The following is a 142,768-nucleotide window of genomic DNA, read 5'->3' on the forward strand; positions in this document are numbered from 1 at the left end:
GGTTGAGGGCTACTTGGGTTAGGAATAACTTCCTTGTCCTTAGTAAGTGGGATCATATGGTCCAGCGCCCAGCATAGTTATGAATGTTTAAAGATATATAGTCCCCTAAAGATTACTTCAGTTGCCACCCTCAGATTTTATATCTCCTTATTTTCTTTAAATTTTTTTTCATTTCCCCCTTATAAAACATTCACTTTTTAACAGTTTTAAACCATTTTTTTTAACATTTACCTTTTAAAGGTTTGAGTTTCAAATTCTCTCCCTTCTGTCTCTCTCTCCCTGTCCTCCCTTTGTTATTTTCTTTAACATAATTGTTCATTGTTTCTATGATTTTATAAATTGGGAATTGTCCAGAATAGAGCACAGAATGGCGAAGAGTCTTGAGTACATGTCACTGTTCTGTTTGGATCCAGAGGGTAGAACCAGAGAAAATGCAAGGAACTTACAAAGAGGCAAATACAAAAAATGTCAGGAAAAGCTTCTTAACAGAGAACTGTCCAAAAATAGAATGGACTTTGGGGGGAGGAAATGGGTCTCCTCATTGAAAGGCATCTAGCAGAGGCAGGCTGACTTTGTCAGGTATGTTATTATGGGGGATTCCTTTTGAGGTATAGGTTAGGTCAGATGGTCATGGAGATTCCTTCCAAGTTTGAGTTTCTGTGATTCTTTGACCCATCCATTCTTTAGGATAACATTATTTAGTATCTAAGTTGGAAATTTTGGTTCATATTTCTCCTATCAATTACAGTTTTATTTCATCATAGTCCACAGAGAGCATGCTAGATATTTTTGCCTTTTCACATTTGTTTTCCTTATGCCATAGCCCATGGCCAATTAAAAAAAATTACTATGCATTGATAAAAAAAAGTTGGTACACTGATTAAAATATCCATTTAGTTAATTGTCAAATTGTCATATCTAATTGTTTATCATTATCAATTCAGATCCTTAACTTTTTCATACATTTGCCTTAAACTGAAGAGAGACCCATTCAAGTCCCCAACAATCATTGTTTAACCATCTAATTCTTTGTGTACTCTAGTTCAATCTTCCTTTTAAGCACATAGATACATAAAAGAGGCAATACCCTGAATGGGAAATCTCTGGGGGTTAATAGTCCATGCTAGTGTCTAGTCTGGACAGCCAACCACAGAGCTCCAACTGGGGCACTGAAGCCTGCCAGAAACCTAAGCCCAGACACATATGGCTCAATAAAAACCTTTAGTAAAGAGAAACCAAAGCACAAAAGTCCAAGCATAATCTCTTTATTGGCAAGGCTAGTAATTACCAATACTAGAGGTCAATGGCCCCTCAGTGACCAGATACACACCTCACAAAGGAAGAATCTACAGTTTGATTGTTACCTAAAGTCCAGTGATGCAAACTAAATTAAGACTGTGATTTAGCCATAATTATGCAGGCTACATGTCTTCCAAAATATAAGGTTACAGGGGCAGCAGTCATTATCCTCTGGAATATCCTTTAGAAAATCCTCAACTCACTATTCCTTGGACCAATGAAACCCAGTGCTAGGAAAAATGTGACTAGCCTTCATGCATTTTCTTTCTCTCTCTCAGGTGGCATGGTCGGTATCAAATTGCAGTCATCACACGCCGTTAGGCTTTCACAAAATAAGCTTCCAGAAATTGGCTACAATAACTGCCTTTATGATCAATAAGACTCTTAACTATCAATCACTATTGGTTAATAATCAGTTTCACACACATACATATTTATTTACACTAGCTTCCTATGTGAAATTTTTTTCCCTCCCCAAATCTAGGCTAATATTTATGTGTAAACTTTTCAGGGAAGGTTCCCACTCCTTAAAGCAAAAACCTTGTCATCTTTTAAAGTGATTTCTCCTGGCAACGATCAGTTGAGAAGCAAAGAGTTTTCTGTTGGGAAAAACTCTGCCTACAAAGGCAATTTGCTGTCTGTCACTGTTTTTGCCTTATACTTGTAAAGTGCTGAGATCTTTCTCTCTGTTTTCAAAATAGTGGAAAAGCTCATCTTAGCCCAAATGGAAGTGTTTTTTTTTTCTCTTGGTGGCTTCTTATTTCTTATAAATTAGGTCCTTCCCCTTCTCCCCCCCCCTGCCTCCTCCCCTCAACACATGATCCTGTGCGTTTTTCAAACACACACAGAGGAAAAAAGTTGACATTAAGTACTTAGCAGCATTGGACAAACGTCAAGAGTTAGTTTAGTTAGCCTTTAGAAAGTAAACATCAGTAACTCTTTGATTTTGCCTTCAAAGGAGTGATTCTTTGGCCATGAGCTCCTCCTTGACATCATCTAGTGGCCCCTGCTGATCAGTTCACATCAAAGCTTCCTACCCTGCCTTAAAAGATTTGTTGGTATTTGGGGCATGCCAGCAGCTGCTCCTGCCTTCTGTTTCAGCATCACTAAAAGTTAATCCAATAACAATATCTTGGTCCAGAATCAGGGGAAAAATGCTTCAGAGTCTAGAGACATTGAGGCAGCACAGAAACCCAGAACTCATCCAGCTTGTGCCTAAAGTGAGAGGTTCAGTTCTTGCTGTCACATGGGTTTAAACTGGAGGGTCCGAAGTAATGGGATGATGGTCAATGCAAATCTTGGAAAGGTTATGTTGATTTATCCACTCAGGGAAATCATAAGAAAAACACTTGTCAAATTTTCTTTGCGCGTGACTGTGAATTTTTTGGGATCTATCATTAGAGAGAAAGTCACTATCTTCCTTTTCATTAAAAAAAAAAGTCTGTCCTCAAGGTTCATGGGAAGGGGAAGGGAACCAACATTTATTTAGAGCCTAGCATGTGCCAGGGACTGTGCTAAATGCTTTACAAACATTGTCTCATTTGATCAAAAAAATTTTTATGTTAAGAAAAACTGTTTAGGAATGTACATTCCGTTTTCTCTGAGGATGCTGCTTGAGTTTAGGACTTTATACCTGTTTCTGGGCGAACTTGTTGTAAGATAGACATGTAGTGGTGGACCATGTCCTGAAAAAGGTGTGAAGGGCCACCCAGAGGATAATGTTAGAGTCCAGAAGCAGCTTGGCCTTTACCACCATAACTCTGGGAAGAGATACCTAGAGGAATCCCTACCCACAGGAGAGTGAGGGCTGCCTAGTCACTTTCCATCCACCTACAGCATTCCAGACTTGGGCAAGGGCAGGAGTAAAAATAACATTTCTTTTCAGAGACTTAAGGAAGAACTTACTTCTCCAAAGACCCTGAGGAGATAGCAGCAGCATAGGTTCTACAGAGCTAAGATTTGCAAAGCACTTTTTCATATACTATCTTATTTGATCTTCACAATAGCACCATGAGGTAGATGATTTTTGTCACCCCCATTTTACAGATGCAGAAACTGAAGCTAAGAGAGATTAAGCGATATATTCAGGGTCCCAGAACTAAGACACGATTTAGACTCTAGTTATTTGGATCCACTTTGTCTTCTAGCTGTGACCTAGAGATACTATATTTCTGCATCCTGAGAAGACATAAGAAAGGAAGATTAAAAAAACTTCTGGTTTTATATTCATTAATCCATTTAATCAATCACTGCCCCAGAATGTCCTTAAAATTTTTTGATACTGAAAACTAAACTTGGCTTTTTCTTTTAATGAATGAACTAATAGTATTTATATTTTATTATTAAAATAATTAGATTCTATTTTGCAATTTAATAGTTTTTCTTTTAGTTTCATTAAACTCTCCTTTTATATTAAACATCTCTATTTTGGTGTTTAGTTTGAAATTTTTGATTTGTTGTTTTTCTATTTTTTTCAGCTGAATGTCCAATTTAGTTATTTTTGTCCATCTATTGCTGTAATTGTGTAGATAAATTTTCCCCTCAAGGCCACCTTGGCTGAATCTTAAAAGTTTTAGTGTATTCTCTAATTGCTGACCTTTTCTTTGAGAAATTATCTTTTTTTTAATGATCTGTTTTTTTTTTTGATCCACATATTCTTTTGGATTAAAATATTTAATTTTCTTTTTTATTATGACTCATTTCTTCAAATGCTCTTTATTGACTATAATTGTGGTCAGAAAATTATATGTTTAATATTTCTGCTTTTATACATTTGTTTTAGAGGTTTTAATGCTCTACAACAGTCAGTTTTTGTAAAGGTGTTATGCACAACTGAGATTATGAAATCCCTGTCTATTTCATTAAATAATTGACAAAACTATTATGCTTAACAGTTCTAAATTTTTATGCAAGTTCTTAATTTATTTCTTGTTTTTGTTGTTGTTGTTAGATTTGTTCTAAAACTGTTTTTCTCAAGATACACTAAGATCACAGTATGGACATAGAAAAGGCAGCTAGATAGGTGAAAAGCCAATGTATTATGTTTAGATAGAGGAATTTTGGAATTCTTGAATATGGAGTTGTTACATTTCTGGGTGATGTCAAGAACAAGGATATGACATCAGAGTTACCTTTGGGACTTTTTTAAATTCTTCCCTTTCGATTGTCAATATTTTCCTTATATTTGCCACATTTCCTTTTTCCTTTCCTTTCCTTTCCTTTCCTTTCCTTTCCTTTCCTTTCCTTTCCTTTCCTTTCCTTTCCTTTCCTTTCCTTTCCTTTCCTTTCCTTTCCTTTCCTTTCCTTTCCTTTCCTTTCCTTTCCTTTCCTTTCCTTTCCTTTCCTTTCCTTTCCTTTCCTTTCCTTTCCTTTCCTTTCCTTTTTTCTTTTCTTTTCTTTTCTTTTCTTTTCTTTTCTTTTCTTTTCTTTTCTTTTCTTTTCTTTTCTTTTCTTTTCTTTTCTTTTCTTTTCTTTTCTTTTCTTTTCTTTTCTTTTCTTTTCTTTTCTTTTCTTTTCTTTTCTTTTCTTAACCCTTACCTGACACCCAGCTCTCACTTGTGGCTCCCAGTAGCTGCTAGCATGTGGCAGCGGCCACACCCCGGGCAACAGCTTCAACAGGCCGGCTAAACCTTGTGAGGGTAACCATTGGGTCATCGTGGACCCCTGGTGAACCAGGGCTTTGCTCACCCAGCATGTGAAGATTGCTTCGGCAGAACAGACAGAAGAAACCAATAAGAAGGTTCAACGGCTGAGAGGGCGACGCAGCAAAGCACTGTGGAGCTTAGGGCGTGTTGGAGCACAAAAGACAACACGGCCATCCAATGCAGCTGAGGAAGTCTCCAGACGTAACAATTTTTTCATGCCACTGGACCCAGGCTTCCAACACCAAGAGAGTGGGACTGTCTCTGTGCATCGACTTTTCCACTTAAATCTCTTTCACGCACAAGTATCTTTGTGCACACTCATCTATCCTAACCCTGTCCACCCTCTTCAAGACCTGCGGCGATGGGGGAGTGGCGACGCAACAGGTGGAGGTGACCACTGGCAGTTGTAGTCACGATCCTGCACGTAGGTGGCCCACGGACCAGTGGTCGCTCGGCCCTGTAGGACAGCAGGGACGTTTGGCAGCATCCTGGGCGACTGAGCAGCCCTCTCTGGGACAGCACTGCTCACCCTAATCAAGGGAAGGGACAAGAAAAGGTGTCTCAAACATTGCCTGCCCTACAAACACCTGGTCAGCACACCGCGGCTGGCGGGTCATCCATTTAAGTGGTTGAAATCAAAAGAAACATAATACAAAGAAACTCCTACTAGGAGCAGGAACATCAGGAACATTACTTGATAGAGAGAATACCCCAAGACCTGAGAGAAGAACAGCTCTAATTGGTAAAGAACTGGCGCGATATAACATCGATATCGCAGCCTTAAGCGAAACATGCTTACCAGAAGACGGATCACTCAGTGAACCCACCACTGGATAGACCTTCTTCTGGAAAGGTAGAGCCTCAAATGAAGACAGAATCCACAGCGTTGGCCTGGCTATCAAGACCAGTTTGCTCAAACAGCTGCCAGACTTGCCTGTGGGCATCAGCGAGAGGCTCATGAAGATCCGTTTGCCTCTCAGCAAAGACCGGTATGCCACAATCATCAGCTCATATGCCCTGACACTGACCAGCACAGAGGAGACCATCGAGCAGTTCTACTCTGACCTGAGTGCCATCCTGCACTCAGTGCTCACAAATGACAAGCTGATACTCCTGGGAGACTTCAACACCCGCGTTGGCCAGGACCATGAAAGATGGAAAGGAGTGCTCGGCAAACACGGCATGGGCAAAATGAACAACAATGGCCTACTGCTACTCAGCAAATGCTCAGAGTTCGAACTCACCATCACGAACACTGTTCAGAATGGCGAACAAATATAAAACAACATGGATGCACCCACAATCAAAACAGTGGCATCTCATTGACTACATCATTGTACGCTGGCGAAACATCCAGGATGTAAAGATCACCAGAGCCATGAGAGGAGCTGAATGCTGGACAGACCACCGATTGGTTAGAGTGATTCTTCAAATGTGCATTGCGCCTTGCCATCCAAAACGCACCCAGACAGTTCGCCCATTTTACAACGTGAGTGTGAGTCGTCTTAGAGATCCATCTTATTTGCAAACATTCCAGTCCTGCCTGGATGACAAGCTGTCTGCCAAGGGACCACTCACTGGAAGCTCAACAGAGAAATGGAACCAGTTCAGAGATGCAGTGAAGGAATCATCAAAGGCAATCCTAGGCCCCAAACAATGCAACCACCAGTACTGGTTCGATGAGAACAACACTGCTATTGAAGACCTATTGAGCAAAAAGAACAAAGCCTTTATGGAGTGGCAAAATAACCCAAACTCTGCTCCTAAAAAGGACAGATTCAAGTCTCTCCAAGACACGGCGCAGCGTGAGATCAGGAAGATGCAAGACCAATGGTGGGGAAAAAAGGCAGAAGAAATCCAACATTTTGCTGATACGAAAAACTACAAACAATTTTTCAGTGCCCTCAAGACTGTCTATGGGCCATTAAAACCCACCACCACTCCCTTGCTATCCTCTGACAGTGACACTCTCATAAAAGATAAAAAAGGCATCAACAACAGGTGGAAAGAACACTTCAGTCAGCTTCTCAACCGACCCTCTTCAGTCGACCAAAGCGCCCTTGACCAGATCCCCCAAAACCGCACTATTGAACAATTTGATGCCCCTCCTTCAATAGAGGAAGTCCAAAAAGCCATTAAACAAATGAGTACAGGCAAGGCACCCGGTAAAGACGGGATCCCAACCGAGGGGTACAAGGCCTTAAATGGAAAGGCACTCCAGGAATTCCACATAGTGCTGACCAGCATATGGGAAGAAGACATGCCCCCAGAACTCAGAGATGCCTCCATCATAGCCCTATATAAGAACAAAGGCTCATGAGCAGCCTGTGATAACTACAGAGGCATCTCACTACTCTCCACTGCTGGAAAGATCCTCGCCCGTGTTATACTCAACAGACTCCTGTCATCTGTTTCAGAACAGAACCTGCCTGAATCACAATGTGGCTTCCAACCAGATCGTAGCACCATCCACACGGTCTTCACAGTGAGGCAAATGCAGGAAAAATGCCTTGAGCAGAACCTAAGACTCTACATTGTCTTCATAGATCTGACAAAGGTGTTCGACACAGTGAAGAGGGATGCATTGTGGGTGATCCTCAGCAAGTTCGGTTGCCCAGCAAAATTCGTCAAACTGATCCAGCTCTTTCATGTCGACATGACAGGGGAAGTCCTATCTGGTGGAGAGACTTCCGATCGCTTCAACATCTCCAATGGCATGAAACAAGGCTGTGTCCTCGCTCCGGTATTATTCAACCTATTTTTCACCCAAGTATTACGACATGCTGTGATGGATCTAGACCTGGGCATCTACATCAAATACCAACTGGATGGCTCACTATTCAACCTTCACCGCCTGACCTCAAAAACAAAGACAACAGAGAGACTCATCCTGGAAGCTCTCTTTGCAGATGACTGTGCTCTCATGGCCCACCAAGAAAATCATCTTCAAACCATTTTGGATAGGTTCTCTGCTGCAACAAAACTGTTTGGCCTGACTATCAGCCTCAGCAAAACAGAGGTGCTGTTCCAACCTGTACCAGGGAGGCCAACTAACCAGCCGTGCATTACAATCGACGGCACGCAGCTTTCTAACATCAACACTTTCAAGTACCTGGGCAGCACCATCACCAACGACGGGTCCCTAGACCACGAGATTAATGCCAGGATCCAAAAGGCCAGCCAGGCACTCGGGCAGCTGTGCTGCAAAGTCCTCCAACACAGAGGTGTAAGCACTGTAACGAAGCTCAAAGTGTACAACGCAGTGGTCCTCGGCTCACTCCTGTACGGTTGTGAGACATGGACACTGTACCAGAAGCACATGAAACAGCTGGAGCAATTCCACCAACGCTCCCTCCGGTCAATCATGAGGATCCGATGGCAGGACCAAATCACCAATCAGGAAGTCCTCGACAGAGCCAACTCCACCAGCATCGAAGTCCTGGTCCTCAAAACCCAGCTACGATGGTCTGGACACGTCATCCGCATGGACCCACAGCGAATACCAAGACAGGTATTCTATGGTGAACTGTCAGCTGGACTCAGGAAACAAGGCCGACCAAAGAAAAGATTCAAGGATCAGCTAAAGTCCAACTTGAAGTGGGCTGGCATGACACCAAAGCAACTAGAACTCGCTGCCTCTGTCAGAAGCAGCTGGCGAACCCACATTCACCATGCCGCCTCCACCTTTGAAGATGAGCGACGTCAACGTCTTGCCGCTGCGCGTGAACGCCGACACCAGGTCACAACCGCACCTCCCGTAACAACGGGCATCCCTTGCCCCATGTGCCACAAACTCTGCGCCTCAGTATTTGGACTCCAAAGCCACATGAGGGTACACCATAGATGAAAACACACAAAGACAATTGTCATTCTCGGTCACCGAGAGACTACCACTACTACTACCTTCCATCTTGGAATCAATACTGGGTATTGGTTCCAAGGCAGAAAAGTGGTAAGGACTAAGCAATGGGGGTTAAGTGACTTGCCTAAGGTCACACAGCTAGGAAGTGTCTGAGGTCACATTTGAACCCAGGACCTCCCATCTTTGGGCCTGGCTCTCAATTTACTGAGCTACCCAGCTGCCCCTTCTTCTTTTTTAAGATGGTAAAAGGAGGTGGTTTTGATCAGAAGACTAGATATCTGCTCATGGAAATGAGTCTCTTACTACCAGCATATAGGGAAGAACACTCTTATTTATAGTTCCAAAAACTACCACTAGATTCAAGTGCTTCTGTTTTTCTGGAGCCTTTTTTTTTTACTAAGATTGATCATATCCTTTAATAACACTTCTATTTCAACAGAGCAATACCTTCCCCACAAAAAATTTAAGAATCTCATAAAATGGCAAACTGTTACTCTTAGTAGATCATAGGATTGAGAGCTGGAAGGGACCTCAGAGAAATCACAAAGTCCAACTCCTTCATTTTACAGATAAGGATTTCTGAGGTCAAGAGAGTCCAAGTTCAGTCCTTAAAAGTCAGTGTTTGAACTTAAGTCCTTTGGGTTAAAAAAGGGAGTACTTTTCCCCCTGTTATACTGCACTTCCTTTATCAGACAGGATATAACAAAAAGCAAATTATTATAGAACTAATAATCCAAAACTTAAGAGGCTAAACAGTTACCATTTCCCTTAAATAAAAATGTAATTACAATAGGCATCATAATGGGAATATAAAAATAGAGAAAAGATTTTTTAAAATGCACACAATTATTGCATGCATATAAGATACAGCAGGTTCCATGTTTGGCAGAGAAAAAATAATGTAAAATCTAAGCTATCATGACTATTAAAAAAAAGTACATACTGCATTATGTTTCATATGATGATTGGAAAGAAAGGGCTGAAAATAACAGGTTATAATGTCTAGATTGCACTTGAATTTCAATCCTGTGTTTTTAAGTGAATGTTTTAAGTGAATTTTAAGTCTTCTGCCTTCCACACACCAGAAAACTCATACTAATATGTAATGCAAAAACCCCATATCTATGCCCATTTAATCCTAAAATAAAAATTTTCTTATTTTACATTTTTATTCTTTTCCTTTTGTTACTAACATAGCACTCAGACCTCTAAAATAGGCATTCACATAGTATAGTTATTTCTAAATCAAAGCCAAGTGAAAGGTAAATTGATTATAATTTGTTTTAGTTGCTGTTAAATATGGTATTTTGAAAGCCAAATGTAACTGTCTCTTGGTGATTTACTTCATTAAAGTCTGTAAAATTCCAGAAACAATTTCATCCATGTTTACAGATATTCCTTTAAATTTGAGAGAAAGCAAACATTTTTCCTATTTCTAATTATGCCTGTGTTATAAGCTTATAACTATGGCAGTCTTACATGGAAATTCGATGCACCAACAATATGTGAAATGAAGTCGAATTTGAGGTAGAAGTTGAACAATGTGGTCCATAACTTCTTTACAGGACTTAACATTTCCAGCTACCATCACATCTTTCTAGTTTCTTTGTACGTGACAGCCTTAAGGTGTGTAAAATTAGTTATACAAAATTATATACAAAAAAACAAGACAGGCAAGCTTTTGACATGTTAGAAGAGGATGTATTTGTTTTCCTTGATAGATTTCAACATTTATATTAATAGTAGCCATAAGGAGGCTGTTGATTATAACCATAATCTCCATACTGATGATGGTAATAAGGTTCTTGTCTGTGCTGCTGATAATTATTGCCCCAGGGTCTTCCATGCCACTGATTAGATCTGTTGTCACTTGGCCAACCCCGCCTGCCATCCCTTCCTCGAAATTGTCTGTTGGGGGCAGCTGGGTTGCTCAGTGGGACTGAGAGGCAGGTCTAGAGACGGGAGGTCCTCGGTTCAAATCTGGCCTCAGACACTTCCCAGCTATGTGACCCTGGGCAAGTCACTTAACCCCCATTGCCTAGCCCTTACCACTCTTCTGCCTTGGAGCCAATACATAGTATTGATTCTAAGACAGAAGGTAAGGGTTTAAAAAAAAAAAGAAAAGAAATTGTTATATTGCAACCTATTGTCTCTGTTTCTTTGATTACCACTAGATCCACTGTTCCATTCTTCAACAATTGGAGGGGAGTCTGTGAGGCATTTCAGGTATTCTTGGTACTCTGTATCATCTTCTGTGAATTGATTGGCAAACATCTCTTCAAAATTTGGAACAGCATCAAGAGTGTCAGTCATTCTGAAATCTTCCCTTAGTGTCTAAAGTTGCTTACTCTGTTGACTTTTTTGTTGAAAAAAATCTAGAGAATCAGTTTCTTTCTCAAAGCATGGCCCAGTTTATCCCAGCTGGCAGAATCACTTGTCCACCAAAGAGCATGTGCTGGTGTCTCCTCTCTTCACAGCTTGGTTCTGGGGCCACCAACCTAGAGCTGGAGTCTTTTTTTTTGTATAGTAGTCTCCATCAATTCTTTTGGACACAAGGGTGTATACTCTCATGTTCTCCCCAATCATCCTTTTTTCTCTGAGCTTTTAGCTGGTCAATGTCAGAGGCTACTTCCAAAAATGCCTAGAAGATGGAGAGGCAAGGAGCTACATATTCACTTCTGGTAATGCCTTTATTGGAGGGGGGGGGCTTAATAATGCATAGCTTCTAAGAAGAGTTCTGTTTGTTTTCATTAACCTGTAAATAAGCTTGTTCATTCTTTTAAGCCTTGGGAAAAATACATGGAGTATGCTATGATAGGATAGGAAGCTTTCTGACCATTTGAGTGAGGGCTAAGAGCCAGAGAATTCAGATTCTTCCAAGGAATCAGGAGGAAAGCCACTTTGGTTTGGCCTTGGCAGTGAAAGGTCTGAATTCTAGTCCTTGCTGCCATCTCATCGAGGCTCAAATTCTTCTGTAAAACTGAGGTAATGATGTTTGTCCAACCTGTCTTTCAAGGTTTTTGAGAGCTCTAAGTCTCTGAAAAGAAGTGCTATTTTTATTCTTGCCCTTGCCCAAGTGGGGGATTGTGTGGGTGGAGCAGCACTCTCTTTCTTGTGGGTAGCAAAGTGTTATTAGAGTTTTTATTAGTTAGTGAAAGGAATATATGAGAAAAAAACTGTAATGAGGAAAAGGGAGGAGAGTGGATTCTAAAAAATGAATGAACAAAAAGGAAAGTATAGCTGACATTCATTTGGGAGTTGGTGGAAGAAATTGGATTAGATGATTTCTAAGATTTGCAGTGCTGACATTCTGGGTGTCTATGAATTGTATTCTGGGATTTAAAACTTCCTCCCTCCTTCCTTCCCTCCCTCCCTCCTTCCCTTCTCTTCCTTCCTTCCTTCCTTCCTTCCTTCCTTCCTTCCTTCCTTCCTTCCTTCCTTCCTTCCTTCCTTCCTTCCTTCCTTCCTTCCTTCCTTCCTTCCTTCCTTCCTCTTTTATTGATACCTTTCTTTCTGGATAAGTCCCTTTCCCTTTCCCTAATGTTTAAGCCCTCCCTTAATGAATAAAACAGAAACAAAAAAAGCAGCTTAATCAAATGAACCAATCTTTCAACCACATTTTATAAGCCTGTATGTAGTATTCCATAGCTATAATCTCTCATTCTGAAGAGAAGAGAAGGAAGATAAATTTCTTAACCCTTCCTGGCATGAGGCTTGATCACTGTAATTATCTAGTGTTCCATTTACTTGTATTGTGACTTCTGTAATTTAACAGCTTTCAAAGAGCCCTTTCTTAGGTATTATTTCTTAGAACCACCCTAAGAGCTAGATAGGATTCCTTTGATTATCCCCATTTGAAGTTCAGGAAATTACTTTTTTTTTGCATTCACTATGCCAGTTGGGGACAGTTCTCTTCAAGAACATCCCTGTCTCCTTGGAGGGGTCTGGAAGTGCACAGAAAAAAAGTGGAGGAAAGGAAATTATGGAGAAGATGAAAATAATGACTCATTTATGACGCAAACTGAATTGGTGATGCAAGCTAGAAATCTGGGCTCAAGGACCCTGTGTTCTGGTCTAGATTGATGGATAGTCATTCAAGGCTAGAGAAGTAAAACTGGCTCTTGGAGAACCGTTTGACAGCGAAGTCCAGGATGGGAGGATGTTAAGGGATTGGGTTGGGAGGAAAGGGATGTACCTCCTTCCCAAAGACACTCCAAGGCCAGGAAGATGGATAATGCTCAAAGGGAGGTGGGGAGATGCCCAGGGAAAGCTATATTTACTTTAGCCTCTTGCTAAAGAGGCTTTACTTTCCCTCCTTTACTTTCTTGTGCTATGTTGCTTTCTGTAGTCCTGTTGCTGGTCCTGCTAGCTACCCTCCATTGGCTATGGATGCGGAGAACTATCTCACCTTATCATTTCCCACCTCTAGTCCCTGGCTTCTTCCATCTCTTTCAAGCTGATCTCCCAAGTCATTTGCAGAGCCTTGCACAGAGGTATGGCCCCCTCTATCGGGTTCACCTTGGGATGCAAGGTAAGAAGAGAGTCTTTTCTGCCTGAGCAGTTCCTCAAGCCTCCCAGGAACTAAAGAAACTGCCTTGAAAATATCTTCCTTTCCTCTCCTTTAGATGTCGTGGTGCTAAACTCCAAGAAAGCAATTGAGGAGGCCTTGACTAAGAACTGGCTGGATTTTTCAGGGAGACCCCAAACATTCACAAGTGAGGGAAAGAACTATTGTGTTCTATTGTGTTCCTTATTGGACTAAAGGCTGTGGAAATCCTGGTTTGGAAAAAGGTGGTAGAGCTGAGGACTAGCAGCTATCTTTTTAGGAAGCAGAAAAGCTTGGGCCTGGGGTTCTAGATTTCTGAATTCTAGTGTTTTTCAGTTTGATCTTCTCCATTTCCCCAGACCAAGAGGTAAGCAAGAACAGCCACGACCTATCTCTTGGGGATTACACTCCACTGTGGAAGGCCCAAAGGAAGCTGGCCCGTTCTGCTCTTCTGTATGTCCAGAATACTATGGAACCCATCATAGGGCAGATGGTACAGGACCTGTGTAAGGTAAGAAACTGCTCCCTGCTTAGGCTGAGCTCCAAGACTTCACGTTGTCCTCTGGTTTCCTCCATCCCTTACTAGTTGAGACTGCACCACTGCCATGTTGCCTCTGGTAGCAGGGCCCCCTCTAATGATCTTGATTCCTCCTTTCCCCACAGAGGCTTCTTGCCCAGGCTGGGTCTCCCGTGTCCATACACAAGGAGCTCTCCATGTTCACTGGTAGCATCATCAGCTTCCTCAGTTTTGGAGAAAAGGTTTGTTCCTCAGAGCTCTTTTCTTCAGGTACCCTCTTGTCCTCATTTCCCCTTGACCTTATCTTCCCACTTCTGTCCCTTCCTAATACATTTACCCATCTATTTCTCTTTGCCACCCCCTTCATCCCTCCACTCCCAGCCCTAGAGGAATCAGAGGGAGTCTGAGTGATGCGATTCTCCTCCATTTTTCACAGAGAGAATCTGTAATCCAGCAGTTTTACAGCTGCATTCAGGAATTAATGGTAGTTTGGGATTCTTGGCAAATCCAGATCTTGGACGTCCTACCCATCCTCAGGGTAAGATAGTGGGGACCCAGGCACCTAAGGGAGGGGCAAGAGGGGCTGGGACTGAAGGGCATGTCTCAGGAGGGAAGATAAAATATCCAGGTCTTAGAGTTCCTGGGGGGGAGGAGGAGGAGGAGGCTATAACTGTCCTCTCTCCAGGTTTTCCCCAACTCAGGTCTCAGGAAACTGAGACGGCTGGTAAAGAAACGGGACAGAATTGTGCAGGAGCAGTTGTCGAGGCACAAGGTAAGGGAATTATGTTCTATAAGGTTTCTGGGTGGTGTCACTTCTTCCCTTCCTTGATTGCCAGCAAGTTTCTATGCTCTCTTCTCTCCATCATGTACTCCTGTGTGGAGCTTATGAAGAAATGGCCCTTGCTTAGTGTTTTGTAGAGAATTGTAGGTGTCATTATTGAGTGAAGTACTGGGATGTTACTAGAACATGTCATGTATTCTGGAAGAGTGTGTTGCCATGAATACACATCATGGTTCCAGGAAATTCTTCCCCTAAAATTGGAAAGAGGGGCAACTAGGTGGCAAAGTAGATAAGAGTTCTGGGCCCGGAGTTAGGAAGACCTGAGTTCAAATTCAGCCTCAGATACTGACTAGTTATGTGAACCTGCACAAGTCTCCTCAACTCTATTTGCCTCAGTTTCCTCATCTATAAAATGAGCTGCAGAAGAAAATGGCTAAACCATGCTAACATCTTCACCAAGAAAATCCCATCTGGGGTCAGGAAAAGTTGGATGCCACTGAAACAACTGATTGAGAGCAACAAAGTTGGGAGAAAGAGCTGGAAAAGCTTGGTTTGAGGGAGTAAGAGGGGGGCACTGGTGCAGCATGGGGTTAGGTTCTGCATCACCTCCCTGGGCTACACAGTTTCTCCTCTGTACATCAGAGAGGCTGGATTAAGTGGTCGGCCCCTTCCAAGATTAAGCAGTATCTGGATCCTCTCAGAAATAAAGTGCCGCGGCCACTGTGAGCCAGGCAGAAGGCTGACAAAGTGGCCATTTTAGAGCAGGGGTTCTAGAATAGTATTCCGAGGCTCTGTGATTCAGTCCCACTGTGTAGAATAAAACATGTGTATGTTTTTATTTGCCTTTAATACACAGAGCCAGAGCTAGAAAGGGCCCGAGAGGCTACTTATTTCAATCCTCTCATTTTACATTTGAAGAAACTGAGGCCTTTGGGAGTTGGGGCTTGTCCAAGGTAGCACAGGTCATTTCTGAGTTGGGATTTGAACCCAGGTTCTTTGAATTCTAGAGTCTATTCTTTAGTAAATTGCTAATAAACTCAATAGTGAAAGTCTCATCTGTACCTGGGTGAGGGAAGAAAAATGTGTGGTGGGGAACAGAACCTATGCCCTGTAGCTATGCGAACCTGGAATGGCATGAATCATAAATGACATAATCATGAAGATAGTTGCAGAGATGGGACCCATATGAAAAGAGAGAATTAAAGGACCATGAGAGGGGCAGCTGGGTGGCACAGTGCATAGAGCACCAGGCCTGAAGTTGGGAGGTCCTGGGTTCAAATGTGGCCTCAGACATTTCCTAGGTGTGTGACCCTGGGCAAGTCACTTGACCCCCACTACCTAGCCCTTGCCCTTCTAGCTTCATGTTGTTACTAAGACAGGAAAGTAAGGGTTTACAACTCAGCACATGAGGCTGAAACAAAAACTACAGTGTAGAAAGTGCTGTTCTCAGGATGCCCTGTTGGTCCACGTTCCTGGGGGAGTTGTCACTCAACCCCTTTGTCCTGCTCTCTCCTGGCCTTCTCCCAGGAGACAATGGTGGAAGGACAGATTCGGGATTTGACCGACTACATGCTACAAAAGCTAAGGGAACAAGCAGAAGGGCCAAATCGGCTGTCTGAGGAGCACGTACACATGGCCCTGGTGGACATATTCATCGGCGGCATGGAGACCATGTCGTCCACCCTCACCTGGGCTCTGGCCTTCCTGTTGCACCATCCAGAGGTGGCCCTGCGCCCTGAGGGAAGGGTGGGCAGAGACCCGAGGCGGGGCCCAAGGGCTATGGCTAGCCTCCGCAGACAGGTCTGGGGAAGATCGAGCTCAGGACTGAAGCCAGCAAGAAGAGAACTGGAGCTTCCTTCCCTCCCCAGATACAGAGGCGGCTGCAGGAAGAACTGGATGAAGAGCTGGACTCAGGCTCCCCGGGAAGCCTTCCCAACTACCGGGACAGGGATCGGTTCCCCCTGCTCAATGCCACCATCACCGAGGTGCTCCGGCTGCGCCCGGCAGCCCCCTTGGCTCTGCCACACTACACCCGGCAGCCCAGCACGTAAGGAATGCCCTCGGCTCCCTCGGGGCTTCCTTCTGGGGAGGGATGTGTCAGGGGTCCCCCTGCCTGCAACACTTTCATCCTTCTTCAGCATATGCGGCTTTGACATCCCGAAGAACACCATTGTCATCCCCAACATCTATGGGGCTCACCATGACGACAGAATCTGGGAACAACCTTATGATTTCAGGCCTGGTACTGGGGCCCAGGGAAGGGAGTGGGGCTGTGCAGGCAGAGAGCTGGGGTTCCAATGGGGGTTGGGGGTGGGGCAATGCTAGATCCCAAGAGGAAGAGGCTGGAGGAAGGCCAGCACAGGGAACTGGGAATCTGGGGAGCGGAGTGTTCCTGATGGGATGGGGTCTGTGAGGCCCGGTACCATAGAGCCCGGTGCCTGTGAATATGTCTGTCTCCATCCCCAAACTCTCCTTCTCCTTCTAGATCGTTTCTTGGAGTCAGAACCGAGCCAGGCAGGGATCCCGTTCAGCTGCGGGGTCAGAGTGTGCCTGGGGGAGACCATGGCTCGCTTTGAACTCTTCCTGATACTGGCCCAGCTACTCTGGACCTTCAAACTGCTGCCTGTGGAGGGCAATGCCTCGTTGCCCTCTCTGAAGCCCGAGTTTGGGGCCTTCATGTTAAAGGCCCCAAACTTTCTGGTAAGGCTATTGCCCCGGAGGCAGGAGTTGGAGTGATGGCCTCTGGATCTCCACACTAAAGTGCACCAATAAAGTGCCTAAAATGCAGGCCTTGAACCTTGGTTTCTCCTTTATTGACATTGAACCCAACCCTCTCCCTCCTCCTCTTCCTTCCCCCCCTGTAAACAAGGTGTTTTGCAATTGGCTGGAATGTTGTTGTTCACCACCCCCACCCCCACCCCCCATCCCAGGAGCAATTTGTTTTGTTTTGGGGCAGGGAAGTGGCCCATCCATAGTGTATATGAGGGTATGTTTGCTATGGATGATTTTTATGACTGCAAGTGCTGGCCTCCCTCCCTGAACCAAAGAGCCGTTGTCACCTGCTGGAGGACGGAGGGAGTTAGAGCTGGAAAATGAGGCCTTTTTAAATCCAGTCCCACCCCAGCTCTAGGTCAGTTTTCATATGTACGATACAAGGGGAAAGGTGTGATTCCTTAAAATCGAGGTCAAGCTACCTCTCTCTCTCCCTCCTCTCCTTCCTTCTCCCTCCTGGAAGTAAGCTCCTGGGCAATGGGTCCCTTGACTTTGGTTGAGCTCATCAGAGGCAAGGAAAATTCCTCATGGAACTTTAATGGTTTGTTTTCCCCTCCCTATTCAACTTCATACTTTTAAATGTCTAATGCTCGGGGAGGCGTCTCCTGGTATCCCAAAATTGGGATAATGCTCAGCTCAGTTCTAGTCCTTGTGTAGAACAGATTTCACATCATATATTTCCTTTCCCACCTCCATACAAGCCTTCTCAGGGTCCCATTCGGCCACTCACTGCCTAGGAATTAAAAAAAACACCACCACCCAAACCTAGAAACACTTCTGACATGCCTCCTCTGAGGTGGGACCTTTTGAATACTAAAAGGGGATTTCGGTCTCATCCCAGCATCCTAAGGGCAGTTTGGAGCTGTTCCCCGGCCCCTCCAATAGCTAAGCGGAGACGCCCTCGAGAGCCACTGGAAGCTGGCTCTGGTCCTCCTCACCCCTTCCCTTCCCTCACTCACACCTTGAGGCCTGATGACATGGTCTCCACCTGACCTCAGACCTCCTTTACCTGCTATAAACCACGTAGACTGGAAAGTTTTATGCACATGGCCCGTCGTTTTGTCCCAGGCTGTGGCAAGCTTTTTTTTTTCTTTTAAATCACAAATCACTCAGAGGGCAACTGCCGCTAGATGCAGAAAGTAATGTGAATAGAAGGATCACATCCATGGATCCTCCTCTTCAGTTATTTCCTACAGATCCAAAGAATGACTCTGGCTCTTTGGGGAAAAGGAGGAGGGCATGAAATCAGGGCCCTGGCTCTTCTCTGAAATAAGCCTGCCTGGGGCAGCAGCTGGCCGGCCGATTCCAGGGCAGGGGACGGAGATTAAGCCCTCTGGGAAGGTGGTCTGTAACTTCGTGGCCTCAGCTTCATCTCAGTGAAGGGAATGGAGAACTCGAAGCCCTTCCAGGCGTACCAGCTTACACCCTAGGAGAGGGGAGACGGCAGTCACGACAGGCCCTTCGGGGCTCCAGCATTTAGTCCCAAGACCCTGGACTCGTCCCAGCATGGCCTCGCTCCATCCCCAGGGCCCTCGCTCAGGCCCCTCACCTGATGGTCGATGATGCTTCCGTAGAGTCCGTTGAGGTTGGCATAGTGACAGTTGCGGTACCACCAGCCACCGCGATAGGAGACGGCACAAGGAATATGTAGATTGTTGGGATCCCGGTCCCTCGTGGAGAAGGTGCTGCCGCTGTGATAGCCCATGGAGTCTCCTGCAGGGAGAGGCGGATGAGCCTAGCTGGTGGCTGGAGCCCTCCTCCCTTCCAGCGCCGGCCCCGGGATCTCACCTGCAGTCCCGCGGTAGCCCTCCAGGTGGAGACGGTAGTAGCGGGCCGCGGAGTCCACAGTGAAGAAGTCATATTCAGCAAAAGCAGACTCATTCCCGGCCCGGAGATCCACTCGCATGGAGTAATCTCCGGCTTGGGTCAGGCTGTGGAGGACCTCATTCCCTGAGTGGGAAGGGATGAGTGAGATATCCAGTCTCTCAGCCCTAAGATTCCATTCCTGCCTCTGTCCTCAACTTGCCCCCCTTTTTCTCTTTAAACAGCTATTTTCGTTTTTTTGTTTCTCAATGACATATAAACAAAAATGATTAACATTGTTTTTTAAAATGTTTTATCCACACTCCCACCCTCATTCCCTCCCTGAGGAGGTGAGCAATTTGATATAGATTCTACATGTGCAGTCAGACAAAATATGACACACAAGAAAGTAGAGATGGAACAAAAATTGAAGAATAATCCAGAGCATCCTCATCCCTTTTTAGAGGCCAAAGCTTCCATTTCCCCAGCCCTAAACCTTAGTGCCTCCCCTTACACCAGAGGCAAGGGTGATGACTGACCGAGCCAAAACTCCCCAGAGATATTCCCAAATCCGCCAGCATATTCTGCCCAGTCCCTCCAGAAGTCTGTCCGTCCGTCCATCCTGCGTTGGAACACCTGACGGGATAACAAGGACATTTATAGAAGGGACTGAGAAGCACAGGGGCCGGACCCGACTTCTCCCCAGGCAAGAGAAATACTGGCTCCAGTCGGCCTCTGCCCGTGCCCTGCAACTCACCAACCAGCCACCCCCATCCGTCTCCATGTCACAGTAAACTTCTAGTGGCCGCTCCCGGTTTCCATTGAGGAAAATGGTGGTCGTACGGGAGGTACCTAGCCCATTTTGCCTCTCTTCTCCACAGTCCCGGGGGAATGGGATCTTCAGCCCGCCTAGGATAGAAGGGGACAGGGATTAAATAAGAGGATAAAAACTGAGGGAAGGATCAGACACAGGCTGCTCCATCCCCTGGGCTTCCTCTCACACCTGCCCCTCTATTTGCCCTTGGAGCCTGTGCCTGCTGGGCTCCCCTCTCAATGTCTAGCCCCAGGTACCAGTGGTAAAGGTGGTTGGCACGGGCGGTGTGAGACTTTCCCCCCAGACAGCTTGGATCCGAGCACTATACAGAGTGGAAGGGAAGAGGCCAGAGAGTCGATGGGATCTGGCCCCGCCTGGGAGCAGGATCTCCTACAGCAGAGGGAGAGAGAAAATCAGGGACCTGAGAAAGTCACAAGACAAAGACCAAAACAATATGGGCCGAGAGTTGGGGATGTGGGGGGATACCTGAGTCTGCCCCCCAGCAGTGTCATAGCTGAGCAAGTAGTTACTAGGTAGGGATGCGGGTTCTGTCCAGGTAAGCAAGGCAGACCGGGGAGTGACTTCTGTGGCTTTCAAGTCACGTGGGGCATCCAGTCCTGGGAAGGAAAGGCAAATCATGTTTTTCTCTTGTTACCTCCACAAGGCCATGACTTTCTGTTGGTCCCTTGCCCTGCGTATCACATTAAAGCCTTCTCCTCCCTCCTGTCTCCCCCTGTCTGGTTCCCAGGCCTGGTGATACCAGTGCTGAAGGTGATGCTGGCAGGGGAAGTGATGTTAGGACCCCGGAAGCCTCTAAGGGTTGCTGTGTAGTTTGTCCGGAGTTGAAGATTATTCAGGGGAAAGTCCACAGCACTTCCTGGAACTGAGGCCCTCAGAGGTGGGACTAGAGACGAGAAAAGAGAATTTAGCTACGTCCCTTTGATCACCAGCTGTCCTCTCTCCCAACCTCCAATCGTTTCTTTTTCCCTCGGAGATCCAGGCATCCAAACCTTAGCTTCCTCTGTCTCCCGTAAGGCTTTCTTCAACTTACCCCCTGGAGCTGTGACCTGAAGAGCATATCTGTCGGCAGGGTCTTGGGGAGGACTCCAGTGCAGCAGGGCTGAATCATCAGTAACATTCAATGCTTGAAGGTGGGTAGGGCCATCAGGGACTGCAGGGTGGACAGTTACAGAGCTGGCCCTTGTGCAATGGACTCTCTTCTCCATCCTTAGTGAGCCTACCTGTCTAGTCCTATCTTTCTCTTCCCTTTACAGTTCTTTCCTCTCTCCTTCCTCATCTCTGTCTATTTCCCAGATATTCCTCAGCTTGAACCTTCTATCTTTCTCATCCTTTAATTTCTCCCTCTTTTTTACCCATTTCACAATTTCCCTCATCTGCTGTTTACCCGACAGTTAGCCGGTTTTCTTCATCTCCCTCCATATCACTCTTTGCTGCCTATTTCTTTCTCCTATCTGTCCTTCCCTCCCTTCTCTGCCTTTTGTCCCCAGCTCTCCTTCCCTATGTCTCTCACCAGTGGTGAGGAAGCCGGAGAGGGGTTCACTTTCCTCAAAGCCACGAACAGATACCACAGTCACTTCATATCGGGCCCCCGGGGTCAGGCCCACCAGGCGCTGGTGCCAGGTGTGGCTGTCTACTTGTATACTTTGTGGTTCCCCTGAAAAAAACAAGGGAAGGGTATGAGAGAAGCTCATTGGGGGCTCCAAAAGGATTAGGGGAAGGAAGGCAACAGAAAACAAGGGAAAGAAGGGGAGGGTGAGTCAAAGGGATAAGGTGGCAGTTTACCTCCATCTGCTAGCTGATAGGAGATTTTGAAACTATCCACCCGGTTTGGAGGTGGAGACCAGCTGACCTTGGCCGAGTTCTCTTGGATCTCACTGAACTTTAGGTCTCGAGGGCTCTCTAGCACTAAATCAACAGGGAAAACAGTTGAGGCCCAGAGCAATGAGGGAAAGTGCAGAATATGGCTCCCCTCCCAGCCTTTCCTACTTCCTTTTATGTGTTGCTCTATTAGATTAGAAACTCCTTGAGGTTAGGACCTGTCCTTTTTTTTTTTTTTTGCTAATTACATCTCCAGGCCTTAGTACAGTGCCTGGCACATAGTAGGCACTTCCTAAATATTTATTGGATTGGGACCTCTTCCAGCTCTAGGAAAGGCAATTTTGCCAGGATCTTCTTTCCCATATCCTCCTCTCTCTTACTGGCCATTTCTTTCTACATGACTTATTCACTCTTCTCTTTCTACCTCAAGGCCCTGGAAATAGAAATTGATAAACAGCTCACTCCAAAGGCTCAAAGAAATCCACTTATCCCATCACATGTTTTTTGCTTCCCATAATTACCATTCCTACCTCATTTTTGATGGGGGCAGGGCAGGGAGAAAACTGGGTACCCATCCCTGACAGAATACCTTGTTATCTAACCACCACCTTCCCATCTGCCCACTTAAGCCCTCTTCCTCTTGGGGCAGAAGCCTGAGGGTGCTATCATCTAGGTGGGAGTCATGGACCCTGGGTCCAAGTTAGGGGTAGTGCTTGGTGGCTGTGGGCCATGACAAGTAGTACCTGGACTGAGTGTTCTAGCAGTGCCCTGGAGGCTATCAGCCTTGTGGGGGCCACGAAGGCCATAAAGGGTTACTGTATAGAGGGTTCCGGGCCTCAAGTCACGAAGAACGGCTGAACGTCGGATCCCCGCCACGTTCATCTCTCGCTGGAGCAGAGGAGGGGACGGTGGCTCTGAAGGCCTCATCTCCGGGACTCCATAGCGAAGCAGAAATGAGTCAAAGGCACCAGGTGGGGCCTCCCAATTCAGCCGGAAGGAACTCGTGGTCACATCTGACACAGAGAGCTGGGACAGGCGGCCCCCAATGGACTGCTTAGCGGGAGGCAGCCCTGGAGTTTGGGTCAGAAGGGAGGGGAAGAGACAGTCAGACTTCAGTTTGGTATTTTACGTAGCTTTCAGTTTAACCTCCATTCCTGGGAAGGATTGCCCCCTTTCCTAGAATACCCCCTCCCTCCAAACTTGTGACTTGTGCAAACAGTCCCAAACTTCCCAAGCTAGAGACAAAGGATGACTGGAGCTGGATGAGCTACCACAAGATGGAAACTGGATTCTCTGGCCTAGAGCTCCGTAGGGAATAGGAGGTATCACCTGTAGTGCCTTCAGCAGTGATGGGGCCCAGACGCTTCCCATCATAGAGTCCATAGAGGAGGAATGTGTATTTCCTGTTGGGTTCCAGGTCAGAGATAGTGATATTTTTCTGGTTTCCCCTGACAAGCTCTGCTTGGGATTGCCCATCCTTATCTTTATACTGGATCACAAAAGAGTTAAAAGAGTCCTGGAGGACCGTCCAAGAGAGACTCAAGGAATCCGGAGAGACATCAGTTACTTTCAATATTCCCAGGCGGGGTCCTGAAGGGGGTTGGGGTTCAGGGGCTTCAGTAGCTGGTATGAAAGAAGTTGTAGTTTCTTCTTCTTGGGCTGCATCAAAGAAAGAGATATGGAAAGAGACTGAGCCAAATTATAGAACACTTTGTATAAAAACGCAGCCCTAAATAATTGAAGAAACATCTATTAGTTACGGTTAGGCTATAATGCTAACAATACCTAAATTAATTTACTTCCCAATCACATCACCAAAGAATTACTTTATATAGCCAGAAAAAACAATAACAAAAATTCATCTGGAGAAACAAATGACTAAGAATGATGATAAAGGGAAATGAAAAAGAAGCATAGATCTCAAACTATACTTCAAAGCAATAATTATTCAAATGATTGGTACTGGTTAAAAAAAAGAGAGGAGGAGAATTCAACCACTGAAATAGATTATTTACAATATAGATCAATAGATTATTACAACATACAGAAGCAAAAAAATTAGTAGCATAGAATATGATCAATTTAAAGACTGCTTACTCGGATAAGGGTTCCCTATTCAACAAGAACTGCTGGGAAAACTGGAAAGTTGGGCAGAAAATAGTCTTAGATCAATCTCTCAAACCACATTCTAAGACAAGTTCTAAAATTAACATGATTTGAATCACATCCTAAGTGAATTAGAGGAGTGGTGAAGGAACATTTTTCAAACTATGGATTGGGGATTGACCACATAAGGGATAGAATCATAGGAGGGAAAAAAATGGGCAATTTTGATTTCATAAAACCAAAATGTTTTTGAATCAACAAAATCAGTGAAGTTAGAAATAGAAGAGAACTAGTTAATTGAAGAAACCTTTGACTCTTGGAATCCCTGGTTTCTTTGAAGAATCAGATCAAGGAGGTCCATCTGGGTAGCTCAGTGGATTGAGAGCTAGGCCTAGAGACAGGATATAGTATTGATTCTAAGGTGGAAGGTAAGGGTTAAAAAAAAAAAAGGAATCAGCTCAAGAGCTACCTTCTTTCCAAAACCTTCCCTGGCTCTCTTTCCCTATGTTATTTCTTCCCTACCTTCAACTGCTAGGATATCACCTCTTCCCCAAACTATTTTTAGACATTCTATAAATGCTCTTATGTATACATTTTGTCTTGCCCTGCCCCATTAGAATGTAGATTTCTTGAGAGGAAGGACTATTTCATTTTCTGTCTTTGAATCTTCCAGTGCTTAGCATAATTTATATTAATAAATGCTTATTGGTTGATGAACTGATAGTAAAAATTTCTTTCCTAAAACTCCAACAATGCTTCAGCTGAATTAAGGAGGAAGAGAATTTTTTGACACTCAAGTCAGATTATCTAGGGGCTCAATGGGCAGAAGTCAAGACTTGGAGAAGAGTGGGTAGATTTGGGACCACCGGAAAAATGAGAAAATAAGCAGAGTAAGAGTTGATGACAATGGAAATGGGTGATCCCAGACTACCTGGGATCCATGCTTAGTAATAATTCCTATTTAGATGCTGTTTTAGATTTTACAAAGGGTATTTTTCACAGCTACTCTGGAAATGAGGTAGAACCTTTCAGAACCTCGAGGCTCCACATATTATTTGGCATAACATGCAGACCTCTGCCATAGTTTATTTTGCAAATGTTGCTTGTAATTGCTCTTGAAATTGTTTCATGGATGACTGTTTTATCTACTCAGCTAGACTGAAAGGTCTTCCAAGGGGAAAGGACCATGTCTCCTATCATTTTAGAATCCCTCCCCCCACTTTCCTCCTCCATCACTCAGCCACTTCTCAGTTCTTAGTATAGTACTCTGCAAACAACAGAAAATGCTTAATGAACGCCTCTTATCTAGCTAGAATGCTAGCCAGGCCTTTTTCCTTACCCCAACCTATGTCACTTTCTCCATTGCCCTCACCACCAAAGAGAGCTTGTTGTCTACCCAAAGAAAGGAAAGGAGTAAAGGATTATGTAGCTACTCAGGGACATCAAGTTGACATTTGGAGTGATGGATGAGTCACAGTTTTCATCTACCCCTGCTGACCTGTCACTCTGGGCAGAGATGGGGCCAATATGCTTTCCATCAGGAGAACCATATAGGAGGAACTTATACTTTCTGTTAGGCTCCAGTCCAACACAATGACCTCATTCTGATCTCTAACAACAGGCAATATCTGAGGCTGCCCATCCTTAACCTAGTACTGGACCACAAGAGAATTGAAGGGACCCTGTGGGACTATCCATGAGAGACTCAGGGAATTGAGAGTTGCATGTGTTGCCTTCATTGCCCCAAGCTGAGTGAGAGTTGGGGATCTAACTCTAGGAGAGAATTTAAAAAAGAGAGAAAAGTTTCATAACAAAACAAGGGAGAAATGATTGCAAAGGGCAAAAGACACCTCTGGATATATAAAAATTTTTAAAAAAATTTGCATGAATAAATCAGTGCAACAAAGGTAAGAAGACAAATGAAGCATCCTATATTGAGTATCTCAGATAAAAGCATGATAGCCAAGAAAGGTATCTAGGGAAGTGATCTAAATAGATATATGACTAAGAGTCATTTCCTAATAAGTAAGTAGTCAAAGAACATGAGGAGTTTTCGAAAGGCGAATCATAAACCATCAATGATCATATGAAAAGATGTTACAAGTCACTTGTTTTTTTTTTAATTTTATAGTATTTTATTTGATCATTTCCATGCATTATTCATTAAAGACAAAGATCATTTTCTTTTCCTCCCCCCCACCCCCTGTAGCCAACGCGTGATTCCACTGGGTATCACATGTGTTCTTGATTCGAACCCATTGCCATGTTGTTAGTATTTGCATTAGAGTGTTTGTTTAGAGTCTCTCCTCTGTCATGTCCCCTCAACCGCTGTAGTCAGGCAGTTGCTTTTCCTCGGTGTTTCTACTCCCACAGTTTGTCCTCTGCTTATGAATAGTGTTTTTTCTCCTAGATCCCTGCAGATTGTTCAGGGACATTACACTGCCACTAATGGAGAAGTCCATTACGTTTGATTATACCACAGTGTCACTTATTTTTTTTAAACCTTTATCTTCCATCTTAGAATCAATACTGTATATTGGTTCTAAGGCAGAAGAGTGTAAGGGCTAGGTAATGGGGGGTAAGTGACTTGCCCAGGCTCACACAGCTAGAAAGTGCTTGAAGTTGGTTTTGAACCGGTCTTCCTGACTCCCAGCTCTCTATCTATCCATTGTAACACCTAGCTGTTTCTCTCTTTCTCTACATATTCTTTTCTATCATATTATTATTAATTATTTTTATATATTCATGTCTGGATGGTCAGAGAGAAAGAGAATATTGAAGAAATGACTATGGTGGAAAACCAAGTAAGACATTAAAAAAAACAATCAATAAACAGAGTATAGGAATAATACCAGTAGAGAATTAAAAAAGGGTTCTCAGCCCAAACTAGTCAGAAGAAATTTGTGGTCTTCTAGGTGGCACAGTAGATAAAGAGCTGGGCCTGTAGACAGGAAGACTCCCTTTTCTGAGTTCAGATCCAGCCTCAGACACTTTACTAACTGTATAACTCTGGGCAAATCACTTAACCTTGTTGGTCTCAGTTTCCTCATCTGTAAAATGAACTGGCATCCAGTATCCTTACCAAGAAAACCCCAAATGGGGTCACAGAGAGTCAGACATGACTGAACAAGTTTTTGTACTATTGTCAAGAAGAATTGAAGATTAGGTTTCGGAAAGGGGAAAAAAATGGTTGTTAATAGGTTAGTTCTGGTCCTGGCCTCCAGAATTATAGGACATTGGCTAGTTCTCCTTCAGAGCCTTTTCTTGTCAAAGTCTCAGGGCCTAGACCCACATTCTCCTTCTGCCCTAGCATAGACAAAGCCCCCCATCTTTCTGCCCCTGTCTCCTTTTACCACTGCTGTCACCACTTATTTTTGCCTAGAATAAGTCACACATCAGTTAGGCCAACTGTTGAATAAATAAATTAGTCATATAAAAGGAGGTAAAGAGGGGAAAGGAGGTCCTCTCTTTCACCTCAGTTTGCCCCTGGGGCCTAGTCTTGGCAAGTCTTCTGACCAGGGAAGGGCCAGAATTCTGAAGGAAACACACAATGAAAAGGATACATGTTAGTTGCCTTGGAGACACCCCCAAATAGCAAGTTTTGGGGCTAGAAGTAGCAGTTGAGCTAATCTTCTTTCATGAATCATGGTAACAACCCCTCCCATCCTCAAATCCCTACCCCCTGTGCAGGCCCTTCTGTTTTCTTGACCTGCCCTGTGGAGTAGATAACATTGTCTATACCTACTTCCCAAGGCTCAGTGAGGCAGGCCTCATTGCCACTGTAGGTGTAAGGAGGAGGTCTGAAATAGATGAGGTGGATACACGAAGGGACAGACATGGGAGAAAAAGGGAGAGATCTGAGGAAGAGGCTTGATGATGAACTGATAGGAACCTGAGGCTAGGGCAGGATGGGGTGGCCCCAGACTAAAAGACTTTGAGACTTTTAGAAAAGCAATAAGGGGATCAGGTAGGTGGCTCCATGGATAGAGAGCTGGGCCTAAAGATGGGAAGTCTTGGGTTCAAATCCAACCTCAGACACTTCCTAGCTGTGTGGCCCTGGGCAAGTCATTTAACCCCTGTTGCCTAACCCTTGTTGCCCTTCTGTCTTAGAACTTATACTTAATATTGCTACTAAGACAGAAGGTAAAGGTTTAAAAGAAAGACAGTAATAAGAAGGGAATTAGGAAGAAAATTCTGACATCCTAAGTCACAGCTTGTTGTTAGTCTAGCCAGTTGGCTCTGGCTCGTATGATTCATGTTCCTGGGAGTAGGGTGAAGGTCAGAGACCCAAATCTTTGCCCACACCCTCACGCCCCCCCCCCCAATTCCTTTGCCTCTGGGGCAGCTGAGTCATTGGAACAGTGACATCAACTTTTCCCATATTTTTCTTATGAGGTCAAGCCTTCCTTTATCCCTTACCCTTCAATTGTCCCTAGGGTGAGAAGCCAAGTGAAGGGGAGAAAGTGGGAAATGAGGCATAACAGGTGGGGCTAAAGTGGGAAAAGAGAAAGAGAGAGGAAAATGAGTCAATTGAAGAATTAACTCTGCCTTGCTTCGACCCAGGCTGGGGCTGCCTAGCCAGGGAGATATTAGGAGAGAGACCTAGAGGGGGAAATAGTGGGCATGTAGCCTGGGTTATAGGAACCCTAAATACGTGCCCAGGATAGTCTTGCGGAGAAGGGACATACTTGGAAAGCAAATGCTAGAAAACTTGAGATTGGGCTCTTGAGAGAGGCTTGTTGGAATGGACTGGATTAAGGTAACACCTTTTCTTTTATTGTTGGTGTTAGTATGTGTGTAGAATTGTTTCAACATTGTAGTACTAGGGTGACTAAATTGCAGAAAAACTGTTCCCATATGGGGAAAGGCGATGAAATGAATCATCAGAGAGAGCCTGGGGAAGGGAACAGAGTGGTTGGTGACCTGAGCCAGGGAAGGTTTGCTCACTAACTGGGCTCAGGATCTATGGAGAATCTCAGCTCTGTAAAAGGTCTAAGAGCCAGGGTACTCCTCATACAGGAAATGGGAACACAGAAGGCACAAACAGGAAGCATATTTAACACGGGAGGTAAGAGGAGACTTAATTATGCTTCCAGTTGCCATTCCAGGGAATGACATGAAAGTGGCAGACTCAGAGAGGAAATGATGGACCCCACCATGTAGGTCGTATAACTGCAAAGTTATCTAGACCAGATGGTAGCTTAGAGACCCAGAAGAAGACGTCTAGCTTCTCTAAAGGGTAGAACTAGCCTTACCAGCTAGTGACTGCCTCAAGCAGAAGGAACTAGACAGAAAAATAAGTCAAAAAGAGGGTAGGGCTTCCAAGAGACTGGAGTCATAGAAGCATCCAACGGGGATGAAGAAGGCAATTGCTAGTTTAGCAGGAAGAATTGTAGGGAACAGATCAGAGAATCCTTACAGGGAAGCTGCAGAGCAGAAAGGCAAGCACATCTCTTAGTCCTAAAATCAAAACCAGAACCCGAACAAAAGGACTATATCAGTACATGTTAGTCAATAAAAAAGCAATTTGCTGCTGTGATAAGGACTTTAGCTCAATGAATCAAATAGCAGCAAGTTGGTAACCCTAACTACAGCCCAGAGGAAGCAACCTGGGGACCCGCAACTAGAAAGGGACTAGGAAACAGGTTGTGAAACAGAACAAGAATTTCACAAGACTTAGTCATACTAATGTCCTGTGACAGCCAAGTTAATTGTCAGCATGGGTGCAGTTAGGACAAAAAGTTTTTCTGAAAATTCATCATTCTAATTCATTATTTCAAGGTTTTTTATTTGGTTTTGGTTGTTTGGTTTGTTTTTTTCATTGTTTCCTAGAAAAAGTTATTTAAAAAATACTCCAAGCTCGTTTTTTAGTTGAACTAAAAGGATTCACTGAAACCCTTCTCTTCCTCATCTCACCTCTTACTCCAAGTCCTGCTTAAAGCTCAAGGTCTATATCCTACAAGAGCCATTTCTTGATTTCCCCTGAGGCGACATTTCTATTTTCCACCCCAGCGATTATTTTCTGTGGATTTAATATATATATTTGAACGACCATACCTGGGTACATATTGACCCCATTCTCACCACCACCACCACCACCACCACCACCCCCCCCCCCCGCAATAGAATGGAAGCTCTTTTTGGGCAGGGAATATTTTGTTTTTCTCTCTGTATCCTGAGTGCCTAGCACAGAGATGGACACATAATAGTTGCTTGATAAATGCTTAATGAATGAATGGAAAAAAAAAGGAATTTGTTCACAACTAGGCTGGGATGTCCAGGGGCATTGGAATGTTCTAAATGGCCAAGAATACTGGTGAGAGTAGCTGTCTTAGCTCAGGACCCTGGAAAAATCCAGTAGAACTGAGACAGAGAAAAGTGAAAACTCAGGAGTTTTCCTCTGAGAGACAAATTACCTGTTGAAAATATCTTTCACAAATCATGAGGACAGACTTTCCTCTGACTGAGCAAGGATCTAAAAAGATCTTGGCTGTATGGGTTCAATCTAACAAAATGAAAGCCATTAGGGATAAATGTAAACTCTAGCATTTGGGTACAAAAAATCAACTTCATAAATATAAGATGGGGGAGGTATGATTAGACAGCAGTGACTCTGAAAAAAAAAAAACTGTGGGTTTTGGTGAACTACATGAGCCAGTATGAGTCAGTTGTGTGATGTGGCAGCCAAAAAAGCTAATGGAATTTTGGACTGCATTGAGAGGCACAATTTCCAGGAAGGAGGTGGTAATAATCACCATACTCTGCCCTTGTTAGAATTCTTCCAGAGTACTATGTTTATTTCTGGAAACCATTGATAATGCAGAGAGTGACCAAAGGAGGGGTACCAAGATGGGGAAGGGCCCTAAGTCCATGTCAAATGTGGATCACTTGAAGTAACTGGGCACAATTAGCCTAAAGAAGAGAAGACAGTATAGAGAGGTGGGGAGGAAGAGGTGATGGTTGTCTTTAAAATTTTTAGGTAGAAGACAGATTCAACTTGTTCTTTTGGTTTACTAGCACAGAACCAGGAGCAATAAGTGGAAGTTTCTGGAAGCAAATTTAGGAAAAACTTCTTAATAATTAGAGCTGTCCAAAAATGCAATGGGATGCCTTGAAAAATAGTTCTACTTCTTTGGAAGTCTTCAAGCAGAGGCTAGATGCCTACTTACTTGGAGGGTATGAGACAAAGAGAATTCACTTTGTGTAGGGGGTGGGACTTGATGATCACTGTTGCCACTTCTAAGTTCTGTGATTCTAAGTGGCAGTGTGTAGCAGGGCAGGACAGAGGATAAGATCACTCTAGGCCAACATCTTGGTAGTTTCCTACTTAAACTAATTATAAGAAATTAGTCTTTTATAGTCTAATTCCTGAGGACCAAATAATGAAGTGTTAAACTAACTGTAAAACATTACACATTCAGTGATCCTTTTATAGGATGTGACTAAGTCTGAAAAAACTGGAATAGAAACCACTCCAGAGCCTATGGCTTTAGGCAACCTGTAAAAAGTCAGATCAATGAATCTGGGAGAAACTTAAAGAGAAATTCAGCTTCTGATGACACTAGAGGCTGAAGAAAAGGAAGGCCATGAGAAAGCCTGAATCTGCTGCTATACAAAAAAAGGAAAGGACTCAGGAAGAGAGGTTACTTGGGTAGATTGTGTATGAGAGATATCATGATAGAGCTGTGTTAATAAAAACCTTGAGACTAGAAATTACAAGGCAGTAATCTTGTATCCCTTTTCTTCCATGGGGATCCTTCATGGAAGCCTGGGAAAGTCTATTTACCTTTCTTTGCATTAAACAGTTATTTTGTCTCTACAAACAGTGTTAACCAAAGACCATTCCTGGTTTGGTTATACCAATTGGAAATGTGTTTGCAGGGTGGTAACTGAAGTGGAAATATCCCTAGAGAAGTGAGAGAGATCTAACATGGAGGTGTTTTTCTAGAGTATTATTTATTATCTCTGGTTCAAAACTAAAAAACTAAAAAAATTAGAGGTAATTCCATATTCTTTGAGGCCACTTCCCAGAGCATAGAAAGCACATTTATACTGGGAAATTCATCTAGGTAGTGAGTCAGTAGTAGTGTGAAAAGGGGGCAAATAGGAGTGGTTAACCCAGCTCACCACCCATCCCACAACTTCTAGAAGTTTGGACTATCTTCCACTCTTTTTTTTTTTAATTTAAAACCCTTACCTTCTGTCTTGGAGTCAATACTGTATATTGGTATAGAAGGTAAGGGCCAGGCAATGGTGGTTAAGTGACTTGCCCAGGGTCACACAGCTGGGAAGTGTCTGAGGTCACATTTGAACCCAGGACCTCCAGTCTCTAGACCTGACTCTCAATACACTGAGTCAACCAGTTGCCCCCTATCTCCCACTCTTAAACATTCTGGATAGTTTACCTACATGCATACACACATTTGTTTTTATTGTTTAGTCGTTTTTGGTTGTGTCTTTTCTGACTCTTTGTGACCCCATTTGGGGTTTTCTTGGCAGAGACACTGCAGTGGTTTGCCATTTTCTTCTCCAGCTCATTTTATAGTTGAGAAACCAAGGCCAACAACATTAAATGACTTGCCCAGAGCCACACAACTAGTAAGTGTCTGAGGCCAGATTTGAACTTGGGAAGATGAGTTTTCCTGATGCCAAGGCTGGCACTCTATCCACCTGACCATCAAGCTGCCCACACACATATACATACATGTGTGTATGTGTGTATATATACACACATATAATAATGCATATGTGTGTAACATACATGCATATGGGACAGCTAGGTGGCATAGTGGGTAGCATGCTGATCCCTAGAGTCAGGAAGATCTGAGTTCAAATCTAGCATCAGATACTTATTAGCTGTGTGACCCTGGACAAGTCACTTAACCCTGTTTGCCTCAGTTTCCTCATCTGTACAGTGAGCTGGTATTTGGAATTGGTAAATTACTTCAATATCTTTGCCAAGAAAACTCCAAATGAGGTCACAAAAGTCTAACACAATGAAAATGATGACAACAAAATACATGCATACATGAATGTATGTATATATGTGTGTATACATATATACACATACACTCATGTGTATCTATAGATGCATGCATACATGGGTATATGCAGAAACATAGATACATGAAGTATGAATGATTCTTGCAGGAAATCATTCATCTTTCTGTGTGTTGTCAGCTAAGTTCACCCAATGGCCAAGGCCATATATCCTCTGAAGATGATTAAAGAACTTCGCCCCTTATGTATGGGATTGTGGGAAAACTCAACAACTCCTTTACAATCTATGCCTTGTTGTGAGGTTGTTAAGGAAAACCTTTTAATACTAGTATTTATGCATTTTCCCCCCAGTTAAATACTTCTTGTTCCCAGCAAATTAACTGGTGGGGGGGTAGCGGGGTAGGGGGTAGTTATTAGCAAATTAATTGGGTGCTAAGTTATGTTTTTTCTAGAGCACTAAAGGAATGGAAGTGCTGTCAGCTCCTTCTGAACTATGTAATGGACAGAGCACTTGCTCAGGGTTCAAATTCCAACTATTCTAGTTGGTATCTATGAGACCATGATATTTTCCTTCTCTAGGACACTAATGTCATGCAATTCATTAAGGTTTAATTAAGGAGCAGCCAGGTGGCTTAGTGGATTGAGAGCCAAGCCTGGATATGGGAGGTCCTGGGTTCAAATTTGACCTCAGACAATTCCTAGCTGTGTGACTCTGGGCAAATCACTTAACCCCCCATTGCCTAGCCCTTACCCCTCTTCTGCCTTGAACCAATAGTCAATATCCATTCCAAGACAGAAGGTAAGGGCTTAAAAATAAAAATGATGCTAGTAGTTGTAATGACATTTACATGGCACTTTAAAGTTTACGAAAAGCTTTTCATATAATATAGCATTTGAGTCTCACAAAAACCATATGAAGTTAGATACTATAAGTATTATTTCCATTTTACACATGAGAAAATTAAGATTCAGAGATATTTAGTGACTTTCCTGGGGTCACAGAACTAATAAGTGTGGTGAGGTTTGAACCCAACCATTTTGTTGCTCCATCTACTAGACTATCCTGCCCCTCAATAGTTCCTCTCATTTTTAATTGACTTAAGGAAAAAAGAAAACCTAATTAAAAGTAAGAAGGGATGATGGCTAATAAAGGAATAGGAGCCATGACAGGGAAGAAAAGGTTACCAAAGAGGCCCAAAGCCATAAAGATGGCCCTGGGCTGCCATTGCAATAGCCTAGAGGAGATAAGGCCCAGTTGGAAAAATGTTCAAGTTAAAAACAGGCCATTACAGAGAAGGAAAAAATTCAGATAGACAGAACTGGAACTTTCTGACTATTAAGAATAGCTTGGAAGTAAAATGAATCTTAAAGGGCAGGTTATGGGGTCTCTTTTAGGGGGCACTTAAGAAAAAGCCACTCTGGGGAAAAACTTTGGCACAATACTGTTTGGGAGACGGGGAGAAGAAATAGGTTCTCTTGGGTCTTACTCACCTGTGATGCCATCTGCAGAGATAGGGCCAATTCGTTTCTTGCCAAAGAGTCCATAGAGCAGGAACTTGTACTTCCGGTTAGGTTCTAAGTTGGAGATGGTGATCTCTCTCTGATCTTTTCCTACAGGTACCACCTGCAGCTGACCATCCTTGTCCTTGTACTGGACCACAAAGGAATCAAAGGGACCTTGAAGGATTGTCCAGGAGAGGTTCAAAGAGTCTGGAGTTGAGTCTGTCACAATCATCTCCCCTAAGAGGGGAGATGGCTTCACTGCTGGAACTGTAGGAGAGACAGAGATGAGGAAGGAAAAATAGAGAGAGAGAGAGAGAGAGAGAGAGAGAGATGGAAAGAGAGAAGATAATTAGAGACAACTGCAAAGGCATAGGGAAACAGAAAAAAGGGGTAGAGAGAAAAGGCAATCCTATCTAAAGCAGCTTTCCTAAGGCTAGGTTAGTTCAGGTCTCTGAGGAAGGAAACTATAAATTCTGGAAGAACAGAGATTCCTGAAGTGTAGGGACTACATTTTCTATTCATTTAGAAATTTATAGGGATAGAAAAAAGCCAGCCCAAAGAAAGGGAGATAATAATATATACTAGTAGGAATACAAGTTAGAAGAAAAACTAAATGGATAGGAAACAAGGAAGTAGTAGCAGTAGCCTACATTTCTAGAGTTTCAACTTTTACAAAATATTTTTCTCATAACAACTCAATGAAGAAGATAGTATTATTATTCCCATTTTTATGCACAGGAAAAACTGAGGCTTGGAGAGGTTTCAATGACATAAGGTCACTTGAGTTAATAATTATTGACTCTGGGGTTTGAGTAGTTCTCTCCTGAGTGCCCTTAGTGCGACTTCACCCTGCATCAAGTACTGGGAAGGAGGTAAAGTCTGGCATTACAAAGGTGGGATTCGAGGTCCTGGCGTAACAAGCGCCTCATAGTTTTTTTCTTGCTCTGATCATGGAGGAAAGAATGTTCTAATCACAACCACTAGAGAGTGAAACAGGACAAGAATGAAAACATTCCAGGACTCTAGGTTCCTAACAGTGGCAGAGAGAGGAACGTGGAAAAACAAAGTCTGGAAAAAGTAAATTTCTATTGTGCACTCACGGGTCTTGGCTTCTGCAGAGGTAGGGGCACTGCGTTTCCCATTGTGAAGTCCAAAGAGCAGGAACTTGTATTTCCGGGAGGGCTCTAGGCCAGAGACAGTGACCCCACTCTGGTCACCTGCTACTGGCAGCACCTGGGGCTTCCCCTCTCTATCTTTGTACTGGATCACAAAGGAGTCGAAGGGGCCCTGAAGGACACTCCAGCTGAGGTGCAGGGAGTCCTGCCTTACGTCTGTCACAGTTAACTCCCCTAGGTAGGGTTCTGGTGGGACTTCAGTGTCTTCAGGAGCTAGGTCAGAGAAGAACAGAGACCAACTGAAATGAGCTGCAGAGGGGAGTACAGGGGATTTAGGGTGGTAGGAATTTAAGTGAAACCTGGGAAATATTTTGCATGAAGGTTCTAGGGAACCCAGTGTAAAACACTGTTGGACTCCTAAAAATGGCATTCGAAGGAAGGAGGAGCCCACAGCAGCCACCAGGCCGGCCAAGTAACTTTTCAAAGAATCCTCTCTTAACCACATTCAGCCACAGAGGTCTGGCGGGGGTCACAGAGAGAGGAGGTGATGGGAAGTGTGGGCATAGTCATTTCTATGGGGTTGAGAGAGCAGGTCCAAGCCCCTTACCCCAGACAGCTTTGTTCTCCCTACTCACCTGTCACAGCAGTCGTGGAGATGGGACCCACACGCTGGCCATCAAAAAAGCCAAAGAGATTCATCTTGTATTTGTGATTAGGCTCCAGGCCAGAAATGATGATTTCTTTTTGGCTGCCCCCAGTGCGAACTGCTTTAGATTGTCCATCCCCGTTCTTGTATTGCATCATGAAAGAGTCAAACTGGCCTTCAGGGACAGTCCAGGAGAGGTGCAGAGAGTCTGAGGTGGTCTTCATCACTGTCAGCTTCCCTAGCTGAGGTTTAACAGAGACTTCTGTAGGGGCCTCAGTGGTTAAGACCGTGGGGGATGGAGTCTCTTCTTCTAGCACTGGGATAGAGACAAATCAAGACAGAGTTGAACTGAGCTTGGAAGGGCAAATGTGGGTCTCTCAAGTGAATGATTCCTCTTTAGGGACCATGAAGAGGTACCCCAAGGAATAGTACTCTGTGATATGATGGAAAGTGTGCTAGATTTGGAGTGGGCAACCTAGGTTCAAATCTCACCTCTGCTACTTATTAGCTGGACTACCTTGGGCAGGTCACTTACCTTCTCTAGGCCTCAATTCCTCAACTATAACATGAATGGTTGGATTGGATATCCTGTAAAGTCCCTTCTAACTCTAAATCTATGATCCTATGAAATACACTTCTAAAAATAATAAACTGTGGTTATAATACTTTGCACAGCTCCTAGAAAATGCAGCCTAATGAATGGTTGGGAAATGGGGTATTCTGGTTAACCAGATAGTCTGGACATGCTTTGCCTTCTGCCCTCAACCTGTTACTAATAAGAGTTGGCATTTATATAGTGCTTTATGGCTTACAAAGTCCCTTGCACATAAAACCCCCGGAGCTTCACAACCACACTGTAAAATAGGCAACAAAAACATTTTACAGTTGAGGAAACATGTGTGAGTGGTTCATAGTCAAAGAGCGAGTCAGCAGCAGAGCTAGAGCAGTTTTCCAGATCTTTGGGGACCCAAACTTGGGCTCTTTCCCTTGCCCCAAAGCTGCCACCTTGAGATCATCCCCATTACAAAGAGCATAAATGCTCCCTCTCTGCAGGACCTGGGGGCAAAGGGACACAGATCAAACTCTATACCAACAAGCCCTTGCTGAACTGAATCAAAATGGATTACCATTTGAAATAAAGTTTTTAGCTATACGTGACTGGAAAATCTTGTTATTAATTTTTTAAATTAGAATGGGGTTGTTGCAAAGAGAAAACCTGATCACTTACTTATCATACCTATGGTAGAAACAGGGCCCACACGCTGTCTGTCATGGAAACCATACAGATTCATCTTATATTTGTGATTGGGTTCCAAGCCAGAAATTGTGACTTCATTCTTGTCACCTTCCACACGAACTGTCTGGGGTTGGCCATCCCTGTCCTTGTACTGGATTATAAATGAATCAAAATCCCCCTGGGTGACAGTCCAGGAGAGTTGAAGAGAATCTGGGCTGGCCTCTGTAACCATCAGCTGCCCCAGGAGGAGTTCTTTGGTGGGTTTTGGAGGCTCAGTAGCTGGAATTGTAGGGGTCGGGGTCTCATCTGTGACCTCATCTGAAGCCCAGAGGGAAGGAACCAAAGAGAGGGTAAATGGATTTGGGGATGGATTAACTCTTCATAATTTGTTCTGTGGTCTAATGGAACACATATGTCTGTAGAGATAAATAACTTCCCCTATCCAATCCTAGAAAGGTGTGTTCTTTAGATGATGAAAGAAAAGCTTTTACATAACAATTTCAGAGATACTTGATAAGTGCCAGGAGCATTTCAACCAACTGGTTAAGCCTATAACTACCAGGTGGAGAAGGTGAATGGTTGAAATAGTTACTAGCAGAGTAGTCAACAGAGCACCAAGAGCTCCAATAATAACCAGTTGAACCATGGATTCTGGGGAATTAGTTGGAACATGAACAAAGATAATGATATTGGGCAGAAATAGAATGAACATGGAGACAGAGAATCAACCACCAATGCTCAGGCTGAGCTTCCCCCTTGACATTTTTTTCGAATGATCTAATTCCTTTCCCATTCAGCCCAGAACAATTGTCATACTCTTTTAAATAGGTAGGAAGAAGCAAAATGAAAATTGGACCTACACAGACAGACCAATCAACAGGAAGGAAATACCTTCTCACTACAGTCTCACCCTTGACAATTCTACTGTCCCTCACTTACCAGTTTTGCCAATGACAGAGACTGGGCCCACACGCTGGCCATCATGGAAACCATAGAGATTCATCTTGTATTTGTGGTTAGGCTCCAGGTCAGAGATGGTAACTTCATTCTGGTCTCCCCCAACACGCATGGCCTGGGGTCTCCCATCCTTGTCTTTGTACTGGATTGTGAAGGAGTCAAAGTCTCCCTGGGAGATGGTCCATGAGAGCTGCAGGGAATCCTGGGTGGCCCCTGTCACTGTCAGTTCCCCAAGCTGGGGCTTCTCTGTGGGCTCAGGAGCCTCAGTGGCTGGCACTGTGGGCACAGGGGTCTCTTCTACTTTGTGTGGGTCTGTGAAGGGGAGACACAGAAAAAGGGTAAGTCAGCCCTAGGAAGAAGTTCGCCATCATTGCCTTTGGGTCTGTCACTCCTGTGTTCCTCAAGTGTGTTCAGGGACTAGAGGGAATTCTTCCATTTTATTGGTAGGATGTAATCTAGGGAACCTTTCCATTGGAGTGTGGGGAGTCATGCCTGGCCAGTGTCTCAATAAACAGTCTGAATAACTGAGCATGATCAGACTTCCCAGAAGACATAGTATAATGGAGCACAGAGAAGTTAGCAGAGTAGAAATTATCCTAGTGATGTATCATCTCTTCAGTGATCTGGTCCCTTTTCTACTTAGCTTCAGAGTATTTGTCATGCTCGTTAAATAGGTAGGAAGAAGAAAAATGGAAATTGTGGCAACAGACAAGGAATGTGGGAAGAGGTCACGGGTATCCTGGCCATATTTCAAAGGACCTACACAGACAGACCAATCAACAGGAAGGAAATACCTTCTCACTGCAGTCTCACCCTTGACAATTCTACTGTCCCTCACTTACCAGTTTTGCCAATGACAGAGACTGGGCCCACACGCTGGCCATCATGGAAACCATAGAGATTCATCTTGTATTTGTGGTCAGGCTCCAGGTCAGAGATGGTAACTTCATTCTGGTCTCCTTCAACACGCATGATCTGGGGTCTCCCATCCTTGTCTTTGTACTGGATTGTGAAGGAATCAAAGTCTCCCTGGGAGATGGTCCAGGACAGCTGCAGGGAATCCTGGGTGGCCCCTGTCACTGTCAGTTCCCCAAGCTGGGGCTTCTCTGTGGGCTCAGGAGCCTCAGTGGCTGGCACTGTGGGCACAGGGGTCTCTTCTACTTTGTGTGGGTCTGTGAAGGGGAGACACAGAAAAAGGGTAAGTCAGCCCTAGGAAGAAGTTCACCATCATTGTCTTTGGGTCTGTCACTCCTGTGTTCCTCAAGTGTGTTCTTCCATTTCATTGGTAGGATGTAATCTAGGGAACCTTTCCATTGGAGTGTGGGGAGTCATGCCTGGCCAGTGTCTCAATAAACAGTCTGAATAACTGAGCATGATCAGACTTCCCAGAAGATATAGCATAATGGATGTGAATTTTAGATTTTACTCCACCCTGCTTAGTCTTTAGAATTTTAGCTACCAGGAATGTATATACCCCTACTTAAGAATTAAGTGTAGGGGAGGAAGGTCTATGACCCATGTGGGCTAGCAAGTGACAAATAGAAACAACTGACTGACTCCCTGGGCCTTCCAAAGCCAAGTTTAAGCCACCATTGGTACATGTGAGACGCAGGAAGTGATGTAAAGAACTGCCTTTATATTTCATGTCACTTCCTGTGAGACGGACTTGGCAGGGAAACTTGACTGTGAGCATGAGACCTCATATTGCTTCCCTTAGACTGTCATGTGATGAGTGCAAGGCTGACTCCCCTTTCTTTGGCTTTTCTGGAGGCACCAGCCTCTGAAGAGGCCCCTCATCTTGGTGGAGGCTCGTGGCTGGAAGCTGTGCTAGATTTAATCCTCTGCGCCTCCACCTCCCCATGCCCCTTGGCTGGGGCCTCTGAAGTCCTGCCTGGTATCTCTTTCTTTTTCCTCTTTCTTTCTTCCTTCCTTAATATCTTCACTCTATTGTAAATAAACCACCATAAAATTCCATTCTGACTTGAGTATTTCATTGGGATTTAGAATTTAAATCCCTGGTGACCAACTAACAATATATTCAGTCCAACCATAAGTTTTACCCATAACATGGACCACAGAGAAGTTAGCAGAGTAAAAATTATCCTAGTGATGTATCATCTCTTCAATGATCTGGTCCCTTTTCTACTTAGCTCCAGAGTATTTGTCATGCTCGTTAAATAGGTAGGAAGAAGAAAAATGGAAATTGTGGCAACAGACAAGGAATGTGGGAAGAGGTTACGGGTATCCTGGCCATATTTCAAAGGACCTACACAGACAGACCAATCAACAGGAAGGAAATACCTTCTCACTGCAGTCTCACCCTTGACAATTCTACTGTCCCTCACTTACCAGTTTTGCCAATGACAGAGACTGGGCCCACACGCTGGCCATCATGGAAACCATAGAGATTCATCTTGTATTTGTGGTCAGGCTCCAGGTCAGAGATGGTAACTTCATTCTGGTCTCCCCCAACACGCATGGCCTGGGGTCTCCCATTCTTGTCTTTGTACTGGATTGTGAAGGAGTCAAAGTCTCCCTGGGAGATGGTCCAGGACAGCTGAAGGGAGTCTGGACTGGCCCCTGTCACCATCAGTTCCCCAAGCTGGGGCTTCTCTGTAGGTTCAGGAGCCTCAGTGGCTGGCACTGTGGGCACAGGGGTCTCTTCTATGACTTTGTGTGGGTCTGTGAAGGGGAGACACAGAAAAAGAGTAAGTCAGCCCTAGGAAGAAGTTCGCCATCATTGTCTTTGGGTCTGTCACTCCTGTGTTTCTCAAGTGTGTTCAGGGACTAGAGGGAATTCTTCCATTTTATTGGTAGGATGTAATCTAGGGAACCTTTCCATTGGAGTGTGGGGAGTCATGCCTGGCCAGTGTCTCAATAAACAGTCTGAATAACTGAGCATGATCAGACTTCCCAGAAGACATAGCATAATGGAGCACAGAGAAGTTAGCAGAGTAGAAATTATCCTAGTGATGTATCATCTCTTCAGTGATCTGGTCCCTTTTCTACTTAGCTCCAGAGTATTTGTCATGCTCGTTAAATAGGTAGGAAGAAGAAAAATGGAAATTGTGGCAACAGACAAGGAATGTGGGAAGAGGTCACGGGTATCCTGGCCATATTTCAAAGGACCTACACAGACAGACCAATCAACAGGAAGGAAATACCTTCTCACTGCAGTCTCACCCTTGACAATTCTACTGTCCCTCACTTACCAGTTTTGCCAATGACAGAGACTGGGCCCACACGCTGGCCATCATGGAAACCATAGAGATTCATCTTGTATTTGTGGTCAGGCTCCAGGTCAGAGATGGTAACTTCATTCTGGTCTCCTTCAACACGCATGGCCTGGGGTCTCCCATCCTTGTCTTTGTACTGGATTGTGAAGGAATCAAAGTCTCCCTGGGAGATGGTCCAGGACAGCTGAAGGGAGTCTGGACTGGCCCCTGTCACCATCAGTTCCCCAAGCTGGGGCTTTTCTGTGGGCTCAGGAGCCTCAGTGGCTGGCACTGTGGGCACAGGGGTCTCTTCTACTTTGTGTGGGTCTGTGAAGGGGAGACACAGAAAAAGGGTAAGTCAGCCCTAGGAAGAAGTTCACCATCATTGTCTTTGGGTCTGTCACTCCTGTGTTCCTCAAGTGTGTTCTTCCATTTTATTGGTAGGATGTAATCTAGGGAACCTTTCCATTGGAGTGTGGGGAGTCATGCCTGGCCAGTGTCTCAATAGACAGTCTGAATAACTGAGCATGATCAGACTTCCCAGAAGACATAGCATAATGGAGCACAGAGAAGTTAGCAGAGTAGAAATTATCCTAGTGATGTATCATCTCTTCAGTGAACTGGTCCCTTTTCTACTTAGCTCCAGAGTATTTGTCATGCTCGTTAAATAGGTAGGAAGAAGAAAAATGGAAATTGTGGCAACAGACAAGGAATTTGGGAAGAGGTCACAGGTTTCCTGGCCATATTTCAAAGCATCTACAGAGACAGACCAACCAATGGGAAGGAAGTAGATTCTCACTGGAGTCTCACCCTTGACAATTCTACTGTCCCTCATTTACCAGTTTTGCCAATGACAGAGACTGGGCCCACACGCTGGCCGTCATGGAAACCATAGAGATTCATCTTGTATTTGTGGTCAGGCTCCAGGTCAGAGATGGTAACTTCATTCTGGTCTCCTTCAACACGCATGATCTGAGGTTGTCCATATCTATCTTTGTACTGGATTGTGAAGGAGTCAAAGTCTCCCTGGGAGATGGTCCATGAGAGCTGCAGGGAATCCTGCGTGGCCCCTGTCACTGTCAGTTCCCCAAGCTGGGGCTTCTCTGTGGGTTCAGGAGCCTCAGTGGTTGGCACTGTGGGCACAGGGGTCTCTTCTTCAACTTTGTGTGCAGCTGTAAAAGGGAGATACAGAGAAAGGGTGAGTCAGCCCCAGGAAGAAGTTCCCTATCTTTGCCTTCCTCTATCACTCCTATGAGCAGGGTACATTTGTTCCTCAAGAGTGATCAGGGACTATAAGGAATTCCTCCATTTTAATCATAGGATGTATTCTAGGGAGTCCTTACATTGGAATGTGGGGAGTCATTCCTGGTCAGTATCTCAAGATATATTCTGAATAGCTGGCCATGATCAGACTTCCCAGAAGACATAACATAATGGACATCATCCTAGTAATACACCATCCCTTCAATGACCTGGTCCCTTTCTCTCTCAGCTGCAGAGTATTTGTCATGTTTGTTAAATAGGTAGGAAGAAGTAAAATGGAAATTATGTCAATACAGACATGGGATACGGGAAGAGAACATAGGCATCCTGGCCATATTTCAAAGCATCTACAGAGACAGACCAACCAATGGGAAGGAAGTAGATTCTCACTGCAGTCTCACCCTTGACAATTCTACTGTCCCTCACTTACCAGTTTTGCCAATGACAGAGACTGGGCCCACACGCTGGCCATCATGGTAACCATAGAGATTCATCTTGTATTTGTGGTCAGACTCCAGGTCAGAGATCGTAACTTCATTCTGGTCTCTCCCAACACGTATGATCTGGGGTTGTCCATATCTATCTTTGTACTGGATTGTGAAGGAGTCAAAGTCTCCCTGGGAGATGGTCCATGAGAGCTGCAGGGAATCCTGAGTGGCCCCTATCACCATCAGTTCCCCAAGCTGGGGCTTCTCTGTGGGTTCAGGAGCCTCAGTGGCTGGCACTGTGGGCACAGGGGTCTCTTCTGCTACTTCATGTGGAGTCATAAAAAGAAAGCACACAAAGAAGATAAGTTGAACTTGAAGATTTCACTGATAGTGGCCTCCTGTTCCTCATTCTGGATAGAATTTCAACAGAAGTGAAAAGGAATTTCTCTAGTTTATACAAACTAATTTGGTTTTGAAGTAGAAAGAATGTTGGATTTAAAGTGAGAAAGACCCTGCCTCAGACATTTCAAGCTGTGTCACCCTGGGCAAGTCACCTAAGTTCTCTAAGTTTCAGTTTCCTCATCTGGAAAATGGGGATGACAATAGCACTTATCTCCCAGGGTTATATCCCAGGGTTGCTACAAAGTTCAAATGAGATGACATATGTAAATAAAGAACTTTAAAAACCATAAAGAACTACTTTAACAAGATTATTATTAATATTATCTCATGTTTAAAATTTGGGGTTTTTTAGACAGTCACAGAACCGACTTAGAGTCTTTACACTGGAACCTGTGGAATCCCGATTTATTAAAACCAGTTGACTCACTATCTCACTCATCATAGTGGGTTTTCCAAATCTTTTCTTTCCTCCTCAAGTTTTCCAGAACTCTTCCTCCCCTTACTTTTTCAGCTGAGAATTTTGCGTCTTATTTCACTGAGAAAATGGAGACTATTCTCCAAAAGCTTCCTCTTATTATCTCCTCAACTCCCATCTCCCATATGCCTTCTGATATTATCTCAACCTTCACCTCATCTCACACAGAGGCAGCAATTTTCCTCAGCAAGGAGAACCATTTTATACATGTAGGTAATTCTATTCCAACCCATCTTCTACAGACTACCTTCTCTATCATCCCCACTCTTTCATATATCTTCAATTTCTCCTTGTCTACTGGCTACTTCCCTACTATCCTCAAACATGCCCATATTTTCCCCATTCTCAAGAAAATTTCACTTGGTCCATCCATTTTTATTAACATCCCATATCTTTCTTGACTTTTGCATGTAAACTACTAGAGAGCCATCTACAATAGGTGCCTCTACTTCCACTCCTCTCATTCTATTTGTAACTCTCTACACTGACATCCCACCCCTCTTATTCAGCTGAAATTGATCTCAAAAATTCCTAGCTCTTAATTGCCCAATCCAATGGTCTTTTCTCAATCTTCATCCTTCCTGACTTCTATGCAACCTCTTACAGTGGTGATCACCCTCTTCTCCTTGATACTGTCTTTTCTCTAAGTTTTCATGTCCTTGTTCTCCTAACTGTGTAATTTGTATTTCTTAGTCTTTCTTCCCAGAGCTTCCTTTAGGTCATGCCATGAACGTCCTTAGCCCTCGTCTTTTCTCCCTTTATATTATTTCACTTGGTGATCTCATCAACACCTATGGAGCCCTAATTGTCGCTATGTGGATGACTCTGATCTGCTTTCTGGTTCTAACCTTTCTCCTCACCTCTAGTTTTATGTCTCCAATTGCCTATTAAATATATGAACTGAATGATTCACAGATAGCTTAAACTCAACATATCCAAAGTTGAACTTGGTATGTTTCCCCCATAAATTTCTCCTTTCCCCACCTTCCCTATTACTGTCAAGGAAATCATTATCCTCTCAGTCACAGACTCAAAAGCTGGGGATCATCCTCAACTATTCTCTCTCATCCGTCATATCCAATCAGTTGCCAAGATTTGTTGATTTTTACCTTCATAAAATTTTATATATATATATGTATATATATATATACATATATATATATATATATCCACCCCCTTCTCTCCTCTGCGTCTGCTACCACCCTCGTACAGGCCCTCATCATTCTGCCTAGACTGTGGCATGTACATTGGTCTCCTGGCCTCAAATCTCTCCTCACTTCAGTCCAATCTCCACTGAGCTGTCCAAGTGACCTTCCCAAGTGCAGGTCTGACTATGTCACTGTGTTAGGTAATTAACAATATAATAATAAATAAGAATGAACAAAACTGACTGTGAAGTTCACCAATTGGTTTCTTATGCCTGCTTTGCTAATAAATCATGTTGCCCAGATTATCTCCCCAGTTATTAAATATATTCATAATGATAAATATATGAATTAACCACCATAATGTCCCCCTGCCCCTATATAATTAACTCTGGTAGCTCCCTATTACCTCCAGGATTAAATATAAAATCTTCTGTTTGGCATTCAAAGTCCTTTATAATCTGACATCTTCCTAGGTCCGATCTTTTTATATCTTTTATATCTCTGCTCATGTACTTTGCAATCCAGTGACACTCTCCTCAATTCTGCTTCTCCCATAAGACACCGTCACCTAACCTTGGACATTTTCTTTCTTTCTTTTTTCCTTTATACCTTTAACTTCTGTTTTAGTATCAATTCTAAGGCAGAAGAGTGGCAAGAGCTAGGTGAATGGGGTAAAATGACTTGCCCTAGGTCACACAGCTAGGAAGGATCTGAGGCTAGATTTGACTCAGGTCCTCCTGACTCTAGGCCTGGCACTCTATCCACTGTTACCTAGCTGCCTCTTTGTGGGCATGTTCAATGGCTTTTCCTCATGCTTGGAATTCTCTTCTCATCTCTACCTGTTGGCTTCCTTTAAGTCCCAGGTTAAATCCTATCTACTCTAGGAAACCTTTCTCAATCCCTCCTAATTCTTGTGCCTTCCCTGTGCTAATTATCTCTCATTTAGCCTGTATACACAGCTGGTTTGAATAGTGTCTCCCCTGTTAGAGTATGAGCTCCCTGAGAAGAGGATCTATTTAGTATCCCAAGCACTAGAACAGTGCCTGGCACATAGCAGATGCTTAATAAAAGTTTATTGATTTACTGACTGACAACACAAACATTTAGAGCTCTCAAGAAGGAACTGAGAACAGTTACAAGAAGATAGGTCTTGGGAGCAATGAAGTAGTTCAATGGATAGAGAGCCTGGTCTGGATGCAGGAGGTCCTCGTTCAAATCTGGCCTTAGACACTTCCTAGGTGTGTGACTCTGGGCAGGTCACTTAACCCCAGTGAACTAACCCGAACCTCTCTTCTGCCTGGGAACCAATACATAGTATGGATTCTAAGACAAAAGGTAAGGGGTTAAAAACAAAAAGACAGATCAGAGCAAAAGAGAATTGTGGAGGTTCTGGCTTTCCTGTGATCTGCTTTCCTTCTCACTGAGTGCTAGAGAATCTGTGGAGTTTGACACCTCAGGAGAACCAAAGTAGTTTCAAGGGCCTAGGACATAGAAACGAGGACAAATCCAATGCAGGGTAAACAGGTCCTCAAGCTGAGTCTTGCCCTTGATAATTCTACTGTCATTGACTCATACTCTTTAACTCACCTGTTATTCCGATGACAGAGACTGGGCCCACACGCTGGCCATCATGGAAACCATAGAGATTCATCTTGTATCTGTGGTCAGGCTCCAGGTCAGAGACGGTGACCTCATTCTGGTCTCCCCCAACACGCATGATCTGGGGTCTCCCATCCTTGTCTTTGTACTGGATTGTGAAGGAATCAAAGTCTCCCTGGGGGATGGTCCAGGACAGCTGCAGGGAATCCTGGGTGGCCCCTGTCACTGTCAGCTCCCCAAGCTGGGGCTTCTCTGTGGGCTCAGGAGCCTCAGTGGCTGGCACTGTGGGAGCTGGTGTCTCTTCTGTTACTTTGTGTGAGTCTGGGAAGGAGAGACATAGAGAAAGAGTAAGTCAGCCTTAAGAAGGAGTTCACCATTACTGGCTTCCTCTGTACGTCCTGGGAGCAGGGGACATTTGTTCCTCAAGTGTGTTCAGGAACTATAAGAAATTCTTCCATCCTATTCACAGAATTTACTCTAGGAAAGCTTTTAAATTGGAATATGGAGAATCATACCTAGTGTAAACCTCAAAATTTCTTAGACTTATAAATGTTGGAAATTTCACCATTGGGAAATTTCATACTTGAAAAATTTCCTATTGATAGTGGGTGTTGGCTATTGGAATGTGAACCCCTTTGGCATGAGAGTTTCCCTCTCCTCCCTTCTTAAGATTACTTTAGGACAGAAACCTTTTGCTGAACAATGGAAAGGACTTTGACCTATGCTTAAGCACAGAACAGGAATTTCTTTGAGTCATGATTGATTTTAGAATTGATACAATGGAGATACTTGGAATCTATCTCCACCCTACTCAGTCCTAACAGGATTGAGGATGGGCTGCAGCATAGATCGAAATTTAATTATTCCAATCTCTACCCTACTCAGGTTAACAGGATTTAGGAAGGGCTGTAGCAAAGGATCAAAGATTTAATTATTTGAAAATATGACCTTCAACAGACATGTGCAAAGCCACAGACCTCTGGGCGGTCCTGGGTTAAGGCAGAGCCACCATTGGCACAGGGAAGACATGGACAGTGATTGGTAGATGTGAGAACTGAGGGGAGGGAACTTGGATGGTTTCCTTAAAGATAGAGGGGTCTGAGGACCAGGGGTTGGTTGGAGAGTTTTGGCTCTGAGTGGTTGGAGAGGTGCTCTGAGAAGCTTGCTCTGAAGGAAGCTGGAGGTGGAGGCCCCTGAGACTGTTTCTCCATTTTGGTCATGTGAGTAATAGGGACTGATCTCCTTTCTTTGCCCCAGCTATCTAAGGGCTTGGGCCTTTTGGCCCAGCCTAAACAGAAGGGGTATTTAAGCCCTATTCCCTTCTCTCCCCTTTCTCTCTACCTCTATCTCTCTATCTCTAATTCCTTTCTTCCTCCTGTTTGTAATTAAAACTCCATAAAAGGTTGATGGCTGACTTGAGTTTTCATTTAGGAATTACATAGCTGAATTCCTTGGCGACCTTAAATTAATATATATCAGTCTTTTAAAAGTGATTTCCTTGGGGGCAGCTGGGTAGCTCAGTGGATTGAGAACCAGGCCTAGAGACGGGAGGTCTTAGGTTCAAATCTGGCCTCAGCCACTTCCTAGCTGTGTGACCCTGGGCAAGTCACTTGACCCCCATTGCCTAGCCCTTACCACTCTTCTGCCTTGGAGCCAATACACAGTATTGACTCCAAGATGGAAGGTAAGGGTTTAAAAAAAAAAAAAGTGATTTCTTTGTCACTTTGTGGTCGCCACACTAGTCAGTGTCTCAACATGCATTCTATTTTTTAAAAATTTAATTTAATTTTTAAAATTTCATTTATTTAATTAATTTAGAATATTTTTCCATGGCTCCATGATTCATGTTCTTTCCTTCCCCTCTTCCCTCCCCACTCCTGGAGTCAATGAGCTATTCCACTGGGTTTTACAGGTATCATTGTTCAAAACCTATTTCCATATTATTAATATTTGCAATAGAGTGTTCTTTTAAAGTCAACATCCCCGGGGGCAACTGGGTAGCTCAGTGGATTGAGAGCCAGGCCTAGAGATGGGAGGTCCTAGGTTCAAATCTGGCCTCAGATACTTCCCAGCTGTGTAACCCTGGGCAAGTCCCTTGACCCCCATTGCCTAGCCCTTACCACTCTTCTGCCTTGGAACCAATACACAGTATTGATTCCAAGATGGAAGGTAAGGGTTTTAATTTAAAAAATAAAATAAAATAAAAAAATAAAGTCAACACCCCCAATCATATCCCCATTAAACCATTCAACATACATTCTAAATAATTAGATTTAGCCTAAAAAGCCAGAAAAGTCAGCAAAGTAGACATTTCTCCAGTGATCTGGTCCCTTTCTCACTTGGTTCCAGAACATTTGTCATATTCATTAAATAAACAGAAAGAAGCAAAATAGAAATTGTGGCGACTGCAATCAATAGGAAGGAAATACCTTCTCACTGGAGTCTCACCCTTGACAATTCACCTGTCCCTCATTTACCAGTTTTGCCAATGACAGAGACTGGGCCCACACGCTGGCCATCATGGAAACCATAGAGATTCATCTTGTATTTGTGGTCAGGCTCCAGGTCAGAGATGATAACTTCATTCTGGTCTCCTTCAACACGCATGATCTGGGGTCTCCCATCCTTGTCTTTGTACTGGATTGTGAAGGAGTCAAAGTCTCCCTGGGAGATGGTCCATGAGAGCTGTAGGGAATCCTGGGTGGCCCCTGTCACTGTCAGTTCCCCAAGCTGGGGCTTCTCTGTGGGCTCAGGAGCCTCAGTGGCTGGCACTGTGGGCACAGGGGTCTCTTCTATGACTTTCTGTGGGTCTGTGAAGGGGAGACACAGAAAAAGAGTAAGTCAGCCCTAGGAAGAAGTTCGCCATCATTGTCTTTGGGTCTGTCACTTCTGTGTTCCTCAAGTGTGTTCAGGGACTAGAAGGATTTCTTCCATTTTATTGGTAGGATGTAATCTAGGGAACCTTTCCATTGGAGTGTGGGGAGTCATGCCTGGCCAGTGTCTCAATAGACAGTCTGAATAACTGAGCATGATCAGACTTCCCAGAAGACATAGCATAATGGAGCACAGAGAAGTTAGCAGAGTAGAAATTATCCTAGTGATGTATCATCTCTTCAGTGATCTGGTCCCTTTTCTACTTAGCTCCAGAGTATTTGTCATGCTCGTTAAATAGGTAGGAAGAAGAAAAATGGAAATTATGTCAATACAGACATGGGATATGGGAAGAGAACATAGGCATCCTGGCCATATTTCAAAGCATCCACAGAGACAGACCAACCAATGGGAAGGAAGTAGATTCTCACTGGAGTCTCACCCTTGACAATTCTACTGTCCCTCACTTACCAGTTTTGCCAATGACAGAGACTGGGCCCACACGCTGGCCGTGATGGAAACCATAGAGATTCATCTTGTATCTGTGGTCAGGCTCCAGGTCAGAGATAGTGACTTCATTTTGGTCTCCTTCAACACGCATGATCTGGGGTTGTCCATATCTATCTTTGTACTGGATTGTGAAGGAGTCAAAGTCTCCCTGGGAGATGGTCCATGAGAGCTGCAGGGAATCCTGGGTGGCCCCTGTCACCATCAGCTCCCCAAGCTGGGGCTTGTCTGTGGGCTCAGGAGCCTCAGTGGTTGGCACTGTGGGCACAGGGGTCTCTTCTTCAACTTTGTGTGCAGCTGTAAAAGGGAGATACAGAGAAAGGGTGAGTCAGCCCCAGGAAGAAGTTCACTATCTTTGCCTTCTTCTATCACTCCTATGAGCAGGGTACATTTGTTCCTCAAGAGTGATCAGGGACTATAAGGAATTCCTCCATTTTAATCATAGGATGTATTCTAGGGAGTCCTTACATTGGAAGGTGGGGAGTCATGCCTGGTTAGTATCTCAAGATACATTCTGAATAGCTGGCCATGATCAGACTTCCCAGAAGACATAACATAATGGACATCATCCTAGTAATACACCATCCCTTCAATGATCTGGTCCCTTTCTCTCTCAGCTGCAGAGTATTTGTCATGTTTGTTAAATAGGTAGGAAGAAGTAAAATGGAAATTATGTCAATACAGACATGGGATATGGGAAGAGAACATAGGCATCCTGGCCATATTTCAAAGCATCCACAGAGACAGACCAACCAATGGGAAGGAAGTAGATTCTCACTGGAGTCTCACCCTTGACAATTCTACTGTCCCTCACTTACCAGTTTTGCCAATGACAGAGACTGGGCCCACACGCTGGCCATCATGGAAACCATAGAGATTCATCTTGTATTTGTGGTCAGGCTCCAGGTCAGAGATAGTGACTTCATTCTGGTCTCCCCCAACACGTATGATCTGGGATTGTCCATATCTATCTTTGTACTGGATTGTGAAGGAGTCAAAGTCTCCCTGGGAGATGGTCCATGAGAACTGCAGGGAATCCTGGGTGGCCCCCGTCACCATCAGCTCCCCAAGCTGGGGCTTCTCTGTGGGTTCAGGAGCCTCAGTGGCTGGCACTGTGGGCACAGGGGTCTCTTCTATGACTTTTTGTGGGACTGAGAAGGGGAGACATAGAGAAATGGTACGTCAGCTTTAGGAAGAAATTCACCATCATTGGTTTCCACTGTCCCACCTGTGAGCAGGGTACATTTGTTCCTCAAGAGTGATCAGGGACTATAAGGAATTCCTCCATTTTAATCATAGGATGTATTCTAGGGAAGTCCTTACATTGGAAGGTGGGGAGTCATGCCTGGTTAGTATCTCAAGATACATTCTGAATAGCTGAGCATGATCAGACTTCCCAGAAGACATAACATAATGGACATCATCCTAGTAATACACCATCCCTTCAATGATCTGGTCCCTTTCTCTCTCAGCTGCAGAGTATTTATCATGTTTGTTAAATAGGTAGGAAGAAGTAAAATGGAAATTGTGTCAATACAGACATGGGATATGGGAAGAGATCATAGGCATCCTGGCCATATTTCAAAGCATCTACAGAGACAGACCAACCAATGGGAAAGAAATAGATTCTCACTGGAGTCTCACCCTTGATAATTCTACTGTCCCTCACTTACCAGTTTTGCCAATGACAGAGACTGGGCCCACACGCTGGCCATCATGGTAACCATAGAGATTCATCTTGTATTTGTGGTTAGGCTCCAGGTCAGAGATGGTAACTTCATTCTGGTCTCCTTCAACACGCATGATCTGGGGTTGTCCATATCTGTCTTTGTACTGGATTGTGAAGGAGTCAAAGTCTCCCTGGGAGATGGTCCATGAGAGCTGCAGGGAATCCTGGGTGGCCCCTATCACCATCAGTTCCCCAAGCTGGGGCTTCTCTGTGGGTTCAGGAGCCTCAGTGGCTGGCACTGTGGGCACAGGGGTCTCTTCTATGACTTTTTGTGGGACTGAGAAGGGGAGACATAGAGAAATGGTACGTCAGCTTTAGGAAGAAATTCACCATCATTGGCTTCCACTGTCCCACCTGTGAGCAAGGTACATTCATTCTTCAAGTGTGTTTAGGGATTAGAGGAAATCCTTCATTTTATCCATAGGATGTACTCTAGGCAAGCTTTTCCATTAGATCATGGGGAGTCATACCTGGTCAGTATCTTGTGATTCATTCTGAATAACTGAGCATAATCCAAATTCTCAGAAGACATAGCACAACGAATATCATCCTAGTGAAGCACTGTCTCTTAAGTTATCTGACCCCTTTCCCACTCTACTTCAAAGTATTTGTCAGGATCATTAAATAGGTAGGAAGGAGAAGAATGGAAATTCTGGCAACAGACAAGGGATATGGGAAGAGAGACTTCTTAACAATTCTACTATCCCTTACTTACCTGTTTTGCCAGTGACAGAGACTGGGCCCACACGCTGGCCATTGTGGAAACCATAAAGATTTATCTTGTATTTGTGATCAGGCTCTAGGTCAGAGACGGTGACCTCATTCTGCTCTCCCCCAACACGCATCGCCTGGGGTCTCCCATCCTTGTCTTTGTACTGGATTGTGAAGGAGTCAAAGTCTCCCTGGGAGATGGTCCAGGACAGCTGCAGGGAATCCTGGGTGGCTCCTGTCACTGTCAGCTCCCCAAGCTGGGGCTTCTCTGTGGGCTCAGGTGCCTCAGTGGCTGGCTCTGTGGGAACTGGGGTTTCTTCTATGACTTTGTGAAGGAGAGATACAAAGAAAAAGTAAGTTAGCCTTAGGAAGGAATTCATCACCAGTGTGAACAGGGTATTATCCTCATGCATTTGAAGAGAACCGAAAGAACTACTCGATTTCCATCATAGTACTAGTTATGTTGGGGAAAGGTCAACATATGATAGCCACTGCTGGAGGTAGATGGGATAATTTTAGTGGAGGATGAGAAAAGTACTGAACCTATTTTATTTCTATTTGTTTGTCAAGGGAAACAATCTCTGACCAGGAAGCACAGACCAACAATGATTACAAGATAATTAAGTTAAAGTTAATTTAATTAATTAATTAAAACCCAGGAAAAAATAAATGTTAAGAGAACATGTGGCTTCCCCCAGTGAATTTAGGCCATCAGGTCATAGTGAGGTATTCATCCTTCTGTTCCAAAAGAACTGAGTGAATGTGCTTGATAGGCTCTTGTCAGTGATAAGTGAATAATTTCAGAGTCCCCTGAAGTGTGAAGCACTATAGATATAAGCAAATGTATCAATTTGGAACAAAGAAAAAAAAGCCCAAGGGAGTTGACTAGTTCCTGAAAAAATTACAGAAGAAAATTACAAATGCTAAAAGGGATGACTTCTGAACATTGAAAAAGGGAAGCAAAGAACAAGTTTTGCTAATTTCATAGTCATAATTTAATTTTTCACAGTTATTAGACTGTTAAATAAAAGTAAAACATTCCTAGATTTTAGCAAGGCATTGATTGACTAAGGTCTTTCATTCTATTTTCAGGGGCATGGTAGAGAGGCAAGGATTGAGCAATGGAGGATTCAGGGCTTTATGAATGATGAGGCCCAAAGACTTAGAAATTTCAGTCTAAGTGAAGTCTCTGGGAGGGTGATTCAGACACCTGTCCTTCGTTCAGACCTGTTCAACATTTTTATCAATGACTTGGATGATGAAACAGTTGATATCATTGTCAAATCTGTAGATGATGCAAAGCTGGGGAGCTTAGCTCACACATTGAATGTCAAACTGAGAGTCCAGAGATTTCATTGTGGTAGAATGATGGGTTGAAATTTAACAAAGATAAAAATTTATTAATGAAAATAGATCAATTGCACAAAGATAGGATGGGGAAACAACTAGACAATAAGTGCTCATGCCAAAAAAGATCTGGGTATTTTAGTGGACCAGACTTGATACAAATCAACAAGGGAATGTGACCGGCTAGAAAGCCAATTCCCTCCTAAGACTACATTAGAAGAGAGGTAGAGTCCAGGCAATCAATGATCCCATTGTACTCTGCCCTATTCAGGCCACATCTAGAGGAGAGTGTTCAGCCCTAAGTGTCACGATTTAGCAAAGTTGGTGGCAAAATAGAGGATGTCTAGAGTAGTTTGACCAGGTGAGAGATGTGGAAAGAAAGCTATATAAGGATGGATGGGTTCAAGGAAATGGGAATATTTATCTTGAAGACAAGATGATATAGAAAGGACATGACTGTTATTTCAAGTGCCTGAAGGATTTTCCCACACCTTGACCCAAAAGGGAAAACTGGGAGCAATATGCAGAAATTGTGAAAGGGGAAACAATTTCCTAACCAGAGCTGTCAAATCAGAAAGGATGACTTTGGGAGATAACAGATTCTAAATCCCTAGAGGTTTTCATGGGGGAAGGTGAATGATTACTTATTAGGAATGGCACAGAGGAGAGGGCTGTTGTAGGTATGAATTAGATTGAATGACTGCCATGAAATTCTATAGTAATAATAGTTACATATAATAAATAAAACACTATATAAATGGAATTTATATAGTGCTGTAAGATTTTCAAAATACATTACAAATAGTATCTTGTTTGAGCCTCACAACAACATTGGCAGGAAGGTGCCTTTATTATCTCTATTTTACATAAAAAGAAACTAAGGCAGACTAAAGTTAAGTGACTTGTCCAAGGTCATGAAGCTAGTAAGTGTCTACTAGACAGATTTGAACTTAGGTCTTCCTGACTCCTCAGAAAAAGCTCTAATCATTGCACATCCTAGTTGTGAGTCAGTCATAGGATAAAATATCTAGGGAAGCCTTTACATTGGATTGTAGGGAGTCATGCCTGGCCAGTGTCTCAACACATGTTCTGAATAACCAAGCAAACTCGGACCTCCCAGGATGAGCAGTTTAAAGGGACGGAGAGTAGCCAGGAAAGCAGACACCACAACAGGGAAGGCTCCAGCTCTCCAGTAATTTGATTCTTTTCTCACTCAATTCCAAAGATTTTGTAATGTATGCTATATAGGTAGGATGAAACAAAATGGGAAATGTGGCCACAGACAGGGGTCATGGGAAGAAGCGGCAAGCATACTGGAATAGATGTCATTGTTTCAAGAGACACATAGATTCAAGGGCAATCACCAATGTGAAGTAAATGGATTCTCGCTCGGAAGTGATCCGATACCATTCACTCACCTGTTAGACCAATGACAGAGACTGGGCCCACACGCTGGCCATCATGGTAACCATAGAGATTCATCTTGTATCTGTGGTCAGGCTCCAGGCCAGAGATGGTGACCTCATTCTGGTCTCCCCCAACACGCATGGCCTGGGGTCTTCCATTCTTATCCTTGTACTGGATTGTGAAAGAGTCAAAGTCTCCCTGGGAGATGGTCCAGGACAGCTGCAGGGAATCTTGGGTGACTCCCATCACTGTCAGCTCCCCAAGCTGGGGCTTCTCTGTGGGTTCAGGAGCCTCAGTGACTGGTACCATGGGAGCAGAGGCTTGATCCACATCTTGTGAGACTGAAGAGGAGAGGAAAAGAGAGAGGAAAGTTTGGATGGTATAAATTTAAATAGAAAATTTTATACCACAAATATATAATCTTGCCTGGACTCTCATCTCAGAATGAGTCATCTAATTCCTCCTTAACTGATTCTCTATCCTACTCCTTCCAGAGGTTGCTCTTCTCAAGCCTTCCTCACTATTCTTTCTCTTTTTCCTTTTCATTGAGGTTCTTGTCTCATATTTTAATGGAAAAAATAGAGACTATGCATGATGAGCTTCTTCTTGTCCCTTTCTCTAAATCTCAAAATCTCTTGACATTTCTTATTCTCCAGTTTCTGATAAAGGGGTGACTCTTTTCCTTACCAAGGCCAATCTTTCTACATATGTTCTCTATCCCATTCCTTCCTGTTTATTTTCTTCGGTAATCCTACCTTACCCAATTCTCAACCTCTCTCTGAATGTTGGTCCCGTCCTTATGGTCTACAATGTCTCCTGCACCCTAAAAAAAATGAAAAAACCAAACCAAACCCTCAATAGGCTATATCATTCCTCTGAGTTCCCATTCTATTTATCTTTCTTCTTATACCTTTTTATATCAAATCTATTTATACTTCTTTTTCAAAATTTCCTAATAAAAGCAATTCACTTGTTTCTTCTCTTCTCACTAACTCCTGAAGGGCAATTAGGTGAAAAAGTGGATACAGGGTTGGGTCTGAACTTCCTGAGTTCAAATCTGGTTTCAGACATTTCCTAGCTGTGTGAGCCTGGGCAAGTTGCTTAATTCTGTTTGCCCTAGCTCCCCTCTGTAAAATGAGCTTTAGAAGGAAATGGCAAACCACTCCATTATCTACGCCAAGAAAACTCCAACTGGGGTCACAAAGTTGAACATGACCGAAATGCCTGAACAAGAACAACACTCCCTCCTCAGTTTTTCAAAATCTAGCTTTTTTAACTCATCACTCATTTGAAATGTTTCTTTTCCCAGTTAGCAATGATCACTTGATAAATCCAATTTTTCTTAGACTCATCTTTCTCAGCCTCCCTAGCATTTGACATGGTTGACCTTTCTCTCCTCCTAGAGACTTTCCCTTCTCAATTTTTCTGAACCTGATTTCTTTTGATTTTCCTGCCTGACTGCCTGCTCCTTCTTGGTCACCACTGACTGATTCATTTTTCATATCTTCCCTAACTGTGCATGTACAGAGTGCTCTGTTCTATACACTCTTCTATTGTCTCTATACTCTTTCACTTGGAGACCTCATTAATTCCCATGACTTTAATTATCATCCCTATGCAACTGACTCCCAAATCTATTTACCTACCTACCTGTCTGTCTGTCTGTCTGTCTGTCTATCTATCTCTCTCTCTACAGAATCTCCTGAACATATCTCCAATTACCTATCAGATATTCCAAACTATATGTCTCATGAACAATTTATGCTCACTATGTACAAAACTAAACTCATTATCTTTACCCCAAACCTCCTTTTCTTGGGAACTCCCCTATTTCTGTCATGGCTATCCCCAATCTTCTCAGTCAACAATCTTTATGTTATTGTTGACTTATTCTTCCTTATCCCACACATCCAGTTAGTTGTTAAATCTCATTTCTACTTTCACAATATCTCTTGTACTAGAGGAACTTGGTGTCTCAAAAAGAAATGAGAGGGGGCAGCTGGATGGCTCAATGGATTGAGAGCCAGGCCTAGAGACAGGAGGTCCTGGGTTCAAATCTGGCCTCAGACACTTCCTAGCTGTGTAATTCTGGACAAGTCCCTTAATTCCCAATTGCCTAGCCCTTATCACTCGCTCTTCTATCTTGGAACCAATACATAGTATTGATTCTAAGACAGAAGGTAAGGGTTTAAAAAAAAAGAAAAAAGAAATGAGAGGGTCAGCTAGGTGGCTCACTGGACAGAGAACCAGACCTATAGACAAGAAGTTTCTGGGTCCAAATCTGGTCTTGGACACTTCCTATCTGTGTGACCTTGGATAAGTCAGGCAACCCCAGTTGCCTAGTCCTTACTGCCTTTCTGCCTTGGAACCAATACTTGCCAAGATGGGATCTAAGAGTTTGTTTTTTTTTTTTAAGTGATGAGAAAAACCATGCTCTATAAATAGAGAAGTGGCATCAAACACTAGGGGGAGGGAAACTCCCACTATGGGGGTTCTTAGCCCCCACTGCACTGACCTGTTACACCAATAGTAGAGATTGGACCCACACGCTGTCTATCATGAAAACCATAAAGATTCATCTTGTACACGTGACTGGGCTCCAGGCCAGAGATGATGACTGTGTCCTTATGTCCTTCAACATGCACTGCTCTAGGCTGTCCATCTCTGTTCTTGAACTGGATTATGAAGGAATCAAATTGGCCCTCAGGGACAGTCCAAGAGAGGTTCAAGGAATCCGAGGTGGCATCTGTTACCTTCAGTTCTCCCAGACGGGGATTAGGAGGGGGTTCAGTGGAAGTTGGGGTCGTTTCTTCATTTCTTTTGGGGGCTGACATAAAGGAGATACAAAGAATGTGAATGTACCTTAAACACTCCCTAGTCAACATTTCTGCTTAAGAGGGGATCCTGGGACTTCCTGTTCTAAGAAGATACATTGACATAAACATATTTAATGCTACACCTTGGATCCCACAAGCAAGAGATACTTAAGAAGACATTAATATGGACTGAACAGATTGTGATATGTGAATGTAATGCAATATTACTGTACCAGAGGAAATAATGTGGGAAATTCAGAAAAATTGAATGAACTGAGGGAACCTGGAGACTTCATTAATTACTATGACTTTAATTATCATCTCAATTCAGCTGATTCCCAAGTCTATCTATCTATCCATCTATCCATCTCTATCTATCTATCTGTCTGTCTATCTACTCTATCTATCTATCTATCTATCTATCTATCTATCTATCTATCCAGAATCTCCTGAACTATTTAGCTATATATCTCCAATTACTTATTAGATATTTCAAACTAGATGTCTCATAAATAATTTATGCTCGATCTGTTCAAAATTAAGTTAATTTTTTTCTCCTGAAGTAAGAACCAATAGAACAATACACATAATGGCCACAATAATGTTAAGGAAAAAATGCTCAAAATATTTTTAAAATTCAATTCTAAAAACTCTTAACAATCCTGATTCCAGAGGACTAATAATAATAGTTAGCTAACACTTACACAGTACTCTAACAAATATAAAGAACTTTATAAATATTATCTCATTTTATTTTCACAACAACCCTGGGAAACAAGTGCTGTTATAATCCTCATTTCACAAATGTGGAAACTGGGGCAAACAGAGGTTTAGACACACAGCTAGTAGACACACAGCTAGTATTTGAAGCAGAATTTCAATCCAGATCTTCTTGACTCTTGTTCTAACATCCTACCCACTGTGTAAACTGATGATGCACTGAGTGATGAGACTTTTCTCCTCTTGGTAGAGAGGTGGTCAACTACAGGTAAGGAATGAGACATATGTATCAGCATTTTTTGCTTAACTGTATTTCTTTGTTAGAGTAGAAGGCTTGATTAGGGAGATAGGTATTGACAGTAATTGACAGAAAAAAAGAAGCATCAATGAAGTATTGTTTTTTTAATGTAGTGATACACATAAGCCTCAAGTACATGGGACCAGCCTCTATGATTTATGGACTCAATTCTTGAGAACTCATTAACACCAGGGATCCAAAATTCCACAGCTCTGAAGACCCTTTTATAACCTCTTTGAGATGCACCCTTCCTTTCTTTCCTTCCTGCCTCAGGTCAGAATATCATCTCCACTTGAAATCCAAGCAGATTGGAAGAATTCCAGTCCTTAGAGAGAAGTAGCAAGTGAATTTGTGGCCCCAAAGAACAGGAAGCTTAGAGAAAGAAAGTGTAGAGACATTGAGACAATGACCCAGGCTAAGGAGAAAGTCTTAGGTTTCCCCCAACACGCAAAACCTGGTCCAGAACCACAACCAAATATCTACCCTCCTCACTCCTTACCCACCTGTTACTCCAATAGCAGAGACAGGGCCTATGCGCTCCTTGTTATGGAAACCATAGAGATTCATCTTGTATTTGTGATCAGACTCCAGGCCAGAGATGATGACCTCATTCTGATCACCTCTAATACGTTTCACATTAGGCTGTCCATCCCCATTCTTGTACTGGATCATGAAGGAGTCAAACTGACCCTCTGGGACACTCCAAGAGAGGTGCAGGGACACTGGAGTTGAACCTATTACTGTCAGTTCTCCCAGGTGAGGTTTAAAAGGAGGTTTAAGGAACTCGTGAGGCGGCGTCTTCTCCATAGTGACTGATAAAGAAATAGAGAAAGAAACTGGAACTGACTTTGAGAGAAAGGAACAGTTTACCCTGGACACTCCCTCTTTTCTTTAGGTTGCTTGAAATACTGAGAACCCAACTACCCCAGAATAAGAAATAAAGAAGAATATTCATTGAATTTTTTTAACCCTTACCTTCCATATTAGAGGCAATACTAAGGCAGAAGAGGGGTAAGCACTAGGCTATGGGGAATTAAATAATTTGATCAGGGTCATACAGTTAGGAAGTATTTGTGTCTAGATTTGAACCCAGGACACCTCCTGCTTTCAGACCTGGCTCTCTATCCATTGAGCCACCTAGCTACCTGATATTTTTGGATTTTAAGGTCAATTGGAGTTAAAGATTAGAAAAATCTTTCAAGTGGTTCTACAACATGTTTACCCAGTTCAGTACTTAAATATTCAAGATTTAAGTATTTATTTCCCAGCACCCTTGTCTGCACTCAGCTCTGCTCTTGGGTCAATGCAAAATATAACTTTCCCTGAGCTTGGTGTTTAACCTCAAAGCAAAAAAGTGTCAAGCATAAAGTAGGTCCTCAATAAATGTTTACTGATTCATTGATTGATTGGCTTGTTTTCTATGGGCACAGGTAATAAGGACAAAGCATACACTGAACACAATGAATGAGAGCCCAAGATCTATTCAGAGTTAATGTCGTGTAGAAAAGAGAATCACTATTTTTCTGAGGCTCACTCTTGACAATTCTACTGTCTTTGACTCACCTGTTACACCAGTGACAGAGACTGGGCCCACACGCTGGCCATCGTGGTAACCATAGAGATTCATCTTGTATCTGTGGTCAGGCTCCAGGTCGGAGACAGTGACCTCATTCTGGTCTCCTCCAACACGTACGATCTGGGGTCTCCCGTCCTTGTCTTTGTACTGGATTGTGAAGGAGTCAAAGCCTCCCTGGGGGATGGTCCAGGACAGCTGCAGGGAATCCTGGGTGGCCCCTGTCACTGTCAGCTCCCCAAGCTGGGGCTTGTCTGTGGGTTCAGGAGCCTCAGTGGCTGGCACTGTGGGAGCTGGGATCTCTTTCACTCCTTCGTGTAACGCTGAGATGACGAGACACATAACGACCAGTTTAGGGATAGTATTATCTCTAGGGACTTGGTGTCTTTCACAGAGATATTCATCTCTCTAGGGATCGTAGAGTGAAGTGAGTGTTTCTGCAATAGCATTGTATTTCTGTGGGAGCCAAGGGAGCCAAAATTCTCATGGGGGGGAATGGAATTATGAGGTATAGGAATGTGATGGGATTGATTCCCTATTTCCTTTACCTTTGAGAGAGACTTCCTACTGACCATTCAAGAAGCAGAGAACAATTACTGTGATCAAACTAAGTCTTTCTACGTGTTAGGTGAGTGTGGCAGATGGTAGGAGCTGGTCTCTTGGACTGCCAACTACTATATAGCTCAAGCCTTTATCTGAGGTACCTGAGATCAGGGGGTTGGGGGAGACTAGGGTTGTAGAAGCAACCAGTACAGGAGAAGAGTGTGGAAACAGGAATAGAGTTAAGCCCCTCGTCCTAGACCTTCAGCTCTCTAAAAACCAGAGGCCGAGAGTGACTCCTCTCCCTATGCTTCCCCAACCTTTCTTGTTCATACTCTGAGGTCCAGAGCTGTACCCCAGACACACACATGCCCCTCCCTCACCTTTTATTCTTGTTCCATGATCTATGGCTAAATGCAGTTAAGAACCACACCCTGCCTGCACAGAGGAGAAGAATTTGAGGAAATGGTTGAACAAAGGACTCCCTGTGGAAGAATTAACAAGTTTTCCTTTCATTCTGAGTGTGCCTCATAAACTATGCAACTATAGTATTTTGATTACCTTAAAAGGGTCATTTGACAGAAAGGAGAAATTCTGGAGGCAGGGCTGGGATGATGGTATAGACTTCCTGTTTCTAAACAATTCTGAGCAATGTTTTGCCTCATCCCCTAGTCTAAGTTCAGAACCTAGACAGGGTGGGTTCCAATTTTCTCAATTGCTTTTAGTCCTGTGGAACCCATGCCTTTCATATCACAAGAGGCAACTTTAAGCATCAGAAAACTGTGCCTTCAGTCTGACCCTGCATCTGCCACATGGTCACCTGGGAGTTTTAGCTTCATTTCTGCAGCTCACTCTATGACCACTGAATGGTTAGAATGGCAGGTCTTTCATGAGGGCAAAGAAAGAAGAAAGAGGGAACCGTTGGTCCGGTGCACTGTTATCACTGTATTCTGGTGCCCCATGATTCTGTTTCTCTTTGTGGCAATTAGAGTTCATTGGTTCCCACAGAGATCAAATGCTTTTGCAGGAACACTTACCAAAATGGAATTTTTCCAGCCTATCACTAGAGATTTAGATACTATAATCAGTCATAGCATGAGATTTAGGGAGATTTTATGCTGATATGTCCTATTCATTCAGTATCTGAGAAACTTTTTTTTTAAAAACCCTTACCTTCTGTCTTAGAATTGATTCTAAGGAAGAATAGTAGCAATGCCTTGGCAATTGGGGTTAAGTGACTTGCCCGGGATCACACAGCTAGGAAGTATCTGTGGCCACATTTGAACCCAGATCCTCCTGACTCCAGGCTTGGCATTCTATCAACAGTGCTACCTAGCTATCCTTTGACATTGGTTTTTTTTTTTTTAATCAATGGATATTTGGTAATATCCAGGATGGGGCAGGTAGGTGGCACAATGGCTAGTGGCTAGTGGCTCCACTGGGTCTGGAGTCAGAAGACCTGGGTTCAAATCCTGATCCAGAAACTTACTAGATTTATGACCCCGGGGCAAGTCACTTAACCCTCTTTGCCTCGGTTTCATCATCTGTAAAATGAGCTGGAGAAGGAAATAGCAAACCATTCCAGTATCTTTACCAAAGAAACCCCAAATGTAGTCATAAAGAGTCAGACAAGACGGAAATGACTGAAAAACAATAATAGTATCCAAGACCTCCAAAGTGAATAATTAAAAATCAAAAGCTCAGCAAAAAGCCCATTTCCCCAGAGATCTATTTGATTACCAAGATTGGTAGAACTCAAGGCATCAAATGAAAGTAAGGGGAACTGAAAACTAGATCCCAAAGGGCTAGACCAAGTAAGGAATGAGTTCAGTGACAAAGAAAGAAAGGCCTAGGTTAGCTCAGAGACATACCTCTCAAGACCTTTTTGCTTTTACTCACCAGTGACACCAGTGATGGAGATGGGGCCCACACGTTGTCCATCATGGAAACCATAAAGATTCAGCTTGTATTTATGATCTGGCTCCAGGCCAGAGATGATGACCATGTTTTTATCACCCTTGACACGTACAACTTTAGGCTGTCCATCCCCATTCTTATATTGGATCATGAAGGATTCAAACTGGCCTTCTGGAACAGTCCAAGAGAGGTGAAGAGAGTCTGAGGTGGCATCTGTCACCATTAGCTCTTCCAGGCGGGGTAGCTCTTCAGTGGCTGGGGATGTGGGGACTGGAGTTTCTTCTTCTGGTGGTGCTAGGACAGATATAAGGAGAAAATTGCATTTGACAAAAAAGTTGGGTCTGTTCCTTTTCTGAACTTAACCACAGTTTGCAAAGAAATTGAGTCTATTCCTATGACAACTCTCACTCACTTGGAAAAACTGGTGACAGATAAGGACTCACTAGTGTAGATATTCTAGGGATTTATTTATCAAGTGGGAATTTACCATCTAGTAGGGCTATAAGACCAACATGGATTAGATATACAATATTACATGTTAAGTGCATTAGAGAATTATAAGACAAGATGCTACCTGAAGCCTTGGGGAAAGAACATCTCCAGAGGACAAAAAAAGAACTTGAGAGATGATCTAGTTCAATTCCTTTATTTAGCCATGAGAGTTTAAGTGATTTGACTAAGGACGCATAGCTAATAGTAGAGCTGGTATCCTATAAGAGGGGAATACAAGTCAGAGGACCTAGGTTCAAATCTTGCCTCTATCACCTCAATTTCTTTCTTGATAAATTGGAGAAGAGGGGAAGGGCTTATATTAGATATCCTTCAAGTTCTAAAATCTACACTCCTTTGAGATTCCTCTGAACTCCTGTTAAAGGGCTCCCCTGCCCTGCCCCAACTCCTCCCTGCTTCTCTATATAAAAGCAGGGAAGTGGAAACATTTGATGTGTGAGAAAAGAAACTCAAGTGTCTGAAGTCCAAACTCCCCTAGTTTGGCATCCAAGATTCTCTGGAATCTTGATCCAAACTATCTTTCTCTATATATCTCCTCACCCCATACTTGGGCTACACAGGAACATTTGTCATCCTTTGAAAACATCCTGAGTCTTCACATCATTCTCAATGTCCCAAATGCCTTTCCCTGTTTCATTTCATTGAAATCCTGTCCATCCTTCAAAATCTGTTCAAATGTTTCCTCATCCATGAACACCCCATCCCTTGATAACCATAACCAGAAGTGACCTCTCTGTCCCACAAATTCTCTTTTGCACTTAGAGCATCCTGTTCTACATTTGGTTATTTGTGTGCATGTCTGACATCACCCATTTTATTAAAAAGTTCCTTGAAGAAGTCTGGGATGATGCCTTATTTATTGTTGAGGCTAGACTGAGGTATATACACTGAGATATAGAATGCATGTCAGAAGAAATGGGGCAGGACATGCTAGCAGCCTTAATGATGCCTGGTCACCTGTCATAACAATAGCTGAGATGGGTCCCAGCTGCTTTCCCAAGTGGAATCCATACAGGAGCATCTTGTATTCACGAGAAGGCTCCAGGCCAGAAACCACAACTTCATTCTGGTCCCCTTCCACAGGCACCGCCTGAAGCTGCCCATCTTTGTCTTTGTATTGGACCACAAAGGAGTCAAAGGAGCCCTGCTGGATGGTCCATGATAAGTGTACAGAATCCCTAGTCACAGACACCACTGTCAGATTCTCCCCAAAGCGAGGCTTCAAAGGGCGTTGAGTTGGGGTTCCTGAGAACGAGAAAGAGACAAAGGAGGCTGAGTTGACTCCGGAGTGCTGGGTGACTTAAGAATATAGGAGAGGGAGAGACTGGAGGCCAATATGTTGCCTGGAATTAGTGCAAAAGACTTTGGGGAAAGTGTCTGTAGTCAAGGGGCCAAAGGAAAGGGTGAGTGAGAAAGGGGAAAAAAGAGAAAGCCCTAGGCTAAGGCATCCAGGCAGATGTCATAGGAGAAGCTCAAATGCTTCCACTCAAAAGTAGTACCAGCATTGGGCATCAATATGAAACCATCCCATCCCATGTCAGGTACCAGGTGAAACTGTCTATCCCCATCTTTCCTCCAGAAAGGAGGAAGACTGACCCTCAAGGACAGTCTAAAAGAAGAATAGGCTGTTCATGGTAGGAATCATTTTTGAAAACTGATAGAGAGCTCTATAGTTCTTCTAAAAGGACATCCATCCAAATAATTTCCTTTCCTGGGTCAGAAAAACATAGACTAACTAGGTATTGTATAATCCAGATTGAATTATTTGCCAGCTCTGGAAGGGGGAGGGAAGAAGGGAAGGAAACATTTTGGATTATATAACTTTGTTAAACTCATGTGGAAATTTAATAAAATAACAAAATGCAAACAAACAATATTTTATGTGATGCTTTACTGGTATTATCTCAGTTTATCCTCACAACCATCCTAGGAAGTAGGTGCAATAATTATCCCATTTTACAGATGAGAAAACTGAAGTACACAGAGGTTAACTAACTTGCCAAGGGTCACATGGCTATTATTTGAGCTGGTTTTGAACTCAGGTATTCCTGGCTTCTGGACTGGTGATTTCACCATTGTATCACCTAATTGTCTCAAAGGCCTAAAAAGGATGACCCTTCCACTGAGCAGACAGATGGGGTGTCATTTGCTCTGAAAGTTATCAGCTGGACAAGAAGACTCTCCAGCTTCTCTCCAGTGTCAAAACTCCTATAGCCAGCAGGTTTTTGCAGTCAGACATTGATCCCATCAGGTAGAGCCCAGCTCCATAGCGGGACTTCTGGCAGGTTGGCAGGGATGGCAGGGGGTGAGCTCCTTCTTTCCCCCCTCCAGGTGTGCTCAGTATTTGTCTCTTTCCTCCCTGCCCCAGGCTCTGCCCTCCTTCCCCATTTTCCTTTGCCTGGGCTCCTACCTTCCGAATACCCAGGGTACAGAGAACAGCTGAAAGAGAGGACCAGGAATCCCTGAAAGAGAGCCGCTGCTAGGGAGAGGAGACAGGAGTTGATCTTAGAGCTGGGGGGGGCGGGGACCCTGGGCCAGGAGACATGGTGCAGACCAGGGGGGGGGGTGCCGCTGCACTGACTCAGGAGGATGCCCAGGGAGTTTAATTGGTGGTGTGCAGGGGAAGGGGGGAGGGCTGCAGGAAGGAAGGGGGCACCGAGGGAAATGGATCAGGTGTGGCCTCTCACGAGGAGTCTTGGGGCCTGGGAAAGCGCTGGCGGGTTGCCTCGCTGGATACCGAGGGCGCTGACGGCATTGTTGTTGTTGAGTTTTTTCTGGCGATGGAGAGCCCCCAGGGGCTGGGGGAGGGCCTGGCCAGAGCCCCAGGAAAGGGGAGACATCTGGCCTGGGCTGGACTGGGCAGCAAGCCCTCCATTTCTTTTGGTTCCCAGTTTCCAAGGCCCTGTGGGAGGGAGGAGGAGGGAGGCAGGGAGTTGTGGGGGTGGAGGTAGGGGGTGGCCAACAAGCAGCTTGAGATGGGGCTGATGACTCAAAAGGAAAGTCAAGGAAATGGTGGGGGGCCGTGATGGCTCCACCAAAGACCCCCAGCTTCAGCAGACCAAGAACCTTCCTCCTCAGCTCTATGCCGGATGGTCCAGCAGGATCACCTTCCAGAAAGGGCTGGGGGAAGCCAAGTCACACATATTGTGTAATATCCTCTTGGCTTTTGAAGCTGTGCCATACCATACTATACTATACTATATTTACTACACTATACTAATTATTCAATAATATAAAAAACACTATCCATAAGCAAAGGACAAACTGAGGGAGTAGAAACACCGAGGAAAAGCAACTGCCTGACTACAATGGCTGAGGGGACATTACAGAGGAAAGACTCTGAATGAACACTCTGATGCAAATACTAACAACATGGCAATGGGTTCGAGTCAAGAACACATATGATACCAGTGGAATCACGCGTCGGCCACGGGGGTGGGAGGGAGGAAAAGAAAATGATCTTTGTCTTTGATGAAAAATGCATGGAAATGATCAAATAAAATACTATTAAAAAATAATAATAATATATTACATTATAGGAGGCAGCTAGGTGACACAGTGGATAGAGCACCAGCCTACAGTCAGGAAGACCTGAGTTCAAATCTGACCTGAGACACTTACAAGTCACTTAACCTCTGTTTGCCTTAATGCACTGAAAGAAAATGGTAAACCACTCCAATATCTTTGCCAAGAAAACTCCAAGAACAATACAGTCCACACAGGGTCACAAAGAGTCAGACACAACTGAACAACAACAAATATGCTATACTATATTAATTATATAATGTTCTATTATACTATATTAATTATACTATACTGAATTTATTATACTAATTATATGATACTATAATATACTGTGCTATATTAGTTATACTATATGAATTCTATAAAATAATATACTATTACTAAATTATATTATACTATGCTATATTCCATACTAGATTAATTATATAACATACTATGTTAATTATACTATATTTACTATACTAATTATATAATACTATATTATATTAATTATACTATATTTACTACTATACTGATTATATGTAATATTAATTATATTATACTATATTTTCTATACTATTCATGATACTATACTATATTAATCATACGATACTATATTTACTATACTATACTAATTATATAAATAGTACAGCATATGTTTTACTATACTATTAATATATTATGCTATCCTTTTAAAATGTTAGGTTAACATTAAATAAGTTTTTTCTTGAAAATAAATTTTCCTGAATTAATAGAGACTTTTAAATTTTATCCATTTAAATTTCAAATATGAATATTGGTAGATATAATCCACATAAGCAAAAGCTCTTCGTGGACCTCAACTTAAGAGTCTAAAGTGGTCCCAAGACCAAAAAGTTTGGAAATCATTGTCTTAGAAGAAAAGAAAAAGTAGAGGGAAGGAAGAGGTGACAGATGTTGTAGCAACAACAGAAAAGAGAAGTGCAACTGCAAAGGAGGAACAGAGAAAGGAGCAGGGAAGAAGAGCGGAGAAGCAGTGTGGTAAGGGCCAGGGTCTCTCACTTACTAGTCTTTGCATTGACAGAGATGGGCCCATGGCGTTTGCCATCTTTGATGCCAAAGAGAAAGAACTTGTACTTCTGGGAGTGCTCCAGGTCAGGTATAGTAACCTCATCCTGATTGCCCTCTGTGGTTATCATCTGTGGTTGCCCATTCCTGTCATTGTACTGAATCTCAAAGGAGTCAAACTCTCCCTCAGTGACAGTCCAGGAGAGGCGCAGGGAGTCAGGGGTCACATCTGTTACTGTCACCTCTCCTAAATGGGGCTCTACAGGTAATGAGCCTGGAACAAGAAAAGAAAGAGAAAATGGTTGCACTCTGAATAGAAGGTTTAAAAGATACTACTGGTCTCTCACCAAAGAAAAAATTAAATTTTCCTAAGATGGGGTGGGAGATGGGGAGGATGAATCAGCTCAAGAGAGAAGAATGGCCATTAGGGAGAGGAAAGCCAAGAGGAAGACATGAAACAGTAGGGGCCAATTTGGAAGGGGGGAAGAATGTGGAAGAAGGCCAGAGGACAATGAAAAAGAGAGGCTGGTTATGTCTTTAAAGAGATTAAAGAAACATGGATCATTTGACCCCAAATGAAAGGGCAAAAACAGGGGGTGTCTTAAATACTCCCAAGCCTAAGAAGATCACAAAAAGGAATGCAGGAACCAGATGCATTAAATCACAAGGAAATGTACCAAGTTGGTTTCAAGTAGGATTTAGGTTAGATAGAAGAAAGAACTGATTTGGGAAGAGAGGCTCCTCTCCATCTGCTTTGAAGGAGTAGTCATTCAGCCTGGAGATAGCTGGCTAGACAAGATGACTAGGAAGGTTGGATTTACTTTTCCTGAAAGATAAGAGATTCTCTGCTTTGATCCAGTCCCTGGGAGGGGGCAGCAGGGCAGAGGACTGAAAGAGATGTTGCTGTTTAGTCTTTTTCAGTCGTGTTTGACATTTCATGATCCCATTTGAAGTTTTGTTGGCAAAGATACTGAAGTAGTTTGCCATCTCCTTCTCCTGCTCATTTTACAGATGAGGAAACTGAGTCCAGCAGAGTTGTGACTTCCCCAAAGTCCCACAGTTAGTAAGTATCCAAGGCCAAATTTGAACGCAAGAAGATGTCTTCCTGACTCCAGGCCCAGCACTCTGGCCATTGCCCTATCTAGCTAAAGAGATAAAGGAGACTAAAAAGGCAGCTGTGAAAGGGAGAGATGGTGAGGATTAAGAAATAAGAATGGAAATGAGTGGAAGCAGGGGTGTGTAAGAAGGTGTCTGGGCCATTTTCACCTACCTGTTGTGGCGATCACAGAAATGGGGCCCACCCGTTGTTTGCCCTGAAGCCCATAGAGATTCATCTTGTATTTCCTGGAAGGCTGCAGGTCAGAGATGGTAACTTCATTCTGGCCCACCTCGACAGGCACCACTTGGGATTGTCCATCTTTGTCTTTGTACTGGACCACAAAAGAGTCAAACTTCCCCTCAAGGATGGTCCAGAGGAGACGCAGGGAATTCTGAGTCACTTCTGTCACTGTCAGCTCCCCCAGGCGGGGCTTAGGGCTTTCAGTGGTCCGTGGAGGTTCTTCCCATTGTGTAGCTGAAACAGATATAGAAGCTATTAGACCTTTCTTTTTCTTTAGTAGAAATTGTGTTTATTTTTTATCAGATCTTTAAATAATTATGTTATAAAATTACAAATAAAAAATAAAATTAGGTAAAGAATGTATTTCAGGTCATAAAAATAAGAGTGAATTGGGTAAAGGATAAGACTTCCAAGGGCCCAGAGCCATAGAGACCTCTAGTGGGGGGAAGGGAGTGATGGTAATAGTAAAATAGAATGACCTGAAACCCAAAGGGAGAAATTCAGTGCCTCTCAGCTACTCCCCTATGTAATCTTGAGTAAGACTCTTCACTTCTTTCTGCTTCAGTGGTGTCTTCTGTAAAATGAAGTGGGTGGCCTAGATGATCTCTAAGGTACCAATCACCTCAAGTGACTTGCTCAAGATCACACAGGCTACAAGTGAAAGACTTAAAAAAAAAAAAATCCAAGCCCAAGTCTTCTGACTCCAAAATCTAGTGACGTTTTCACTATATCTCAAGGAATTCAGGGTACCCCTGGAAGTTAAACCCAGTGATAGAAATGGCAGGAATGGTAACTGTGAGATCATATAAGGGAACTATAACTCAAGCTTCTCTAGGCAACTGGGACCAGACCAGAGTTGATCAATTATATGCCTTCATATCCATTTTCCTTTGAGTGCCTTCTTCTGATTTGGGTCCTCAGAGTTCTCAAGCTGCTTCTCTCCAGTCAAGGAAGAAACCTTGGAAAATTCATTCATTCTATGAGACTTAAACTGCTATTCTCTCCAGAAGTATTTAAGTTATAAAGAAGATAACTGTGGCCTAAGGGCCACATGCGGTCCCCTGAGGCCATTTATCCGGCCCCCACGGCACTTCCAGAAGGGGCACATCTTTCATTGGTGGTCAGTGAGAGGAGCACTGTATGTGGCAGCACCACAAAGCATAGTGTTGCTTATGTGCAGTACTACTTCTGGTAACATAATCCTTAGCGTGGTGCCTTGTTCTGAGAATAACTGAACAAGAACGAGGATTATGTGACTGCACAAAGGAAAATGTGAGCAGCAATCTGGGGGAGGGGATTCCGCATTGTGTATACTGCTGCCCGGTAGAGTGGTGGCAGTGATGGGCCTGTGCAAGGTGTGACAGGTCCATCACAGCCAATGCTGCAGCCTCCATTATCCCAGACAGTGTCACAGGCCGAGCACCGCCTCCAGTACTGTATACAGGTATCATATAGTGGTGATCTGGCCTGTGACATCAGTGGTGGGCCTCTACTGTGAGAAGCCCACCACTGCCACTGGGTGTTTTATAAGATACCCCCTGGTTTTTTTGGGTCAAATTAATATGACAGTGTCTTATTTTGGGGGAAATACTGTAGTGCAATGGCCCTCATACTCCCCTAGATGTACAACATAATGGCCCCTATAATAGGGGCCATTATGTTGTCAGTTTGTTGATTTTAATTTAAATTTACTTGTTCTTTATTTTAAATATTGTATTTGTTTCTGCTTTATTTTTTTACTTTAAACTAAAATAAGATATGTGCAGTGTGCATAGGGATTTGTTTTTTTTTTTTAATAGTTCAGCCCTCCAACGATCTGAGGGACAGTGAACTGGCCTCCTGTGTAAAAAGTTTGGGGGGACCCCTGATGTAAAGCAATGACTTGCCAAAAGCAGAATTTCAGTCTTCTGAGTGAAAGATATTTGGGGCAGGGGACCTTTCCTGGCCCCTCAATGATCCTATATTATCTATCTGCTGCCACGTGTAATCCATAGAGTGGGATCTCTGCCTTTGTGGAGCTAATATCCTGAGATGATATAATAGATGTTTTTGTCTCAGAGCAAGTAGGGAGATGTGATCGTATGTGTGGAAAAGAATCTTTCCCCTGGACTCATCTAACCAATAGAAGACTTCCTAGAAGAGACAAATAAGGGAAAGCTGAGCTTGAACAACAAAAGAGAGGTTATTCGAAGGCAGGGAGGACAAGAAAGAAGGAAAGTAAAAAAAAAAAGAAAAGTAATTCTGTAGAAAGGGAAAAAAACACAGAGCAAGGAGACACAAGGGAGGAAAAAATATAAGCAGAAGTGAAAAGACTCAGTAGTGTGATAAAGTATGGAAAGGTTTGCAATTTGCAAAACTGTGCAAAAATGGAAAAGTGCAAACCTAGGTATGATTGACAGTGGAATATGACTAAGGGTCACATGGAAGCCTGAGCTGGGGGACCTGGGAAGATTCCATCTTGCTCCAATGGACTTTTCTTCTGGTCTCCTGAGGAAGTCAAGAGGAAGGTCTGGAGAGGATTTCCCTGTGTTGAACTGATATGTTTCCCTTACCCAAAAATCCTATCCTAATAGTAGGCAAACTATATTGAGAGAAGGAAGGGATTGAAGAATTTGGAAAGAATCTTGGAATTAAAATAACAAGCAAGTTCAGAGTCCAATAGGGCCTTCTATATATAATCTTTTCCTCTCTGCCTCCAGTTCATCCATACTACATTAAATCCAACCCAAACTGGCTAGAAATCAAGACAAAGGTATGTTTCAAACCTTGGAAAACATTCTGGGAAATGCAATTTCATGATCTTTCTTGGATCCTTTGGTCAAATTAACAAGAGTATATATGTGGGAGGAAGGGGGGATATGGAAAGGGAAGAGAGCAAATGAGAGCTAGAGAGAAAGCAACAGAAATCATAAATGAAGAGGTGACTAGAGCCTGAACCAGGGTCTTAATTGTTACAGGAGGATGGAGAAGCAGTAAATCTATGAGGAATGGAGGAATCAATGGATTGACTAAGAGTGCAAGTGGAAAATGGAAGATATGATGGGGAAAAACTAAAGGGGAATGTCTTGGGCAGATTTTTGGAGGGGGTCAACTTCCACAGATAAAGGGGAAGTGAGTAGTTTACTCATTTTTTGGGAGATTGAGAGAGTAAGGCTAGAATTCAGAGCAGGATGACTTGGTTAAGAAGTCCTGAATATAGTAGGAAGAAGAATATAGTAAGAGGAAGAGAGTTTGATAATGTCAGAGCTGAGTAAGCACAAAAAAGAAAAATTATAGAAACAGTAACACTAAAGAATCTTTTGGGGTCTAGAGCTTGCTTTTAATAAGGAACAAGGGCAGAGTAAAAGAAAAGGAGCCAGAATCAAAGGAGGTAAAAGAACCCCTAGAGAGAGAAGAAGCTTTCCTATTCTTACTCACCTGGAATAGCAACTACAAAAAGAGTGGCTACATAATGTTTGCTATGAGCTCATTGAAATTCACCTTATATTTTCTGCTGGGCTCTAAAACAGAGATAGTGACTTCATTCTGGTCTGACCAAAAAGGCACTGCCTGGGGTTTCCCATTTCTGTCTTTATACTGAACCACAAAAGAATCAAAGGAACTGTCCACAAGAGACTCAGAGAATCTAAAGTTATTATCAGCTCTCCAAGGCCAGATTCCCTGGGGGAGTAGGGAGCCTTTGTGCCTGAAGCTGAGAGGGGTAGGGTTTCTTGGTCTATTCTTTTTGGAGTGAGGGCAGAACAAAACAAAAAAGAAAGTCTGAGAACTTCATGAACATCAATGAAATTCTTAGAAAATTTTCTAGGAAATCCTATTTGGTTGCTGCCTGACCCACCTTTTATGATCAACTAACAAGTCACTTCACCCTGTGGTCTCAGTTTCCTCATCTGTCAAATGACCTGGAGAAGGAAATGGCCAAGAAAACCCCAAATGGGGCACCAAGAGTCAGACAGAACTAAAACAACTCAATAACAACAAACTATATATGGCTTGAGCTCACAGGGGAAAGCAGCTGAAAGACAGAGGAAAACAGAGACAGCCTGAAATCTGGAGAATGAGGTCAATGTATCAGAAACTTTAAAAGATTCCTTAAAAAGACTATCATGCTGGTCACAGGGCTGTAAAGGGAAGGTGTAAGAGCTGAAGATCTATGCTGGTTTCATATACCATTCTTACCTGTAGTTCCATCAGCAGAGAGGGGACCATGACGCTTCTTGCCAACAAGTCCATACAAAATGAATTTATATTTCCGGTTGGGATCCAGTTGAGAGACAGTGATGGAACGTTCAGGTCCCTCCACAGGAACCATCTGGATCTGCCCATCCTTGTCCTTATATTGGACCAGGAAGGAATCAAATTGGCCTTCAGGGACAGTCCATGAGAGGTGCAAGGAATTAGAAGTGGGGTCTGTTACCCACAACTCTCCAAGGCGAGGTGGAATCCCTGAGTGAAAGAGAGACAAAGAAAGAAGGTATAAGGAACAGGTCACAAAATTCTTCTCCCTGATCCAAACACATCCCAGACCTAGGAGGTCAAGGAAAGAAGGTTATAGGAATCCTATCTTTCTTCCTCCCCCCCTGCCCTTCCCATCATACTGGTACAAGATTCCTCAGTCCAAATGAGGGCTCCTCTTAGTGCTATAGGGAAGAAAATTCCATAGGACTCATCTGCAACAACATACACCAAGAAATCTTCTCCAAAATTTAACCTCTATTTATCCTAAATACAATCTTAATTTCGTTTTTGGTTTTATTCTCCAGGGATATTCAAGACACTTGCCCTTAGACTCCCCATTTCAGAACTCAGTCTTCCCTTTCTCCTCCTCCTTGCAGAAGTCATTCACTTGCCTTCTGCTCTACACTATCTCCAATAAAGGGGAGAGGAGGATATTTTTTTTTGAAGAGGATGTTTTAAGGAAGAAATTTCAGTAGAGGAGAGACAGAGACAGATCCAACAGAAAGATGAGAGATTGGAATGATCAGGGAGTCAGAAATGATTATAAATTACCAGAAAGCAGGGAGTACATCTTTTCTGTTCTCTAAAAGTGACCAGTTCAAGACAGCCTTAGTGACACTACTCTGTCTCTAGGACAAATTACAAATGCTTCTGGCTTTTAAGCCTTTCCCAACCTGGTTCCCATCTAGTCAATGAACTCAAGTCAAAGTGGATGCTTAGAATGCCTTCCTTCCCACACAGAGAATCAACTCCTACTTTCCTTAAAAACTCAGTTTTTGAGGGTTCTCCTGAATCCCTTAAAAATAACTTTGTATCGATTAAGGGGACAGATAGGTGGCTCAGTGGATTGAGAGCCAGGGCCAGAGATGGGAAGTCCTGGGCTCAAATCTAAACTCAGACTCTTCCTGTGTGACCCTGGGCATGTCACTTAACCCCCATTGCCTAGCCCTTACTGCTCTTCTGCCTTAGAACCAGTACACAATATTAATTCTGAGACAGAAGGTAAAGGTTTAAAAAAAAAGAACTTTATAACTATTTTGTAGCCACTTAAAAAAATAAAGTATGTTATTTATTGAATAAAAGCAACAGTTCAATAATTCAAGTCCATTAGTCACATACTCCAAATAACTTCAAGTAATTGAGAGGCAGATTTACACAGAGAACATAACAAACAATGGTGATTTTCTGCTTTCCTTGATTCATTTGAGGGTGGGAAGATAAGTTTTGCAAAATTTAAAAAATACATTTCTTGAAAGTATCTTTTGTCTTGCCCTTATTCCTTGCCCATTTCCCAAATTGAAGTTTACTTGGCACACTCAGATCCTCTACACAGAGACTGAAATAGGATCTGTGATTACATTGTTTAAGGTAACACCCACTGAAGAAAATTCTTTTAGCAATTAATATTAGTTTAATTTTTATTGATTTGCAATAATGTAGCGATTCCTGCTTCCTCGGAGTTTTTCCTCCTATCTCTCCTTATCTTTCCTAGCAATACTATCGCCCACATGCTTCCTATCTAGGAATTCTTACCTCCACGTGTTTTCTTATTTCTCAGGTGTTCCTTTAATTAACCTTCAAAGGAAAACCTCATAAGGGGTTAGCGCCGCTCCTCATATCAATTAACTTGTCTTTGAGTCTTCATTTATCATCCATTTTCCTCAGGCTCCCTTCTCCTTCTCAAGTTACAACCCACAAAGGAAAATTATATAACAACCCCTGACTGGATTATTATAAATAATAATCTACTAAACAATTCATTGCAAGTTGTAATATTAGACATTTTCCTGGGGCAATGAGAGATTAAGTAAATCGCCCAGGGTCACACTCTCTATATACTAGATAGGACATGAACTCAAGACTACCTGATTCAAAGACCAGTTTTCTATATAACACAATGATTCTCATCTTTTATAAAAACATAAGAAGTGTGTAATCACTTTTTAAAGTATGTTTTCAACTCCCCACCAGGTAAAATTCTTGGGGGGCAGGACTATCTTTTTTCTTATATTCCTAGCACTTAGATATTGTCTAGCAGTCAATCAGTTAACTACTTAAGCCAGGCACCGTGCTAAGCACTGAGGATTGAAGTCTGGGGTCAGCTGGGTGGCCCAATGGATTGAAGCCAGACCTAGAGATGGGAGATTCAGGGATCAAATCTGATCTCAGACATGCCCAGCTGTGTGACCCTGGGCAAGTCACTTAGCCCCCATTGCCTAGCCCTTCCTGCTCTTCTGCCTTGGAGCCAATTCACAGTATTGATTCCAAGATGGAAGGTAAGGGTTTAAAAAGAAGAAGAAACTCACAGTCTCATGGGGGAGACAAAATGTAGTTATCTGTGAACAAGATATATACAGGAGAAATAGGAGATAATCAACAGAGACCCCATAATAAATGGTGAGTGAAAATGACTTTCTCCTTCTATGTGTGGGAATGGCATATAATTATTCCTGTGCCTTTGTAAATCTGGGATGATCTGGGGTCAATGCTTCCTAGATAAGAGGTGGAGAAGGGGAGAGAGAGGAGTAACACAAACCATGATTCCTCAAACTGAACCAGAAGAGTTGGTGAAATCTTACAAATGTGGAGGACTGATAGTACAAATAAGCATTGACTCAGGAGAATGGTAGGAGTCAGAAGGGCTCAGGTTTGAATCCAAACCTGGTACTGGTGCACAGGCAGCTGGATCTTCTCTGGTGGCAGAATATTGGCCGGCTACATGGCAGGGCCCAGACCCAAAGGCTACCCCCCTCCTGACATATGATCTCACTCTCTTTCAACTGCTGACAGCGAAGTGATGGCCTAATGTGCAGAATGAGATGCATTTTTGGATATGGCCAATATGGGAATTTGTTATGCTTGAGTATGCTTATTTATTTATTATAAGGATTCTCTCTTTCTCCTCTGTGTGTGTGTGTGTGTGTGTGTGTGTGTGTGTGTGTGTGTGTGTGTGTAAATTGAGAAGGAGAGAGAATAAATTCTTGATAAATAAAAGTTTAAAAAATATAATAGGACTAGCCAAAGGAGTTGTGCCTGAAGTATCTTAGAATAAGATTCCCATTCTAAAATTCCATAACTATATTTTGTTTTATTTTTCTTTCTAGTAAAGTCTTTTACTTAAAAAAATATTTTAAAATACTTTAAAAGACACTTTAAACATGACAGAGGATAGACTCTAAATGAACACTCTAATGCAAATACTATCAACAAAGGAATGGGTTCAAATCAAGAAAACATCTAATGCCCAGTGGACTTACGCGTAGGCTATGGGGGGTGGGGGGGGGAAGGAAAAGAAAATGATCTATGTCTTTAACGAATAATGCTTGGAAATGATCAAATAAAATACATTAATAAAAAAAAAGACACTTTAAAAAATCCCAACCATTGTCTTGAATACTCTAAAATTAGTGAAAGGTAATCCAAAGGATACCAGGATAATCCCAGAGGCCAAGTACAGATAATAGAAGGGGCTGCTGACCCCTAGAAGCTCTGGGAGGTAGGCCCTCTGTTAACCAAACAGTGAAAGGAAGAAAACTCCAGCAGGAGCTGGGACTGAACTGTAACAACCAGTCCTCTCCCTGACTGGGCTCATTTCTTTATAGGAAAGTATCCTTGTGGGACTCTCTATTCCCCATAGCTGCTACACCTTCCCCAATAAACTCTCATTTCCTCAACCTTACCAGAATAGAGAATGGGAAAGAGCCCTGGGATTGCCGTCCTTTTTCCCTTTTTTTTCTTCTCTAAAACCCTCACCTTCTGTCTTGGAATTGAGGCTGAGTATTGGTTCTAAGGCAGAAAAGTGATGAGCTAGGCAATTAAAGTTAAGTGATTTGCCCAGGGTCACACAACTAGGAAGTGTCTACGGTTAAATTTGAACCCAGAACCTCCCATCTCCAAGCCTCCATCTCTATCCATTGAACTACTTAAATGTCCCACTGCTGCCCATTTTATTTTATTTTAACTCTTACCTTCTGTCTTATAATCACTGGTCTGTATTGGTTCCAAAGCAGAAAGGGCTAAGCAATCAAGCAACTGAAGTTAAGTGACTTGCCCAAGGTCTTCAGCTAGGATGACCACTGCCTATTTTTAGGCAGCTGCCCCTCCTACAAGACCCTATTGCAGTGGATGGATGCTAGTAGATGTTAAATTAATGGAGTCATATTTGGGAGAGGAAAGAACAAGGAAAAAAAAGGAGAATGGGAAGGTGATGGGGTGGAGGCATTCCCACTCACATGTCTTAGCCTCAACAGTGAGAGGGCCATGGTGCTTCTTGCCAGTGAGCCCATAAAGGATGAATTTGTACTTGTGACCAGGATCCAGAGAGGAGATGGGGACAGAGTGCTGGAACCCTTCCACTGTCACCACCTGGAGTTTTCCACTCTTGTCTTTATATTGGATTAGGAAGGAGTCAAACTGGCCCTCAGGAACAGTCCAGTAGAGTTTGATGAAGTTTGAGGACACAACCAGAGCCTGCAACTCCCCAAGTCGAGGTGGGACAAAATGTGTCCCAGTCTTATTAACTGTGGGAACAAATTACAATAGGCAATAACAAGAGCTTCCCTTCCTTTTCTCTCTAGCCATCCTCCTCTCTCCTGGACAACGCCTCCTGACCTGGACAGGCCTTCTGACCAGGACCTAAGAGATCCATTTTTAGCATTGGCCCTCCCTCATACTCTCTACTTCTCTCCCTAGTTTCATAATTTTAGTCTTTGTTGATTTTTCTCCTTTGGACCCCCCACAATTCCTCCTACTGGCTAAGGGGAGAGATTTTGAGAAGATTTCAATCCCCTTCTTCATTTCTATCCCCCCCAACACACATACCCCTTTTATCTCTATTAGTTTCAATCCCTCCCTCCAGTATCTTCTCTGGCTATTGTCATCAGTGTTGGTTTGGAAGTCCCTCCCTTCTGGTTCTTATTCCTTCCCAATCCCCCAAAGGGTACCTGTGGTGAGGTTGGCCCGGAGGGGTGGGGAGAGAAGGCCACCCCGCACCCCATAGAGGATGACTGTGTAGGGGGTGTGGGGCCAAAGTCCTGACAGCCTGGCTGCCCGCTGGTCCCCTGGCACTGCCACCTCCTGGGGGGTCCCTCCCCACCCATGAAAGGGCTCCACCCTCAGCAGGAACTCGTTGAAATGACCACGCGGTGCTGTCCACTGCAGACCCAGCTCTCCTGGGGCTAGTTCCACTGCCCGAAGCCCGCCCAGTGCTGGGATCCCTAGTGTAGGGGTAGTGGGGGATGTGGGGAGGAGTTGGAGGGATCAAAGTGGAAGACATCACTGTGGCTGAAGCCTTCCAGGGCCTTTCCTCTCCCACTCCTTACAAGAGTTGGGGGGGGGACTAGATCAGACCAGGGGGACAACATAATAAAAACAAAAAGGGAAGGAACTTAAAAGCATGAGGCTTTCAATCTGGAGTCAGGAATCTCCACATTCCCACCCCCTCATCCTAGTCTCAAGGTCTCAAGTCATCAATCTTTTTGCCATTCTGCCTTCCTTTCCTATCTTCATCTCATTCTTGCCATTCTCTGCTTCTTTTCTTCTCTGTCTTTCAATCTGCCTTCTCTGACTCTGATTCCCTGGCACCTCTCCTATCCTCTATCCTGAGTGGAAGAAGCACTCAATCTTTCCTGTTTCCTATCCTTCAGTTCTGCTCTCCCTAGCCCTTCTGTTCATTTCTCCTCTTTGTCATTATTTTATGTCTCTCAATTCCCCAGTCAAAGGATTTATAACCTGAATAGATATAAGATCTTCTAGTCTAACACCACCACTTTTCAGATGAAGAAACTAAGGCCTAGAGAAGTTGAGTGACTTATTCAAAGTAAGAGAATTTAGATTTGAACTCAGGTCTTCTGGCTCCTCAACCAGGGTTCTTTTTTCTATACCCGTTGCCATCTTCACTCTTCTTTTTGTCCTTCCCACCATTGCAAAACTCTAACTTTTCATGTGCTACTCTGCCTCTCATTTTCTTCTTCTGACACCAGGCCTACTGTGCCCCCTCTTTCTATCACTTTGCTCCTAGGTCCATCACTCCCCATTGGGCTGCATTTCTGTCCCCACTCTGAGACTCTGTCTGAACTACACCTCCCCTCCTTGGTTATCTGGGCAAATTGTACCTAGAATGACTTAGTGAGTATAGGGAGCAGTGAACTCTCATTCATGGAGGACCCCATGGACAGATACTGGCAATTAGCCCTGCTGAACCTTCCCAAGAAGCTGTTTCTTGTGGAGCTTAGGCCATTTGCACACTGGCAGATAAAGTAAGGATTGTACAACGGTGTTGGGCTAGGCTCTCCAGGACATAGGGAGCTGCCCTGCTCTATCTGTATGTATCACCTTGAATTCTACCAACTCACCTGGGCGTGTCATGATGGGTGCCTGAACCCCCTGGGTTGTTGGTGATGGGGACAGCTCTAAGACAGGAGGCTCATCTGTGGCACCAAAGGGGCCTGGGGAGGGTTAATGAAGGGGAGAGAGAGAGAAAGCAATAATGAGAGTTAATATTAAAAATTAAACCCTTCTTCTGGCCTTCATTCTTCTGAGCACCCTGTCCCCTCTAAGTTGGCCTCCTCTGGAGAGCCCATTAATTTACCCAGAGCCTTGACATCCTATTTGTGCCTACTCCCTGGTTTCCTTACATTACAACCCAAATTCCCCTACCTCCCCTTTGCTCCCAAAGAGTTGTCCAGTTCCTTCAGAATCCCAAGAGGTTGGGGGCAGCTGGGTAGCTCAGTGGATTGAGAGCCAGGCCTAGAGATGGGAGGTCCTAGGTTCAAATCTGGCCTCAGACACGTCTCAGCTGTGTAACCCTGGGCAAGTCACTTGACCCCCATTGCCTAGCCCTTACCACTCATCTGCCTTGGAACCAATACACAGTATTGACTCTAAGACAGAAGGTGAGGGTTTAAAAAAAAAGAATCCCAAGAGGTGAGAATACCACTGAGTGCATAGTAGGTACTCAATATGTACTTATAGAATAACTGGCATCCCCCATTCTTTTAAGAGTCTCCTGTGCCTGACAAAAGCCTTTCATTTCCCTCCTGTCTCCCTAGAGGGCCCAGAAGTCACCCTGCTCAGGTACCCTGTGGAATCTGGCCCTTCAAAGGCCCCCATCTCCCCTCAGACCCTTCCCAATTGTGCGTAGGGGGAATCCTGGCCTCCATTAGTGCTGCAGTGAGAAGCCTGGAAGAAAGGAGGAGATGGTGGTGTTAGCAGAGGATGCAGGAGAGAAGGAAAGCAAGAAGGGGATGGTAGGGAAAGGCTCCATTCAGGACCAGGTGGCATCTGTGCCCTGTAGGGAAAGAAGATTTCCACCCTACTCCCCTTAGCTGCCACAGCTCTCTTATCCAAGCCCCAGGTATTGCCTGTGGGAGAGAAAAGTGAGAGGAGGGCAGATGAGTCAGCCTGGGATAGGCAGATGAAGAAAAAAAATAGTAGTTTCAATGCCACCCCAATCAAGTCTCTTCCAGTGGCCTCGATTTTCCATCTTTTGGACCAGACAAATCTTGCAGACAAGAAACAGCCAGTGATGGACCTGAAAGACTCCCCCTTCCTTGGGCTATCCTCCCTAGGGTACCTATATAACCACATCCCTGTTCTTAAAGCCTGCTGGCCACATGGGCAGCCCTCCCCACCTCCCAATCCCATTCATCTGCCTCCAACACTACCCTAAAAATCAGACCAGCATGCTCCTGGATTTGAAAGAAAATTGGCAGCCACCTCAAGGACATGAAATTGCCTTGGCTTTGTTTTTTTCACCCCGGGTCTGTGGTCAAGGGTGTATTTTTGTTGTAGGAAGATGACAGAATCTCTGAATCTGGTGTGATGTAAGGAGAAGGAAGTGGGTAGTAAATCGAGGGGCAATCGGCAAACTCGGGCAGGGTCAGTGCACATTTCAGGGGAACATAAACTTTTTACAGTTAGAGGAGAAAGCTCCGCAGGGCTGGGTAAGCAACTACTGAGTTGGAAAGGCAAGATATGTGGATGGAGGGGGAGGTCCCCAAGGCAGACAACACACGCTACCTGTAGTGGTGATGAAGGCGTAGGACTTGGAGGCCTGCCCATCCTGGACCCCATGGACCTCCACATGGTAGGTAGTGCTAGGCCTCAGGCCAGGCAAGCGGGCGGTGCGTGTTGCCCCTGGTACTGCAAGGTCCCCACTGGGCCCTTCCATGGGAGAGAGGGGCTGCCAGCGCAGTACCACCTGATCAAAGTGGCCCCGGAGCCCATCCAGGGAGACCAGCAAGGTCCCATCGGCTGAGGTGCCCAGCACTTCAGGCTTGGGGTGGCGAGGGGAAGGACTGGGAAGTGAGACGTGCCCCCCTTCCTCCTTGTCCACACCTTCAGGGATGTGGCCATGGGTGTCTCTGGCAGAATTCGGTTTCCTGGCATCTGGGTCCAGATAGGCAGTGGGTTGGGGCTTGTGGGACAGTGGTGATGGGGGTGCAGGAAACCCGGCTGCCCAGCGCTGTAGGTAGGCATAGATGGAGCGGGCCACTGAGGTGTAGGTCTGGTTGCCACGGAGGGAGTAGCCAGAGGCTCGTAGGTACCGCTCCACATCCTGTACAGAGCCCCAGGAAGAGCCTAGTTTTGATGTGAGGTTCCTCAAGAACCGTGGTGGGGGAAGCCCCAAGGGCACCTTTGGATCTTCCTCTTCCACAGGCCGTGGTGGCCGGGGATCCAGGTCAGGTCGGGGACCTGGTCGGGGTCGGGGTCTGGGTGGGGGTCGGGGTCGAGGGGGTGGGGCTGGGGGACGGGTGTCCCGGTAATTGTGGTGGGCTGGTGCTGCCAGGGGGCAAAAAAGGAGGGGGGAAAATGAATCAGTGGGTTGCCCCACCTAGATCTCCCAACCAGTAATCCCTTACATCCCTCCCTTCTTAACCCTTGTCATTAGAATTGAGAGACCTGTCCTCCCTCAGCCCGTGCCCCACCTGGAATGATAAAGGAGAGAAAGAAATGTTATTGTCCTCAGTGCCCCTTTCATTTCCCAACCACCATGTCCCATAATCTGATGCCCCCTAGAACGAAAAGAAGTAAGTGGATAGATCTTGAGTTTGGAAGAGGGAGAAGGGGTGAAAATAGATAAGGAAGAGATGCCAAAGGAAGAAGAAACTGAGAGCCACAATGGGGTGAGCTTCCCACCTGCCAAAGAAGGAGAAAAAGAAGGAAGATCCAAGGATCTGTTAAGAGACACCACATCCCTAACCCTGGCCATATTACTTCCTCCACTGATCAAGGTGCCTAGTAATCTCCAGAGCAGAGATAACTCCTCTCCTAAAGCTACCCTTATCACTGACTTCTCTGATTCCAACCATGCCCCAATCTGAATTTTAACCTCTGTAATAAGACTCTCACCCTCAAAACCTAGGGTTTGGCTGGGTATTTCCTAGACTCCGATGAAGACTACATCTAAGTAAGCCAGGCTTTGGAGATCCCTAGAAAAGGTGACACTTAGACACCCTCACTTCTCTCCTGTGCCTCCCTAGAGATTTCACCAGGAGTCAATTTTTCCTGAAGTCTAATTAGCATCTGTCTTGTTGCCTCTGTTCTACCTCTCATCTTGCTATACAAATGAGCCCATGATTCACAGCCTGGACTTTGACAGAATATATGCTTTTTGAGAGCAGAAGCTATTTTATAAATGTCTTTGTAGCCCCAGGGATTAGCACAGGGGTTGGCACATAGTAAGTATTTAATAAATGCAGGACGACTGATTGTTTGATCAGACCTAAAAGAAATTAAGCAATGAAAATGGGGCTTAGTTGTGTTAGATTTGGTGTCAGGAAAATATAGGTTCAAATCTTTCCACAATGCTTATATACTGTGTGACCCCTGAGCATGTTATTCCTTCTCTGGGTCACAATTTCCTCATTTGTAAAATCTAACTAGGCTTGTGGTCTCTAGAACCCCTTTTGATCCTTAACTAAAAAAGAAAACTCTGATTCCCTTTCTCCCCTAACCCTCTCACATTCACTTGGCCAGATGGTACCTGTGTTGGCTCTGACAGAGGCCGGGTAGCTGACAGCATGGCCCCTTTCAGCAGTGACGGTCACCACATACTCCACGCCAGGCATCAGCCCGGTCAACAGGGTTCTGTCTTCTTCAGGTGCCACGTCTAGCCGTACCCGCTTGTTGCCAGCACTGACGTAGGACACCACAAAGCGGTCTACTTCAGCTTGGGGACGGAGCCAGCTTAGCTCCATGGTAGTGGGAGTCACAGCTGTGACCCGAAGATCCTGGGGGCCATCAATCACTAAAGGTCCCCAGGAGAGAGGGGAGAAGGAGGGTGGGTGGGGGTGAGGAGTTTGGAAGCAGGGAGGCTCTGAGTTCCCTCACCCCCAATTTTCAAAAATTCAGTAGACCATCCACCCTACCTTCCCCATGCCTTTCCCCTCTGGCATGATTCTCAGTCATTCCCTTCCCATTTCAGCTTCATCTCCCCCAACCCCAGCCCCTAGCTCTCACTGGTGGTGATGGTCTGGGAGGTAGGAGGTCCCCAGCTAGAACCTCGTAGAGGTCGGACAGTGACCTGGTACTCCTGGCCTGGGGACAGTCCCCTCTGGTCATAGGTTGAAGCCGAACTGGGGATCCGAGCAGAGAATGGGCGGCCTGTTCCCTCTGTCTAGGAGAAAGAGAGGGCCAGCACAGGGTCAAGGTGGGGAGCATCTTTATCCTACCTCCCCAAAGTAATCCCTACTTTTCCTGTTGGCTCAAATCTCAATTCCACTTAATTATAGAAAGAAGGGTAAAGATAGGGCAAAATTTGGCATATTTACTGGTAAGTGTGGTTGGAGTTTTTAGCTTTAATTTTTAAAGAAATTAAAAAGAGAAAGGTAGCTGATGGGAGAAGAGTCCATGCAGATTCCTATTCCATGGGACTCTGCCCTGATTTTTTTTTATAAATATTCACCTTCTGGCTTTGAATCATGAATAGACTACGCATTGGTTCTAAGGCAGAAGAGTGGTAAAGGCTAGGCAATGGAGGTTAAAATGTGACTTGCCCAAGGTCACATAGCTAGGAAGTATCTGAGGTCGGATTTGAACCCAGGACCTTCCATCTCCAGGCCTGGTCTCAATCCACTGAGCCATCTAGATGCCCCCACTTTGTCCTGATTCTTAAGAACATTCCCCAAAAGCAGCAAACCTGGGGAAAAAATTTATAACAAGTTTCTCTGACAAAAGTCTAACTTCTCAAATATACAAAGAACTAAGTCAAATTTATAAGAAATCAAATCACTCCCCAATTAACAAATGGTCAACAGATATGAATAGGCAGTTTTCAGATGAAGAAATGAAAACCATCAATAATCATATGAAAAAATGTTCTAAATCCCTCCTGATTAGAGAAATGCAAATCAAAACAACTCTGAGGTACCACCTCATATCTAGCAGACTGGCCAATATGACAGTAAAGGAAAATAATAAATGTTGGAGGGGATGTGGCAAAAATGGGATACTAATACACTGCTGGTAGAGTTGTGAATTGATCCAACCATTCTGGAAGGCAATTTGGAACTATACCCAAAGAGCTTTAAAAAATGCATGCCCTTTGATCCAGTAATATCACTACTAGGTTTGTATCCCAAAGAGATTTTTAAAAATGGGAAAGAACCTGCTTGTAACAAAAATCTTTATAGCTGCTTTTTGTGGTGGCAAAAAAATGGAAAATGAGGGGATGTCCCTCAATTGGGGAATGGATGAATAAACTGTGGTATATGATGGTGATGGGTACATTGTGCCATAAGGAATTATGAACTGCTTGATTTTTATAAAAATTGGGAAGACCTCCATGAACTGATGCAGAGTGAAATGAGCAGAACCAGGAAAACATCGTACACAGAAAGTGAAACATTGTGGTATGATCAAATATAATAGACTTTTATACTAGTAGCAATGCAAAGATCCAGGACAATCCTGAGAAAGAATGCTATCCACATTGAGAGAAAGAACTGTGGGAGTAGAAATCCAGAAGAAAACATATGATTTATCATTTGTTTATATGAGTATATGATTAAGGGTTTTGGTTTTAAAAGATTACTTTATTACAAATATGGAAATGGGTATCAAGTGATAACACATGTATAACCCAGTGGAATTGCTTGTCAACTCCAGGAGAGGGGAAGGAAAAGGGGAGGGAGACAACATGAATCATGTAACCATGGAAAAAGTTTTTTAAATAAAAATTTAAATAAAAAATTTAATTTAATTTAAAAAAGAACATCCCCCAAGAATGTCTAGTTGCCACCCTGACAGTCCTAAGGAGGAGTAATGAGTAAGGACTCAGCATGGCAAGATGGGCAAAATACTGGACCTGAAAGTGAGGAAGATTTGAATTCTGCCTCAAACACTTAAAAAAAAAAAAAACCTTACTTTCTCTCTGAGTAACAATTCTAAGACAGAAGGGCAAGGGCTAGGCAAATGGGGTTAAGTGACTTGCCCAGGGTCACCTAGCTAGGAAGTATCTGAGGTCAGATTTGAACCTGGGTCCTCTTGATTCCTAGTCTGGTGCTTTCTCTACTGTGCCAACTTTCTGCCCCCCAGATTCTTTCTAATTGGGTGACCCTGGGGAAGCTATTTAACCTCTCTGAGATTTCCCTGTCTGCAAAGCAGAGGTGAACAGCTGCTTCGTGGGGTTATTGTGAGTATTAAATGAGATAACATATGTAAAATGCCACATAAAGTTGAGCTATTATAAATCCCACAACTGTAGAATGTGTTGTTCTACTTTTAAGGTGTATTCAAATGCTGCCTTGTCCATAAAACCTTTCCCAGCTGCCTCAGCCCTCAATGGTCACACCCTGGAACGTGTAGAATTTCAGAGTTGGCACCATAGAGAGAAGGCAACAGAGGTTTCTCTTCTGATTTCTATAGCACTTCTCATGGACTACAGAACTAACAGACATTCAACCTGTTTTGTTATTTATTTTTTCTTGAATACTTATTTCTTGATGAAGAGTTGTAAGCTCCTCAGGGGGAGAAATCACATTTGATTCTCCTTACATCCCCACAATATAGAACAGTACTTAACATAAAATTGTTCTTGTTCAGTTGTTTCAGTTCCATCTGATTCTTCATGACCCCGTTTGGAGTTTTCTTGGCAAAGATACTAGAGTGGTTTGCCATTTTCTTCTCCATTTTATTTTACAGATGAGGTACTGAAGCAAACAGGGTTAAATGACTTGCCTCTAGTAAATATCTGAGGCCAGATTTTAATTCAGGAAGATGAATTTTCCTAATTTCAGGTCAGGCACTCTATTCAGTGCACCACCGAGCTGCTCCTTACATATAGTAGATACTAAAAAAATTTTTTTTATAATTTTGCTATAATTCATCTGAACATCAGGAAAATACTTGCCATAGTCACCCATGACATCCTTATGGATAAGCCAGTAACATAGGGACCAGTTGACTGATATATGCAGTATCCATAGCTGGTAAAAACAGCTATACCCAAGGAATGTCAGTCTAGAAGGACTTCTGTAGTGAGTGAAGTGCCACAAGCATCTGTTACCATCAGCATTTTTGCCAATGGCTTGGGCAAAATATAGCTATAAAGCTTGATAGGATAGCCAATACTAGAGCTGACAGAAATCAAGATATAAAATGGAAAAGAGGCACAATTCTGAACAGTAGGTAGAAGGTAAAAAGACAAATGATTTTATCTCAGATGAAAGATGAAAGAACGTTCCAAGGTTATTAGGTGGAGCAATGGACAGAACTCTGGGCTCAGAGTTGGGAAAACCCAAGTTCAAATTGGACCTCAGACACTTACCAGTGATGTGACCTTCAGCAAGCTATTTAACCTCTAGTTGCCTCAGTTTCCTCAATTGTAAAATGGGGATAATAACAGCATCTCCCTCCAGCGTTGTTATAAGGATCAAATGAAATCTTTTAAACTCTTAATGCAATCCCTAGCACATAGTAGGTGCTATATAAATGCTCATTTCCTTCCCCTTCATATTCTAGCAATTGAGGCTACTCAATTGAGTGAGTGGCCTCAAGAAGTTACTAAGCTCTCTATTACTAGGAGTATTCAACCAGATAATAGATCATCAAGCCAGGATGCTACTGAGGGCATTTCTTTACTCTGAGGAAGGTTAGATTAGGTGATCACCAAGGACCATTCCAAATCTATATTCTGGGACTCCTTGACTACCAGAAATAAAATCCATATGAGAAAGAAAGGGATTTGTTTGTCTGTTGGTTGAAATAGAAACAGAATTCTAAGACCAAATAATGGCAATCCTCCAGAGGAGTTCATATCTTCTTTTTTTTCTTTCTTTTTTAAAAACCATTATCTTCTATCTTAGAATCTACACTAATTATCAGTTCTTTTTTTTAACATTTTCTTTTTCCTCTTATTCAAGGATATTTTACTTTCCCAGTTATGTGTACTAACAATTTTCAATTTACGTTTTCTGAAATTATAAGATTTGAATCCTCCTCCCTCTCTGAGATAACTAATTTGATCTGGATTATACATGTATTATCATGCAAAATGTAAATATCAGCTCTAAGGCAGAAGAGTCCTAAGGGCTAGGCAATAGGGATTAAGTGATTTGCCCAGTGCCACACAGCTAGGAAGTGGCTGAGGCCAGATTTGAACCAGGACCTACTTTCTCCAGGCCTGGCTCTCTGTCCACTAGGCCACCTGGCTGTCTCTTACATCTTTAAATGTGGCTTCCCTCCCTTCTCCCATCTATCCCAAACCCATGAGCTTTATGTTCCTCTTACTGTAGGGATGAATCGGATTTCATAAGCATCCACAGGTCCTGAGGCTGGAGTCCACTCAGTCCGAACTGTTGTTTCTTCCAACAAATGCATCCTCATTCCTGTTATTGGAGATATCTCTGCATGGGAGAGTAGGAGAAAATGACCTTTATATCTCGTGGACTCCTTCTTCTTAGAACCATGTTACCCATCCCTCTGGAATACATGACCTGGAGAAAAGTAAGAGGCAGGGAGAAGTAGACCTGAAGCTAAGGAGAAAAGCATGCCTTGATCTTGCTTCTAGGCCATGGATAAGACAGTAGCTCATTTTAGAGTAGGATCCAAATGACCTGTTCTAGCCCCAAACTGTCCTGAGTCCAGGCCCTACTCTTCTCCAGGTCCAAATGTCTAGTTGCCTTCCTTCCTGGACTGGGATGAATGAGGGAAGATGAGATCCTTATAGGCCCCTGCACGGGAACTGTGGTCCCACTCACTCATAGTTCTGGGATGATATGCAATCTCTTTATCTCCTCTGAAGTGATTTTGAAGCATTAGGAAAAACAGCAAGAATAAGGGAGTATTTACATAGCATTTTAAGGTTTTAAAAAGCATTTTACAAATATCTTGTTTTATCTTCACAACAACCCTGGTTGTTGTGGTAGGCAGGTTATTGTAGATAGAAGTTATTATTATCCCCAAAACTAAGGCAGAAAGATATTTTTTAATGACTTGCCCAGGGTCCCACAAGTAAATGTCAGAGATAGAACTCAGGTCTTCCTGACTTCTGGTCCTGGGTTCTTTATCTACTTTGCCACCTAGCTATCCAGGAAGAATACTGGACTTGGAGTCAGAAAAGACCTGGGATTGAATCTTGTTTCTGACATTTAATAGTAATGTCTTTGGGCAAGTCACTCAGAGCCTGTCTGAGTTTGTTTTCTCATCTTTAAAGTGGGGATAATAATTTCTGTTGTACCTCACAACATATGATGATGTATGTAAAGCACCTTGCACACTTCAAAGTAATATGTGTCAGCTATAACAAGAATGATAAGGACAGCTATGTGGCTCAGTGTACAGTGACAGGTCTGGAGATGAGAGGTCCTGATTCAAAGGTATCCTCAGACACTTCCTAGCTGTGACCAGCCACTTAATCCCATTTGCTTAGCCCTTGCCCTTCTTTCTTAAAGTTGTTACTAGAAGAGAAAGGGTTTTTTTTTTTTAATGATAATATTGAATGTAAGATGAGAAGGAAAAGAATTGCAGATTCTATGAGGCAAGATCTCTAGAGAGCAGATTCTGCTAGCTTCAGACTTTTAGCCCCTTCTGTTCGGTGGTTTCCTGCTTTCTCACGTTGGCTCTTTTTATCACATCCTCCCTAGTCTTTCTTCCCTCCAAATCTTATGAGGCTTTTGGCCTTTGGAAATGTGGTTCCTCCCTAGCTCCTCTAAACTAGTGTTTATACTACAGCTCTGGCTTTCCCCATCAGCTCCAAATTCTCTGAGGATCCGATATATCATCCTCTACCCTTCACCCTTCTAGCCTTTAGCCTATGGGCCCTCTGGAGAAGAGACAAGAAAGCAGATTCTTACTCACCCTCCCCACAGTCCTCTCCTGCATAGCCGTCTTTGCATATGCAGCTCCCTTCCTGGCACTTCCCACGACCCCGGCAGTCTCCAGGACAAGTCCTGGTAGCACAGTCCGGCCCTTCGAAGCCTTCCACGCAGACACACTGACCAGCTCGGCAGAGCTCCCGGGGTCCGCAGCCCCCAGGGCAGCTTCCAGCCAGTGGTTCCTCCTGGCCACAGTCTTCCCCACTGTAGCCTTCCTGACACACACACACTCCCTGGATGCAGCGGCCTCTGCCCCAACAGTCCCTGGGACAGGTGCGGGTACCACAGGCTGGACCTGTATAGCCAGTGGCACACACACATCGGCCATTTTCACAGCGGCCCCGTCGGTTGCAGTTTCCGGGGCAGGTGCGCAGGCTACAGTCATCTCCAGTGTAGCCCTCCCAACAAGCACACACCCCGTCATGGCAGACACCTTGGTGGCTGCAGTCCCGGAGACAACTTCTTATCCCACAGTCTTCCCCTGTGTAGCCAGTATCGCATGCACAGATCCCCTCCTGGCACTGCCCCTGGCCCCGGCAGTCCCCAGGGCATCTCCTTTGACTACAGTCTTCTCCAGTATAGTCCCTGTCACACACGCATACCCCATCCTCACATCGCCCTCTGCCTCTGCAATCAGCGGGGCATCGACGGCTCCCGCAGTCGTCACCCGCGTAGCCAGGTTCGCAGACACAGCGCCCGTCCTGGCACCTGCCCCTGCCTCGACAATCTCCTGGGCAGGCTCGAGTACCACAGTCCTTGCCCGTGTAGCCGGGCCAGCACACGCAACGGCCATTCTCACAGCGGCCCCGGCCTAAGCAATCCCCAGGACAAGTGCGCACTCCACAGTCTGCACCGCTGTATCCGGCATTGCAGACGCATGCTCCGTTCTCACAGCGACCTCGGCCCCGGCAATCTAGAGGGCAGGCTCGGCTCCCGCAGTCATCTCCAGTGTAGCCTGGCCAGCACACACAACGCCCTTCCTCACAGTACCCTCGCTGATTGCAGTTCTGGGGGCAGCTCCGTACCCCGCAGTCATCTCCGCTGTACCCGGCTTCACAAATACATTCCCCATCCTCACAACGACCCCGACCATGGCAGTCACGAGGGCAAGTCCGGACGCTACAGTCCTCCCCAGAGTACCCTGGCCAGCATACACAGCGCCCACCCACGCAACGCCCACCGTCGCCACAGTCCCTGGGGCAGCTCCTGGTCCCACAGTCCTCACCGCTGTAGCCTGGGTCACACACACACCGCCCATCCTCGCATCTGCCCCTCTGGTTGCAGCCCCGGGGGCAGCTCCTGGTCCCGCAGTCCTCACCGCTGTAGCCTGGGTCACACACACACCGCCCATCCTCGCATCTGCCCCTCTGGTTGCAGCCCCGGGGGCAGCTCCTGGTCCCGCAGTCCTCGCCGCTGTAGCCTGGGTCACACACACACTTCCCATCCTTACAGAGGCCTCTTTGGCTACAGTCCTTGGGGCAGGCCCGGGTTCCACAGTCTTCACCCGTGAAGCCAGCCCTACATACGCATACGCCCTGGACACACCGGCCCCGACCCCGGCAGTCTCTTGGGCAGGCAGGCCAACCGCAAGAGGGCCCTGTGTAGCCGGGGAAGCACACACACCGACCCTCCACGCAGCGACCCTGGTCGTTGCAATCATCAGGACAAGAGGAGGTGGATGAAGAGCTTATGGGATCTGAGCAGGTGGGACCAGCCCAGCCTGGCTCACAAGAACAGGCACAGCGGCCCAGGTCAAAGACACCATGGCGGCTACATAGGCTTCTCACGTCTGTCTGCCCTGTAAAGAGGGGGAGTCAGGGAAGAAAATTAGTGCAGGGCCTTTTTCTTATCGAGATTATACTAGCCCCTCTGAGATTCCTCCCATCTGGGCAGCTTCTCCTACTCCTGCCTTAGCTCCTGTTTTTTCCAAATGCTCCTACTCTCATTGACATATACTGTTTTCCTTACTGGACATCCACTGGAGTCACTTACCTGTTCCAGCCTGGGCAGCAGCGGGGCAGCATCCACCCTGGCATTGTTCCTTAAGCCCCTTCACCAGCTCTTCTAGGGCTTCAAGCTTCACCCTCAAGGCCTGCACCTCAGAGGCAGGGGCAGGAGGTTCAGCACCTGGAGGGCAGCCACAGTTGGCTGAAGAAGGCAAGTTGATTCTATGGGTGAATACCACCTGTTTTTCACCTCCTTCTACTGTATGTTCATAGAGCTTAGAGGATGATCCTCCACCTCCAGGACCTGCTGTCCGCCCCCCTGGATGGGGAGGGAGTCGTGGGGTTGAGGCTGTCTCATTGGAACGTGGAGGGAAGGGTCCAGCCCCTGCTACCCCCAGCAGCACCAAGAGGACAAGGCTGGGGCCCAAGGGGTCTCTGGTGGATATCATTCAGGGGCCTGTGGTGAAAGAAGGCAAGTCATTAAGGTCATTAAGATGGCTTTGCAAAAGAACCAAAATGGACTCAACCCCAAATAGACATTACTGCTATCTTCCCCCAGTGGTCAAAACAAAACAAAACAAAAATACCCACCTGAGCCATATGAATGAAATTCAGCCTACATAAAGGCTAAATATGCTGAATGAGCAGGCAAATGACAAATTTACAAAGTTGGTTTGGAGTGAGTTACAACCAAGATCAGAATTAAAAACAGTACCAACACACATTAGAGATATGATCAGGGCTAGGGTTAGGCAGAGACAAAAACAAAGTTAGGTAGGGATGGGAGAAGGAATAGCATTTGTGCTTAGCATAGAACTGGAACACAGTAGGCTTTGAATAAATGATTATTCACTTCTCTTGTTTCCAGGGCCAAAGTCAGTGTTCTGTATAAAGACACAGTTAAGGCCAGGGCAGGGGAAGGGCTAGGGGTCACTTGGGATCGTAGTCCACAGTAGGAACTAAATTAGGATTAGGACCAGAACCAATGACAAGGTCCAAGGTTAAGGAAAAGGAAGGGGTTATAAACAGACACAAAAATTGGGGTTATAAAGGAGACAGGATGAATGACTAGGGTAAGGGCAGAAAAAAATGTCATGGTTAGAAAGAGCCAAGATTACACTCAGCTCCAGTATCTTGATTAGGACCAAGGACAGGGCAAACCAAGGTTAAGGCCGGAAGCAGAATTATTAAGGAGAGATAGGATCAAGAACAAGATCAGGTTTTGGGTTAAAGCATAGCTTGAACAAACAGGAACAAATAGGGAGCTAAGGTTAGAGCTAAAGTTATAAAGAGGGTTAGAGCTAGGATTAGAGCCAGGGTCAGATACATGCAGTTTAAGGAACTAGAGCAATAAGAGAGAGAAGGTGTAGGGTAGGGGGTAAGCACCAGCAATGGGTCATTTACACTTTCTAACATTAGTTCCCTAAGAGAAAGTGAGTGTGGTATACAGTCCACACTGCACACAAGGTCTCCCTTGGTGAAACTGATAACAGAATCAGGAAGGCAAAGAACAGCTCTCCACCTCTTTCTCTAAAAAGAGGCATCCCTCTCCAAGAGAGAATTTAGACTTCAAAAATGTCTTTCTTTTTATCAATTAAAAAAAGATGGTCCAACAGCTACTACAATGTAATATGATGCTAAGAAATAGAGGAGATTACATTTGGCCAAGACCAGTCAGCTCCTGATTCCTTAGAGCCCTTCCTGCCAAGCCAATCAGAGGAGGTAGATTCAGACATCCAATCACAGAATTTTAGAGTTGGAAGAGACTTCACTGGCAATAACAACCACCATAGCTGTCAAATGCTTGAATATTTCAAAAACTTGAAATCAAGTATCATATCTTCCTTAAGTCTTCTCTTTCCAAGTTCCTTCAACTCATTGCAGGAATTTAAGGTCCAGAGGAGAGCAACTAAGAGGGTGAAAGACCTTGAGTTCATGCCATTTAAGGATATGCTGATAGAACTAAGGAGATTATAGCCTAGATCGTTCCCAGAACTAAATACTGTACTCCAGATGTGGACTAATCAGGGTAAAGTACAGAGGGACTAACACTTATTCCTAGAAGCTATGACTCTCAGTGCTTCCCAAGATTGTGTTAACATTTTTGTCTTAGTTTCTAACCCCCTATCTTGACTGTCTCTGTTGTTCCTTCCTCCAAATTCCCTACTCCAAGATTAAGAAGACAATTTCTTCCTCAATCTAGCTCTGGGGACTGGGGAGCAATTCCCCTTACTTCCTATCCCTCATTACCACAGATCCAGAATAATTCCAAATCACTGGAGAAATCTTGTCCTCTTTTGGTACTTAGATAGATCATAGGTTAGTTTACTTGGATCCCTCATTTCCACCCTCCCTCATATAAATTTTCTCTGTAGTTCTGGGGCATCTCTCTTATATTGTGTATATGTTGGGGGGAATGACTTCTCTAGTCTCTGCCTCCCTCTCTTTGTTGGAGGGGCCCAGCAAAGGGAACCCATCTGCTCAAGCTGTGACTCAGCTTCCCCGGTATTTACAGTTCATGGCCAATTCTGACACTTTGCTCATCAGGGACAGCAGCTCCCAAGGGGGATGGAGGTGGGGCTCAAATCAGGGCCATTCCTAGTCCAATTCCATTGAAAATGAGTCTTTGTCTCTCTTTGTCTTTCGGATTCTGTCTGTGTGTGTTTGTGTGTGTGTGTGTGTGTGTGTGTGTGTGTCTCTCCTCTCTCTCTCTCTCTCTCTCTCTCTCTCTCTCTCTCTCTCTCTCTCTCTCTCTCTCTCTCTCTCTCTCTCTCTCTCTCTCTCTCTTCTCTCTCTCTCTCTCCCTCAAGAATTGGGTATATCTGCTTCCCCACAACAGGAGCAAGATAAGACAAGAGAGTTATGGGAACTAGAATAGGAAACCACTGGTATCCCAGAATATGTAATGGAGATCAAGCCAGGAGTTGAAGAGTGTGATACCTCCTTCCTAAAGATAAGAGCAAGAGGTTTACTGGAGGAGAAAGCTGAGAATACTAAGATCCCTTTTCCAGAAGAGAAATGGTTTTGGGATAATAAAAGGTAATGGAAGCAGGGTTAAAGGGAGATTGAGGTAGAATTTGAGAGTGGGTAATAAAATGGAATTAGCTAGATCAGGCTCTTGGGTTGCCAAAGAAAGTGGGACCTGAGGAGGGAAGGGAAAGGAAATGAAAGAAAATCAGGGCTGAGGAAGCTAGGGTGAGGCTGGAGGATCCGGGAAGCAGGGGGTGGGGCCAAGAGGGGAAGGGAGGTGGGGTGTGCTGGACACTTTGGCCAAAGCAGCTGCAGCATTTCCGAGTTGCTTCCCAGTTCCTCTTAGTTCCACTTCCAGCTGTTTTGGAGCCATTAAATTCTTTCCAGGCAAGATAAGGGGGCCCGCCCGCCCCACCCGGGGCTAGCCATGAGGAGGGGCGGGTGAATGGGAGTGGGGCGGAGCGGGAAGGGAAAGTCTCAGACAGACAAAAGTTGGAGAGAACCCTGGAAGGGGGATGGAGGGAAGACCGAAGATCCCCTTCACCCTGAGGGCATCTCAATCAGACTTGGTCCCAGTCCACTGAAGCGTGAGTCATGAGTTCGGAGTTCTGGGTCAAGATCACGACTTTGGCATCCTCGTACCTTCTAAGTAGAGTCCCACTCCCTTCCCAAAGAACCCGGGGACCCAGCCTGCTCCCCTGCCCCCTGCCCAATTCCTGGCTCTTCACTATGAGAAATCAGATCCCGCTCAGAGCTCCACAGCCCCAACTCTTCCATCCCCCCCTCAGACTCAGGCATCTAGTATAAAAGTTTCGTTTACTCCCAAGCTACCTGCTTGGAACCCAGGCATCCACGCTCTCCATCCCACAGCGTTTGCTGCTTAGCTCTTACTTCCCTCAACTAGGTAGGTAGCTAACCCAGCTTCTGGCTCAACACAACTCATTTGCCTCAGGGAGCCAGGTATTCTACCCTCAATCTTCAATAGCCTCCCTCCGTCTCAGGCTTCGATCTCCCCTCCAGAATCCAGATCCCTACTCCCTAGTCCGATCCCCGATCTCCGGTCAGTTCTCGAGTATTCTTCCACCTAATGCCGCCCCTTTAGATTTCCTCTTTACCCCCAAAGCCTACTTAGGTATCCTATTCGTTATTTTTATTCCTATTCCCTCCACTTCTGCCTGAAAGTGCTCGTTCTAGGAGATTCATTAGGGTGGTTCAAAGGTCAAGGGAAGCATCACGATTCTCTTCTTTTCCCTCCCCTAGGAGTATTTCTATGGAAATACTTACCTGAGGGAGCAGGGAGGGTGGTTTGAGGCTAGTTTCTTGAGTCTTTGCACCTGCCCTGCTCTCGGTCCTGAAGGAAGCTGAGGGAAAGGCAGCAAGAGTTTGGGGTTCCTCTACAGACACGTCACCCTTCTCCTGGAGCAAAGGCTCCCTAAGCTGCGTCCGTCTGTCTCGGCAGCGACAGAAAGAAGGAGGGAGCCTGGCAACAAGCAGGGGGAGGAGAAGAGGATGAATAACATTAGGTCAGGGAGGGGAGAGGAGATAGGGCAGGTCTTCCCTCCCCCTTTCTCTTCATCCCCTCCAACTGGCCCCTCCCTAGCCTCTTTTTTGTCTCCCCTCTCTTCTGGGGGAACCCCTTAACTTTTACCCTCACACTGAGGTTTTCCAAGAGTCCTCTTCCTTTCCTCAATCTTTCCTGGCCCCAAATCCATCCCCCACGGCTCAGATTGCTACTCTATTCTTTACTCTTCCTCTTCCACTCGGTCATTTAATTATTATTCCCCATTTTTCTCAATCCCAGTATCTCACTTCCCTTCCCTACTCTTCTTTTTTGGCATCTTCTTTATCATCCCATAATTTCTTTCCTCCCAGTTGAAGATTCTCATTACAATCCACCTTTAGACTTCCTTTTCTTCCGTACATTCTTTCCTTGTTACCCTCTTCTCTCCCTTTTACATTAATCTCTCCCCATCCAGTGCTCTTATCCCAAACCCCCTTCCCTCACCTTTCTTCTCACTCATCCTTCTATATATCTCCATTTGGCTATCTCTCTAAAGACACAAACACATACACACAATTCCCTAACCTCTTCTTCCATTTCTTACATCTCTGTTTTCATCTTTCTGCCTTGTGATCCCTCTTCTTCTCATTCCCCTTCCCCCTTTTGACCTTCATTTCATTCCCCTTTGCCTGTCCTTTCCAACTCCTATTCTAAAACCCACACGATTTTATTTAATTTCCCTCCTCATTTTCGATGCCCTAGAGAAATGGCAGCAGGTGCATTTGCATTGAGTAAATCCTTGGACAAAATTGAGGATATCTAGCACTTAGGAAAAATGCTGAGACTAAGTAATGGCAGGGGGAGAACCACTGGATTGTGGACATTAGAAATGAAACCAGAAATAGGGAAGCAGATTAGGGCAGTATGAATTGGGAATGGGGAGAGTGTAGTAGTGGATATCAATGATCTTGGGGGATGTAGTGCCTATGTATTATAATAATATAGTATATATGTATATGCCTGAGTATAATAATATACTTATATATTTATGTAGTGTTATAAGGTTTGCAAATGACATACAGATGTTGGTTCATATTGTTCTTATATCCCTGAGATTATTATCACCATTTTACAGGTGGGGAAACTGAGATATAAAGAAGGTAAGTGACTTGCCCAGGGTCACACAGCTAGTAAGAGTCTGAAGCAGAATTTGAACTTAGGTCTTCTGATTCCAAGTTCTGACACAGGAATTGTGGGGAAGAGTGTGAGGGACTAGGGACCTGAACACCTGGATCTTAGGAGTGAATGCTTACAAGAGTGAGAGGTCAGAATGTGTCTTTCTGTTTCTCCATTTATTGAAGCCTAGTTCTGGGTGATGCTCCAAGGTTTCCATACCCCCAGAAGGAGCAGTGGGAATGCCAAATGGTATTTTCCCATTACAGATGGAGAGGAAGGGAACTCCATATCAATGCTGTTTTCCTCAATTCAGTGTAAATATCATAAAGGACACAACATATGCTTATATCAGTATGTGCATGTAGCATGAATACACCTCAATGCACATGTAGCTTATGTATGCATGTTTCTAATACACATGTAGCAGGGTATAGGAAGGGTATAGGGGTCTGGCCACAGGGTCAAATTCATACAAACGTGTTTGTCCACGGGTTCTAGTCAAAACATTCACAGGTACCTCTATGTATGTGGCTGCAGTCACGTTGTACCAGCTTCCTGTGTACAAAGACATGTGCATGTGCCAGCCCTCTCGTGGGGTGTGTGTGTGTGTGTGTGTGTGTGTGTGTGTGCGCCTTAGTGTCTGGGTGTGGATGTGTGTGGATCATTTTTTCCTGGCTATGATAGGAAGGACGAAGTCAGTCTCTTGGCTAGCCCCAGCCTCTCCTCTCCTGCCTGGCTCACGCTGTCAGAGCCAGGGGGCAAGGTGACAGCACTTCCCTTCAACCTTTCCACTCCCATACATTCTGAGCAGAAAGAAAACAAAGCCCCAGAAGGCAGTCAGGAAGGTGGGTTGAGGATTGGAAACAATATAGGCTGGGAGTACCATAATCTTGGTTGACACAAGCAAGAATTAGGAGGGATATTGGTAGGAGGCAGCCAATATGAGATCTGAGTATATCAGAAGAAAACAATGCCTGACAGGTAGGATGAAAGATACCAGAGACTAGTATGCTTGGGGGACAGACCATCTGAAAGAGAAAGGGATTTTATTGAGGAAAAGAAATTAAAGGGGTAGAGAAAGAATATTTGAGTTCCTAATGGAGAGCAAGGTTTGGAATAAGAGGGAAGTGAGAGGCTGGAGAGCAGAGGCAGTGCCTCTGAGGCTGAATGCCTGGGTACTTCCAGAATATAGTGGTCACTTCTGGGATCTGGGCCAATAGAGCTTCCTAGGTGGTTGCTATAATAACTGGAAGTTAGGGGCATAGCTGAAACAATTTCATTTTTGCAAAGGACCTCAAGAATTCTTTCTACAGTATCCTTAATGAAGTGGCCATCTAGCCTTGGCTTGCAAGGAGCCCATATTTTCTGAGACAACCCAATCCACTTTGGGAAAGCTGTGTTGAAGTCATTCCCTAAGATCAAATTCCAATCCTCTCTGGGTTGCGTGTCTGGCAATCTTGGCCCACAGCTCTCCAACCTCTGGGATCCTATTACTGATCATTTGTTCCCTCCCTCAGGTTACTGCCCTGACCACAGGAGGAGTCAAACTGATTGGTATGGAGAATCAGGAGAGGCTGAGATAAAGAATGGAGAGAGATGTTAGAGGGAGAGAAGAGCTCGGAGACAGAAGAGGGAAAGAAAGGTAGAATGAGGAGCAGGTGCAATGTGATAGAAAGAAGAAGGGAAAGGCCAAAAGGGAAAAGTCTCCCCAAAGGAGGAAGAAATGGTGAGAGATTTCAGAGGACAGCTACTGAGAGACTGAGGGACCAAAATGGAGAGTCAAAGACTTCACTGAGACAAGCATGATTGACAATGAGAAATATAAAACTAGCTTAAATGAATGGCTTCTTTTGGGGCTCACCCAGGAAAAGGGGCCTGGCTAGGATTAGGGAATCTGACTCTTATTTTACTCTTAAAACAAGCCCTTTAAGATATAGACTCGGTAAGATAAAGGAACTGAAAAGAATAAAGAAAAAGATTAAAGGAAGGGGGACAGAGTAGAAAGGCTAGGAAAGAGGAGAAAGTGACAGAAAGAAGTTTGAACCCTTTAGATTCAGTTAATCTAGGGAAATGGGTGTGGGGGAGAATCTGAATTTCGTGACAAATGAAAGTCACACAATTGTTTTCTTCTTTGCTGTGAGGAGGGTGGGCGCTTGTATTTACCAGAGGGACCAGGGTCGCTGTGGCAACCACACATCTGGGCCCCGGAATCCAGATGTGGTGTATCCAGAAGCAATAGCAGAGCGATGAGGCAAACATTGGGCGCCTTAGTCCTGGCCCCCACAGCTGGGAAGGGGACAGAGGATTGGAGTGGGGAGGGATGGGTTGGGGGAGTGGGAGGGAACAGAAGTGAAGGAAAAAAGAAACAGAAAAGAACAGGGGAAAGACAACAAAGAAGTCCGGATGAAAGAGGTGAATAAAAAAAAGGAATTGTTGAGAGAAAAAAAAGAGATGGGGGTGGGGGGGAGAAGAGAGAAGAGGCAGAGAAAGGAAAATCAGGAAGAACAGAGGAAACAGATGAATGCAGAGGCTAACAAGAAAACTGACAGTGAGACAAATGCAAGATGGGAGGGAGAAGGAAAATAGAATATCAAGCAAAAGCAGGGAAGGTGTGAATATATCAAGTGATCAGGGAGAAAAAGGACTGGACAGAGAGACAAGCCCCACAGCAGGTAATGAATTTGGGGTCAGGGAACTAGACAAAGGAGAGGGTCAGAGCAGATGAGAAGGGGGATGTGAAAGTATGTGCAAGATTACCCCCTCCCAGTGTGAGAGGAGACCCGAAAAAACCTGGCCCCAGAAAATGATGGGAACAGGAGGCAAATTGACAAAGATGTTCTTCTGTATTCATCATGGGTTAACACTAATACTTTTGTCCACCCCTAAACCCATACTTTCCCTCTTCCGTGGCTTTTTCTTCCAAAAGACCCCAACCCTGACCACTGCTTTTCCAGGCCCAACACTAGTCTGTCATCGGCTAGGCAGCTGGCACAAATGGCTGGGTTAGGAGACAGAAAGAGAGGAAATGGGTTTAGGGAAAGGATGTTGGGCCTAAAGAGAGGGAAGTAAAAGGAGAAAGGGACAAGAACTGGAAAAGGGAAGAAGGGAGGAGTATGAGAAAGGATTTGGAAGGAAAAGAGCAAGGGGACTATGGGAAAAGGGGTGAGAAGCCAAAGAGGCCTTTCTGAGGGAAAAGAGATCTAGTTCCTGGGAGCCCCTGTTCCAGGTTGCTATGGTTGCCCAATCTGTTTTCACCCCAAACATGTATTTTGGGGGGGAAGGGGTGACGCAGAGGCAGAGCCTGGTTGGACACATGAGGTCCTGTCCCTCCCCTGTAGACCTGGGCTCCAGTCCCGGGGTGGCCCATGTCCAGTCCTATGGGCTCCCAGCCCAGCCCAGCTTCCAGGCTCTTTCTGACCTAGGAGAATTCCCAGGGGTGGTTCACAGGAACAGTCGAGTAGGGACTCCCCTTACCCCCCCCCAAATCAATTTAGAGCAGTTCCCCACCCCCATCCAGCTGAACTGACAATGTATGCTGTACCACCCAATTCAGGCCTTTCCCTTTTTTTACCCCTCTACTCCTGGGGTTCCAAATCCCTCTGGGTTCAAGTACAAGCCTACCCCACCCTACCCAAATCTCACCCACTCCCCTATAGTGGCCCCTGCTTCCCAGACACAGATCCCTCTGGCTTCTTTCAATTGTCTAGGCAGAAAGGCAGTGATCATGGGATGTTGGTGGAAGGGAACAGGAAGGACTTGTTGCACTATAAGGGATCAATGACTGCTGGTCCCAAGGGGTGGGGAAGTCCCCATTCCATCTTGTTTATACAAACAGTCTAGGACTATGCATCTATCAGTTTGTCAGTTCTGAGGACACCCTCTCTTCCTTTCTCCACACCCTGTGTGTAAGGGAGAAATGAAGAGGATAGAAGGGGTAGGTGATGACATTAGGTCTCTGATGACATACCCACCCCACCCCAGATCCAGCTGCTTTTCTGCTTTTTCTCTGGTGATGATTACACCCCTCCAAAACACTGAATACACGATTCCCCTAAACCCCAAATGAAACACTAGGAAGGAAAGCACTATTTCCTCCACTCCCTCTCAGCCATTTATTTAATAATAATAAAAAAAAAAGAGAACACACAAACTTCAATTACCTCCCAATCATCCCCTCTCCCCTTTTTTCCCCAATAGCCTACCACAAAATGTAAAAACCTTGGTCCCACCTGGGGACTAGCTTCCCACCCACCCCCAACACCGGAGAAATAGCAGAATAAGGGGTATGTGCAGAGCCCACAAAAAATGGAGCTTACCCAACATCCCTCCTTCTAAGAAGGAAGGAGAGACTGAGGGTCCAAAGAAAAGCTGAATCTTATGTACAGAAAAGGGAAATCGGTAGAGGGGACAGCCCCACCCCCAAATAAGTGCCTATTCATGCCAAACCCTGGATTCGAGAAACAGAGGGCACACCCCATCCCATTTTCAGCTTTGAGTCAGTGCAGGCTAGAGCTTTTAGGGGTGACCGAGGTAGAAGGGCTGGTGAGGAGCTTGCCTAGAAGAGCTGGGTGCTGGAGGAGGCAAGGGGTTGCCTGAAGCATTGCCAGGAGGAGGTGGGGTCTGCTTTCGAAGGGAGGGGGGCACCGTAGAGCTCTTGATGTGGATGACCCTGGTGTCCATAACCTCACATTCAATCTGCATCATCACCTCATAGTCCCCTGTGCTGCCCCGACCAGAAAGGGTCTCTGTGGGAGGAAGGGGAAGGTTAGGCAGGGAGTAACCAGAATGTGAATAATGGGAACATGTAAGAAAGAGGAAAAAAGCAGGCAATAGGGCAAACATATGTAGAGAGGGAAATTGGGCAAACCAGGAGAAGGTAAATGTATTGAGCCATGAAAGCTAGATGAGGAAGAAAAGAAAAAAAAAAAAGAACTGAGTGATGCTTCTTGTACACTCAGACCAAGTCCTCCCCTTCCCCCCAAACCATCACCCTTCTGTTCTTTTGCCTAGATTCTATTCATTTTCCCCTAGGAATCTCATATCTACCCAATACTTCCCCCTCAAACTTGACTTCTCTCCAGGACTAATCTGTCAGGCCCACTGATTTTGAAGTTTATTCCCATTCTCCTCCTTCCTCTAGATAAAAGTAGAATTACCATTGGGGGTCATGGCTGGCATCACCAAAGACATCTTTGGGCGAGAAGTCTTGTTGTGGCTGATTGCTGGGAGCAACAGGTGATCCTAGGAAACCAGTCATTCATAGCCATTTATTAAAGTCCTACCATGTGCAGGGCATGTCCAAAAGGAATAGGCCAGATGCGGGATGTCATGTCTGTTCCTTCTCTTAGTTGCCTCCCTTCATTCCCTGCCTCCTTCCCCCAGAGGCTCTGTCAGACTAGTGGAGTGAGTACCAGAGCCTGAACAGCATGAGGCCATAAGTAACAATGTGCCCCACATTAGGCACTCTCACCTCCCTCCTCCACTTGTGAATATTGACTACAGTAGGGTTGAGAGGCTCACCCTTCGGAAGGAGACAACGTAGAATGTGTCTTCCCGACGGTCAATGGCATCCAAGAACTCTGGCTGTGGACGCCTGGGGTGGTGGTACAGCTGTAGTTGGCTCACAGAGTCCCTGGTGAAGGTGGAGAGAGGACTGGGAATGACAGAAGGACATCCCAGCACAATGTTCAAATTCCATCTGAGAGAATGCAAGGGCCATCCCTTAGTGGAAAGGGCAGACACACAGCAGCCCCCACTCACCTTTCAGGGGGGCCAGAGGGCCGAGGAGGGACTGACCAGGCTGGAGGTGGTTTTTTCCATTGATGAGATTTCTGCAGAAAAAGGAATCTAAGGATCCAGGGATGGGCAGAGACAGCAGCAGCCCCAAGGCAGCCCATTAAGGCTGCTACTGCCCTTGCCCACACTCTACACACTCTCTAATTCAAATTCCTAGGACTTCCTGTACTAATAGTTAATATTTCTGGCTACTCAGAATTTCCTCTCCATGTAAACACTACTCATGCTTCTCCTGCCCCTCTGGATCCCCCAAGATCCTTAGAACCTGCCTAAATGGTTTTCTGAACCTCTGCTGCTCAGTTTACTAAAATCTTCACTGACAAATTTATCTCCTACCTGTTTTTCTCTGACCTTCCGGGGCTGAGGACTCCTCTTTCTTCCACTCTGGTGTCGCTGGACCCAGCCACTAAGCTCATCTGCAAGCCTGGGAGGTGTGAGTTAGGGGACAGATCAAATATTGCCCCCTACTTCTCCCTTGGAATAAGAGTCCCTGAGAAATTCTCCTACTCTAACATATCCCAACTTTCAACCATCCCCCATAAAAAATTCACTCACACACACACACACACACACACACACACACACACACACACACACACACACACACGGCAACAGGGTAAATAAATAAATCTAGAAAAATGGGTCAACTTTCAAGAAAGCCAATGAAGAATTAGGTCTAAGGATGATGGGGTTGCATACATAATCTCTCAGTATAGGGGAGCCTTTCATCAGTTTGGGCCAGGGGGAAAAGGAGATGGAGAGAACATTTCCAAGAAAGTCCTTGCCTCAACCATGAAGGTTCCCTCATACCTGAGAGACTCGGTCCGGTTGAAGTGACGACAGTCAGAGGATAGGAAGAACTGGTCTAAGTCTCTTAGCAAGAGCTCCTTGGCTCCCTTGGGAAAGGTTGTTAGGTTCCTGGAGTAAAATAGGGTAGGGATACACAGTCAGAGCCTGGCATAATCCTACCTCTAACAATAGAGTTGAGGGATCAGAGATTTCTAGAATCATGAAAAGGAAAGAGGGAGAAGTTGCTAAGACTAAGAAGCTTTCATCCTCCCACAACAGAAAAGGGCTTCAACTAATCAACAAATACTTACAAAGCACTTGGGTATACCACTGTGCAATATAATGGGAATACGATGACAAAAATAAAAGTCTCTGCCTTCAAAGAGCTTGCATTCATTTGGGAGTGACATGTACAAAAGAATATATGAAATAAATACAAGGTAAATTTTCAGGGAAAAGCATTAGTGGGAGAGGAGAGTAGGGGTCAGGAAAAACCTTATGTAGAAGACGGTACTTGAACTGAGCAAGGAAATGCATGCCAGTAAGGAGTGCCTTGTTCTCTTCTTACTTGAAATGTGGCTGGCCAGGGGACCTGGGCTGTGATTCCTTATGGTCCAGTGATGGCCCCTGGGTGTCTTCCCCAGAAGCTACCCTTTGTTCTGAGAACTCCAGGAGGTGCCTCTGGGGCCAAGGCTCTTCCCTGCTCATCTGAGGTGAGGCTGGAGCTGGAGGTGATTCATTGATGCTAGGAGAGATGAAAAGTAGTAATAATAATAGTTCACATTTATATATATATATATATATATATATATATATATATATATATGAAGATTTACTGAGGGCTTTCCCTTTATCATATAGTATGCCTATTTGATATATGAAAAAATAGAGTTATAGAAGTTAAGTGAATTGGCCACAATCACAAAACTAGGAAATGACAGCTCAGATTAGAATCCAAGTCTGGTGTGAGGAGTATTTAGGGAAAAGATCCAATATGTTCCATTGACCTCTCAATCCCTCGAGTTGTCTATTTATCTCAGACTATAGCAGATGTGAGACCCTTGATGACCTATCCCATTAAACTTGGAAGGGACAGAAGATAGATGTTATCATTTAGCATGGGCAAGAAGGAACCAACAGCTATGCTGATACCCCTAGGTGTATCCAATTTAATTCAACTTGGCACATTATGTTAGGCACTGTTTTATGTGCTAAGAATGAAAAGGCAAAAATAAAAACAATCTCTGCCCAAAGAAGCTTACATTCTTTTTTTTTTTAATCCTTACCTTCTGTCTTAGAATCAATACTGTATATTGGTTTTAAGGCAGTAGAGTGATAAGAGTCAGGCAATGGGCGTTAAGTAACTTGCCTAGGACCACATGGTTAGGAAGTGTCTGAGGTCATATTTGAACCCAGGACCTCCCTCTTCCAAGTCTGATCTACTGAGCCAACTAGCTGCCCTCAGGAGCTTACATTATACTGTGGGGAAATGAGTATACATATAAATCAATGTAAAATCCAAAGCAATTTCAGGGATAAGAGGGAACAATCAATCTGGGCAGATCAGGAAGGATCTCATGAAGGAAATGTCAACAGAACTGAATGGAGCCAGGGATTCTAAGAGGTGGGATAAGGAAGAAGTGGTGGTGATCATTTGGGTTAACTAGAAAGGGATGGGGACAGGAGATAAAGCATGACATATGTGATTGGAAAGTAAATCTTTGATTGGTTGAGGGAAGGGCAGGGCAGATAAAGAGAAACTGAAAATGGGAAAGGTGAATGGAGCCCTGGTTATGAAGGCCTTTGAATGCCAAACTGAGGAGTTTATGTGTTCTTTTAGAGGCAAAAGCTTGGAGCTTCCTGAGTATACAAAGTGTGAATGAAAGGGCAACCAAAAGAAGCCTTCAAGGGGGACAGAATGGACTCTGCCCCAGGGCAAGGGAAATGAGAAACTCCAGTCTTAATTCATCTTGCTCAAGATAGAGAACATAGTCAAAGTAAAGGGGGAATAGGGCCCTTACCTGACAGGCCCAAAATTGAAGGCGATGAAGAGGAGGAAGACCATGACACAGATGACCTTTCTGTTCCCAGACCCAAACTTTAGTTCACTGTTCTAGAAGGACAGAAGATAAAGAGGACAGAGTAAGTCATTCTGAGGCTCCTCTGGGTCTCCAGGCTTTCATGGGCCCAGGACCCTCACCTCAGCCAGCAGCCCCTCTAGCCGTCGTCGGAGAGCTGCATTCTCACGTCGGAGTTGCTGGTTGTCTGCGAGGACTACTTGGAGCCGGGCCTCCAGCCCTTGCAGATATTCCTTCTTTTTCCGCCGGGATTGGCAGGCTGACTCACGGTTCTTGATCATCCGCTGCTGACGCTTCAGCAGCTTCACCTAGATGTGTGTTGGAAGTGAATTAGGAACACTTCCTTCTCAGAGACCTCAAGACCTGCTCCCAAGACCAGGGAGCAGACCTTTCCAGGACCACTGACCCACTTGCTTCCTGGCTTCCATATCCCAGCAGATGGGGGGAATCTCTTCCCTTTCCTGGCCTTTCTAGAGGAAGAGTTATTTCCAGAACTACCCCTTATTCTAGCTAGGCATCCCAATGGATAGAGCACTGGGCTTGGAGTCAGGAAGATTCATCTCTCTGAGTTCAAATCCAGTCTCAGATACATATTAGCTGTGTGACCTTGGGCAAGTCATTTAACCCTGTTTAACCTTAGTTCCTCATCTGTAAAATGAGCTAGAGAAGGAAATGGCAAGCCACTTCAGGATCTTTGCCAACAAAACCCCAAATGGGGTCATGAAGAGTTAGTTATGATTGATAATGACTGAAATGAAAAACTCTTACTGCACTTCTAGTTTCTCTCTCTCTCCAGTTGGCATTGGGAGTTTTCCTTTTGAATTCCCTCTTCAAGATACAAAATTTTCAGACCGTGTCTCTCCTCTTCCTCAGAATCATTGCCTCCAATATGTCATCCTATTCCTGACAGCCCTGTCTTCCTTACCCTTACCCCTACCCAGGCCAAGACTACATCCTTCCTGGCCCAATCCCCACACTGTCCTCCTCATATCTCCTCCTATCTCTTCTCTTTCCTATGTCTCATCTCTAACTTTTTCTACTTCCTTTTTTAATAATGGGTTTCTCCCTAATCTGCCATTCTTACTTCTCTATAATACTTACATCCACCTCTGGAGGGCATGGAGTACCAGGCATGGGAGCTGGGACAATGCTCTTCTTCTCCAAACGGGGGGTGGGGGGAGCTGGCCCCTCCCCAACAGGTGGTTGTACTTGAACAGGGCCCTGGAAAAGGACTACTGAAGGCCCAGATGTGACTGTAGAAAGAAGGAATATAAAAATAGAGTCAGACAGGCAGTCTGTACATTATTCTGATCATTCCTCATTCAGCTTTCCTAGATCTAGTTCTGACTCCTTTCTTCCGTACCTGGTGGGGGTTGGCCTAGGGGCTGCAGCAGGACTGTGGTGCTAGGAGGTGAATTTCGGGGTGGCAGTGGGACATTTGTCATCATAACAGGCTTTGGTTGTAGGGGTGGCTTCCGGTGGGATGGGGCCTTTCCTGGGGAGGGTGCAAAAAGAAGAAGTTATCAGGAGGGCAAGCCCTTTAAATTGGGAAACTCAGGTGGTAGGATGGATATTACCTGATGGACCATCAGGGGTTGGACCCACATTAATCTGAACTGATCCAAATGAGGAAGTCAGGACATCCCCTAGAAGGCAGAGCTGAGGGGCTGGTGATTCTGTCTTTACTCCTAAGACCTCCTCTTCTACAAGAGGCTGCAGAGAAAACATAGGGTGTAGGCTTAAAGGGAGGGCAAGGGAATGGGGAATAGGGGAGAGGAGTGGTCAGGAGATATTTGAGTTAGGGGGAAAACTTCTTATAGGGGAGTGAGGAGGGGTGGGGTTTTAGTAAACTGGTTGGGGAGAAAGAGGCAAGGCTTACCTTACTAGGGGATTCTGTGCTGAGTAACGAGGCCTCTGAGGTAAGAGGGGAAGAAGGTGAAATTGGTTCTGTCTTGGTCTGTATATCTGTGATCAGTAAAAGAAAAGGGCAGGACAGTGTGGGATGGACCCATGCTTTAGAAAAATTACTTTGGTTTCTGTGTAAAGGATGGATTATAGTGGGGTGAGATTTGAAGGCAATCTTTTCAACAGTCAAGATATGAGGTGATGAGAATCTGAACTAGGGTGATGACTACTATGTGAGTAGAAAGAAGGAAGGGTACATATGCTAAAGCCATTGTGGACATAGAAAAAATCAGATTTAGCACCCGATTGGATATAATGGGTGAGAGAAAATTATGCCTTCAAAATAGTTTATTTATAGCTGTCCTCTTCCATTCCCATTACTGTACATTTAATCCTAGAATTCTGTATTAACCTAATTGATCTTCCTGCCTTTAGACTCTTGTCCTTGCCTCTCCCCTCTTCCAACCAAATTTTTTTTTTAAGCTTACCTTCCATTTTAGAATCGAAATTGTGTATTGGTAACAAGATAAAGGGCTAGGTAATGGGAGTTAGAGACTTGCTCAGGGTTACACAGCCAGGAAGTGTTTGAAGTCATATTTGAACCCAGGACCTCCCACTGGTAGGCCTGGCTCTCAATCCATTGAGCCATCTAGCTGCCCTATTCCACCAACTCTTAAAATAAAATACAGTACTCCACCACTGCTACCACAATCTTCCTAAAATACTGTTTCATCAGGTTCTTCTACGATCAAAAGCACTGTTTTCTACTATTCACAGGTTAAAGTATTAACAACAGCAGCTTGTATTTACATAATACTTTATGGCTATATAACACTTTCACATTCATTATCTCATCCCGCCATTCTAGGCCCTTCACAGTTCAGTTCAATTCCTTAAACATTTATAAGATTGTAATCTACCTACTTAACTTTATTTCCTGCTATTTACCAATACATTCTAAGCCAAGTTAATGCTTCATTGTTTCAAGAACAACTTCATCCATTCAAACTTTGGCTCTTTTATTGATACTGCTTTCCCTAATTAGAATACCCTACTCTTTCCTCTCTACATGCTCCAAATTCTTCTTGTTTTTCAGGATGCAGATCAACTTCCACTCTTCCAGTGATATTTTCCTAGCAATTGCATTCACAATACGAGGGCTTCCTTCCTAATATCTCTGATTCTGGCACTTAATCAGAAGATCCTGTGTAGTGTAACTTAGGTGTATTTTGTTCCCTGCCTACTCTAGTCATGCTGTCACTACTTAGGCCATCACCTTTAACTCCTCCTTATTGACCTCCAGACTGGCTTTTGCCTAGACATCTATACTATACTATGCCAGACTCCTCACCACTTTCTAAGATTCTCTTTTTGTGTCATCTTTACCCATTAGGATATAAGCTCCTTGTGGGCAACAACTGTCTTGTTTGCTTGTATTTGTATCCCTAGCATTTAGCAAATAGCCTAGAACTCAATAAGCACTTAAGCACTGCTCTATTTTGACCTTTCCTTAAAGATTATAGACTCATTTGAGGGTACAGGGACTACATCTTGTATTTTCCACATGTAAAGCACATATTAAGTCCAGTAGTAATATTTTTTAAATAATTAATCACGAGGAAGGGGCAGCTGGGTGGCTCAGTGGATTGAGAGTCAGGCCTACAGATAGGAGGTCCTGGGTTCAAATTTGGCCTCAGACACTTCCTACCTTTGTGACCCTGGGCAAGTCACTTGACCCCCCTTGCCTGACCCTTATCATTCTTCTGCCTTGGAACCAATAAGATAGAAGGTAAGAGTTTAAAAAATAATAATTTATCACAAGGGAGACAATACAGATCACTTAAGAACATTTACAAAACAGTATACAAATGCAGGTTGTAAAAGCTAAAGGAAAGCAAAGTAAGTTGAAATTCATTACTTGGTTGAATGTTTGGAATATGGGTTGGGAAAAGGACAACAGGGTAGAAATGGGAAATCTATATCTCTCTAGTCTTGTTTTCCCAAACATAGACCTAAACCTTAATCTCCCCTCCCTGATAGTCTCTTTTTCAGTTGTCTGCCATCCTCTACTTTTTCCTTGCCATCACACAATGGAAGTCTAAAGACGGGAAGAAAAACAATGACTACCTGAGGGTTCATCTGGGGTGAGGCCCACACTAATCTGGACAGCTCCAAATGAAGGTTTCAGAACATTCCCCAAGAGGCAGTGAGGAGGGTTAGGAGACTCTATCTTCACACCAAGTACCTCTTCCCCCACAGAGGCCTATAGGAAATGGAAGGAAAGACATAGTAAATCAGATGGAAGAAGAGGTAGGGAAGAAGGCTCTCATACTCAGGAAGAACAACTCACAAATAATGTGTGGATGAAACTAAGAAGACTGACATCCACAGTAGAAGGGAAATCAAACTCTCACCTGGCTGAGGGGCTCCGTGGAGAGAAGTGATGACTCGGAGCTGAGAGAAGAGGAGGAGCAAGGGGAAGAAGGTTCTGACTTCACCTGTAGGTCTGGAAGTGATGGGTGTGTGGGAGGGTGGTAAGTAAGATAGAAGGATCTAAAAGCAAAGCTAAAAGTCTTTGGGAGGATGAAAAAGTAGAGGAAAAAGGGTGAAACCTTTAGAGGAATAGTCTTGGAAACCTTAGGATAAGGGGTACACAGAGGCATGTGAAGAAATGGGGGAAAACACAAGGGTTTCTGGAAAATGGATGGGGGCAGGATATGGTATTCCTCAAGAAAACAATGTCTTGGGAAGAAATGGGATGTAGCTGGAAAGCAGATTCAGAAATTTAGGAGGAGGTTGAACACAAGTAATTGTATGGGACCCAAGATATCCTTCACCTGGGAAGATAGGCAGTGGGTCCCATGGGGGCTCAGGGGAGGTGATGTCCATGCCCACGTCCAGGGAGCCGCTATCAAACTGTGTGAGAGATTGGAGGAAGAAACATGAGAAAAGAGTAACTTCCCATTGGTGTTGGGCCAGGGTAGGGGAGAGAGGATGTGTATGACCATGGGCAAGTTACTTCCCCCTCCCTTGGCCTCAGTTTCCCCCTTAGGGAAATAAGGGGGCTGGACCAGTTCCTTCCAGCTGTGACATTCTATGACTTAAATTTACCGGGACATCTTGCTCCAGACATCTGAAAAGCTGAGCTTGCTCCTCAGTCACTTCATCAAGGCAATTAAAGAGGGTGCGGTCTGCAAGGGTGGATGTGACACCAATTACCCCCATCCAGTCTCAGTGGTATCCTCCAAACCATCCCCCCCCACTCCCACCATGGTAGGGTCCAAAGGGCTCAATATCCCCCCCTCATACAAGTGGTACAATCCAGGATGCTCCCTAGCCCCTTGCACCTTCCCCAGGGAGAGAGGGGGAAGGGATCCCTCACTAGCTCACGTGAAAAGAAGTACTGTGGAACAGTTCAACGGTTCCCACGACGGGCACCCCGCAATGGGAGACCACCAGCAGGGGGGAAATAGCCCTCCCCCGTCTCCGCTCCTAGATAGTTTAGCCCCCAGACCACGCCCCACCCAGCTTCCCGTAGATGGCAGATTCCGTAGTGACATTCCTCATACTAGCCCTTAGTCCCCTCCTCAAAACCCCGATTGGAAAGAGCATCCCGTAGCCTCCTCCACCTCCCGAACCCCTTCCCCGCGGACCCCAGTCCTCAGCGCTGAGCAGGTTGTCGGCGAAGAAACGAGCCGGATCGGCGATTTCGCTGAGCAGCAGCAGTTCCGCCGCCATTTTCCCCCCACCCCCCCCAAACCCGGAGCCGGCTCGGAGCCCCACCCCCTCCTCATTATAGACCAATCAAAATGCCATTTTGAGCCCTTCCTCCCCGGAAGCCTATCTGACCAATAAAATCTCGCAATGTTTGGCGGGTAAACCAATAGAAAGAATATTCTGCGTCTCTGGGGTAATAAACCATGTAGGATTAAAAATATATATATATTAGAAAGAGACGATTAACTGGAATATCGCGCAATCTCATTGAGAAAAATATTTTGAATGACAGCTGGGGCATTTTGTAAACTATTCGTCTTCTTCTTCATCTCCCATCCGCCCTCCCCCCCCCACACACACCTCCAGTTCTCTTAATCTTAAAAGAAGATGGAGGAAATATCGTAAGTGATTTGTGACACCTACAGGGTGTCACGTGTGCTTTCGACAAGCCGTGCTTGGGCTTCGTGGAGATTGCAGGTTGGAGGAGTCAGAGGCAGTTTCCTCCGCAGTTTTTTTCTTTTCATGTAATATCTTGGTTCCTCTGATATACAAATGAGTTAACTAAAGCAGTTTGCAAACCTGAAAGCAACATATAAATCTTTTTTTTTTCTTGAATATGAATCCTCAGGCTCAGATCTTATGAGGATTTCACTACATCCTTCAAGTCTCAGTTAAAACCCCACTTTCTAAAAGAAGCTTTTCTGGATGCCCATTCATACTAGTGCCTTTTCCTGAGATTATCTCTAATTAATCATGCTTATACATTGTTGTGTGCAACACATTAAAATTTAAGCTTCTTGAGGGCAGTGACCATTTTTTTGTCTTTGTGTCCCAAGTGTTTAGCAAAATGCTTGGCATATTAAGTGCTTAATAAATGCCTTTTGACCTGACCTTGCTAGCTCTCAGTTTGAACAATGACCTCTAAGGTGCCTTCTAACTCTTTAATAATTCCCAAAGTAGACAATGGCTACTTTTGAACAGCTCCAATTTTGGAAGTTGTTACTTATGAACTAAAATCTCAACAATTTACACCTATTGCTCCTTACTTCTGCCCTTAGAACCAAATACAAGACCCCATGACAGTTCTTGAGATACTTGAGGATAGTTATCACATCTTCTCATGGAACTCTCCCTAAGTACTCTTATTCCCATATTTCTCCTGTGAGCACTACCAACCCACCACTTCTACTGGCCCTAGGTTTTCTCCCAACTTCTACTGCCTTAAGGTTTTCTATCACCCCTGCAGGGTCAGTCTGACCTTAGTCTTTTCTGAATTGCCAGCCACAATCCAATTTCATTCTAAAAATACTTATTATGGGCCGACCCTGTGCAAGGACAAATTCCAAGTGAGTGCTACAAAAAGGAAATGGAGAGATGCATGTGGTGTGAAAAAGGCTAGTGCTTATAAACAAATCAAGAATTTTAAAGTACTGGAATAGAGGATGTCATCAGATAAATATGTAAACAAAAAAATGTGAATGTTCATGTGGCCAGGGCAAAGGATAATAAAAGATGGACAGTCCAACTATGCCACTGGTCTTGTCTCCACATTAAAAAAAAATCAACAAAGTCTCCACCACATTTTGTGGACCTCTTGTAGTAAAGTTACAGAGCAGGTGTAGGACCTGGAGTCAGGAAGACTCATCTTCCCACATTCAAATCTGGCCTCAGACACTTCCTAGATGTCTGACCCAGGGCAAGTCATTAAACCCCATTTGCCTCAATTCTTCATCATAAAATGAACTGGAGAAGGAAATGGCAAACCACTCCAGTATTTTTGCCAAGAAAATCCTAAATGGCATCACAAATAGTCAGACATAACTGAAAAATGACTAACACCTGTGGTAAACTTAAGTGAGGACATGAACAAGAGTGGCTCAGGATGAGTAGGTATGCATGGCTGTGATCTGCATCACTGGGGGATTACCAAATCAATGAGATTACAGATTCTCTTTAGTATGTGCAAGGATCTATGGATACACACAGGAAATAAAACAAAAAATGTAGGCTACTTTCTGGGGGGCTTTACTCCATGTCCACAGATAAATAAAGTATAATTTAAGGAGGGAGAGAAGACTAACAACTAAAGAGAATATACAAAAGCTTTGGGTAGGATAAGGCACCTAAACTGATCCTTATATGTTTAGATATTCTAAGAGATAAATGGGAAACATATTCCAATTATAAATTCCAATTATAAAAACCTGTTTAAAGGGACAGAGGCAAGAGATTGCATGTTAAGTTCACAAACCAGCTAATAGGCTAGTTTTGTTGAAATATACAGTTCAAAGAGAATAACAAAAAATGTAAAACATGTCTAGGAATGTGAGTGAAGCCAGATTGTTGAAGGATTAAATGCCAGGTTGAGGCGTTTATACTTTTTCTTAGGGACAATATAATATAGAGTAAATAAAAATATTTTAAGCAGGTCTGTCACATGGTCATATTTCTGCTGGTCTAGGATAGGGAGCCCAAGAAATAGTGAAATAGCCACTATAAGAATTATGATGAACAATCAAGAGAAAATAAAGGATTGCAGTAGAGCTGGGTTCAGTAAAGAGCAGATTGAATAATATAGTTTGCAATAGGCTCAATTCTCAATATTCAACATGTGACTAAAAGTAGACAATGATGATTGTCAGATAATAAAATGAACCCAGGACTAGGAGAGTGGCAAATCAGGAATGGCAATGGTTCAAGTAGAAAGTAGTAGTAAATAGTTGAGTTGGTTAACCACAAGCTCAAAATTGTGAAGGAAAATAAGGCCAAAAATATAAATGAAGGAAAGGAATGGAAGCTGAAGGGTCCAAGGGTACTTTCCCAGGCCAGAAAATAGAAGAATGGGATATGAAGTGAAAGCCAATAGGCCTTTTCTCCTCTAAACTCATGTGACTCCAAAGCCTTCTCCCTAACAGCACAGATCACAATTCACATCATTTCTGTTCTCTCTTTTAAGTTTTGTTTTTTTAATTAACTAAACATCTTTCGAAGACCCCGAGCCAGCCCTGCATCCTGTTCTCTCCCCCTGATCACCACCCTCCCCAATTCCTCTCTGGCAGCTCGGTTTCCTGGTTCCAATTCTAGGACTCTCCGTAGGTCAGCAGCAGCTCCATCCAATTCCCCAAAGGCAGCCCGAGCCACTCCCCTTCGGTATAGTGCCTTCACATGTCTTGGGTCTCGTTCTAGTACCCGGTCACAGCTCTGAGCTGCTAAGGTAGGCTGCCCTAGCTGAAGCTGGCAGGCAGCTAGATTGGCATGAAGAATGATTCTTTCTGGAGGGCCAGGTGGTGGAAGAGTCAGCAGCAGCCGTAGAGCTCGACCATAGCACCTAGCAGCTGCCTCAGGGTTCCCAGCTCTGAATAATTCTGTGCCCCTAACTCGCTCCTCTGAGGCTAGCTCTTCTTTCTCCCTGACTGACAACTCCCAAGAGTCCTTGCCCAGGGTGAAGGAAGCCAGGGTGATCAAGGCAGGGGGCTCAGCTCCACCTGGAAGCATGAGCTCTGCCTGTTCACCTGAACACATGGTTTCCAGGCATTTCTCCAATATCTCCCCCCAGGGACTGTCTCTCCATGGCCCTGAACCCATAGTTAGTTCTGTCCAGCCTTCTGGCAGACCCACTCCAGGGGGAAGCCCAGATACTAGAACCTGGCATTGGGAGCCCCCCTTGGGTTTGTCCAAGCCTTGGCCCTGGACCATGATCCTCTTGACAAAGCTCCCATCAGGGCAATGCCAGAGGATAGGGGACTGGTGAGGCTCTGACATCTCACTGGTGGATCGGCAAGGCTCCAAAGGATCTCCTCTCATCCCAGCAGGAGCTCTGTCAAACTCTTGAAGATCCTCTGTTTGAGGAATCTGTGCATCTGGATCTGCTCCAACACCAAGGGCTTCAGCAGTCAGGGCTCCAGAATCCTGACTCCTGGGTCTTACTACCCCATATTCTTCCTTGGTGTTTTCAAGCCCCTGCTGAGCTTCCTGGTGTGAGGGGATGTCCTTCTCTCCTATCGAACCTTCAGGGGACATCTTCACTGAGTCCTGGCTAGTCCTCTCCATCTTGGGCGAGGATTCCAGGTTGGGAGATTGAGAGGTACCCTTTACGGGTACGGTCTCAGGTCCGCACCTAAAAAGATAATCAGAAAGATTCATGAATGAATTCAGAATGCGTCTTATTCCTCCTTCTGGGCCATAGGAATCTTTTCCTCAAACTCTCTAGTTTGTATTAAGTCCTGCTTCTCTGAAATAAGCAGGCTTCCACCTCCCGATCCAGCCTCGGACAGCTTGGAACTACAAGTCCCAGAATTCTTTACGATGACAGTAGCCAATCGGAGCAATGGCGTGTCGGAAGGGCCAAAAGTCGCAGGAAAAGTCAAGGCAATACTGCTTGGGAGAGAGCTGGGGATGCTGGCCTTCCCCACGCAACAAGAGCTGCTAAGGACTTTCCTCTTGATCACATTCCTAGAAGGGATATAGAGGATGACTGTTGACACCTCCAGCTCCTCCCCTCCCCCCTAATCCCACTCGGCAAAGTTGCTCACCTAGTCGGCCTCCTGATAACCAATCCAGGACCTGCGAATCTTCCCGTAGTTACATCATCATGTGCTGACGTCATTTCCTTGGCAACCGGGAGCACCTTAGACCAGCGCCTACTATCACCCTAGGCCGAAACCTGGAAGGGGTGGGGGGAAGAGTCAACAATTCAATCCTGAGATAGATGATGTTCTGCATAGTTGTACAGCTGGATGGGGGAAGAAATGACACTTTTCCTAACTGAGATCCTGGGCTTTTTGGGTCCACCCTGCTCATAGTCCTGAGCTCCCATTGCCGTGCACACAGCCCCTTTAGGGTTACAACGTGGCTTGCAGTCCCTGCATCCCCACGTGGCCCTCGCACTGTGCACATACTAGGCACCGTATAAATGTTAGCTGACTGAACCACGTAGGTTCAGGGTCTCAATTCAAGGAAGAGACTATGTGAAAAACTTCATGCCTCTAATACCCAGCCCTGCACAGCACAGCCTCCCATCAGTAAGCCTCAGAGCTCACCATGGTGACACCCTATGAACCTCTATCATCTGGTTTAAAGCCAAATGGGACCCTAGAGATCATCTCGCCTTATGATAAGCTTTTAGAATTGATTGTGCCTAGCACGTAGTAGGTACTTGGTAAATACTGTTTGATTATAGACCACCTAGTCCAATTCCATTTTACACACAGGGAAACTGAGGCTCCAAGAAGATTAGAGATTTGTCTGCAGTCATATGAAGAGTGCTTGCAGAACCAGGATTTAATGATCATGTATATGCCAATGATTCTAAAGTCTTATTTATTCAGCTCTGGTTGCCAGTCTTGCATCTCCAACTGTCTATTGAATCTCTTGAACCTGTATATTTCTTAAACTTAACATGTCCAAAACTGAACTCATATCTTTCCCCCTCCTTCCTTCCAAACTTTCCTTTTACTGTCCAGGGTACCACCACACTCTCATTCACCTAGATTTGAAACACAAGGGTCATCCTCAATTACTCTCCCCCCCCCCCCCACCTTTCTCACCCTCATGTCCAAACAGTTGTCACATCTTGTCATTTATACCTTGGTAACATCTCATATATGCCACCATCTTTCCTCTGACACAGTCACCACCCTGGTTTAGGTCCTTATCACCTCATAACTGGACTACTGAAATAACCTGCTGGATTCCCTGCCTCATCTCTCCAGACTCAGTCAAATTGATCTTCTTGAAGTGCAAGTCTGACTGCCTTACCTTACTATTCAATCAATTCTAGTGGCTCCCTATTAACTTTTATTACATTCTTTTTTTTTATTTTTTCTCAATGATATGGAAACAAAATTTTTAACACTTGCTTTTTTTTATTTGAGTTCCAAATTCTCTCCCTCCTTTCCTCCTTGAGAAGGCAAGCAATTTGATACAGATTCTGCATGACAATTGTATAAAACATTTCCATATTAGGCATGTTGTCAAAGAAAATGCAGATTAAAAAACCCCAAAATAATAATGAAAGGGTTTTTTTTAAGTACACTTCAATCTTCATGCAGACTCTATCAGTTCTTTCTCTGGAGATAGATAGCATTTTTCATAAGTTTTTCAGAATTGTTTCAGATCATTGTATTGCTGAGAATAAGTTATTTACAGTTGATCATCATACAATATTGCTGTTACTGTGTACAATATTTTCCTGGTTCTATTCATTTCACTTTGCATCAGTAAGTCTTCCCAGGTTTTTCTAAAAACATCTTGTTCATCATTTCTTATAACACAATAATATTCCACCATGATTATATACTACATCTTGTTCAGACTTTCCCAGCTGATTGGTATCCCCTTAATTTCAATTCTTTGCCATAGCAAAAAGAGCTGCTATAAATATTTTTGTTTAGGACTTTTTCTTTTTTCTTTGTTCTCTTTGGGAAACAGATCTAGTAATTGTATTTCTGGGTCATAACATATGCATTTTGTAGCCCTTTGGGCATACTTCCAAATTACTCTCCAGAGTGGTTGGTTCTGTTCACAATTCCATCAACAGTGCAACAATGTCCCTATTTTTCCATATTCTCTCCAACATGTCAATTTTCTTTTTCTGTAATATTATCCAATCTGATTGGTATGAGATGTTATCTCAGAGTCATTTTAGTCTACATTTCTTTAATCAATAGTGATTTAGAAGGGGCAGCTAGGTGGCTCAGTGGATTGAGAGCCAGGCCTGAAGATAGGACATTATGGGTTCAAGTCAGGTCTTTTTAACCCCCATTGCCTAGCCCTTAACACTTGGCTTGAAACCAATGACAGTATTGAGTCTAAGACAGAAGGTTAAGTTCTCAAAAATAAATAAATAAATAATAACTGAGCTTCTTTTATATGACTATAGATAGCTTTGATTTCTTCTGAAAATTGCCTGTTCATATCCTTTGACCACTTATCAGTTGAGGAATGAGTTGTATTCTTAAACATTTTACTCTTTCCTCTATATATTTGAGAAATGAGGCCTGTATCAGAAAAGATTTGCTGTAAAATCTTTTCCTAGTTTCCTGCTTCTCTTTTAATCTCTGTAGAATTGGTTTTGTTTGTGCAAAGACTTTTTAATTTGATATGATCAAAATTATCCATTTTATATCCCCTAATGCTCTCTATCTCTTGTTTGGTCATAAATTCTTCTCTTGTTCATTAACCGGTAAGGTAAAATATTCTCTTTTCTCCTAATTTGCTTATGATGTCATCCTTTATATCATTTCCCCATTTTGACCTTATCTCAGTAGATGGTGTGAGCTGTTGGTCCACACCTAGTTTTTGTTCATCTGCTTTCCAGGTTTCCCAGCAATTTTTGTCAAATGGTGATTTCTTGGATCTTTGGGTTTATTATACATTAGATTATTATGGTCATTTACTACTGTGTATCGTGTATCTAATTTATTTCACTCTATTTCTTAGCCAGTAACATATTGTTTTGATGATTACCACTTTGTGATATAGATTGAGATCTGACACTGTCCCTTACTTCTAGGATCAAAAAAGAAATCCTGTTTGACTTTTAAAGCCATTCATAACTTCTTTCTTACTTTTCCAGTGTTCGTATACTCTATTTTCTACCATATACTCCTTGACCCAACCACGTTAGCCTTCTTTTGCTTCCTCACCATAGCATTCAGTCTCCTGACTCATCATTTTCATTTGCTTTCTTCCATGCCTGGAATTCTCTCCCTCTTCATCTGTATCTTCTAACTTCCTTCAATTCTCAGCTAAAATTCCACCTTCTGCAAGAAATCTTTCTCAGTCCTCCTTAGTTTTAGTGCCTTCTCTCTGAGATAGCCCCTAATTTATCCAGAATACTAGTTATATGTATATAATTAGTATTCTGGATAAATTAGTCATCTAGATATATATAGATATATACAGATATAGATATATATTAGATAGATAGATAGATAGATATACTTGTTTGTGCATAGTTATTTTGTCTCTCCCAATAGATTGTGAGCTTCTTGAAATCAGGGACTGTTTTTTTTTTAACCTTTTTTGTACCCTCAATGCTAAGCACAGTGCCTGGCAAACAGTAGGTGTTTAATAAATTCTTGTTGACTGAAAGACTCCAAATTCAGGATTTTTCTACTCTAAAATATAGCATACTTCTTGCCAACTTATTTCTGAATGTCTCTCTCAACTTCAGGACTTTGGTGAGTCTAGAACTACTCTGATATGGATATTCTCTCCAACAACAAAGATCACAACCCACCCATGCCTGTCCAACTTGAGTAATTGTTGCTCATGTCCTCTCATATGACAAAGAGTTCATCCCACACACTATAAATTTTCCTCTAGATTTTGAGACATTGAGGCAATGCCAATGAAAGAGGATCAACATTTTTTCTATTAAAAAAAACAACAACAACCAACTCTTATCTTCTGTTTTAGAACTGATACTGAGCATTGGTTCCAAGGCAGAAGAATGGTAAGGGTTGGGCAACTGGGGTTATGGGACTTTCCCAGAGTCACAAAGCTAGGAAGTGTCTGAGGTCAGATTTTAACTTAGGACCTCTCATCTCCAAGCCTTGCTCCCAGTCCACTGAGCCATTCAGCTGCCCCAACCCATATACTTTTTAAAGATTATAATTTTTTAAAATAACAAATTTCCACATAAAATTTCTGAAGTTATATGATCCATATTATCTCCCTCCTTTCTTCCCTCCCCACCTCCCCCCAAACTAACAAGCAATTCAATCTGGGTTATATATGTATTACCACACAAAATCTATTTCCATATTTTTCATTTTTATAAGTGAATAATCTCATAAAACCCAAACCCCCAAACCCATACCTAAATAAACAAGGGATAAATCCTATGTTTTCATCCACATTTCTACTCCAACAGTTCTTTCTCTGGAGGTGGATAGCATTCTTTGTCATAAGTCTCTCAGAATTGTCCTGGATCATTGTATTGCTGAGAGGAGCTAAGTCCATCACATTTGACCATTTCGCAATATTGCTATTACTGTGTATAATGTTTTCCTGCCAATCCATACACTTTTGAGGTAGCGTCCTTTATGCTACTGCTTCTGTGTAATTCTTCATGAGTTCTGATTATAACCACCATGAGCCATTACTTTTATTCTTTATATATTTCTCAGTTTCATTTCTTCAGAGATTTCACCGTGAGATGCATGTGACATTTGGGGTACAGCAGTAGTGGCAGCTGCCCAAATCACCAGAGATGCTTTCCTTAATAACATGACTGTGTGGCAACATATTATCTAGAGAAAAAATGTAATATCTAAGTTGTCCACCAGAAAGCACTCTCAAGCTTTCAGCCTAGGAGCCCCGTCAGTTCCTCTTTGACAATTGGTAGGTTGTAGTATTTCCTGTGAACACCAGGGTCCTCACTCCACAAATGCCTGGGCTGTTCCCCAATTGAGTAGGCATATATCATACACTCAAATAGATAGCTCTGAAGAGTTTAAACCCATATTGTCCATGTTCAGAACTTAGCAAGAGAATGATGAAAAACATTGCTTAAAATTTATTTTAAAGTATAAAATTTGTAATTAATAATACAGCACTTTAAAGTTTGCAAAGCACTTTAATTGTGATCTCATTATATCCTTACATTATTGTGACATAGATGCTATTATCCCCATTTTATAGATAAGGAAACTGAGTCCAGGGTTCAAATTTGACCTCAGACACTTCCTAGCGATTAAAGCCTGGACATATCACCTAACCTCAATTGCCTAGCTCTGACCACTCTTCTGCCTTGCAATGAATACTTAGTATTGATTCTTTGACAGTAAAGTTAAGTGCCCTACCAGGGTCACAAAGTTACTAAGAGTCTGAGGCTGGATTTGAATTCAGTGTCTTCCTAACTCCAGCTGCACCCTGCATCTGGACTCTCCTTTCTATTAACAAAACTCTTTCACTTTCAGGATTCGAATTTTCAATATGTTGTACCCACATAGTTTATTGAACACAGCCAGAAGGGAAGGGTCCCTGTAGGACTGTTGCCATTTGCTTCCAGCTGTCTCCTCTATATCCTACCCAGCTACCCCTACTTGTCTTTCCTGTTCTTGGGAGATAACAAGAAGAAATTCCCAAACTACTCATGCCCATAAATCATGGAAAGAATGGGTACATGTATGTATATGTGTATGTGTTTGTAACCTTGGTTCCTGCATAGAGGATGTACCAGGGGAAAGGAGAGAGCCAGTTCTCCCCACTTTCTTTGCTCTTCAAGCAAAAAGTTTTTAATAATCTGACAGTTTCCAGACTCAACATCTTTTGTTCTCCTCCTGCTCTAGTCCTTGTCTGTGCTTCAGGATCTGAGTCACTTCCCCACATGTCTCCAGATTTCAGTCTGATATCAGTAACTGTCAGCTCTAGTTTTCTTACTTCATTTTTTCTATCCATTCCCATGATCCTGTATCTTTTCCTCTATTTTGTGTTAAACTCCTTGGGAAAATTTTTCTTGTCTTCTGCAATCTGGCTTCCAATTTCATTTCTCAATGAAACTACTCTCTTCAAAGTTACTAATGATGTCAGTCAAATCCTGTGGTCTTTTCTCAGTTCTCATCTTCCTTGATCTCTCTGTAGCCTTTGACACTATTGATCAATCTCTATCCTCTATATTTTCTCATCTCTCTAGGTTCTTTTTCTCTGAATGAATACATAAAGCATGTATTAAGCATTTACTGTGTGTAAAGTTCTATGTTAAACTCTGGAGATTCAAATAGAGAAGTAAGACACTCTGCTGTCCCGGAGTACATGGAATATGGAAAGTTTCAATTGCAAGTCACATGGTAAGATCCTATGTCTTTAGGGTACAGACACAAAGTAGATGATAATTTTTTAAATTAAAAAATATTTTAACTCAGTTAAATGTCTACTCTCAGTAACGCAATGATCTGGGACAATCCTGAAAGAAATGATGGGGAATCTTCTCCACCTCCAGAGAAAGAACTGTTGGAATTATCTTTCATATCAGTGTATTTTTTGTTTTATTTTTGGGGTTTTGGTTACATATGAGTTTGTTCTTACAACAATTATCAATATGGAAGTATTTTTTTAATGACCATTAAAAATAAAAAAAATTAAAAATATATTTTATTTTACCAATTACATGTAATTAATGTTTACATAAGTTTTCCAAAATTATATGGTCTAAATTGTCTCCCTCCTTCCCTTCCATCTCCACTCCTGGAACTGGCAAGAAATTTGATGTGGGCTATACATGTATTATCATATGCAAAACATATTTCCATATTGATAATTTTTATAAGAGAATAATTATATTAAAAAAAAAACAAATAAACTAAAGTGAAAAATTGCATGCTTTGCTCTTCCTTCCCACTCCAACAGTTTTTTCTCTGGAGATGGATAGCATTCTTTGTTATAAGTCCTTCAGAATTGTCCTGGATCATTGTATTGCTGGTAGTAACTAAGCCTTCCACAATATTGCTGTTACTCTAAACAATGTTTTCCTTGTTCTACTTATTTCCCTCTGTATCAGTTCATGTAGGTCTTTCTGGCTCTTTCTAAAATCATTCTCTTCATCATTCCTTATAGCACACATGTTCTATCACCATCATATACCACAGTTTGTTTGGCCATTCCCCAACTGATGGACATCCCTTCAAGTTCCAATTTGCCACCACAAAAAGAACTGCTATAAATATTTTTGTATAAGCAGGTTCCTTCCCCATTTTTTTAACTCTTTGGGATACAGACCTAGTAGTGGCATTAATGAAGCAAAGCATATGCATTCTTTTATCGTCCTTTGGGTATAGTTCTAAATTGCCCATCAGAAATCACAACTCTTCCAACAATGCATTAGTATCCCAATTTTGCCACATCCCTTCCAACATTTATCATTTTTCTTTTCTGTCATATTGGCCAATCTGACAGGTATGAGGTGATGTGTCAAGGAAGCTCATCCCCTCCCCTTCCTGAGTAACTTTACCTGTCTATCAAACATTCCTGACATACCACAGTTGTGCCTGCGTAGGTGTACGTTCTGTATTCAATAAAAGTTAAGGTTTGGGGCAGAACCAGGGGAGACCGACTAGAAGACCAAGGAGAGAACCATGAGAAGAAGAGACAGAGCAGGAGGTGAGGGGGAATGAGGAAGAGACTGGCAGGCTATGCTCCACACAGTCAGGTTAATTATAGGAACATTGCCTACCCTTCCAATAAACTTATAAAAATATATATCTGAGAAGAAGAAATATTATTATTTTTAATTATTACAGTGGTCACTCACACTCAGAGTTGTTTTAATTTATATTTCTCTAATAAAGAGGGATTTAGAACATTTTTTCAAATAATTATTGATAGCTTTAATTTCTTCATATGAAAACTGATTATTTGTATCCTTTGGCCATTTGTCAATTGGGGAATGACTAGCTGATCATTCTTCAAAGCAATTTAAAGCAATTCCCATTATTAAAGCCATATCAGCTTTTGATATTGAACCATTTGAGAGTGCCTAGGATTTTGATGGCAAGAAGTTTTTTCCTGGGTCTGCACAGGGGTTGTTTCCCAGGATAAGGCTGGGGGCACTGGGCAGGAAATATTGCTACTTTTAAGAATCTTGTATTACTGAGAAAAATGGAAAAGGGTATGGCAGAGACTGGGTGTAGACCAATATCTCACACCCTATACCAAGATAATATAAAAAGAGAAACATGATTTAGACATAATGGATACTATGATTAGTAAATTAGATGAGCATGGAATAGTCAACCTGTCACATCTATGGAAAAGGGAAGAACTGATGACCAAAAAAAGGGACAGAAAGCACGATAGGGTGTAAAATGAATAATTTTGATTATATGAAACTGAAGGATCTTGTGTCTAGGATCCTGAGCTGCCTCCTTTGGAGCCTGAGGGGAGGAGGTAGTTAGAGCTTAGTAGGGCTTTGACTTGCCTGACATATGCTGCCTCCCAAGTCTCTCAAGATGCTTTGCCACTTCATCTAGACTGGTGGTGGGTGGAGTGTGAACTCCCATTTCTAAGTCTTTATCTTCCTGTTGGTGGCAATTGGTCAGCAATTGTTGCTGGTGGTGATAAGGAAGGTGGATCCCTTCTCCATCATGATTTCTTTCCTCAATGGCAGCTATGGGAGTTGGACTGGAATTAGGTCTAGTGGTGGGGGGAGCACTACTATTTGGAAACCTCTTGAGCTTAAAGATATTAGGGCCTATGGGGAGCTAATGATCAAGGTGGTCATGAAGGAAGAAAAAAATATTTATTAAGCACCTTCTCCTTCTATGTACTAGGCACCATGCATAATACAAATATTATTTGATCCCAGCAACAACCCTGTGAGGTAGGTGCTATTATGATCCCCATTTTATAGCTGAGGAAACTGGTGCATATGGAGGTTAAGTGGCTTGACAAGGTTCACACAGCTAGTAAGAGTTTGAGGTAATATTTGAAATTAGGTCTTTTTGACTCCAAGGTCATTGTTCCTGCACACCACCTAGCTACTCTCAGTGGTGGTGGCCTGACTGTCCTGGCACATATTGTCTCCTGTCTCTCCCTTGCTTCTTCAGAAACTTGTTCTCTTCTGATTTTCCTCTTACCTATCTGATTGCTCCTTCTCTGACTCTTTTGTTAGATCTTTCTCCAGGTCATGTCTGCTAAAAACGGGGGTCCCCCAAGGCTTTGTTATAGATTTGCTTCTTTTCTTCCTCTATACTATTTTACGTGGTTATCTAATTAATTCAATTATTGATTGATTGATGATTCTGATGCCAGCAGTCTCCTATCTCTAACTGCCTTTGGACATCTTGAACTATATATCCCAGACATCTTAAATTCAACATGTTGAAACTGAACTCATTCTCTCTCTCCCTTCTTTTTATCTTTTCTATTACTGTCAACAGCAGCACCATCTTCCTAGTTACTCAGGCTCAGCCATCCTTGACTCCTGCACCTGCTATATTCAACCAGTTGTTGAGGTCTGCTATTTATATCTTTGTAATAATTCTCTCCTCTGACATTGCCATCATCCTAGTTTAAGCCCTCATCACCTTATAATTAGACTACTGAAAAATTGGACTACATAATAAAATATAATTTCCCTACATAAACACAATTTCTAGTCATAATTTCTCCTCTTGTCTCATTTCATTTTTTCTTACTACTCTTGAAATCCTTGTAGTCAAAACACAAGTTTTTCTTATATTTATTATAAAGTTACTCTCTTCTTTTTGAGAAGATTATTGGCTTCATCGAATGCATAATATTTCTTCATTAAGTTTGATATTTTCTTCTGTTTACTCTTTTCCTGTGGCTCTTTCTAGATAAGGATTTGGTGCTAAATACATATAGTGTTCTTTCCTCCTCCTATAAGTCAGTAGTCTGTGTACTGTTAACATGTCAGTTCTTTATTAAATGCCAAGGGCTAGGCCCAATTTTTGGCTAGGTTCCCTGATTCCTGGAACTGGTTCCTGGTGACCCAACATGGAATGTGGCCCTTGTACTTTTTCTTTTTCTCTTTCCACAAAACCCAACCAGGAATTGGACCTGGAATACTAATGTCCTCTAATACTAGAAGACCTAATTAGCTCAAAGACTGGTTTTCCTGACTCAAGTCTCTCCTCAATCTATCCTTCACTTAGCTTTCAAATTGATTGTCCCAAAGTGTGAGCCTAACCATGTCATCTCTCTATTCAGTCAATTTCAGTGGCTCCCCATTACCTCCAGGATGGAATATAAAATCCTCGGTTCATAACCTGATTCCTTCCTACCTTTCCAGTTGTCTTATGCTTTAGTCCCCATCAAGTACTCTGTGATCCAGTAAAACTGACCTTTGCCATTCCTTCCATAAAGCATGCCATCTCCTGACTCAGGCATTTGCATTGGTGTTCCCCCATTCCTTGAATTCTTTCCTTCCTCACCTTTTCTCCTAGTTTTCCTGGATTCCTTCAAGTCCCAGCTAAAATCTGACTTCTAAAAAAGCCTTTCCTAATCTTCATTAATGCTGGTGCCTTCCATCTTTTGATTATCTCCAATTTATTCCCTATGTATCTTGTTGGTACACAGTTGTTTTCATTTTGTCTCCTCCATTGGACTCCTTGAGAGTAATGGATGGCTTTTTTCCCCCTTTGTATCCTCAGTGCTAAGTCCAGTGTCTGGTGTAATGCTGCATATAAATGCCCAATAAATGCTATTTGACTCGTGTTCCATGGCCATTGGGGATTCTGACTCTGAAAAAATCAACTTCCATTTGCCCACAGGATCAAATTGTTCTTGAATCTGAAGGGCAGAAGTAGGGAGGAAGGCAATCAACCCTGGAAGCTAGTGTCTAATTATCATGCCCTCTTCATTCCTTGTCATGACTTCTTGCATGCCAGAAGTGCCATACAGCTTACTGTTGTGTCTTCCACTCAGTATCCCTCCGAAGGAACTTCCATACTCTTCACTGACGCAGAAACCTCCACTACCATGGTGATATTCCATGACTCACAGCCATACAATGAAAGAATATTATTGCTAACAACATGGTCCTTTGTTTTAGAGAGAAGCTGGGGGTCACTGAAAGTACCCCTCAATTTCTCACAGGCATTATTGCCACTTTTATCTAATATAGTGGTAGAAATGCTAGCTGTGGCAATGAAAAAAAATTGAGGGACTAAGTGCAGGCCAAGAGAAGGTAAAATTATTTCTGTTTGTAGCAACATGGTAGTTTACTTTGAACAACCAGAATTCAATGAGAATTTTCTTCCCTTCCTATTGATTCCTCTGCTGGGGTCAGTTTCCACCATTAAGCTACCAGAGTCTCAGATGCCCAATTCAAAATTAGCTTTCTAAATTTATATAAACCCCACAAAGGTCTGACCTAGTCTTTTCAATCAATTCAAATATACTTCCTATGAAAATCCATTTCATCCAATGACATTTAAGGACTTCTAAAATGATAAGGACTTTTCATCCTCAGTCTAAAGCTTTTGATTGATTGGTTCAATAGAGGTGTCTTCATGTGGTTAAGGTATCAGGGGAAGCCTAACCTTTATATCAGTAAAGTAGTAGGAAATAAAAGAAGCACACCGAAATCATCTGCCTTTCTGTGTATTATTGTTAGTAGTAAAACCTTACCTTCTATTTCAGAATTAATGCTAGTTGTAGTTCTAAGGCAGAAGGGTGGTAAGAGCTAGACAACTGGGGTTAAATGACTTGCCCAGGGTCACAAAACTAGAAGTATCTGAAACCACACTTGAACTCAGGTTCTCCCAACTCCAGACCTGGCTCTGTGCTCTGAGCCATCTACCTGCCCCCATCTTGCCTATATCTAACGAAACTCATGCTGAGTTCTATTAATAATAAACAGAAAAAGGGGTAGCTAGGTGACTTTGTTATATATCCTCTCTAAGTGTGACTCCGTTTTCCTCTGGACTCTCTATATATTTGTGTCAAAGTATATCACAGACTTCTGTGAGGGATATGTCAACAATATTGGGAACTGGGGCCAAGAGTTATGCTATCAATTTTTAGATCCAACCAAAAAACGAACTATAAATCCAAATCTGGCCTGACACTTCCTAGTTGTGTGGCCCTGGGAAAATCACTTAACCCTATTTGCCTCAGTTTCCTCATCTGCAAAATGAGCTGGAGAAGAAAATGACAAACCACTCCAGTATCTTTGCCAAGAAAACCCCAAATGGAGTCATGAAGAGTGGGACGTGAAGAAAGGACTGTACAACTAAATTCCTGCATCAGATAAGAGACTAAGTTAAGTGACCTCTGAAGTCCTATCTCTATAAAGCCAATGAAGCACACCTATGTGAGTATGTTCCCCATGATCCAAAGGGGTGAAGTGTTTACCTTCTGACTAAAGGAGTGAGAAGTGTACCTATGGACTCACATGGACTGGTCTTGAGAGAATGGGACCCCAAAGCAAGCTCTCAACCTCCTGAACCACCTAGCTTTCCTGGAAATTTAGTCTTAACGACTTGCCAATCAACCCACCAAAGAGTTACTTCATAGAACTAGAAAAAAATCTTTACAAAATGTACTTGGAATAATTATCATTAATCTCAAAGGAAAAACAAGAAAAGATAAGAATAAAGGAAATCTTAGCAATATGAGACTTTAATTATATCATCTATCAGAGATCATCAAGATTCTTTCATGCTATTTAAAAAAACATAAAATTATGCCAGAGGAACAGACTAGGTAAGTAAGATCCAGTGGTAAACACAGTAACCCACTGTTCAATAAACCCCAAAATATAAACTACAGAGGAAAGAACTTCCTATCTGACAAGAGCTGCTGGCATATTTGAGAAGCAAGTTGGCAGAAATTTCACTTAGATCAATAAGATTCCATAAATCAAAATGAGCTCTAGGTGGATAGGTGACCTTAATAAAATGGACACATTAAAAAAAAAAAAACCCGGCTAGAGAAGAATAGAAAGAGATGCTTTTCAGATCTATGATTTAGAGACAATTTATAATGAAACAAAGAGGTAGGAGCAATCTCAAAAGATTGAATAAACAATTGTGATTATATGATATAAAATGATTTTTCATTAACAAAATTAATATAACTAGAAATGAAAAAAAGTATTTTAGGCAAAAATCATCATACCAAAATCTCTGATACATAATAAATGCTTAACATTTTTTCATTAATAAAGATGTGATGTCTAAATTTGTATTAGAACAACTATATCAGACTAATTTCCCAAAGGCATTTTAGCCTGATCTCTTCCTACTGTTTAATTTTTGCCCAGCTACGTACAGTGTCTAATCTCCACTTCTTGGAGTGTTAATGGATTTCACTGAGGAAACTCAATAGTGGTTCAAGGCTTATTACAATCAGCCCAGTGCTACCTGCAAATCAGAGAACTCACCATTTATGCTTCTCTTTCATGAATATCTGCAGCTCAGTGGCTCGGTGGGTAGAGTGCTAGTGACTGGATTGGAAGAGATGAGTTTATGTCTCAATCCTAAAGGACAATGTAAAAGAATGTTCAGATTACCAAACAATTGCACTCATTTCACATGCCAGCAAGGTTATGCTTAAGATTCTATAAGCAAGGTCAAGACTTAACAGAAGAGCAGACTGGTGTTCAGAGAGGCAAAGGAACTTGAAATTAAATTGCCTCTCTGAAAACCAGCAAGATTATGGCAGAAAAACATGTATTTCTCCTTCACTGACTACTACTGCCTTTGACTGTGTGGATTACAACAAAATGTGGCGAGTCCTTAAAAAGGTGGGTGTGCCAAATCATCTTACTTATTTCCTAAGGAACTTGTATATGGATCAAGAACAATAGTTTAGAACTAAACATGGAGTATGACAAGGCTGTATATTGATACCTTATTTATTTAAGTTAAGTACAAAGTACGCCTGGCTAGATGAATCAAAAGCTGGAATGAAGATTTCTAGGAGATATGTCAACAATATCAGATATTCAGATAATATCACTTGGATGGCAGAAAGTGAAGAATTTTAAAAGCTTTTTAATGAAGGGGAAAGAGGAGAGTGTAAAAGCTGGTTTGTAGCTTAACATGAAAAAACAACAAAGATTGTAGCAACTGGTCCCATCCCTTTGGGACAAACAAAGATAGAAATGGAAACAGTGTAAGATTTTGTATTTTGGGCCTCAAAGATGACTGCAAACAGCAACTGCAGCCATGTAATTAAAAGATGCTTACTTCTTAGAAGAAAGATGCTATGGAAAATCTAAAAAGTAGAGACATTACCTTGCCCATAAAGGTTTGTATAGTCAAAACTTTAGTTTTTCCAGGAGTAATATAGAATTGTGAGACTTGGACCATAAGGAAGGCTAAGTATGGTAGAGTTGATGCTTTCAACTTGTGGTGGTGGAAAAGATTTTTGGGAGTCCCTTGTTCAGCAAAGAGATCAAATTAGTCAATACTTAAATTAATTCAGACTATTCACTAGAAGATCAAATACTAAGTACTTTGGCTACAAAATAAGAAATAGGACTCATTGGAAAAGACCCTGATGTTGGGAAAGATTGAAGGCAAAAGGAAAAAAGGAATGATAAAAATATGGGATAGATAATGTCATGAAAACAATAAACATGAACTCTGACAGATTTCAAGAGAGTTTGGAAGATGGAAGGGCCTGGTGTACACTGGTTCATGGGGACATGAAGAGTTGAATATGACCGAATGATAACATGAATAACCTCCAAGCTAATGGCAAATGGACATCTCTGGAGAGCAAATGTCTCTTTGTTTTATGTTTTACATGATATTAATAAGCAGAGGGCCAAAGTTATCTGTTGTTACATTTTTTTCAACAGATCTCGTGGGACTTGGCCTATCTATGGGAGATTCTTTGTTGAAAGGGAACCTAAAGCAGCATTTTTTCCTACCAACTAAAATGTTTTTATAGTCAATAAACACTATAATTATTATTTTAAAATATATTATTTTACAGTCAATAAACAATGAGTTCTGGCATTTTATATACCTCTCAATCAATGGTATAACTGTAAAGAAAAAGTCTGCTGTAGAACATTTTGAAAGTCTACTTGTTCTCTTCTAATACATGCATTATGAATGCTCTTATGTATACATTAGTGTCTCCCCCCCAAGTTGTAGAAATGAGAGCATTCTGACTCAATTTACCTCCTTCAGTAATTTCAACTATTTGTTGCTTGTTATTTTTCAGTTGTGTCTGATTCTTTATGACTCCATTTGGAAATTCCTCGTCAAAGATATGGAGTGGTTTGCCCTTTCTTTCTCCAGCCCATTTTACAGATGAAGAAACTGAAGTAATGTAAAGATTAAAAATGAGGGGAGCTGGGGAGACTGAGGCAGGTAGAAATTAGTTTCTCTCTGCAAGGAGTATTATATTTTTTAGAGGTTTATTAAAGGTTAAAGATTAAAGAATATACAAGTAAGAAACATGTGCCTAGGCCAGAGGCCTAGACAAAATAACCTCACATCACGCAAGAGACCGCCTGCTCCAAAACGGAAGTCCAAAAAGAGCCAAGAGAGAGACTCAAAAGCCTTTGAATCAGCTTAAATACCTTCTCGATCTCGGCCCAGGTGAGATTACAAGGCATTCTGGGGAAGTGGAGCAAAGGCTTGTGGGGATTGTAGTCCTGTATTCGAGTCTATTTTTTACATTCCTTCATGTGATCATTTTTGGAAAAATTAATTTCCCCCCAAAAGGATCATAAAAACATAATAAACTTAAAAGATTACAATAGTGTGAGGATAAGAGAAAAAAGAATAAAACCAATAATTGCTGGACACATTGACAAAAAGCCGTTAGGGGGAAGTCCCCTTTGGCATAAAAGTATACATACAAATAAATGTTCAATCAACCACACCCAAAGTTCAATTTTGTGCAACTTGTGGTCTGGAGGCTTCTTCATGGTGACTTCTCCAACATTTCAGTTCTGGATTCAGAGAGGTAGCATCTTCTTTACCTAAAATTCTTCTCAAAAGGAATTTAAACTTTGCAATTTAAATAATGATATTTTTTTACAGTAAACAGGGTAAAGTGACTTGCCTAGGGTCACGCAACTAATGTGTATGAAGCCAGATTTGAACTCAGGAAGAGGAATCTTCTTGACTCCAGGCCCAGGGTTCTATCCACTGAACCACTTAACTACTCTATCTCAACAATAGTGTAGGGAATTTGGGTTGCTAAGATTATTAGCTTCTCAAGCTTCATCTGACCTTTCTCAGTCTTTCTCTGAAATGACTCAAATAACAATCAGGCATTATAGAATTGAGAAAAGGGTGAAGAATTGAAAGGATTTTCATTACCCCAGCTTTACTCAGTTCCATTATAGCAGAGTCTCTAGGATTATTTGATGAGATTGCTGGCAAGCAACCCAGGGATATGAAAAGTGTTAAACAGAATTTTTGACCATATTTTAGATAAAAGTATAGACTGATGAACTCCAATAGCAAAAGAAAAAGAATTCAAAATATAGACTTAAAAAAAAGAGGGGGGGATCCTCAGGGCTTCCCTTGCTAGCTGGGGCTCTTAGATGGCCTTCTAAAGTCCTTTAAAAGGGTAGTAAATGCTTCTCAAATGAAGAAACTATATTTTAGCTGAAATAGTAAATTGAGTTTTGAGAGACTTAACAGATCTTTTTTACCACTTAAGAGCAAATATTCTTTTTTTTAAACCTTACCTTTCATCTTATATTGGTTCCCAGACAGAAGAATGGTAAGGGCTAAGCAATGGAAGTTAAGTGACTTCCCCAGGGGCACACAGGAAGTGTCTAAGGACAGATTTGAACCCAGGACCTCCTGTCTCTAGGCCTGGGTCTCAATCCACTGAGCTACCTAACTGCCCCCCAAATATTCTTTAAATGGACTCCTTTGGTCCCTCTGTTCAAAAGGTCCAGAGGTACTGGGATTAGTGAGAGGAACAATTGGTTAGAGCAATGGTTTAGCAGTCAAGATAAAATCAACAAGCCAAATGATCAGTTCCACAGTCTTCTTTGTAGTCTGACAAAATTCAGTGTCATCTTTCCAGTAGATTGTACCATTAGTAGCATGGATCACGTTTCTCTTATATCAATTACAAACAAATGTAAAACTCTCAGGGAAAGGCTCAATTAATATAAGAGGCTATCTAGTAATTCATCAGATGGCAGCAGAGAACCCAAGAAGACATTATAACCTCATAAGACCAACTGAAGACTTTCAGATAAGGAAATAAGCATTTAGTAAACACCTACTGGGGCTGCTAAGTGGATAGAGCACAGGGCTTGGAGTCAGGAAGACTGTTGGGGTTCAGTCTCCACAACAAATTATATATTCGTGGGTGAACACTCAGAAGGGAGGTTGAAGACTGAGGGAGAATGGGTAATGAGAGAAAAGGAGAGGGGAAACAATAAAGGAAGAAAGACTCAGAGATGAAGGATTCAACAATCTGGGCTCCTCTGATGGTGGTAAGACAGAAGGGACACGATAAAGGAAGAAACACTCAAAGATAAGAGAATTACAGCAAAAGCATAAGCCTTACAGGGAGCTAGTGGGCTCTAGGTGGAATTGAACTCTGATGGAATAGAGCTCTGGTGGTGAAGAGCTTTTTTGTGTTCTGGCATACTCATTTTTATTGGGGATACAAAAAGGAAGGGGGGAAGGGACAAAGGTGGTCTGACCAGTTAGGCAATCATTGCAAGATGCACCCTGCCAGATCCTAAAACAACAGATGTAGCTAATGCCCAGAATCATGAGTACATATGACCTAAGGCATTAGAGTTTGTCTCATAGCTATGTTAATAGATTGTTGTTGGTAAAACAAAGATCCTGGGATATCTGGTCTGACTTCCTGGAGTGTAAACTCAGAGCTGGGTCACTATTAGACAAGGTTAAGTACTGATCCTAGAACATAGAACTTAGCTTGGTAAAAATGAGCATGTAGCTCATAAGCGTGGTTTTTTGAGTACCCCTAAAATAAAATATACTCAAGGTTTATTCATGCCTGGACTGCTACAAAGACTCATCTTCATGAGTTCAAATTTGGTTTCAGACATGTACTAGCTGTGTTTAGTAAGTCACTTCACCCTGTTTGCCTCAGTTTCCTCATCTGTAAAATGAGCTGGAGAAGGAAATGGGAAATCACTCCAGAATCTTTGCCAAGAAAACCCCAAATGGAGTCACCTAGACTCCGACACGACTGAATAACAAACAAGCACCTACTATGTGCAAAGCACTTTACAGCTATTATCCCCTATAGTTCTGAAGGATTTATGACAAAGAATGCTATCTATTTCCAGAGAAAGAACTGTTAAGAGTCAAATGCAGATCAAGACATATTGTTTGTCACATTAGTTTATTTATGGTTTAATTTGGGGGTTTTGGTTTTATATGAGTATTCTCTTACGACAGTAAGCAAATATGAAAGTATATTTTGCATGATAATATATGTATAACCCAGATCAAATCGCTTACTTTACTGAGAGAGGGAAGGGAAGAGTCTGAGATAATTTGGATCTTATAATTCCAGAAAATGTAATGTTTACTACCTTGGGCAACTCCAAGAGAAGAAGCAGCAGAGAAAATATAGATCTTCATTGGTGGTATATGTGTGTGCGTATATGTAGTTCCAGCATCTAGAACTCCCTACAACAATCCTAAACCAGAACAAAAACAAATTAACCTTCAAAGCACCTCGAACCTTAATGTTGAAAATTGTTTATTGCATGTAATTGGGAAAATAAAATATCTTTGACTAAAGAAAAAAATTACCTTATCTGATCCTGGAAATAATCACTGTGCTATTTTTAGCTCCATTTTACACTTGAGGAAACTTAGAAAGAGGTTTGAGTGGATGATGTCAGAATTTAACTCAGATTCCACGGTTAGTATGCTATCTTGCTGCCTTGCTGCCTCTAGCAGAGGAGAGCACTGAAGATACACAGGAGAAAGTAATACAACAGAAAAAAGAGCAGCAGAAGAGTCCAATTCAATGGAGAGAGCAGTTTGCCCAACAGCTGGACTCAAGAACATCATAGGCTGCAGCATGGGTGGCATAATTTGCTCTGGTTAAATGTGTTCCATCTATTTATGTTCTCTCCTCTACTGACAGTGTGGGAGGGAGTGTACCAGCTTGGTTCCTAGGTGTGTTGGTCTAACTGCATCATCCTGTGAGATCTTATCTGCCTTGGTATTTCCCCCCCTTCCCTACCCACTTCTGCTTCTTTGATTCTAGAATGTGGGGCCATGACCCCCAAACCTCCATTTATGGAAAGACCTCAGCTCCAAAATCTCATTCCTCACTTGTCTGCCCTTCTTTGAGACTTTTCTTTCTGACTTCTCTACCATGCCCCTTCTTTGGGTACCTGTCCCATCCCCACTCTTACTAGTTTCCATTTGTGTTTTGTCTTCCCCTATTAGACTGTAAGCTCCTTGAGGGCAGAAACTGGCTTTCTTTTTGCATCTAACAGATACAAAATCTAACAATTTTTTGACTAGGTTAACTATAAGGGACCTTCTGCCTTTTATGTTCTATATTTTTACCAAAATGTTTTGTTTTGAACTCATTTTTCTTATGGTTGGGTCATAATAAGAGGAAGTACATTGGTTAGTATTTATGAGCTATAGTTTTCTAGGGGATGATTCCCAAAGTCTCCCAAATAGGGGTCCATTTGTGAGGGGACCCCTCCTCACCAGCTACAATAACAACTTACACTTATATAGCAGTAAATTTAGAAGCAGTTAAGAGATAGGAGATTGGAGAGCTGGCCTTAGAGTCAGGGAAGACTTGGATTCTCTTTCTGCTTCTGCTCCATGTTGGCTTTGTGACCTGAGGAAGTTAATGTTCAGTACCCTGGGCAACTCCAAAAGAAGGTGCAGTAGAGAAAATACAGATTTTCATTGGTAATGCATGTGTGTGTGTGTCTATGTGTTTCCAGTATCTAGAACTCCCTATATCAGAACAAAAACAAACCAACCTTCAAAATACCCCAAACCTCAACAATGCAGTAACTGAGACTGCAGTTGAGAAGATAAAGTGTGGGCCTGAAGTGAGACTGACTCCTCTTCCTGAGTTCAAATCTGATCACAGACACTTCCCAGTTGTCTGACCCTGGGCAAGTTACTTAACCCTGTTTATCTCTGTTTTTTCATCTGTAGAATGAACTGGAGAAAGAAATGGCAAACCACTGGAATATCTTTGCCAAGAAAACCCCAGACAGGGTCACAGTGACCGAAAGGACTGAACAACAACAACAAACTTTATGAGGTAAGTGCTCCAGGTGCCATGTGTCAGAATGGTAATTTTGCCAAGAGGAAACTGTTGCTCATAAAGGTTAAGTGACTATGTTCCTATAGCAAGTAAGTAGAGAAGCTAAGGCCCCCCAGTGCAAGTCTAGAATTCTTTGAGAAAATGAAAGGAATCCTGATTATAATAATTGATTGATTTGCTCAAACCTCCATTTTTTCAGGAGTTTCTGGTACAGAATGATAATTCTTTGCCTCTATAAGATAATCTTGAGAAAGGAGGACCTACCAACTAAACCCTGTCCTAGCTTTACCAACAGGACATGAACTAAGAAAAATTCTAGGAATCTTTCCTGATAAAATGACCTTATCTCGCTGGGATGGGCTCCTGAGATTTCCAGATTAGATAACTGTTATCAGTTTATCTCCTCTAGATCCCAAGGAGTTACTGTCAAAAATTTGCTGTTTTACCTGTCCCTCAAGCAATAATCTTGAGTTTCATTTTGTTTTCTTCTTCTTCCTCATCTTTCAAACAATAAAAGTTGGTTAATTTCTGTATCTAATGGGGCTCTCCTTAGGAGAGGGGTTCCTATGTGCATGCTTATACAGTTGAGAAGAAGACATTAAAATACTCTTTGCTTCTTCCTCGGTTTCTAGTGTCTTTCTCTAACTCAGCTCTAGCCAAATGCTTGGGAAGATGGTGGGTTGACATTTTAATTTTTACCACATGGCCATTCAGTCCAAACTGTATCTGATCTCTTCCCCCCATTCTGTGTCCCCTCAGCCCTCATTTTGTACTTAATATCTCACTTGGCAATTCCTCTCAATTTATGTGTTTATATGCACATGCTTAAAACTGCTGGGACTATAACTTCCCTGAGGATAGAGATTGTATCCATTTCAATTGTGTTGCATTCTCTTCATCTTCCAAACATTTAATTTAAGGCTCTGAACACTGTCGAGGCTCAATCTTTTAAAATTAAATTAATCTTTGCTCTTTCCACTTTACTTTTCCATTCCCCTGCCCTTTGGGCACCTAGACTGGAGGCTGTTTTTCCCTAAGGCTATTACCAAGAAATTCTAGGAGAAGTCAGAGAAAAGAGACAAAGAACTGGAAGCCCTAAGGCTTCTTAGAATAGAAGGACTGAGGAAAGAGGAAGGCAGAGTGAGGAAATGATGGACTAAAAAGGGAGAGGACACAGAAAGAATACATGCTAGCCAGCAGAGGATGGAATCCTAAGGGAAGACTAGACTCCCTCCTTTTATCTCTCCCTTTCCTTCAACTTTCTCTTTAAGATAATGGAACACCTCGGGGAAAGAGCAGAGTTGAAGGTTACAGTGCATTTATTTCCCTCAGGAATTGAAATATGAACCCTTCTCCTTCCCTCCACTAATGAATCATTAACTTCTTTTTTACTTCAAATTTTAGAAAACATCATCATATAAAAAATGTTCCAAATCACTTTTGATTAGAGAAATTAAAACAACTCCAAGGTACTGCCTCAAATTAATCAGATTGGCCAATATGACAGAAAAGGGAAGTGATAAATGTTGGAGGGGATGTGACAAAATTGGGATACTAGTGCATTGTTGGTAGAGTTGTGAACTGATCTAACCATTCTGGAAGGAAATTTAGAACTATAAAGGACTACAAAATAGTGTATACCTTTTGATCCAGTAAATACCACTACTAGACCTTTTCCCAAAGAGATTTTTAAAAAGGAAGAGAAATCTACTTGTTCAAAAATTTTTATAGCAGTTCTTTTTGTGATGGTGAAGAATTGGAAATTAAGGGGACGTCCATCAATTGGGGAATGGCTGAACAAACTGTGGTATATTATGATAATGGAATATTATTGTGCTGTAAGAAATGATGCATGAGGTAATTTCAGAAAGAGCTGGAAAAACTTACATGAACTGATGCAGAGTGAAATAAGCAGAACTGACAACAGTATTGTATGATGATCAACCATTAAAGACTTTGCTACTTTCAGCAACACAATGATCCAGGATAACTCTGAAGGACTTATGACAAAGAGTGCTTATCCACCTCTGGAGAAAGAACTGTGGGAGTCAGAATGCAGATTAAAGCACACAATTTTTCACTTTATTCAGGTTTTTATTTTGGGGTTTGGTTTTACATGATTATTCTCTTACAAAAACAAACGATATAGAAATATTTTTGTATGATAATACATATATAACCCAGATTAAATTGCTTACCATCTCTGGAAAGGGGAAGGGAAGAGAGGGAGGGAAACAGTTTAGAACATATAACTTCAGAAAGTTTATTTAGAAATTTGTTGTTACATGTAATTGGTAAAATAAAATTAATCTTAAAAAAAAAAAAAGAAAAGACCAGGTCCCATCAATTAACCCCAGAGACTGAATGGAGGCTCCCTGGACAAGAGATCCAGTCTGCAGCTGTGATGCCAACCCAACATAAGGTGAGGTTGGAGAGACAGGTCTCTAGCAACAAGGAGTCAGGAGGCTATCCAAAAGAATGGAGGAAATAGTGGGTGAAGAATTAATTCTACTTCATGTGAGACTATAAGGTGTAAAGTCCTTTTTTTCTGATGCAACTACTTCCCCAAGTTCATAGAATTGAGTATTAATGGTTGTGTTTGAAGAGACAAGTAAATAGATATCTGGGTCATTGAACCAGAGAAGGAATAGGGTTTGTCTTTTCATTGTGTATCTCACTTTGTGGGTGGGAAAGGAAAGACCTCCCTCTGCCTTTTTGTTCACAGCTGTACCCTTTCCCTATGTCTAGATGGCCCAAACTTCTAGTGTGCTTCCAGACTCTACTGTGGACTTTACTTAGGACCTGACCCAGCTCTGATCAACCCAATAAGTAATTAAAAAAAAAACTTTCTGTCTTAAAATCGATACTAAGTATTGATTCCAAGGCATAAGAGCAGTATAAGCTAGGCAATTGGGGAATAAGTGATTTGCCTAGGACCACATAGTTAGGAAGTATCTGAACTCAGATTTGATTTTAGGACCTCCCATTTCCAAGCCTGGCTCTCTATCAACTGAGCCACCTAGGCTGCCCCAACTCAGTGACGGGTGATGTTTGAGTTTTGTGGGTTTTTTTGGTTGTTGTTTGTTTTCTAGTGTTAGTACACCTGAAAAGGATGCAACATCAAGCTAGAAATAGTCTATATTATGTCTTTCTTTCCTGTTCTACACTTCCTGTACTATCCCCAGTTCACTTCTCATCTCCCCTATCAACAGTGACCACTCTTGTTCAGGAACTTTGGGTGTCTTTAGAATTTTTTTTCTCCCTTCTATGTGCATTTGGTGTTTTCTATGGTTTTCAGTTCTGGAATTTGTTTCCCACAGTCTGGCTGAGAAAATGGAACAGAGGAAGGTGGGTTGTTCCATTTTTGACTGGGGGGGTTTGTTTGCTGAGAAATAGGATTAGATCATCTGAGTAGTTAGTGGAGGAAGGGAAGAGCCCTTATGAGCTATTTAGAAATTAGAGGAATGGGGGTGGTGATGCAGAAAAGACCAGAGAAAAAAAGAAATGGGATTGGATAATTTCCCTCAGAGAAGAAAGTGCTTCACTGAGACAGGACTAACCCATTTTTCCACTCTGCTGCTTTCCTTTGTAATAAATGTGATTGTTTCAATAGGTTGGGGTTACTGAATTCAAACTGCTCTGACTGTTGGAAGTTGGGGGTGGACTCTCTGAAAGAAAGCCATGGTTTCTTGCTTCCCTTCCTTCTACTCCACCCCCAACTCTCTTTTGTCTTTTTGTCTTACATCTTGCTTTCTCCTCCAGGCTAGTGAATATCTGGGGGCTCCTGGCCGGGTATGACTGAGCCTCCTGATCATGCATGTGATTGCTGGCCCTCTGGCACATGAACTTTGGAAACAGTTGAGGCAGTGCATGTCAGAAGGGTGTAGAAGGGGTCATGATATCACCTATTTCAACCTAGTCTTTCTATAAATAACTAAACTGAATCTAGAGAAGGGAATTGACTGGTCCAAGACTACACAAGAGACTGAACCAAAATCTACAGTTTTCTGATTTCTTTTCTATCCGGTTCTTTTTTTATAGTTTGCTGGGCATCCAAGAATTCTATCACCAGCACTTTACCCCTGTTAAATGTTAGTTTTCTTCAGGGCACTTCTCATAGAAGTAGGCCTTTGACATCCTTCTCTTGCCTTCCCCTCCTACCTGCCCTTTCCCCCCCTTTTTTAGTAATCCTTACCTTGTATCTTACTATCATTTCTAAGAGAGAAGAGTGGCAAGGGCTAGAAAATTTGGGTTCAGTGACTTACTCAGGGTCACATAGCTAGGAAGTATCTGAAGCCAGATTTTAACCTAGATCCTCCAACTCCAGGCCTGGACCTTTTGTCCACTGTGCTACCTAGCTGCCCCTCCTACCGGCACTCTGAGTGGGCCTTCTGACCCTCTAACCAAATTTCTCCAGTAAGAATAAAGTCCCAAACACTTATTGGTTGATGGAAGAGCAAGGCAGTTATCCTCGTTCATTACACACGGGAATAAACCAGGGAGATATCCAGAGCCTCACTTGAGAGAAGTTCTAAAAACAAACAAACCAAAAAAAAAAAAAACATTTTATGGAAACACAGTGTTAGTTCTTTATGTAAAGAAATACATTCAGGAAAGGAGAAGCTTAAGGCAGAGAATTCTGATGAGATCTAGGCAGATTCCGGCAAGTCTAGGTAAATTGAGTTGAAGAATAGTGTGTTCAGTTGGTTCATTTTTGTGTTTGTAATGTGCCCTGCTTAGCTCTGGGGATAGACAAAAGCAAAAAGTCATCAAGAAACACATTCTAATGGGAAGGACAATATGCAAGTTAACTCTCCACCTATGAGATATATAGAGTAGAAGGAATATCTTCCTTTTAAGGGAAAGGGGGAAGGGGTGGAGTATTTAGGCAGGAAAGGCTTCCTGTAGAAGGTGAGATTTGAGTTGAATCTTGAAGGAAGCCAGAAGTCAGAGATGAAGAGGGAGAGAATTTCAGTTATATTCCATTCATATCATACTGGATGTCCAGAAGACATCTTAAACACAACATGTAAAAAATAGAACTCGTTATCTTTTCCCTGAAACCCTCCCCACCTCCTACCTTCCTATTACTGTAGAGAGCAACATCATCAGCCCAGTCCTTCAAACTCCTAATTTAGAAGTCTTCTTGGACTCCTCACTATCTCTTACCCCACATATCCAATTGGTTGCCAAGGCCTGTCAATTTCACTTTTGCAATATCTCTAATATACCCTCTTCTCTTCCCTCACTCTGCCCCCATTCTGATTGATGCAGGTTATCATCCCCTCATGCTTTGATTATTGCAATGCTTGCTGATGGATCTCTCTGTTTCAATTCTTTTCTTATTGTATGTAATCCATCCTCTATTTAGCCTCTAAAGTGATTTTCCTAAAGTATAGGTCTGAACTCATCAGCCTACTTAATAAACTCCAGGGGCTTTCTATTGCCTCCAGAAGCAAATGAAAAATTCTCTGACATTCAAAGCTTTTATAATCTAGCCTCCTCCTACTGTTCCAGTCTTCTCACTCCTTACGCTCTAACATATACTCTTCACTCCAGTGACAATGTACCATGAATAAGACAATTCATTTCTGGGCTCTAGGCATTCTCTGG

At 43.2% G+C, this 142,768-nt stretch overlaps 4 protein-coding genes across 16 annotated transcripts; 1 reads left to right on the plus strand and 3 right to left on the minus strand.

Moving 5' to 3' along the window:
- Positions 1-12,921: 12,921 nt before the first annotated feature.
- On the plus strand, positions 12,922-19,523 carry LOC100025565 (steroid 21-hydroxylase). 2 transcript variants are annotated; one of them, XM_001376419.5, is made up of 10 exons: positions 12,926-13,336; positions 13,431-13,520; positions 13,711-13,862; positions 14,015-14,110; positions 14,305-14,406; positions 14,554-14,640; positions 16,177-16,371; positions 16,518-16,696; positions 16,788-16,891; positions 17,135-19,523. In XM_001376419.5, exons 1-10 carry the CDS (start codon positions 13,138-13,140, stop codon positions 17,383-17,385), a joined length of 1,455 nt encoding a protein of 484 aa, XP_001376456.4. In that variant the 5' UTR covers positions 12,926-13,137; the 3' UTR covers positions 17,386-19,523. The 2 variants fall into 2 exon arrangements, with proteins under 2 accessions (XP_056673911.1, XP_001376456.4); XM_056817933.1 differs by having other exon boundaries at positions 12,922-13,336; positions 16,177-16,696; positions 16,788-17,266.
- On the minus strand, positions 17,943-97,043 carry TNXB (tenascin XB). Of its 9 annotated transcripts, none has more exons than XM_056817924.1 (46): positions 96,779-97,033; positions 92,571-92,981; positions 90,562-92,376; positions 88,993-89,108; positions 84,724-84,880; positions 84,248-84,511; positions 82,282-83,043; positions 80,616-80,708; positions 78,495-78,782; positions 73,984-74,250; positions 69,739-70,041; positions 68,467-68,742; positions 64,875-65,162; positions 63,390-63,701; positions 60,941-61,273; positions 59,881-60,189; positions 58,059-58,370; positions 55,555-55,884; positions 52,794-53,114; positions 52,023-52,355; positions 51,168-51,500; positions 50,314-50,646; positions 49,449-49,781; positions 46,960-47,292; positions 43,350-43,664; positions 42,496-42,828; positions 41,654-41,983; positions 40,791-41,123; positions 39,284-39,613; positions 38,424-38,753; positions 36,237-36,563; positions 35,587-35,874; positions 34,475-34,753; positions 23,207-23,536; positions 22,621-22,947; positions 21,842-21,964; positions 21,570-21,713; positions 21,090-21,209; positions 20,799-20,942; positions 20,525-20,655; positions 20,296-20,428; positions 19,982-20,133; positions 19,764-19,860; positions 19,210-19,371; positions 18,971-19,134; positions 17,943-18,847 (listed from the first exon to the last, which is right to left on the minus strand). In XM_056817924.1, the coding sequence occupies exons 2-46, from the start codon at positions 92,971-92,973 to the stop codon at positions 18,746-18,748; spliced, it is 13,608 nt and encodes a 4,535-aa protein (XP_056673902.1). In that variant the 5' UTR covers positions 92,974-92,981; positions 96,779-97,033; the 3' UTR covers positions 17,943-18,745. The 9 variants fall into 9 exon arrangements, with proteins under 9 accessions (XP_056673902.1, XP_056673901.1, XP_056673900.1 ...); XM_056817923.1 differs by having other exon boundaries at positions 43,350-43,667; XM_056817922.1 differs by having other exon boundaries at positions 43,350-43,670.
- A 5,216-nt stretch (positions 97,044-102,259) lies between these two features.
- ATF6B (activating transcription factor 6 beta) lies at positions 102,260-112,523 on the minus strand. Of its 3 annotated transcripts, none has more exons than XM_001376440.5 (18): positions 112,393-112,523; positions 111,851-111,930; positions 111,577-111,655; positions 111,154-111,245; positions 110,867-111,002; positions 108,714-108,799; positions 108,412-108,547; positions 108,198-108,329; positions 107,936-108,087; positions 106,957-107,142; positions 106,778-106,869; positions 105,325-105,501; positions 104,778-104,885; positions 104,304-104,391; positions 103,932-104,002; positions 103,692-103,803; positions 103,328-103,412; positions 102,260-102,916 (listed from the first exon to the last, which is right to left on the minus strand). In XM_001376440.5, exons 1-18 carry the CDS (start codon positions 112,475-112,477, stop codon positions 102,687-102,689), a joined length of 2,127 nt encoding a protein of 708 aa, XP_001376477.3. In that variant the 5' UTR covers positions 112,478-112,523; the 3' UTR covers positions 102,260-102,686. The 3 variants fall into 3 exon arrangements, with proteins under 3 accessions (XP_001376477.3, XP_007483661.2, XP_007483662.2); XM_007483599.3 differs by having other exon boundaries at positions 103,692-103,824; XM_007483600.3 differs by lacking the exons at positions 111,154-111,245; positions 112,393-112,523 and adding an exon at positions 112,130-112,331 and having other exon boundaries at positions 103,692-103,824.
- Positions 112,524-115,392: 2,869 nt separating this feature from the next.
- FKBPL (FKBP prolyl isomerase like) lies at positions 115,393-130,443 on the minus strand. Of its 2 annotated transcripts, XM_007483601.3 has the most exons (3): positions 130,311-130,443; positions 116,989-117,119; positions 115,393-116,573 (listed from the first exon to the last, which is right to left on the minus strand). In XM_007483601.3, exons 2-3 carry the CDS (start codon positions 117,060-117,062, stop codon positions 115,427-115,429), a joined length of 1,221 nt encoding a protein of 406 aa, XP_007483663.2. In that variant the 5' UTR covers positions 117,063-117,119; positions 130,311-130,443; the 3' UTR covers positions 115,393-115,426. The 2 variants fall into 2 exon arrangements, with proteins under 2 accessions (XP_007483663.2, XP_056673912.1); XM_056817934.1 differs by lacking the exon at positions 130,311-130,443 and having other exon boundaries at positions 115,393-116,908; positions 116,989-117,120.
- Between the last annotated feature and the right edge of the window lie 12,325 nt (positions 130,444-142,768).

Source organism: Monodelphis domestica, chromosome 2 (genome assembly GCF_027887165.1).
Source record: "Monodelphis domestica isolate mMonDom1 chromosome 2, mMonDom1.pri, whole genome shotgun sequence".
NCBI lineage: Eukaryota > Metazoa > Chordata > Mammalia > Didelphimorphia > Didelphidae > Monodelphis > Monodelphis domestica.

Coding starts and splice junctions, on each gene's coding strand:
- LOC100025565 (XM_056817933.1), top strand. CDS start 13,138: ATGTTGCTTTCTGTAGTCCTGTTGCTGGTCCTGCTAGCTACCCTCCAT. Junction 14,407..14,553: donor ACGTCCTACCCATCCTCAGG/GTAAGATAGTGG, acceptor TCCTCTCTCCAG/GTTTTCCCCAACTCAGGTCT. Junction 14,641..16,176: donor AGCAGTTGTCGAGGCACAAG/GTAAGGGAATTA, acceptor GCCTTCTCCCAG/GAGACAATGGTGGAAGGACA.
- TNXB (XM_056817922.1), bottom strand. CDS start 92,973: ATGATATCCACCAGAGACCCCTTGGGCCCCAGCCTTGTCCTCTTGGTG. Junction 74,251..78,494: donor CACTGTTGAGGCTAAGACAT/GTGAGTGGGAAT, acceptor TCTTTCACTCAG/GGATTCCACCTCGCCTTGGA. Junction 52,356..52,793: donor CTCTGTCACTGGCAAAACAG/GTAAGTAAGGGA, acceptor TCCCCTTCTCAG/TCCCACAAAAAGTCATAGAA.
- ATF6B (XM_007483599.3), bottom strand. CDS start 112,477: ATGGCGGCGGAACTGCTGCTGCTCAGCGAAATCGCCGATCCGGCTCGT. Junction 108,548..108,713: donor GCACAGAATCCCCTAGTAAG/GTAAGCCTTGCC, acceptor TTTTCTCTGCAG/CCTCTTGTAGAAGAGGAGGT. Junction 102,917..103,327: donor GCCAGCCATGACCCCCAATG/GTAATTCTACTT, acceptor TTCCTCCCACAG/AGACCCTTTCTGGTCGGGGC.
- FKBPL (XM_007483601.3), bottom strand. CDS start 117,062: ATGACGTCAGCACATGATGATGTAACTACGGGAAGATTCGCAGGTCCT. Junction 116,574..116,988: donor GTTATCAGGAGGCCGACTAG/GTGAGCAACTTT, acceptor TTATCTTTTTAG/GTGCGGACCTGAGACCGTAC.